The sequence below is a fragment of the Homalodisca vitripennis genome, chromosome 4 (assembly GCF_021130785.1).
Source record: "Homalodisca vitripennis isolate AUS2020 chromosome 4, UT_GWSS_2.1, whole genome shotgun sequence".
NCBI lineage: Eukaryota > Metazoa > Arthropoda > Insecta > Hemiptera > Cicadellidae > Homalodisca > Homalodisca vitripennis.
This window is the reverse complement of record NC_060210.1, coordinates 175,434,647-175,578,825: the sequence shown is the minus strand read 5'-3', so window position 1 is coordinate 175,578,825 and position 144,179 is coordinate 175,434,647. Positions and strand designations below refer to the sequence as shown.

Sequence of the window (144,179 nt, the reverse complement as noted above, 5' to 3'; positions counted from 1 at the left end):
TCTACACTGAACCTTGGTCAAATCGTCCAACGATGCAGCTCTGTCTGCATAGTGCAGTAGACTGTTTTTCAGCCAGTGTACGTCATTTCATTCAAGAAATATCTAACTTTTTTTCTAGTTCATCACTCATCAAGCAGGAGTAATTTAGCTGTCAAAAACGATTCGAGTCTTCAACAGTCCATCATTCCACTCTGCAACACTAGGTGGGAAAAGTATATTGAGGGCACTTTTTACCTCTTGAGGTACCATAATGAAATGTACATATGATGCATTAAAATGGAAGCATCTCAGAACATAGAACCTTTTGATGCCATTTTGGGTAGACATACTGCCGTAGGAACAAGCTAACAAAAAACTGGCAAAAAGCTTCAAGTTTGCTTATGTTGATGTATTGTAATCTGTGGCATGAGATCCTGTATAAAACTCAAAACATGGTTAGTAAACTGGGTTGCAAAAAAGGTCACATCAAATGATTCTTCAAAGTTCAATAGAATCTTCTTAAGAGTGTAAAATCATTTTTTGGAAACTATGAGATCTGAAGAAGTACAAACAGCGTCATTTCTGATGCAAAGGAACTTGCAAAAAAAAATTGATGTTGCAGGTTGTGACTTTGAACAAGACAAAAAAACAGTTTAGACCAAGGAAGAGTTAAAAAAAACAATTTTCTTACACGAGACGTTGAAGTTGAGAAGTTGCCAAGTTCTGGTAAAGATTTGTTATAAAGTATAAATTTTTCTTCTCTGATGTTTGTTGATATAGAGCAATATACCTCATCTTGATTAAAGGAGAGAATTTTGAACTGATGGAAAAACCATAGTGCAAGGTTTTAAATTTCTCTATGATATTATCTAGCTTAGGAAAAGTCAAGGAGCTGAACAGAGTGTTAAAGAAAGCCTGCCTGCAAACAACCTTGAGAACAGTTTGATCGGTGGTGATGGAGATGACAAACTCCCAAAAAGAATATGAACATTAACGGAGAATGAGCAGTTTGATGAAGCCTTCAAAACTTTGGGACGCAAAGCTGCCCCCTACCAAGTCACGCCAGCTTGGAGCGTTGTCCAGTTATAACCAAACGTCGGTTATGTGGGTATACTTTTTTTCCAAATAATTTTGGTAGCAGTTGATAAAATCTCTGTTAACCGCTGCCAGTATCCGTGGCCAGTGCGCCGAAAGAAGTTTTCTCCAAATTAAAACTGATAAAAACTTACCGTACGATTCAAATTTGAGCCAAGAACACTTAAGTGGTCTAGCAACCTTGGCGATTGAAAATGATGCCCTCCTAAATGTAAATGGAAACGGACCATTCTACTGCATAGTAGATTTTTCAAAATTAAAAGCCAGAACGAATTCCCTTTTCTTAATTGCAAAACATTTAGTATCTTTAAAGTTATGTCGATGGTATGATGGGAAAACCACAAAAATCGTCTTTACAAACAATATTGTGTTTTTTGTACAAGTCATTGTTAAACATCAGGTTGTAATACAGACAATATTCAACATTAAGAAAATAACAGCCCTAATAATTTACAATTAAACTTAATAATGTATTGTAAGTGTAATCGTAATAGTAGTCAACAATGTGTCACTGTAATTTTGTAATAATGAACACTGGGTAAATCCAAACATAAACTCTGGTTTGTCAGCTATATATTTTTTTTTCTCCTAATTTGTTTCCCCTTTGTTTACTATTTAGGTTACAAGGTATGAGACATTTACCGTTCTACGGTGTTTAGTGTATGACCGGTTTTTATCCGGGGGGGGGTGGGTCCGCCAAACGTACTGTTTGCTTACACTGATTAAAAATTAGCTAGTGGCCGGCCCCTGTCAGAGAGGTATATCACCTGTTAACATTTCTATTAGAAGACTCAGATTTTCTTTTGGTAATGTAAAGGCTATTAAATTATCCTCCCCTAGAGAGTTTATAACCAGTTTTGACTGTCGTAGACCTTAGGTGTTTTTATGTATTGAGAACTTTATTTCCCTCTTCAACCTCTTCAGAATTCTCTATTCATAGCAAAAGGTTAATCTAAACAAAGATCTGGACTTGTCAATAAGGACCTGTATCAATGAAATGTCAGGGAAATTCATCAAATTGTTTATCTCACATGAAAAATCACATGGTTAGCATAAAGAATTTATATCAGAATAAACTCAATGAATAATTTAAATTTTCTGATTTTTTTATCACATTTTAATCTTTAACTTTGGTAAAATATGTAAAGATATCAATATTAAAATTCTGTTTTTTAATTAAAAATAATTTAAATTGAATGAGTGGTTGCTGAGGTGTGGATTGTATTATAGATCCATTTTTGTACAATACTAAATTTCAAGTGGCCATCTTGATTCAATAAGAAACCAACTACTCCATACACGTTTGATTAATTTTCTTGTGGAAACGTCAATTTGTACAGTAAGTGGGATAACCAATCAAAAATATTATTTTTTAAATTTTGTCTTGTGTCATACATATTATTATTTAGGGATCTTTAATGATTAATTCTAAATGACTAAAAATAAATGTATGGCACAAATACTAAATAATAAAAATTTGATTTTACGATAAATAAAGATGTAAGCAAAATATTTGTATTTGAATGTTCTACTCTTAAATTAATGACTTCTACTAATAGTGAAAAATACATAAAAATTAATACACCAAAATATAAACAAATAACTAACAAATAATACAACATACATATTTTTTTTAATTTTTATGTGAAAATATATTGGTTTTGAACTTTTATGTTAGTGAGTATATTTTGCAGATATATGTACATTTTGTAAAATATTCTTTTTTTATTTCAATTTTATTCATTCCTTGTAGATTGTGTAATTGGCTCTTACTTGAAAACTGATTGAGTATAATGACTTGTTGCTCAATGTGTAGTCACTATCACAAAAGATAATATAAGCATGTGAAAGCTGATAGTTTGTAACATGTACTCGTATATTACAAATTTCATATAATATTTGCATATTATCAATTGTTACCTTGGGTTCTTGGCCCAATTGATATGCTTCTTCTTCTAACAGGCAGCCAATAGCCAAGCACTTACTGTGCAGCCTGGCAGTACAAAATAAAGTCCTAATAATTATAATATCAGTAGTTAAACAAAACGCTGAAAAGAATCAACAAGAAAGTAAGGAAACTTAACATCCTTCAAGTGCCAAAGATGGCAAATGGTCCAAGAATAACCATGGAATAGTCAAAAAGTAAGTATTCTGTAGTATTGTCTTGGTTGTACATTGACTAGAGTATCTCTAAAAAAATACCCATTCTCAAATATAGACTAACAAATTGTTCCTTTCTTTTACCAAAATTTACTGATCATTTTAGGTTTTACTATATTAATTTCAGTAACCAGTACCATTTTGTTTTATTGTGATTTTAGGATTGTATAAATAATTTCAGATTATTGTTTCTCTTTAAGTATTATTCAGTGTTCTTATCCTCAACCAACTAGTACACACTACAAGCACGGCGCACTGATGGAGAATGGGACCTTTCAAACCTTTCATCCCCTCCCTCCAAGAGCATTTTATTTTAAAAATAATTTATCGCTTAATAGTTTATTTTTGACTAAAAATAACATTTATATTGGAACTTGAAATAAATCACAATCAAATATATAAATTCAAATCTTACAACTATTTTAATTTACAAAATACATGGCACTACACATTTTATAATAATTCAATTTTTGTCAAACCTCTGAATATTTCATCACTCTGCAACAATGAAAGTGAGGTTAGTTCTTACTATTTCTACTGGCTTCTACCTGTACCTGGTGCTTCAGTAACTGAGTACAACTTGTACTTATCCTGATTTAGACCCATACATTTCAGAGTAATTCTAAAATGGTACAGGTACATTTTCCAGTTACTACTACTGCTAAACTAGTCTGAGTACTTTGACCAAGAACGATGGTAAGTGTGTACAGTATCTGTATTGTAACAGTAACCTGTAGCATGTACTTTCTGTTTGTGATAACTTGTAATCTCGGTACAGACGAGTAACAGGTACAAAAAGTATCTTTTTCAATCATCCCGACGTAATCAGTTGTTACAGTAAGTAGTGAATGACTTTCCGAGCTCTGAGCAGTTCTGTACTATGTTCTTCTTCTTCTATTTGGCGGCCTATTGCCATGCACTTAAGCCTCAAAGGCCTTTTGCGCACCCGGAAGCACATCATGAGGCCTAACAGTCTATGTTAATTTGATGTCATTTGTTGTCACTACGAGGCAACACCGCCCTGGGCAGTCTGGCGATTGCGCTTTAAAGCGAACAGGTACTGGTTTCAGTGAATTAACAAAACTTGTTCAATTCAATCTGTGTTAAAAATTAAACCATACGTTCAAGATAATGACCAAGCTCCATAATGTAACCAGTGCCGAATTTTGTGGACCACACGGTCAAGAATAAGTTAGGATAGTAATTTAGTAACAACTTTTTTCACACTATTCCCAAATTTACTTAGCACAGTTACAACTACAGTGCACATATATCAATATAATATAGATATTAGATGTGGTCTTAATCGGATCACAAGTTTCTGAGTTATGAATTTTCAAAGTTAGAGTTTGGTTGAAAATCGCCAAAATCTGTTATTTTTCATTGTTATTGATATAAAAACTGGAAGTTGTTAATAAACAGTTTGCTATGTAGAAACACAGAAATAAACAAGCTAAAGTTTAATATAACCCCTGTTATTGTAACTCTATTATATTAGTTAGTTATGATCAACTATCAAACTCAGATATCTATACTTTTTGATTCGAGAGTAGATTTCAAAGAGCTTTGGTCTTGATTTGTGATGTAAGCTTTGTTAATGTTATGATTAAATTTTGTTTCGTTAAATACACATTGTGTAAACTGTATTTGTTACTGAAAAATTTTAATTATCCCTGTATAAGTTTCCTGGTGATTGGTGGTAGATTGGTTTTACTGCAAACTTCATACACTCTGACCTGATCTTTGCCCTCCTATTATTAGTTCAGAAATACTATTTTTCATGATTTTATGACCTAGAATTTCAAAACATTTCAAAACTTTCCTGGAAGTATGGGGAGGGGTTTTCAAAAATAAAACTTTTAGCTTACAAAAATAAAAATACAAGTATATTTATAGTTTGTTAAAACCATTTGTGAATAGTTCATGTAAAGAATAAAAAGCCTTATTAAAACTTGTCAGAAAATGATGGTTAAATTATTTTCTAAATTTAATATTATTTTATTATTTGGCAATGTTAAGTGGCATGCAATTGAGAAATTTTGTAACAATGTACATAGTTTTGTTTTAAACAATTCTAGGCTGTAAGATGACAATGACAATTTTATTTTTACTCTGACATTTCAGATTGTAATGACTCATTTCATACGCCCATCTCACATTCATTTCAATACTTAGGCCTAATTGAATTTAGAAATTTGTTAGTAATAATAATTAAGGAATAATTATTTATAAATTGTCTCAAATTTTAATACAAACAATAATAAATACGAAATCAAAATTAATCAAAATCCACCTTATTACATATAAAACTCAAAAGTTATAAAGTGAACTAAAGTCAGTGATACAGTGTGCAGGGATGATTGTTGAAGAGTGAAGAGAGCAAGATTTGAAAGGTGAAGAGGAGAGAGGGATCTGGAAGAAGTGAAGCAAGATTATTATTTTAAATAAAGAAACTGGTTACATTTATTCAGCAGTATTTGAAAGGTTACTTTATTAAATTCTTATTATCACTGAAGTACAAAGAAGCAGAAGACAGACATTGGGTGAGAAAATTCCTTTTAAGTTTAATAGTGATTCATTGGAAGAACATAAAACCCAGGAACATTCAATTTGGTTAATAATTCAAAATTAATAGAATTAAATTTTAACAAAATTATTTTTCAAAATTACAATATCTTTTATTAAAAAAATACCCAATATTTCTATTTCATTAAGCCAGCACGACCACCCTGCCCTAAAAAATTAAGAATTGTATTTAAAAATTTACCATTATTGTATCCTCCATCTTGTTTCAAAATTCAAACTTGTATGTCAATTAATTTATCATCATTAAAGTTCACATTTATATCATAACCGAGTTATTTGTTATTTCTAACTATAATCAGAATACAAATTAAGTTTAACCATTTATTTAAAGTGTATAATAGTAATAGTATATTACAAGTTGTAACTAAATTCCTTAGGAAGGCCAATATAAATTTCAAGTATTATTTCATTTTTGTCATTGATAACTAATCCTGATAACAAAATCAGAGCTGCAGCTGTGGTTTACATTTTTGAAATCCAAGCTAGAACAACTGTTCAGAAATTTTGTGACGAAAATAAAAAGATCAAATAAAAGTTTCTTTTAAAATATTTTGGAAACATACTGCATCTATTTCATACAAAATAGTCACAGCACATTACTAATAAAGTCTGCGATGTTGTCACACTTATAGATAAAGACCCATTTTATATATTTTCTTTGGCATGCTAAATTCTGTAATAAATCTTATTGTAATTTTATTGAACCAGTGAAAAAAGATCAACACCCGTTAACAGTTTATAATACAAAAAATACAAATAAAATCTGCCAGTCTGGTGGGCATAGCATTTTGAGTGTTTTTTTGCCAAACACTCAGGTGTGACTTTCATTATAGCTAAGGTGGTGCAATCCATTTTGGGTTTGAACAATAGTTTTTTTGTGAAATTCATAAAGATGATTCTTTAAAGATGACTTCTCTGAAAACAGAAGTAGAGAAATGGTTTTGATTACTCCACGTGAGATTATATGAATTAACAGTAGGAAATTTAGACATTTTTAAATTTAAGCATTTTATAATCAGGATTAAATAAAAACAGATGTAGATAAAAATCTAAAATTTTTATAGCATGTACTTGAGTTACTGGCTCAGTGAATAACAAGTTTTTATTTACAAACAAATTGATTTCATTAAGTTAAAATGTTACAAAACCTGTAAGTTTTTACAATATTATATATAATTTCTTTTAGTCATAAATGAATAAAAAGATGTCAATCCCTTACATAACACTTGCACATACTGTAAAGTTTTAAATGTTAGCAAACATAAAATCAATTGCACCAGCTTAAATATAAAGCACTGATAGTCATAGCTCTATATTAATTAAAATTTAAACAAAATCATTAGGGTAGTTTTTAGAGAATGTAGGGTCTTATGTAAAATTATTCAAAAATAAAGCTTACAAAAAAATATGTCCTAATAATAAATGCACATGCACAACAAATTTGATTCAAATCGGTGTGTACATTCTGTCTAATTAATGTATATGACAGGCTTACGTATAAACTCATATACACAAATAGTTTAATGAAATGATAGAATGAAAAATGCTTTTATTAAAGAGGTGGAGTTAGGACTATCAAGCCCTCTCTACCACTCAACCTTATATCATACAATAAATTTACAATATTTTAATACAGCAACAGTAAATTATTACCTTATGCTTTAAATAATTAATAACAAAATTGCTTAACCTATTCAAAATTAAATGAACTTTAAGTAAAAATCTAAAACTATAAAGTAAATAAAACTTAAACGAAGTAAAAGTAAATACATGAACATAAAAAAACTTCTTTGCTTTTGACTATCACAAATGACATTTCCATTAAAAATCCAAAATAATTAATCATCTTACCATTAAAACATTTCCCTCTTGTACTGCGTATGCAGAAAAAGTAATAAAAGCTTATTCACCAACCATAAGTATAAAACTAATTTCAAATAGAAATTACTAGGAAATGTTCAAGAGTTCAAAGTTTATTCACGAGGCACAATAGCATCTTTCAGTGAAGAAATTAAAAGGTTTATGAAACTCCTTGAACAGCATTCTTATTGGTTATAATAAAAGAATGTAAATAATAACTAAAATATTGTTTTAATAATGTACATTTTATTTTACAGGAAATAAATAACACAATAAACAAGATATTTTTTACTTTAACTGTTAACTTGTTTATTAATTCATTCATAAAAATACATATTCAGGTTTTTATCAAACTATTAACAATTATACTATAATGATCTCTATACTAGCTGAACGTAAATTAAGCTGGTGTGAATAGGTCAGTATTTTTTTCAAAATGGGTCATCTCTAAGCTTTTTAACCACAGTAAGTTGGCCATCACTTCACTTTTGGTAGCAGTTGGAGTCTCTGCAATCTGGCAGTTTCTGATAAAAATACAAAGCTTTGGTTAAACAACTATTGCATGAAGAAATTTACATAATATCTTGGCTTGTTGGACAACTGAAATTTAATCATTATATAATTCAAGCACAATGAATGAACCAATTTCAGTATGCATTATTTATTTTTGACATCAACAGTTTCACTTCTTTAAATCTTTATATTATAAAGGTAATGCAGTGCAGTATGTGATGTTTATTTTTTTACTTCTGTAAAATAGTGAATGTAACAAATGGTAAATACATGACATAACAAGTGTTTAACCTAGTAATAGAGTAATAGATTTATTTATCTATTGACCAATATATTTTCTTTTACAAAACTAATTTTCTTGTCTTTGGGTAAATTTAATCAGTACTGTATATTGCAGCATATTACTGTCAGGGATACCAGGCACACATCACCTTTAGAACATGGTTCACACCTATCACTTTATTTGATGTTGAACTATAACAGCGGAGAAGGTTTTTAACTCTGATGAGGTGATCCACTTAAGTGATGATTTCAGGTAGTGAGTGGTGTCCCTGTATAAGAGCTGTTTGTGAAAGCAACTGAAAGTTGGGATAACATGTTTATTTAGGATTGTTTAGTCCCAGAAGTACATTTACATTAAGGTTAATTGCCCTTTGTTCAAACATAACCACATGGCAAATCTTCTTATCATTTCTGGTGACAAATTGATGATAAGTTCAGGTAACTCATCTTAGCTGCTTACCGAAACCACAGGTAGAATTCTCTGATGTATCTAAAGATATTTAATAATTCCATAGCTATTTGGCATCAGATACATCTATGACACATACTGCAGGTAGAACAGATAAATATTGATATTGTGGATTCCAGCGCCCTTCTTATCACTAATCCCTTTTTCTATATATATTTCCATTCACCAGAAGGGTTCACTTCTCGTTGGTTTGTACATGCCAGTAGGACCAGTATTTGGTGCAGCAAAAAACTATGTGTCACTTAAATCTGGCCAATCCATTGAATGTCCTGTCCAGGAGTGGCACAACTCTAATCGAAGATTTGTCAAGAAATTGAGATAAAAAGGGTTGGTTGATAGGTCTAGTTTACTGTAAAGGATGATGGGGTTGAGTGGAACTCCCTTAGTGTTAAAGGCTTGTACTAGCCGAAAAAGGAAAGAGTACTATTCCATACCCGCTTTGTCTGGATGAGGCTGAAACAGAGCCAGCCTTACCTTTACAAGAGATAAAGCTTGTTACCCTCCTTAAGGGATCTTGGACAGGAGATGGCCCCTACCACCATACTTACACATCCTAAATATTCTGTTGGTATAAATGTAAGTGCCTTTACTCTTTGGGAAGATAGATGTATTCTAGATTCTGACAATTTTTCTAATCAGAAGTACAAACAGGACAAACTACTATACAAAAACTGATTAAGAAGACTTACGAGTAGTATAGCCCAGTCTGGTGAGCTGTCTCGTCAGCCACAGCACAGTACACAGTTGTCTGGGCTCCTTGCTCCCCTGACTGCATGATCAGCCACTTCAACTTAGAGAAGAGCCAGCCCACTCCCGGAAAAATCATATATGCAAAGTCACCACTCAGCTGAGTGTTTACATCACCAGGGTTTACACTGTACACGGTCACATCAGTTACTAGAAATTAAAAAAAAACATTGACTAACAAATGCCAATACTGTACTTACGTGACTCTGTTTAAATGCAGATTTTAATTCCACTAACTTCCATCAAATACTGAATATGATGAGAGAAGACATCCTCTTCAAAAGGTCTATATTTACTTTGAAAAGTTCTTCTTATTGAAAAGGTGAGTCAATTACAACTACTTAATTATAATTTTGCTTAAAATAGTAGGCCTATTGATTTTTTATTGTGTTAGGGGAAGTTGTAAAAAGAATAATAATTTGATTAGATTGACAATCATATTGAGTAAAACACAAAACATGTCATACATAATATCTCACAGAATGTGAAGAAATTCCCAAATGGTTTAGCTTTTCTTTTTTTTATATTTTATCAAAACTAAACATTAGCGGGATGTTAACAACTACTTTTATTCGCTTATTTCTTGTTTTTAAATCAAAAATGTAAACGATTTGGTGAAACATTATAAAGGTAGGTCTGACTCACTCATAAACTGACTTGATACATAGACTGCCACAAAGTTCAAAACAGAGCTAAGAATGACACGAAATTTTTTTAATAAGTGAGACATTGAAAACCTATGAATATATACCTTATTGAATTTTTAATTTAATAGTATTTTTGAGAGGTAAAAGTGTTCCTATTAATTCCTTATGAGGAAATAATGTAAAAGTAGAACTCTCTTTGAAATGTACCTAAGTAAACTTTATCCAAACTTGGCAGGCATGTAAGATGTTTAAAAAGCCATTGCACTTGGTTTGAGAATATCTATATTTAAATTTTGATGTATCCGGGGCTAAAAATAGAATACTTTGAAAATATTACATTCTTTCATATTTACATATTACAGTCATTATGGGTTGTATTGTATTAATAATACTTCCTACCTGAATTTTAATGTATCTTTACTTTAAATCAAGTTAAAATCTGTGTGAAATAAAATTCAAAAGTGCAAAAACATAACAAATTATACTTGGAGAAATTAAAATGTCTTAAAACATAGTGTAATAGAGTGTAATTTAAATATATCTCTCTTGAATCTGAATATCCACATGAAAAATTGTGTAATATACAATTTTTTGCCAGAATTTATATTTTTAAACATGGTTCATTGGGAATCAAATATTTTAATACTAAATCTGAAAATGACCGAAGTTTTTGAAAATTAAAAACCACAGTTGCTAGAAAATCAAAACATGCAATTACTCCCAATAGTTTATTTATTCATATACGAACTCATTCTGTGATGGAATTTAAATTGAAATTTTCCATTTTACTATGTACATTCCGATACTTTCATGTGTACATATGAACAGATAGGAACTATATAATAATCCATAACAAAACAAAAATCTTTCTTTACAGGTAACATACTGCTAGTCTAAATTTAACTGTTGTACACCAAGGCACTCATAACACAAAGCTATTGATCAATAGAAATGAAATATTTGGAGTTGTATTACAATTTTTAAGATGGACATGTTTTTGGTAGATTTCTAATCTAGCTATTGCAGTGTGCCAATGTAACCATTCTCTACCTATTTGTTCATCTATCTATCATTATGATTATGGGCTCAATTAATTCTTAATGCATCTTTATTAAACTTGATATGAATTTTCTACAGATAAATGGTAAGTTTAAGTTCGATGTTGGGGTCAAATCAAACCAAAGGAAGTGGGGTCCCAAGATCAAAACCTTTTTCTACCAAAAACAACACCATACCATAGACATATTGTGGTTGGATGGATTTTAACAAAAATTGGAACTTATACAATTTATATGATAAATGTTTACCCAAGATGATGTTTCAGTACTTTTTGAGACAAAGGGACAGAGCCCTAGGGTTAAAACCATTTTATGTACAACTAATATAGACAACTTGAAGTGGGTTGTATTTCAGCAAGAAATGGAATGAATATTGTATATGACAAATTTTAACCAAGGATGATAGTCTTACTACGTTTTATGAGATAAGGGGACTGATCCCCAGGATCAAATCTGTAATATATCTAATTACTGTGAACTCCTTGTGGTGTGATAGATTTTAACAAAAATTTAGTTAAATATTCTATATAGCAAATAATAGCCAAGGACAGCCTGTTTTGGAGCTAAGGAGACAAAGCCCCAGACAAAAACTATTTTATACACAAATACTATAGGCATCTTGCAGGTGGATGTGTTTTAACAAAAATTAACACAAAAGTTTAAAAAAATAATTAATGTCAATCAAGAATGTTTTTTAATCCCTTCTGAGAAAATAATCTTGGGTGACTCCTGAAGGCCAAATCTATTTGTACAATTACTCTGACAAACCTGATGGATCAACTTTAACTAAAGTTGCTGTGTATGTTGTATATTAAAAATATTATCCGAGCATGGATTTTTGCTGCCCTTTGAGATAGAGATGAGGATCTAGAATCAAAACCATTATGTCCACAATTTTATTCTAAATACTTTGTGATAGGAAATATTCATACCAAATTTGGTATGAATATTATATGAAATTAATAATTTTGAAAGAGAGCAGCGCAGACTCTAAAAGGGAAGGAGCTGTTACAGACCTGTACCTGCCATCTCCTGGCAGGTTCTGGAGAGTGAGGGCTTCCGTAGACTGGGAATCGCCAGAAGCCAGTACCTGCTAGAGGTTGATTCTTACAAGAGGCCAAGGCCTGCTAGAGGCATTAACTGCCAGATGCCCAGGCCAGGAGGTCCTAGAGGCTGATAACTCCCAAAGCCAGAACTCTCAGAGTTTGGAAGCATCCAGTAGCAGAGACCAAGACCTACACTAGGCCAGGACCTGCTAGAGGCATTGGGCTGTCGAAGGCCAGAACGTGCCAAAGGTCAGGAGGTTTTAGAGGTTGAGAACTCCCAGGATCTGGGACATGCAAGAGGACTAGCTAGAGACTTGGGGGCTGACGAAGGCAAAGCCCTGCTAGAGTCTGGGAGGTCCTAGAGGTTGAGAGCTCTCAAAAGCCAGGGCTGCCAGAGGTGGGGAGCATCTAGAGGATGGAACCTAGTAGAGGTCAAGACCTGCAACACGCCAGTAGGTCATAGAATCTGATAGCTCCAAAAAGCTGAGAGCTCTCAGAGTCTGAGAAGTCCTAAAAGGAATCTGACAGAGGATGTAAACTCTCAGAACATAGAAGTTTAGAGTGTTTCAGAATTAATGTAATGCACATTCTTGTTGTTTTTACCAAACCATGTGGTTTAGTGACATAAGCTTCAATGTAACAGTCTAATGTGCTGCAACAGATATCTAACTAAATCTGTTTTCCAGTGAGCCAAAAGGTCTTATGTTATTATGAACTTTTTTAGATTAAATATTATACAAAAATTATTTATTGAGTTAATCAGTAGATCTTTAATTACACATAAATATTAGCACTATATTTTTACATTACTATCTCGATGTAGAGAGCCATATTTAAGATTTTTGCAAAGGAGTTCTTGGAAGAGTAAAAATAACATAATTTTATATCATTACGGAAGGATTATTTTAACATCATAAACATTTGTTAAAATATAAACTCAAACCTTTAATATACATACTATTAATAAGGTGGGGTGTCCAATCAAATTCACTGATACCCATAAGAGATTATGAAATTATAAGGGTAATTCCATTTGAGGGAACTAATTTATTAGTGTTTAAACAAGTTTCAAACTATTGAGAAAATTACTGCTTGTAGAAAACTTACCTCCAGCTAAGTTAAGTCTTTTCACCAGTTCATTAGTAAATAAAATATTTGCTAATTTTGTTTGACTGTATGCTGTATGATAGAAGTAGGATTTCTCTGCATTTATGTCATCAAAATCAATGCTGTTGGCTGAAATCAAATGTAACATTAATAAAGAGTAAAAGAAAATTATAAAGTATCACTATTTGGAATTTCATGGCTTCCTATCATTATAAGTTTAAAAAAATTAAAACATACTCATATAACCATTTTCCTCTGTACCCAAGTATGAGAATAACTGTTTGTGATGAATTAATTTTAACGGCTGTATTGCTTATTAAAGGTTATTTAACCTTGAGAAGCCCAGTAGTATCTAACTACAACACAAATCCAATCAAAATGCTAATTATTAGGAAAAATAATATCAGCAGAGAGTTATTTTACAGCCTGTCTATAATTTTTCCAGTATACAGAAGGTTAGCTCCCTAACTGTTCTTTGGCATGTTAAATAAATTAACTCAACTATTTATTTAATTTAGATAGTGTCTATTTTATATTTATTTGTTATAATACAATTTATACGTTTTGAACAGAAAAAAACTAAAATACATTTATTAAATCCTTTTTATCCTAATTCTTTTTAAATTTTTTATGTAGTTTGTTTAACTTTCAGTTATGTGCTTGTATACAATATTATGTTATTTAATAAAATAAAATTGGTATCTAATTATTTATTTTCATAGTTTTTTTTTTTATTTACTCTCGTTATAACCACATATTTACTTAGCACCCGTTTTATTAAAATAGTTCCTTGATTTTTAGATATCTTCAACTATTATTTTATATACATTATTTGGTATCAATCGAACACTCTAAATGTGCCTTTTGTGGGTTCATAATATATTCAATATAGGATTCTGCACACAGGCTACTAAAGTTCCAATGGTTTTTATTTTCTTCTCTAATTGTTAGCTCTAAGTTAATAGGCTTTGGGAAATCCCATGCCGCCTCAATGTACTATTTGTTTCTTGATGTAGGAGTCTTGAAAGGATCTAGGATATCTTCTCGCTAAGGGCCTACCAGGCTTCCTTGGTTGAAGCACCTTATCCAGGTTACATTTATGTTACCAATATGCAGAGATTTACTTTGTTTTAAATACATTTCTTAATTGAGCTCAAAAATTCAAGTAATTCTTTTAAAATCTCTAAATCGTTTAACTGGAGAATTTTATTTAAGTTTTGAACATTCATCCCATACTTATTCTTAGTTAATTTTAAACCTTGGCTTCTCGCATTGTCATATGCAGGGTACGTAAAAAAGATATGTTCCAAAGTTTCACTATGACCTAAAGTACATGTCAGACAGTGGAGTGAAGTACTGACCAATAGTATATAGATTTTTATTTATATTTGCGTGACCAAATCTTAACCTTAGAATGTTGATCATTTTCCATCTTTTCATTTCAACATTTTTGAACCATGTATATTTTGGCATCGTTTCAACAACCTCTTTATACCATAGGGCTTTATTTACACAGATCGTTACTTTTTGAGAAGTATAATTGTTTTTGGTACGCTTTGAAATGGTCTATGGATAAATTTAATTGCTCTATTTTAGTGCCATCTTTGATTGCCTCTTTTGCTAATTTGTCAGCTGTTTCATAACCTGAAATACCTATATGACTTGGAATCCACTACAGGTCAATATTTTTCTTCGATTCTAATATTTTGAATATTATTGAAAAGATTAGATTTTGTTTCGATAAACCTTCGAAGCTGTTTTCTATAGCGCTTACTGCTGCCTGCGAGTCTGTTAATATAACTTCCAATGTTAATCTAATGAGAGTAGTTTTGTTTAGTTTAAAACAGATGAATACTAAAATACGGGTGCTGCTCAGGTTACTCACAATCCATAAACCATAATGATATCAGCTTCTTTCTTTACAATAATTTACAGTCATATCGCTATTATTACAATTTATATCATAAAATAAATTGTTTAAAATAACTTTAAATATTTTATTCTTTAGTTTTATACAACATTTTTACAGTATATAACTAATATTAGAACTAAAATAGTATATTAATATTACAAATTCAAAATACTGCTCATACACAGTTTTTTTCCAAACTTCTCTCAACATCATCATTGAATCTATATCAGCTCTGCCAGCAACCTTATAGCTTTGTATATCATAGTAGCATTGCCTTTACCACTGATCCTATCACATCAACTTGAGGAAACGATATCGAAAACAATAGTTAATTTATTAATTAATTAAGTCATTTAGTAAATGTTATTAATTAAAATAAATTCAATTTTAGTTTTATTTATTAAATTTACATTCCCTACCTTGCATACACATGACTAATTTCACATGAATAACATAATTGTATTTTGACAATTTTCAGAAAAATGAAAAATAAGTTTAATGCCAAACTCATACCAAATGCTCTATGACCTTTATGATGTGTTGTTTATGAAGTATATTTTTGAGATAATATGCAAGAGAATTTAAATAAGCTTCTATTTCCTTTCCAAATGGTGATATTTTTAAATAAGCCAGTCTGTGACATAATACTAAATCCCTTCAGAAGAACTTAAACAACTGACTCCACTAAGATTTAAAAGAGTGAAGAATAAAATAGTCATTAAGAAAGATATTTAATCATACAAAACAGGTTTGTACATATAAAAACTAAAAATCAGTTTTTAGTTGTATTTGAAATTTAACTTTATAGAAACCTTATTTAACTTTGTATAGAAAACACTTGTTAAAATTTATTAAATTTGCCTAGATCCAAAAAAAATTATGACGATACAAATTCATGTTTTGGACTGAACAAAATTTAAAATCGACAGCAAACTAAGTATGGATTTTTAAATGCAGTACTTTCTTTACATATGTAAATCTGTTCACATTCCATCAGAATATTTATAAGTTAATAAACTTTGAAAGTTTTATTGAATGTAAAATGAACTTAAATATGGCACTAATTTTTATTCTGCTCTTCTTCCCCTTCTCTATAGCTTAAACACAGAGTTCAATGATATTTTGGTCTGTGTACTGCTAGCTTTCCTCACAAAACAATACAGTATGTGTTAAAAATGGGCATCTTATGGTTTTCAGATGAATAATCTTTTAAAAGCATATTGCTTGCTATATAATAGTGGAATTCTACTCAATTAAAATTATAAATGTATTATACAGCAAGTTTTTTTTGTTCTTATTTATTACAGCTTGTAATTTTGTCCACCTATTTTCTTTCTTTTTCTACCATACCACTGTCATTTACTTTTGCTAAAGCAGTGCAAACTGTTCTCTCTGAAACTGATAAAGTTTGTTAAGTCTTTAGAAATTTGGCAACTGTACTCGCAATGGTTTGAGAAAGTTTCATATACATCGTGCAGGTGAGCCCTTGCCTCCTACTCTGATTTTAATATTAGACATTTTCAAGACTTGTTACTTCAACACTTATGAATACAAATGCTCTTGTGTTCATACACAAGTTTGACATAACAAGGCATGAACTATAGTATTCATTTCAGAAAGTCAAGAAAAATATTTACTTGTAATTATTAGGTTATGTTGCACATAAATTGCAAGCTATATAAGCACATAAACTCCACTCACAAGGTTCCAGGAGATGTATTTAAAGCCCTCATTATGAATGTTATTAACTTTTTTATTTTATTTCGTTTCATTACTAAACACATTTATTTTTATTTTTCCTTCTCTCCTGAATGAGGTCGTAATAAAAGACATGTATATGTAAACTTTACTTAAGAATCCAAGTCATTAAATAATTTTATTTTTATCAACTAAACATATATTGAATGTAAGATGAGGAACAAACAGTTCTCTATGAGTACAATGTTCAGGTATATAAGATTCCATTATATAGATAGATATTTTGGCCTCGGTTGAAGATGCAGTAAGATTTGGTTGCTAACTTGAACCACAGCTGAGAGCAGCAGCAATATACATAATGAAAATGGAATAATCACTCTCAGGTATGCCAATCAGCAAAATGTCTTTATTAACACTTGAAAAAAAGGCAGTATTCATAAAATAGACAGATACTAAAGTATTACCGATACAGTGTGGTTCTGAAGTTACATTGATGATTCTGGCTGGTGCAGATCGTACTAGACGAGGCAGCAACAGTAATGTCAGCAAGAAGTGGCCAAGATGGTTTGTGGCAAACTGCATCTCATACCCATCCACAGTTACCTCTCTCTTGGATGTCACAATACCTGAAACATTCTATGACAGTGTATAATAAATGAAAAATAATTCAAAAAATACTTGGTATGCTATGAAGCCTACACTATTTACATTACTATTCACTGGTCATCCTATTGAAAATGTTGAATTGTTGAGTTCAAAGAAAAACAAATTATGATTTAAAACTCAAAACACTAAGAAAACGGTTTAATTTGTCTTGTATTAAAAGATCTGATGTGGAAAGTGATAAATAATGAAAGAGGAGAAAGACAAGAGAAAATAAATAGTCTACTTGAAAATAAATTATTTATTTTCTCAAACTCCCCAGTAGACATTACCAATTACTAGAATAACGTTTTTGCTATGATTTCTGATTGTTGTCTTATAAATGTATAAGGACACTTCTCAACAATGGAAATGAAGAATGGCCAACACATATGATAGAACCAAACCATATACCTAAAATACCAAAACTAATTTTCCATGAAGCAATGTAAAAAAATTTAAATTGTCATAATTACCTTAACACAGTCGATATCAATGGAGAGCAGATCTCTTCCAAATTGATCAAACAGTGCAAAGATGAAATCATCACCCCACTAACATTTATTATTAACAAATTACTTTAACAAGACATTTTTCTCAGCAGGCTGAAACTTGTAAAGATTTAACCAAAATATAAAAATGGAACATCTGATGAAACCACCAGTTATCAGCCAATTTTCTCAACATTTTTTCAAGTGCTCTAGTTCAACTACATGAAACGAGGCTGTAAATTTGACTTTCTTCCATGACTATTTAAACCTAGGAGGTAGTAAAGATTACTGTGCCATTCTATTTCACTATTACCGCAACAACTCATCATACATTCATAATGATTCTTGATTACAGTTTTCTTTATGTATATAGTAGAAAAATAAAAGTATAGTATTTTGTCATGAACACGATTTCTTTCTTTATTCTCTCTAATAAAAATGATTGAAGGATGTTGTTCAACTCATTTGGTTTTAATATATTTCAAAAGGTCAAATTTTTCTCAAAGCATAGCACAACACTGTAAGAAGAAAACGTTCTTATGATAATTGTATTATCTACATCTCAAAAACTAATCAAGAAATTTTGAAAAGAATCCAAAGAGTTTATAATGAAAATATTAGTTTTTGAATCTGTCATATCACTGGAGCAATGAACTTCTGATTTAGTTTTGTCAGTCAAATAAGAAATTTTAAATATTTAATCCTTCTTTCCTATTCTTGTTAGAATCAAATCAACTTTCTTGTTTCTTAAAATTTCAAACAACTTTGCTTGGATTCAAGCAACATAAACTTCTATTCTATCATAAATAATTATATATTCACTATCACAATTTAAATTAAAATAAATATAGATTTGACAATAAATTTTGTTTCAGTTTTAACATTTTTAATATGTGATCACTTAACCTGCCAAACAGTTCTAAGACTGTTTGTTACTTAGAACTTACAAAATGTTCCAAAACAAGTATCTCATCTTTAGATAATCAAAATGTGGGTCGATGTAAGTAAAAATACACAGAACATATTGTGTACATATAAAATTATGTTATGTATTTTGTTCAACATTGTATGTTCTGTGTGTTCTAACTTTCCATGCATTTTAAAGAATTGATGATGACACACTTATCTTGATACTTGTACTTCTACAGAAGAAACTATCTTAGAGTTGTCAATAATCTAAAATACGATGTTTTGTTTATTTTCAAATTTTTGTGGTTATTACAAACATGAATTTATTAAACTCAAATTCAAATTCAAAATTTCTTTATTCAGATATGTAACAGATTACAAGAATAGCGTCACAATAAATCTCAATATAAATTTATCATTTATATTTTAAAACATAAAAATCAGTTTGACACTCACTGAAAAAGTAAGATTTGGCTATGTAGCCTTCTACAGAGTAAGTTAAAGCATTTTCACACCAAGGCAGTTATTACTTAAGGTAATTATTAGATAATTTAAGGGATTTTATACATTTCTAAACATACCCAACAATACTTAAAAGTTATTTACCTATTGAAACAAAAAAAGTCTTCAAAAGAATACAAGGATAACGTTAATAAATAATCTTCAAGTAGTTTTTTTGAATTTTTCATAATTTTGCTCATTTTGAATATTGAGAGGAAGGTTAAACAAAAATTTTGTGCCGATGAAACTAGTTTTCTTTTCATAAAACTTCAGTCTATGTTGTTCCACATATCTGCTACGTCTTAAATTGTAATCATGATGACTTAAAATATTAATTAGGTTGTTGTATTTTTTTACGTATAAAACAGTTTCATAAATGTATAGATCATATACAGTCAAAATTTGAAGTTGAGAAAAGTATGGTTTTACTGTATCTCTTTGTTTTAGGTTAAAAATTATTCTTAAAGCTTTTTTTTTGTTGTAATAAGATTCTGTCCAGATTTCTTTTAGTTGTGGCTCTGTATATATGCCTATATTCCCATAGACATATGGGAATTTACCATAGCAAAGTAGATGGCTTTCAATGTCTCAATGCTACACACATTGACATCAAAATTAAAACAAATATATTTTGTTCTAGTTTTGCCAGAGCAGGCAGAGAAATATCCTTTGATTTCTAATCTAAAACTGCACTCGGTGAACACACAAACTTGATCTGTTGTCCAAGTTGCTTCCATGACCCAAAACTTGCTCAAGTCATGGTAAATGAACAGGCCCACTGTATTGTTAGTAAATTATTTTATACTTGATTAAAAATAGTCATATACTAATTTACAATTGTGTTTGAGTTTTTGACAAGAGTTGGTTGGAAACATGTTTTTATCTCGCTAAAATAGAATTGTTACTTAATTTTACATGACATACATGGTAGGGCTGAAATTACATCCTTAAAGGTATTACATACATAATTTAATATATTTACTTGAAGATAATAATTATGCTTATTGTAATTATTTTCTTAATATTTTTCAATATTTCAAATACTTTTAATAACAGACATTACCTGCATTATTCACAAGAATGTGGATTGTTTCCTCTTCACTCAGCAACTGACTGGCACAATCTCTGACAGATTGTAGAGATGATAGGTCCAAACATACAACAGATACTTCTCCAACATGTTTTAAATCGGAACAAGATGTTCTTATGAGATTAGCAGCATTTCTTGATTTTGTCATATTTCTACATGCTAAAATAACTTTGCATCCTGAAAAGTCAATTTATGTACTGTAAAAAACCAAAAAACAAAACATTTTAATATAAAATAAGCTGAACATAAACATTTGGTTTTTCGGTTGAACATATGTACACAGCAGATGAAAATGTTTTAATATTAATTAATTAAAAACAGTATTATCTTTTTAGTGTACCTTATACTAGATGTTTTAATTTATAGGTCCAAACATACAACAGATACTTCTCCAACATGTTTTAAATCGGAACAAGATGTTCTTATGAGATTTGCAGCATTTCTTGATTTTGTCATATTTCTACATGCTAATATAACTTTGCACCCTGAAAAGTCAATTTATGTACTGTAAAAACCAAAAAACAAAACATTTAAATATAAAATAAGCTGAACATAAACATTTGGTTTTTCGGTTGAACATATGTACACAGGAGATGAAAATGTTTTAATATTAATTAAGTAAAAACAGTATTATCTTTTTAGTGTACCTTATACTAGATGTTTCAATTTATAGTAAATTGAAAGAGCATATTGTCAAAAATAAAAACGAAAGGAATTTTTTATATGATTCCAAGCATCTGGTTCCAAATATGAGGAACAGTAGAAAAGTTTTGAAATATGTCTACATTTAAAAGAGCAGATGTGCATACTAGATACAAGAGGCAAAGCAATTAATGTATAAAAGATGGGAGGTTCGTTCAAAATTTAAAGCACCTGGGGCTTTATTAATTTTGAATAAACGGATAACAAATTCGTGTCAGGCCATGGAATTGGAAAAAAGACATTTGCATGTAATATTTTACATGATTATAAAATTTATTTGAGTGAGATACATTGCTTTGATTGGTTATCCGTGGCTTTTTGAGTATTCCTCCCTTGTGTACTACTGTAGTTTATTGGTTTCAGGAGTTTAAACTCAATAAGGTTTGGCTCTCAGATGAGGAGTACAGTGAAAAACTTATATGCTGAAGAAAACATTTCTATGGAAAAACCCACGATCTAGATAACAAGATCTTGAAGCTACCTTAGGATCATCTTGCTAAGTGTCTCCACTATCCTTTATAAGCACTACCTTAGTGCTTCTTGGTGGGTGCCACACTGGTTGACTGATACACAGAAAGAATCACATTTGAAATGGTGTCAGGAAATAATGTTGGTAGATATTGTTCTTTGATGAATCTTTAATGTATCAATCAGTTTGACCCTAAAACAGAGTGTCTATCAATCAGTTTGACCCTAAAACAGAGCGTCAATCAATCAGTTGGTTATTTCCACATTAAGTGTTGGAAAGAGAATGGTTGAAAAGAGAACTTTTATCATCTAGCGGACATGTCATCAATGTTGTTCTTGAAAACCAGTGTACTATTACACTCTCTGTTGTTTTGTGTGGTACATCAAAACTTGCTACCCCAGATATTTAAAAAATTTAAGAACAGTGGAAAGAGTAGGAATAAGGAGAATTCTGCTTTATCATTACATTGCATCATCCTACCCAGCTCATCAAAATGATAAAGTTAATTAAACAGTTCCCACTTTAATTACTTATCTACCTATAATACAGTCCCAAATTGTTATCTTATGACTCTTAAGAAGCAATGCTCATCATCTGAATATGCTGTTGCAGCTTATAAAGATGAGCTCTGGATGGTGGAATAAACACAGTGGCACCAGTACTTTAAACACTGGTTCAGGAGGATGAGTTGTTGAGAGAAGTGTTAAAGAGTATTTTTACAAGATGAGGATACACTGTCAGTTGAATAGTAATAGTTATATAGTCTATGTTATATTGTGTACTTTAAATACACAAATTCAACAATCAGAGTAAGTTTATCTGTTTTAAGTTTGTGTACATTTTAAAACATTTCTATTCATTCTTGTAAGTACTAAATAAATATTTGAGAATTAAAAACCATAATTATATATTTTTAATAAACACATTTGTAAGTCATGAAAGGTAGTATTTGTAAATACCAATGTATTCAGATTTCTTTATTAAAGCTAATTGGAGAGTTGTTATTACCAGAAACGCTCTTCCTTTGGTCTACATAAACACCCTGGTTTCCTTTTTTATCACAATTTAACCTTTTTCGGGAGAGGATTCAATTTCATGATCATAGAAAAGTATTATACCTCTAATGTTTGTAAAACAATATCCATAAATATGAAAAAAAATTCTTCAGTGTGTTTTATGAAAGAAGACAAAAAGAGACAAATTGCCTAATGAATCTCTGTAAGAATACACTCATCCCATAAACTACCTTCTAATCACTACTATTTCATGGTGGGTCTTCAAACCGGCTTTGCCATAGATTGGTGTAATGTCAACAGACCACAAACACACTTTTTGTCCCCAAAAAGGAATTCAAACCAATATCCTAGGAAAGCCTAATAAGACAAAATCTTAAGACAGAAAACAAGCCATGAGCCCAAATCTTGTTTAGTTGTCCTTTAAAGCAGTTGGTGCACCTAGCAAAGATGCATGGCATTATGTTATTGCACAGTATTCTGTGTAGGTGGCACTAGCAGTAATAAAACAATCAAAACAGTTAAATATCATACTGGTGTGACTTCAATTGTTATATTTATATTATCAACACCTCCGAAAACTATTATACTGTCTATTACTACTACACTTGCTACCAAAATTATTAAATATACTTATAAAATGTTTAAGTCAGTCTGTCAAAGAAGGATAAATGTCATCCAAAAAGATTGATTTAAATAGTTTCTTCTACATGCATGTATTGAACTTTTATTAATGTAAATAATCATGAGAAAAGTTTACTCCATACATCTTCTGATTATAAGAGGACTGGACTTTAAGTGTTGCAAACTTTAAAGATCAATGCCAGCTCTATTTGACTTTAATCGGAATGGGCTTTTAAATCCAATTATTATTTTCTGTGTAAACAGTACTATTATTTATACTTAATCATCCAAATTCTAAATAACAACACAAGCTCAATGAGCCTTGTTTACCTCGCTTGTAGAAATCAAGAGCCGTAAAGAAGCCAACACCTGTGTTAGCTCCTGTGATGACAGCTGTCTTGCCGTCTAGCCTAGACTGGCTAGACCACCTTTCCACCGAACAACCACCCCATTGTTCTGGAACTTGATTAAATAAACTGCTAAATCAAGCAATATTAAATGTGGAAAATATATATAGTGGTAGTATACCATAAATTCGTTTTTCCTGACAGTAATTTATAATTAACTGTGAGATGAGTATTAGTAGGTTGTTCACCATAATGTTGAGATTCTAACAGAGTAAAAGGTTAAAATAAAAGTGTAATAAGAAAACTAAAGAATTTTCACAAGAACTACTGTACAAAATTAATATTTGCTGTGTTCAATGAAAATAATATGAATCTATAATTCTTTTTTATGTTACAAAAGTAAAACTACCAACTGGGGAAGTCTTGTGACACTGCTCACCATCAAAAGTTGAAATAAAGGATTTTGGGCATTTTATCAGCCACTTACAGTTTTAAGATCACATTTCACTTGGTACCCGGCCTAGCTGCTGAAAGTACACCAAGTAATAACATCAAATAAATGCATGTCTTGGAACTAATAGTACCTTGGGAGCCTTCCACTTTTTCTGTCACACTGGAGGTATTACTGACATGTTTTCCTATAATATTCTTTAAAACAGAAGCACAACTGACAGCACACAAACTAATTGTCTTCAACTGGAGGGAGCCTAGTCAATGAAAGAGATTATCTTGTTGAAGAAAATTCCAAATGCCCTACAGTAGTAATGTTATGAGATATGCAAATAAAATAATAACTTTTATTGTTTATTCCAATTAAAATATTATGGTTTAGTGACAGTTCCCTAATAGAATCTAAATCAGGATTTTAAATCTTCAGCAACACTCAAATATCACCGTAAAAGGAAGCCTTAAACACTTAAAACCCATATTTCAGGTAGAGATCTACAAAACTTCACCTCGTAATTGGGGGGGGGGAAGTTACACTAATGAAAGCACTTGCAGTTTCAGCCAACCAAGCTGCGCTTAGAGTAAACTCCTGCCAAAATCCAAACTTCAATAGGAATGTATAAAAGCCCTACACCAGCTTGCATCACATTATCATCAAGAATTTTGATGTGTCCCATAAAGAAATCTTAGAAAATGAGTCAGGAGACAAATCGGCTCAGTGGGGAGTCAAAGATACTCTAATTGGACCAGAATCACTCTGTGGTACAAGCTGCCTAGTGACATGAATCACAGTGAAACATTATGCCAGGGCAGAACATTGGCATATCTAACTTGTCCATTTCATACACTAATTAAAAATAAAGTCCATCTACGAGGCATGTTTTGTACGTAAGCACCATTTTAACATATTTAAAAAAAATCATGTTATCACTTTATGTACAAATTTTATTTTGATATGAAAGACCACTCTTTTATCTTCTTTTATACATAATTGCCATCAATATTAAGGCACCTATATCTAAAAACGTCCTTTTGTATACTGTTGTCATAGAAGATTGCCACCTCATTCAGCAGTGGGTGAATGCAATCATTTTCACGCTTTAGTCATTGGTGCTGTGCTGGACCTTCAAAGTCCTTTTTCTGATAAAAAACAAAAAGGCGCTAAACTAGCGCTATTATGAGTATTATAAAATTGTTCCTAACAAAATTCTGTGATAAGATCTTGAGTTCCTTTTATTACATGTGGGACGGACATTCTCATAAGGCAAAATGTGTTTCTCGATAAAACCTCCTAGAGAATACTTCTTTAAACTTGAGGAGACTCTTCTGATAACAAAGAAATAGTGAAATGTCTGTTCATTTTCACTTTATTATTATTAACTTTCTGCACCAATTCATAGGTGATCATTGTCATTGAGGGTTGTCCACTGCATTTCTTCTTCATGAACATTTTTTGACCATCTTTTAAAGTCCTAACCATTTTAATGCTTTTTCATCAATCACATTGTTTGTGCATACACTTCACAATTTTGTCAGTGAATTTTAATTGCTTTCACATCTTTATCACCAACATAACAAATAACAACACATACTTTCCAGTCAGCAGGATTCTCAATTGATGGGGGCATTTGAAAAATGCATTAAGAAATGAAAAATGATCAAGTTTTAGCCATTGTGTCTATGGCTTGCAAACGGATGAAGGTTGACAGTGCGCAAGGGGGGCACTGACCGTAGTGCTATAGTGGCAGAATTTCAAAACTGTACTTAAAAAAACACGCCTCGTACTTACAGAATGAACATGTTCTTTGAAATAACAAAGAAAAATATTACTGAGATAGTTTCCCTAAATTTTAATTACAATGTCTCCTGAAATATCATCAGGTCTCAAATATGATGAAATTAGTATGAATTAAGTTTTTTCATATTTTTAAGAGCACAATCTGGACTAGACACTTCCTAAAAAGTATCCTAGCTCTTTAGTGCAAGTATTAGTCCAAGTTTTAGATCTTACAAATAATAAACTGCTTTTTGGTAATAAGCAATAAGTTATTGTAAATATTCTACAAGTTATGCTACTTATCTAAATTAAAAATAAAATGAGACTTAAAGTGCTGTCCAGCACCACACCTTAACACACCAGTGAGGTGTTGCTCCTGACAGCACAGAAATTTATGTAAAGTCAGTGAGATAGCTTCAGAATCAAACTTTTTTTATAAACATCAGTTTGTTCAATGATAATTTACATTTTTCAGAGCCAAAGGTTATTTTATTGTAATAAAAATATTACTCAATTACAGCCTGTCAAACAAAGCATCATTGAAACGATTGAAATTTTTAAATGTATTACAAATTGAAGGTTACATTAATCGATATACTCAATGTGGCTACGAAAACAACAATTATCCAAGATAAGTTAAAGGGTCATGCTTAAAATTAATCTATGCATGGACTAAAACACTTCATTTATGACCCATTGACACCCGTGATGGACAGAAGAGTGGTCTTCTTCTGTAGTGGTCAAATAAAGAGGGTTGGATAACCGTTTAACTGAATATGTTGTCAAACAGAAGGTAAACAATGAAAAATCTCAATTTTGTTCCATAGCAGACTCATGTGTCATTTTTGGACTGGAGAATCATTTCACACTTTGTTGAAAGAATTTTCATTTGTCAGTTTTACGTGTTATTGAAAGAATCATTATTATATATATATCTAGAATTGAATAGTAATGATACACCACTACTAAGATTGATGAAATTTTCATGGTGTTCAATACAAATTTAGATCTCTTAACTTTAAATTTAATTACACAGCTAAATTCCATTTTTAGTCTTAGAAGTCATACATTTTTTAAACTATTCCCATCATTCAGTGATTAAAAAGGGCACATATATACATATATAAAATATGTAATAAAAATCCTTTTACAAAGCTGTTAGGTCTACTTTAGAACTTAACTGACCACTGTACTTTAATATTATTGTACAATTAGATACAATACTATTATTCAATGTAATACATATGATATGACAGAATATATGGATATAAAACTGTAATGTGATTACCAGACACAGTTCTGTTGTAACAAAACTAAGAGCAACTAACAATGAAATTTATGAACCTTTGCGACCCCAGACGCATTATCATTTGACTTATTGACATTAGTTCAGTAAACTCTGGCCTGTATGATAAGCTTCACACTTCAGACTTCACAATCATAAACTAAATAAGACACAATTTTATAGTACATAAAATATTCACCTGAATTGGCACCATAAATATATATATATATATATATATATATATATATATATATATATATATATATATATTTAAACTGAGAGAAGTCTTACAAACAAAAATATTTAATGATCTGGCACTTCTATGATTTTACTTTTATATTTCCATTTTCCAAAACCTTTAATAACCCAATTCAAATATTCCTTATACGTTAAGTAGAATTCGTCCATAATCAGTTTATAAATTCCTACTTAGGTACCAAACTATTATACGAGGGTAATTCGGAAAGTAAGGTCCGTTTTTTTATTTAAAAAAAACCAAAACAGATTTTTCAAAAAAAACTTGTTTTATTTGATTCCTGACATCAATCACTATTTTTCTACATAATTTCCACTTTTGTTTAAACACTTAAAACTTAAACACTGTCATAACGATATACAAGTTTTTAAATGCCGGTGTCATAGAAGTCGGCCGCCGTCGTCGAGTGACGACGCAAATGCCGGTGACGTCGAGTGACGCCACTCCATCGACTGGCGTTTCATTTCTGGGGTTATGTGGGAAACCCATGTCTCGTCACCCGTCACAGTGTGATCTAAAAAGTTATCACCTTCCTGATGATATTGGATCAAAAATTCAAGAGCAATAGCCATTCTTCTTTTTTTGTGGTCCTCAGTAAGCAGCCTGGGAACCCAACGTGAGCACAATTTGCGAAAATCCTAAATTTCAGAAACAATTTTAAACAATGTGGTTCTACTCAAGATTGGAAATTCTATTGCTAATGAAGAAACAGTGAATCGCCGATCTTCACGAATGTTTTCATCGACGGCTTTCACCAAATCTTCGGTGGTCACTGACGGCCGACCAGATCGTGGTTCGTCATGGACATTTTCCCGTCCATCTTTAAAAGCTCTCACCCACCTCCGCACTTTGCTGTCACTCATTGCATTTGGACCGTACACTTTATTTATCTGTCGATGAATATCCGCTGCTGAAACGTTCCTTGCTGTCAAAAACGGTATCACAGACCGTATTTTACAGTCGGCGGGACGTTTAATAGTTTTAAACATTTTAAAAAGGCACAGAAAACAGCAGACTAGAACGATTTCACTGCAAATGGCGTCGTTCTGCGCGCAATACATGCCGGGAGTCAGGGCGCATGCGCATTTCGCTGCTCGCTTACTGTTTGTCTGGTTAACGTGAATCGGACCTTACTTTCCGAATTACCCTCGTAAAAGACTTAAAAACTGTTGTTAAAACAGTCCCAAAATTGCTTGTCATGTTGTAGAATTGCAACATGTTTTGAGGAAAGTGTTTTTCATACAATTGTACTTGAAAATAATAAAACAGAATACACAACATTGACAAAAAACAAAATTTCATTAAATAAGAATTACATTAAAGGTAAGCTTACCACACATGCACAATCACAACAACAGGCACACAACCATGGATAATTGATTGACTATTTACTCAAGGAATATCAATTTTAAACCTTTTTCTTGTTTACTCATACTTTCTATTCATTTGGATTATGAGGTATACACACACATACCTTCAGATAAGTATATATGTAAGAATTTTTCCCAAGAGTAATTTATTTATTACTATTCAGACAAACATACTGGTAAAGTGTACAGCAAAATAAAATGTTTTAGTACATCATATTGACATCTATCTAAATTATTTAGTCCTAGTGTATTGGTTTTTGAAGAGTATCTAAATTGAGTGGACATTATTTGAAAGTCAGGTGGATTAATATTTTGTATTACACTTATGAGAAAAGTAATATTATAGTACTAAGTAATATTTTACTTATAAAAAACTTTGATATATAAAACTGTGTGAAGAAAACATATCAGCCAATGATATAATCTTCTGATAGATACTAAAAATATTGCAATATTTATTCTTTTGCAAAAGTAAATTATTCACAAATAAAACTATGTTTGAATGTAGCTACACCAGATATGGGGTTAAACTTGCAATCAGAAAGATAAAAATAAACTAAACATTGACTTCTGAGACTAAATTCATTATTATTATTCGAATACTTCGACAAATTCTACTTTAGTAGAGAAGGATTTAAAAAATATATAATATAGTAAACACAGAACTTTTAATCAACATTTTTATATAATCTTATAAACATATTACAATATTCATTTTTATCACAGCTTTTTATTACCAAATCACTTTACAATAAAAAATTCTAAAGGCAAACTCAATATGATATTACTTTGTGTAAAAATTCCTATAGTAATATAATAATTCATTATATCTACACTGTGGTGTACTGAATCTCACATGTGCAAGGGAATTGTTGTATTTCCTTAGAGAATGCCACAAATTATCATTCAATATTTGAAGATATTAACAGATTGATAAGAAAAATGCTTGATATTTTGGTCAATACCACTTTTTTGGTATTTCAAAAGATTTTTGAGATATTGATTACATGTAGATCCTATAAGAATTTTTCAATCACCATGAATTGGCCAATGAAATGCTGAAACACATTCAAACTTGATACAAAGATACACTTTATGAATATCTCAGCAATGACCGTTGACACGCTTAGTATGTAATTTTATTCCAATATGGCATTCATTAAATTGTTTAAAATTCTCTACTTTGTTATTTATAGAGCTGAAAATGTAAAGAAAAGAAATCAAATTTATAAAATTAACTATTTTTTCATATCTCAAAACAGTTTTCAAAATATGAATTACATGTCAATCCATAAGAAATACATTATTAATATTTCTATTGTCACAAAATGTACCAACTGTTTACGACTGAGCCAGAAGGACTATTGTATACGGATTTAGCCTATTACAACTGTAGAGTACATAATGAAAATCTTTGCATAACTTTTCCGAACATGAGCTCCAGAGCTCAAAATGTTTTTTTAGTACCACTTTTTATAACATAGGTACAACCATATTCATATATATCTTAATTATTGTAAATAAATAAAAAAATATTTATTGATATTCCTGATATATTATAATATACTTCATTTCCTATAAAAAATATAAATATATATTTTATTTACAGTAATAATTAACTCAAAACTATTGCTTCATTATTATCTAAATATGTGTAAAATGTATGTAAATCACTAATTTACTTTATATACCAATGAATAAAAGTACAGAACATACCTATGAATATCTTTATACAAATATAATTATAAACTATTAATAATATATTTGATTATTTTAACAAAGACTCATTACAAAAATATTTCATATATTCAACTAAGAAATGAAGATGGTTAATGTGTGACAATATATACAGAGTATTTTAAGATATTAAGATTTTTAATTATTTCCAAACATACGTTGAAAAGATTAATCATATTACCATATAAATAATGAAATTGTAAAAAAAGAATAGATTAGAGATAAGAGAAAATCTGAAACTGATAAGGTGAGACCTTTTTGAGTGATATAACCCTGCTGCAAGTATACAGTATTAGAACATAGCTGTCAGTTGGAAGAACCTCAACTACAGTGCTTAATATTTTTAGGTTAAGTTTTAAATACCTGTGTTATGTAACCCTTTTGTTACTACAGTAAGTGGTTTGTTCACAGCCTCTTCCAAAACTGTCAAGTCTCTCACCAGAGGCATCTCTTAAAACCACCAGCTCATATTCAGACATTTTAGGTGTTTTACATTAAAATGACTTACACATTATTGATTATCGTACAAAGCTAGAATTGTCTGTGTTGTTTATAAAAAAATAACCTTAATATTAGAAACAGTATTAAAATGTTCTACATTATAAACTAAAATAAAGTATTTCTTTAACTTTTAGTTTGGAGTTTTTCTTTTAGTTTAACTTCAAAAAGAATATTGTAAAGCCAACTCAATACTTCTTCCATACTCGTTAAAGTTATACACAACATATTTCAATAAGAAAAAGATCATGGTAATAACTTTATCAATAGTATTTTTTGGGTGTATTTATGACTACAAATTACTTAATTCGTATATACACTCATATACATAAAATATCATTTTGTAAAAAGATAATTCAGTCTTAGATATTTATATACTAAAAATGCACTTATAAAACTTATAAAACACTCAATAACAACAGTTTATTTATTTTAAATTATTAACATTTTCATAAGCCAAATTCCAAATATTTAGCAGGAGTGAAAATGGTAGCACTTAGTGTAAACCAACTTTCTGTATATGGACTCAAGGATTTCTTTCTAAAAAAGTATCATTTATACAAAAGTGTTTAACCCTGTTAAACCCAGCCTTAATCTTCCATGGATTTGCCAAATAGTCCAGAGAGAAAATGGTCCTTACTGTCGACTTGAGGAAGAATGTATCATTTTCTTACCTTTTAAGACAATTTTGAATTTTATTTTTCATAAGTGTAATTGAGATCAAACAAAAGAAAAAGTTACTTGACAAAATTAAAAATTGATAGGTAAACACACACATTCTTGGACAAAGGTTTTGCGCCACCATCGCTATTAAGTAGTGTCAATAATAATAATTCTCTTTTTATTTTATACTGAGGAAATATAAATGGACAAAAATAAAGTACAAAAGCTAATTTATTCCAAATATTTGAAAAAATTAGTACAAGAAAAAAAGCATTAAGATAACCATGTATAAGGAGGAATACAAATTGACTGATGATCTGGTTTACCGATTTAAGTTTTCTATCAGTATCGAGTTTCCACCTCTTGTTCTTATTACCTCTCGAAGTTTCCATCTCATTTCTGGAATAACATGTTGCCAATACCTTGTGATATTGCCTTCCACTTTCAATCACTGGATTTTGTACGATAGCCAGTGTTGTTGGAGGGTTGTTTCTGGCTATTTTTTATCAAAGTGTTCCACATGTGTTTTACAGGACTGAGATTCAGACTCTTCTCTTTGGTGGTCATTCAATTCTGTCCATACTACCTTCCCTAAAGTAGACTTTGACTGCTGCAGCGTTATGCGGATGAGCATTGTCGTGAATCAGTTTAAAGTGAGGACCAAGAACTGGAACAAAGGGAACTAAATATTCTTCTAGTATATTTTTCACATACCTTTGTACATTTAAAGCTAGTCTAGAAAGTGGTATGAGCTCTGTGTCTGTGTCAAAACTAATACTACCCCAAAGCATAATGGAATCCCCACCAAAAGCGCATCTTGGGGGAGAAGCAAGCTTGGGAAAATCTTTTACCCTGCCTTCTCTATCTGGAGAAACTAAAATAACTTTGATCTTGTCTGAGAATACTCTCTTCTTCCAATCATTTAATCAGTTGACATGGTTTTGAGCAAATCTAAGTCTGGCCACTCAATGACGTCTTGAGATCTCCTAATACTGAAATCACCTTGTCTAAGACATCTATGTACTGCACAACTTGAAATATATGTACACATTATGTAACTGCCTGATCAGGTCCTGCAGTTGAGTGTATCGGTACTCATTCACCAACTATTGATGATAAAGTATTGATCATTTGTTGTGTCTGTGGCTCTGGATCTGTCCTGAACTGGTTTTAGTGTTGTAATGTCCAATTTCTAAGCATAACCTTATAGCCTTCCCAACTGATGAATGGTGTACTCCAAATATTCTATTTACTTCTTTTTGCAAGCACCCCTATTGAATCAAAATTCTTTCCCTATGTGCCTCAGCAGAAGTGACATTGGACATCCATTTTAGTCTACTTAGCTTATCGACTGCAACACTACTCACATCCAAACTTGCTCAAAACAATACAAATGAGCTAATATGAAAACTGTAAGATTAACATTTCTTTTTTAATTTGGACTGAAGAAGAGATAAAAAACAGAATATAAGATAAGAAAACAGTTTTATATCATTAGTAGATTATCTTCCTTCAGAGGATGCTCCTTGGATTATGTATTAGCCATGATAACAGTTCCTGCAGAATCATAATTGTTAAATGTACCAGGATTAGTTTGAAACTCAGTCACTACGGAGCAGTAACAATATGAAGTAAATTAATTTTTCTGTTTTTTCCTTAATTTTCACCCAGTATTAATTTTGAAAACTGATTTGTAAACCAGATGATCATAAAATTTGATGTATATAAGAAGACAAATTATTTGGTTTATAATAACAAAATTACTGTATAAAACTTCTATTTCAAATAAAAATTTGCAATTAGTCATTTTGGAAGCAATAATTTTTTATGAGTTTTGAAATTTTTACTTTTAAAAGGAAAGATTAGAATCTTTTTTTTTATTATTTCCAGTATTTATCTCTCAACACTAAAGCTAGACAAAAGAGTGTTGTTGTTCTTAATGTTATTAGTTTTAATTGAACAAGCAAATCTTTAAGAAAGTTGAATATTGCATACAACTTGAAAACCTAACTTGATTTGGACGCTTAGTTCGAGAGTCTCATAAATAATTAGGCTGAGGATGACTCTCTGATACATGTTCACTATACTAACAGGTACATTTGTACATTTGCTTATCATCTCTTTCGTTTATTCACTAAATGCCAGTTATTTTTAGTCCACATTATGAAATAAAAATTTTGTTTATTGGCAATGTATGAGAAATGTTTAGTCAATTTTTATTTTACTACCTGCGAAGTCTCCCAATCAGCTGAAACTTAGTTTCTAGGCAAATATAAAACTGCCATAAATAGAGAATTATAATAAAATTATGACTCATGGCGGAAGATTGAAAAATACTGTAAGTATCTTGTGAGCACCATAAATTAACACGGTATTGAGTACTGAAATGAAATTAAAAATGATTTTATTTTGAGGTGGTTAGGGCTGTTTTAGACCTCTCTTCCACTCAAACTCAAGCCTACTCTAATTCAAACTAACAAAATCTTAAACACTTTTATAATGTACAAAGTATGGCTGCTGAATAATAAAATTACACATATAATTGGCCATACAAGTTTTGAACAGTAAACTATACAGTGACATTGTGGAAATAATGCCGTAATTTTTAACTGATTCAAACTAAACTTGGTAAAAAGTTACTCATACATCGTTTGGATAAGTTCTTAAGCTTTTCTCAGCCAATAAAAGGTTTCAAGATGGTGGCCATTCAGATTTGTGCAAAATAATTATCTGTAGTATTTCACAACATACATTAACTTTCACATTATTTTACAACAAAAATTAAAACTTTTTATAAAACTTTCAAGCAGTTTTAATTCTTACAAATCTTTTGATAACTCTAAGATTTTTTTGATGGCATTCAAAGGTTTTAGAAGTATACAATAACATTAATTCATTATATGTGAATATGTTCAGGTAAAATTTTGGATAGTTTGCTTTAAATAAAGTCCATAGTTTTACATACATATTTATATGCTTATCACAATATATTGTAAGGTTTCTAAATATCTGAAAGTATATACATATAGTATATACAGTATGTTAAGATGAAAACCTTTAAAGTGATCTTACCATAACTCTTGTGAAAATGAAAAGTCTAAACTAAAAAGGATCTATAGTTTGACATTTCGAAATGACAGCCATAAGTGAAAACTACCTTACCTCTGACTAAGCTGCAAGGGATATTTATAACTAATAATGATTTGACAAGAATCGCATTACACTAAACAAGTTATTTCTCTTAAGAAGACACAGCTTTCGGACTCCCTTCCCATCCACCTCAAAACACTAACATTTCAATTCCATCAAGACACAATCGGAAGCCACTATTACATTACAAATACCTGACTTTAATTACTACAAATAAAATATTGGTTAAAGCCCATTTATATTGGTTTCATTATTTTTAATTTTTGTACTTTTATGTTGGTTTGTATTTGATATGAAAATATCATTTATATAAGCTGGGCATGTACTCCCCTTCGCAAGAACGTACACACTAGTATATGTTGATTCCCCATGCCAAAAATTAAAAATAGAACTTACAAACACTAGTTATAGTAGCTCTTTACTGTTGATCACTCAATATTCCTGTACAATATTTTATTACGGAGATGAAAGGCCTCGGACTTATTTTAGACCCTTAGCTTGTGATCTTGTACAAAGTTTGAGGAGATGTTATTGATTGTGGTGGTAAATAGACAGACTATTTATTTCCAATAAATTCACTGAGGGTGTAGAAACATTTTTCTATTAAAAAAGCCTTCAGTGTTCCCTTAAAGACCATTATATCATTTACATTCTTTAGGTCCACAGGAAGAGAATTATAAAAAATTACGGCATTATAAAAACAGTGATGTTTGAAAAAAGAGGTTGCATGGGGGGGAATATTTAATTTGTCGCTATTCCTGAGATAGTGTCCGGACTGCGGAATTAGTGACTCGAAAATGCCCTGGTTTTGCTTAAAAAAGACCAATGTGTGGTAAATATATATACTTGGAAAAGTAAGCAGATTGAACTTCTTAAAGTGTGATTTGCAGGATTCTGATTGACGGATGCCAGCAATAGCTCTCAACGCTTTCTAAAATAAAATGAAATAAAATGATTAACTGCAAATTTTCATTTTCAAATTCGAACTAGAAGTTATGTACAGTAATTTTGTTATTATAAATTAATTAATTTTTCTTCTTCTAAACATTAAATTCTATAATTATCTAGTTTACAAATCAGTATCCAAAATTAAAGCAAAAATTGAAAAATACATTTGGTCACAGAGGATTGTGATCCATTGGATAAACTTCATTACATTTTCCAGTGTGTGTAGATCTTATTATTGGGGTGGTGCAGAACGTTTGTCCAGGCGTGTATGTTATTATGAAATATGTTCAAAAAATGTCTCATGTTTGGTAATTTACAAAAGATAGAAATTGATGCCCCTAAAAAATTGGAACATTTTGTTGAACATATTGCTTATATATGCAAAAATGTTAAGAACTTATCTTGATGAATACAAAAGCTGTAGCTAATCCAATGCAGTGTTGTATAAGAACTTTTTAACACACCTTCTCAAATACATATATATTTTATTTCAGTAACACTATAAATCTACAAACTTTTGAATTTATAAAACAATGTACTATAAAAACCACTAACGCATTAATTTACAACTTATATAAACTACGTTTATATATAATGTTTGAATTCAGATTCATTCTACCATTCTTATTTTCACTCACTGGAGAATCTCCTTAACTTTTAGTCATATTTGACAACTAAAATATAATAAAATAATATTACAATAATATATATTTCATACTAATATTAACAATAAGTTTCAATCACACAAACTCAACAATTGATGAGCAGTCATCAATGAGTGATGCTTCATTGTCTCAGTCTCCCCACTGAGACCGACCTACACTACTCTCTTAGAAGACAAAATACAATGCCAAAAGTAATTTTGTTTGTTTTTTAATGTTACTGGTATGTTCACCCATAATGCTGTACCAAACATGGTGGAATCTAATAAGCCAACTACATTAAATACTGGAACATCTAATATAACAGATGTTTTCCACTGTCCAATATATCAGATTTTAGGATTAAAAGGATTAATTCTAAATACAATGTTTAGTTTTAAAAACTTTAAGTGTGACTTTTAATACATTTTAAAATCATTTTTGAAAACGTCCGGAAAACTAGACACTGAATTTTATGCATAAACTTCCAATATCCAGTTTTACCATGTGCCTGAAAAAAGAGACAAATTTTCTTTTTAAATAAAACAGAAGAATGTCAAACTTATTTATTTCTTAACTGACAGTTTCATTGTGCTGCACAATCTTATCTTTACGTCAACTTTATTTATGTATGGTAACTGTTTTGTTCTCTACAGCAGTAGCGACTTTGACATTTATTGAAAAAAATTGATTATATGTACAATGAATGTAAATGCCCTATGTAGTTGTGTTGCTATGGAAATTAGACCTGTCCTATGCTACAGGAAATAATTATTAACCCTTTGAGTCCCGCAGCGTTTTGCTATATGGTATGCATAAAATGCCGAGCGAAAATGCCTGATTCTGCAAGGGTCTGGTTAAAAATTCATAACAAAATTATTTATTTGGTATAATGTCCTGGGTTTTTGTATTTTTTAGATAAATATATTTTCTTTATAAATATAATACATTGATCACTTATTTAACGTTTTTATACCAATAAAAAAAACATTAACAAAAATTGTAAGAGCAAAAATATTTTGTTTTTTATTTTGACACAACTTAGTGTTATTGAAATATTTTATTTTTTCACTTTTAGTCATTCTATGTTTATACTCCATTTAATTCTTTACAAAAAGACATATAAAAACTTTTTTTATACTTATAAATAAAGTTTGGAGAATAAATATGAAAATATGAACCACTACAAAACTAGAATTTTTTTAACCTAACCTAACACTCTGTGTATTGTCTACACTGCTAATGCTTAAATCTAATGCCTGCAATACTAGGTCTTCATTGTCAGCAATGTTTTTACGACTCATTGTTTATAAATATCACTGAACAAACACAAAAACTATACAACTGTATTTAGTAAAGTACTAGCTGCTTACGATCACTGTAACTCACGATCAAGTCATTGTTCTACTTACACACAGACTAGAACAACATACACAAACCAAATAATTTGAAGATACTAACACTACAAACCCATTTCACTTTAAAAAATTTCAATATTTACAATCATTTGTGAAATAAGCACCAGCGCAAACAAAACATGTGACAGCTTGTCCGCATAGCGGTCGATTCTAAACTCGACTGACACGCTCACTTTACAACCGCCGTAAAAATCAGAATGCAACAAAACCTACATCAAAAGTTACGTTGAAGCCTTTGGAATGCGTATGTATAGTCATTGAGCCAATTTAGATAAATAGCAATTCTGGTATTTCTGGCAAATAGCGATGCTGCGGCACTCAAAGGGTTAATATTCCAGTTGTGATTACAATTTGTGTCCCTTAATATTGTTGAACTATGATTATGTGGTCTAATCCTTTTATTATTTGAGGTTTATTAGAGCCGAAAAGGAAGTTTCCTAATAAATGTTTGGCAACAGTAATTAATTTTAGATAAATATACTGCTTTGAAACTGTACGGAGTAATACTTTAAACATAAAACGTAATCTGTAGTAATTATTTTAGAAGTAGTAATTAATGCGAATAAATTTTAAAAATCTGAAAATTTTGCATTCATTACATTTTTAAACAGTTATTGAGCAGTAACTAAATAATAAATAATATTTTTACAAGCAACATGTAAGGTTAATATGAACGCAAATCAGTGTGTATATATCTAGAACTATCAGGCCTGGCAGTTCAGGTACAAAAAGTAAATAAATAATAATGTATGAAAGAAAGTTCCACTTCTCAATGTTTTTGTGATACTTAAAATGAGATAAATTTGGATGGAAGGTAATTTTAGTTCAAACTACCCAAAATTTGTGTCCTTTTTAAATTCACTCATACAAATATATTTTAATTACATATTTAACATTGAATTTGGAATGGTATACACTAATTGAAAGTTTCTATAGTTAAACTTATATATTAACTTAAAGATATATTTTACATTATAACAAGTAAAAATAGGAATGTATTTGATTTTATTAGGTCTGTATCATTTTACATTTTGATTACAAACTGTTTTGATTCTACAATTAGTAACATACATCATTTTGATTGTCTTAATGCTAATGTAAAACACTAGTTACATTATTTTTGTGATGGTAAATGGTCTCTAAACTATCATACAGATTATTTATTACTACTAAACATTTTCACTTGTACTTACTGTGTTACTTCAAAAAGTGAGAAATGCCAGTATACTTCGGTATTTTTATATAATTTATATCTTTATAACATTGCTATTCAGTTTAATTTTCTAAAATACTACCATTAAATATCAACTAAACTAAAGCTATTGCCATATTAATCTTTTAAACTCTTGACACTTTGGAATGAATATATGATTAAATTAATCACTTTGAAAGATTGATTGAATAGTAAAATAAACAAGTTGCCGTAATACTCTGAAGTCTCATTAAAAATGTGTCAGTTGTTCCCTTGTGGTATTTATTTATTTTAGATTATTTTGCAGGTTTTTACTATAAAGTAACTAAATATTTAAATAATCATGTTCAAACTATTTATTACAAAACTAAAATTGATGACATCTTGTCAAGTGACTTATTAACAAAACACTAGTGTATCAATAAAAGACTGCAGTTGAGCTATAATTGAATGTTTGGTCTAAAGAGTTAACATCTTCAAGAATAAAGTACGTAAGAACTAATCCGACAATCAAAAGCACAACACATGATGCAAACTCACAGATGCAAGAGGAGCAAACCATGACAAATAAAACGAGTTTGAGCTTTATAGATAATTTAGAATCTAATCACTATCATGGATAAAGATTTCTGTTGATTAACTATTGTATAAGAATAATTATTTAATGACTATTAACATGTAATATAAATATGTCATACTAAAACTTCCATTTGTGCTGGAAATTTAAATATCCACAAAGTTAGCCTCTCTTTGTAAAGCAACCAATGTACAAATGAACAATTATAATACACCGATGAACCCTAATGAAGCACCATAATGTTATTGGCTGATACAACGGGTTGAACTATTACTTATTTTTAGTAAATATATTCAACCATACACCACCAAAATATACGAGGGGTATTAGAAAAATAAGGTTCCCATGATTTTTTTAAATAGACAGCTCTATATTTCTACTTAGAAATTTCTTACTTTTATTTACTATACATCAATTTAAAAGTTAAGCTATTTTTCAACATAATCACCATTTCTGTCCAAACACTTTTGTAGACGATGCTCCAACTTTTCTATCCCTATGTTGTAGAATTCTGCCGCCAATCCTTTGAGGAATCGAGTAACCTCTTCCTTGACTTCATCATCGGTACTGAAGCGTTGGCCACCCAAGTGTTCCTTTAATTTTGGGAATACGTAAGTGATAATCACTTGGGGCTAGGTCTGGGCTGTAGGGGGGATGGCCGATCTTCAAGCAATATTGTCTCAACTTTTCCAACAACTCCATCTGAAACTGAAGGCCGTCCACTTCGGTTTTCATCGTGAATTTCCATGCGGCCTTCACTGAATTCTCTACACCATTTCCGAACGTGTTGATCAGATATGCAGTTTTCCCTATAAACTTTGATTAACTGACGATGAATTTCAATAGGTGAAATCTGTTTTGCATTTAAAAAACGTATCACAGCATGAATTTCGCGGTAACAACGATAGGAAGCTCCATCTTCGAAGGCAGCTAGACTGACACTGTTGGACGTAGCGAGGTGCGAGTGGTATGGATAGAGAGAGGGACAGCTGATGAGTAAGACAGTGTTGCCAGATTTCTCCCAACATATCGCATTCTGTCTCGGCGGCATAGGGAACCTTATTTTTCTAATACCCCTCGTATATACCACCATATATATATATGGTACCCCATATATATATGGTAGATATATATATATATATATATACCACCATATATGGCCACCGTATACATGGTTATATATTACCATATTTCGACTTCAAATTAAGTAAAATACTGGATTTAAAATAATTATTTAATATTATTGACGGAGTTAGAGGAACTTGTCTGGCACTCTATCACTCAGCTATGTTAACCATTTAAGTGTATTTTATGTGTACAATCGATAATTGGGTAAGTGCTTACGACATAGATATACTCCTCATATTTTTCTGGTAAAACTAAAGATCATATGATCATGCTTGATGTAAAGTTGACTGAAACATATTTGTCTATCGGCTACCACACGTCATGGCAACTCACCCTTTGTTATGGGGTACGGATAGGAGTGAGGAGGGAAACCAGACTGTTTCACGACTTCCACCATGCGCCATCTGCTACCGCTTCTTAGCTCGCTCTGATACTGCATTGTAAATAACCGTGTCATTAACCCTTCAATTCACTATCTGATGGTTTAAATGTGAAAATGTATTTGAATGTCATAAATTTCTTTCTTTCTCAAGCACTTCTCAACTTTTATAAAATCTGAAAAACTATCTTAGGAGCTATTTTTTCATTTATTTTGTATATTTTTGTAGGACTAAACAAAAACATTCGTACTGTATTTATATGTTTATATGACAATTATTATCTAATAATCCATAATCCTAATAAAATAGTATTTTACTCTATTTTTGTTTAAAAAAACTTTATTGGACCTCCTGCCCCCTCCACCTTGTCCCATTCACCATCACCAAAGATAAACTATTCCACTAGAGTTCCAAAAACATCTAAATCTCACAAGATAAATTATTTTAAATAATATAACACTTTTCAAAATTACCTTACCCCCAGCAAAACTTGAAAGTTTTGAATTTTGTAATTTATGGACAATTGTATAATTATATATCATGTCACTATTGTAAGCTAATAACGTTATATGATTTTAAATTAGCTTGTAAATGATATTTGGGACCAAAACAACCCAGCTAGGGCAGAATACAGGTTTGAAAAAACGATATCAAAAATTTATAACTCAATGTATCCTTGTAATAAGTTATGAACTGGACATTGTTCGGTAATTTTACTATCTACAAAGCATGTGGCTATTTCAGCAGATTTTTCACAAAACCAGTGACTAGGACATAGAATGATTTTTTGTTTTGTTTTTAATAATACAAAAATTACAGGTACTTTGGTATTATACAGAGGCCACTATTTTAGGACGAGTTTTCCTTATCGGGGACCAAAATAAACTTCCGTTATATGTTACTAGTACTTCCCATGTTTAATAATGAATACAAAAATACTCAATGAGTCATACTTGATGTCGATAAATTGCCTCCGAATAGGCCTAGACAAGTGACCCTTCAAGTAGACCTAGACGAGCGACTCTCGAAAAAGGCCTAGACGAGCAACCCTCCAAACAGGCCTAGACGAGCAACCCTTCAAGTAGGCCTACATGCACAAATCAACGGTCACTTTAGAATAATTAACTGTAGTTCTTTTAGTTTTTGTTTTCATTGAGTTTTGTGCTCTTGATTAATTTATAATTTCACTATGAATAGTAAAAAGTTTTTATTGACAGAATGCATTTGGCGGTCGGGAGTAAGGGCGACTGGTAGCGATCCATTTAACTAAATTCTCACTGACATCACTTCCTTTTGGGAGGTAGAATACAATAACTGTTCATCGTAATGACTTGTAACTTTCAAAATAGGTTAAATAAAATCTATTTTTTTTAATACTGTAATTTATTTTGGTTCCCAATAAGGAAATCCTGTCCAAAAATAGTAGCCTCAACATAATACCAAACTACCAAATTACATTTATGTCCTATTTTTATGATTTCTTACTGTTTTGATAACTCGGGCATTGCCGGAAATGTTGGTATTTTTTTACTTTTTGTATTTTTCATAACTCCTACAAAGTACAGTTTTTGCATTTAGGTTGAATTTTCTCCAGATTCTGCTATAAATATTCATAGACAAAACGTTATTTGCAATTACAGAACAATAAATAACTAATACAAGTGTTTCAGACTACAAAGTCATTCCCGTTATGTGGCTTGCTGATTTACCAATTCGCCTAACATCTGCAGTACAAGACAGAAGGGTGCCAATATTAACCCCCTTAGCAGTAAATTTGTTAAAAATAGTTTCAATACCATCAATGTACCCAGCCCTAATCACGGGCATACATTTCACTGCAATTCCTTCAAATATAAAATACATGTGATTGTGACATCTTAACAGTACTAATGATATGTGCTATTGACATGGCGAAACCACAAGGCTTCATTTAACTATACAATATATGTTTAAACCAATGATGAATTGTTACCTTTTTACCGTATACATAGTACATTTAAGAATGGGTGGAACTGAAAGGGATCGTAACTTACAGTTTCGTAAAGTCAGTTACACCCAAGAAGTTAAATATCTCATGATTCTAATGGTCTATAACAAACACATATTACTTTTTTGATAAGTTAAAAATAGAGAATTAGTCTTGTTTGAATATCAGCTTGAGCTTGAGTGTTCTTGAGACCGACACTCAGCATCCCAGTCCAGGGGCACAACAGACGCCATTGTCTCGGAGAACTTATCCAGAGTACAGGGAGTAGGGCAACCTGGGACCTCCCATCTTTCTGTGGCAGTAGCAGCATAACTGTCAAGGTAGTAAAACTGCAACATGTCAATAGAACAACTTCTATTCAAGTTAAATAACAAAATACAGTATAGTATATAATAAGCTGTCCAGATCAATAAACCAGATTGTCACCAGGATAATAATGTATAAAATTGAAAAAATAGATAACATTTATAATTACGAGAGATGTTTTTTTTTTTTCAACCTCCGATCTCACGTCATGATGGGCAGACAAGTGGCAGGTCAACGATGAGCGCAAAGTGACTGCGTGATGAAGAAGATCAAAGACGCAAGTCTGTCGCTACAGACAGCCTTGTTGAACAAATTGACAAAGTGCTTAGTGAAACTCGTTGATTCAAAATAACTCCTTTGTCTTTTGAATTTCCAGAAGTATTAAGATCTTCTTTTCACTCTATTTTTACAGAACATTTAGGTTACAAAAATATTTGTTTTCGCTGGATGCCAAAGATGTGACTGACACCCAAAAAAAACCGCTGAAAGTCGTTAGATTCTGCTTGCAGGAATCATTTTACACTTCTCAATTTAAATTTGGTGGAAACATCAATAGAAGTGGCCATGTTTATGTGACAGTAGCTCAGCAAAAACTGACTACTTGAACTCAGCAGGGTACTACGTGAACTACTAAATGAGTAGTAAAAAAGATGCGTGATCGACTACTGTGCACTCCACGAACCTGCTTCATGTCTGGCCACCATGGTGTGATATCGGAGGTTGAAAAAAATGGCCCTCGTACCAATATAAAGGTTACATGTTCTTCAAAATCGCTAATGGATATCTATTATTATGTAATGATCACTATCCAGTCAAACTAACGGTGGGCTGACTCAAACCACATGACTTACATTAAAACAAAAAAAAATATTAAGTTTTATTCCACCATTGAATAAAGACGAAAACAGAGTTTAATACTGATGAAAAGAAAGTGGTTGAACATTGTATAGGTATTAATCAACCATCTGAACTTCAATATAAAGGAACGTTTAGAACTTAATTGTTTATCTTATTCCTTAAAAGGAATTTTATACAGGAAATTTATAAATTGTAGCCAATTTGTTATCTAGTTCAGGACTACATTATGTAATAAATTAATATATTGAATTAAAAAGAAAAATTTTGAGAATGTATTTAATATTCTAGACAATTTTACAGTCCTAGAAATTAATTAAATTCTAATTAATTTGGATTATAAATACTCTTCTGTAATTATTGATGAATTAACATGAAACAGTGATACAATTTCAAGCTGTTTAAACTTAAATTTACTTGTAAATCAGTGGTATTCAAAGTGGAAGTGTTATTTAAATAAGTGAAACTAATATGTAACTACATATGTAAGTAGTAAATTTCATTGACTGAACAGTTATTAATTAGGAATTATCTATTTAAAGTTTACTCACTCAAGGGAAAGGCCTAAAACATGATGTGGAAGAGAAGTGCTTAATTCACTTTAATTGGCATTAAAACATAGTCACAAAGAGAACATTACATTTAAAAAAATCTTTTGATTACAAAAGCTACTTAAAAACTATTTTTTAAATCTCAAAACTTAAATTAAAACATATTTTATTATAAACCAGTGGCACTGCCGGATTCAAACTGACTATCAGCCTTGTGACGTCATACAGACAACCTGTTCCAGACACCTGCAGGCTTCTTATCTACAACATTGTTCACCAGTTTGCAGCTTATCTCTAATAGCTTTGACAGACTCTTTCTCCAAATCATTGTTGTTCTTTGTAGATTACTAGCTGGTAGTTGTACTCTATTTATTTAAATCACAGTCAATTTGTCACTAATTTAAATATTTGACTTGGCATAAACTAAGTAGAATAATTATATTAAAGAATATTCCAATTTGCTTTTTAATTTATTTTCTAAAGCTTTATAATATAAACATATATTATAAACATATAAAACTGTAAATAGTAATTAAATTTTAGATAAAAAGATTTGGTTGATTTAGATAAAATGTTTTTGGAATAAAAAGTTGTTTTTAACTATGTAATAAAAAATTACTGTAAAATATAATTTGTAAATATAGTTTCATAGTTTTAAACTGTTAATAATATATTACAATTTGATACTTGATATTAATGAACTTAAAACTGTAAACTAATTTTACTCTGAAACTTAGTTGGAATATTTTTTCACTTAAATATAAGCAATTTTTTAGTTATCTTTTGACAAAATATTTTTTTGTGTGTCTTGAGTGAAGTTGTATTTTTAATTTCATTGTATTATTTTTAAATATATTTTATTTTGATTTTAGTTATTAATGATATTAAAAAGAAAACAAAAATTGTAAATGGCTTCTCCCTCAAACAGCTTGTCATGTAATGTACCACCAGGCTGGGAACGGGTGAAAAAGAAGCGCCCATCTGGGTTAACAGCAGGGAGAATTGACGTCTCATACATATCACCAGGAGGAAAAACTTTACGCAGCAAAGGCAATCTAGAGAAGTACATAAGGAAAAAGGGTCTGAAACTGGATGTTAACGCTTTTAATTTTTCAGCTGGTGCGAAAAAGAAGGGTCGCACCATGTCATCTGCTGAAAGCTCTACAAGTCAAAGCCCTAACAGTAAAACGTCAATCACCACTCCAATTGAGAGTTTAGATGGAACTGAAAGTGTAACAGATTCCTGCATAACTCCACAAGAATCCCAATCAAACCAAAGTGATGCAGAGGAGGCTGCGCGTGATCTAACAACAGAACTCCTGACTGATACAACGGAGAAAAATAACCTTGATCGTACAAAAGAGCTATTAAGTAAAAAATACCTCACTGATCTTACAATACAACCGTACCTAGAAATTTTGAATAACAGGTTTCTTCAAAAAAAATCCTGTATTATTCTCAACCCATTGATTGTACACGGCTTAAAAAATCTGACAGATTCTTCTTTCTTAACGGAACATCACGACTTGAAATCCAAGAACGTGATTATTATGCCAGTAAATGATTCAGAGGATCTGTACACAGTTGGCCATGGGACGCATTGGAGCACATTAGTTTACGTGCAGCTAACAAGTTTTTATACCTGGATTCAGTGAACAACCTTAACCTACCGGCAGCAAAAATTGTAGCACAGAAACTAGCAAGTCACTTGGGTCTTGACATGGAAACCTCCGAGTTTGTGTCACTTAAGAGCTCTCAGCAGTCGAATGGCTTTGACTGCGGGGTCTTTGTATGTTGTAATGTGGAATCCCTAGTTCAAGACATCACCATGGATTCAGCTTTGAACTTCGGCTTTTTGCAAAATGCCACTATTAGCGCAAAAGAAGTAATAACCAAAAGATCATTAATTGCGTATGTATTATACAGCTCTTTACAAATTACAAAAGAAGAACTATATGATTTAATGATCAAAAAGCCTGGAAAACGTCATGAAGAGGGACAATACACAACCAATGTGTTAGAGAAGGGAGAAAGAAGGCAGGGAGGCGACAGTCAATGGTTCAAAGTGGCATCCTCACGGCATTATGGACAAAAGCAGCAAGGCCCAGCCAAATTTCAGTTACCCACAAGCAATCGTTACGATTTACTAAGACCATCTAAATCTGAAAGTAACCTCAGTGCACAAAAAAGAATCAGATACAGCCAACTTCAAAAATTTCCAAAAGCCCAGGACTTCAAAAAAAGTACTTAATGGTAAAAATTGCATAACAAAGACTCAAAATCATAAAAAAAAGTATTTTCAAGAAAATGTGTGGTAATGTACCCCAAAACAAATTTAACTATTTGCTCAGACAGCCAAGGGAAGGGCCTTGCTAATGAAATTGAAAGTATAACTGGAGGTAAGTTTAATGTTTTCGGCTATGTAAGAGCTAATGCAACTCTTGGTCAAGTGGTTGATTCGGCAATGACTCAAGAAAAATATCCAGTTGTGATCATTGGTGGAAGTAATAACAGTCTTCAGGGTAACTGTTCCGAGATATACAAGGATTTGGAGTCTAAACTCAGTCAACTTAGTAAATCTAGGCCTGCCTTTATAACGACAATCCCAACCAGATACGACTACCCTCTTAAGCACCCAGTAAACATTCGACTGAGAGAAGTAAACAACTACATTGCTGAACTAGCTTACAGAGTAGAGAATGCACATTTGTTATGTCTGGATGACTTCAAGAGAATCCATTTCACAAGACAAGGTCTCCACCTCAACCAACAAGGAAAAGTGAAGTTGGCACATCTCATCATTCGTAAAATTTGTATCTGGCATGGTAAACTTAAAGTATACCAGGACTCTAGCCCAAAATGAACAGTTAAGAGCCCTTCAATCGAAGTTGTGGAAACAAATATGGAGTGTGTCTAATTGAAGAACACTACAAGGACCAGAGAGTTGGATTTGCGCACAGCATTTTGTCAGATTTTGAAGACCCTAGACAGATGAGTGCTGGCGTAGCGGTGGTTTGGTTTTCAGAAGACACTTTGGGAGACCTGCAACGGTTCATTGTGTGGAAGACCATCTCGCTCAGCAGAAAGCAACCGATGGAGCTACAATCTTCAGTTTGATTACAAAGGACCACTTCTTCGATAAACCTACGGTCACCAACTATAACAAGGCTTTTCAACTTATGACAAAATACTTTTTGGCCAACAATTTGAAAAAAACTCATTTGCTCCCCAATAGGATGTGTGAGGGACAGGATTCAGCTAGAACACTTTGCAAAGAACCTTCTTGAGTTCCGAAAGCAAACTGGAGCTCAATCAATCATAATAATCAAATAATCAATGTTTGCGCTAATGGATATCTATTATTATGTAATGATCACTATCCAGTCAAACTAACGGTGGGCTGACTCAAACCACATGACTTACATTAAAACAAAAAAAAATATTAAGTTTTATTCCACCATTGAATAAAGACGAAAACAGAGTTTAATACTGATGAAAAGAAAGTGGTTGAACATTGTATAGGTATTAATCAACCATCTGAACTTCAATATAAAGGAACGTTTAGAACTTAATTGTTTATCTTATTCCTTAAAAGGAATTTTATACAGGAAATTTATAAATTGTAGCCAATTTGTTATCTAGTTCAGGACTACATTATGTAATAAATTAATATATTGAATTAAAAAGAAAAATTTTGAGAATGTATTTAATATTCTAGACAATTTTACAGTCCTAGAAATTAATTAAATTCTAATTAATTTGGATTATAAATACTCTTCTGTAATTATTGATGAATTAACATGAAACAGTGATACAATTTCAAGCTGTTTAAACTTAAATTTACTTGTAAATCAGTGGTATTCAAAGTGGAAGTGTTATTTAAATAAGTGAAACTAATATGTAACTACATATGTAAGTAGTAAATTTCATTGACTGAACAGTTATTAATTAGGAATTATCTATTTAAAGTTTACTCACTCAAGGGAAAGGCCTAAAACATGATGTGGAAGAGAAGTGCTTAATTCACTTTAATTGGCATTAAAACATAGTCACAAAGAGAACATTACATTTAAAAAAATCTTTTGATTACAAAAGCTACTTAAAAACTATTTTTTAAATCTCAAAACTTAAATTAAAACATATTTTATTATAAACCAGTGGCACTGCCGGATTCAAACTGACTATCAGCCTTGTGACGTCATACAGACAACCTGTTCCAGACACCTGCAGGCTTCTTATCTACAACATTGTTCACCAGTTTGCAGCTTATCTCTAATAGCTTTGACAGACTCTTTCTCCAAATCATTGTTGTTCTTTGTAGATTACTAGCTGGTAGTTGTACTCTATTTATTTAAATCACAGTCAATTTGTCACTAATTTAAATATTTGACTTGGCATAAACTAAGTAGAATAATTATATTAAAGAATATTCCAATTTGCTTTTTAATTATTTTCTAAAGCTTTATAATATAAACATATATTATAAACATATAAAACTGTAAATAGTAATTAAATTTTAGATAAAAAGATTTGGTTGATTTAGATAAAATGTTTTTGGAATAAAAAGTTGTTTTAACTATGTAATAAAAAATTACTGTAAAATATAATTTGTAAATATAGTTTCATAGTTTTAAACTGTTAATAATATATTACAATTTGATACTTGATATTAATGAACTTAAAACTGTAAACTAATTTTACTCTGAAACTTAGTTGGAATATTTTTTCACTTAAATATAAGCAATTTTTTAGTTATCTTTTGACAAAATATTTTTTTGTGTGTCTTGAGTGAAGTTGTATTTTAATTTCATTGTATTATTTTTAAATATATTTTATTTTGATTTTAGTTATTAATGATATTAAAAAGAAAACAAAAATTGTAAATGGCTTCTCCCTCAAACAGCTTGTCATGTAATGTACCACCAGGCTGGGAACGGGTGAAAAAGAAGCGCCCATCTGGGTTAACAGCAGGGAGAATTGACGTCTCATACATATCACCAGGAGGAAAAAACTTTACGCAGCAAAGGCAATCTAGAGAAGTACATAAGGAAAAAGGGTCTGAAACTGGATGTTAACGCTTTTTAATTTTTCAGCTGGTGCGAAAAAGAAGGGTCGCACCATGTCATCTGCTGAAAGCTCTACAAGTCAAAGCCCTAACAGTAAAACGTCAATCACCACTCCAATTGAGAGTTTAGATGGAACTGAAAGTGTAACAGATTCCTGCATAACTCCACAAGAATCCCAATCAAACCAAAGTGATGCAGAGGAGGCTGCGCGTGATCTAACAACAGAACTCCTGACTGATACAACGGAGAAAAATAACCTTGATCGTACAAAAGAGCTATTAAGTAAAAAATACCTCACTGATCTTACAATACAACCGTACCTAGAAATTTTGAATAACAGGTTTCTTCAAAAAAAATCCTGTATTATTCTCAACCCATTGATTGTACACGGCTTAAAAAATCTGACAGATTCTTCTTTCTTAACGGAACATCACGACTTGAAATCCAAGAACGTGATTATTATGCCAGTAAATGATTCAGAGGATCTGTACACAGTTGGCCATGGGACGCATTGGAGCACATTAGTTTACGTGCAGCTAACAAGTTTTTATACCTGGATTCAGTGAACAACCTTAACCTACCGGCAGCAAAAATTGTAGCACAGAAACTAGCAAGTCACTTGGGTCTTGACATGGAAACCTCCGAGTTTGTGTCACTTAAGAGCTCTCAGCAGTCGAATGGCTTTGACTGCGGGGTCTTTGTATGTTGTAATGTGGAATCCCTAGTTCAAGACATCACCATGGATTCAGCTTTGAACTTCGGCTTTTTGCAAAATGCCACTATTAGCGCAAAAGAAGTAATAACCAAAAGATCATTAATTGCGTATGTATTATACAGCTCTTTACAAATTACAAAAGAAGAACTATATGATTTAATGATCAAAAAGCCTGGAAAACGTCATGAAGAGGGACAATACACAACCAATGTGTTTAGAGAAGGGAGAAAGAAGGCAGGGAGGCGACAGTCAATGGTTTCAAAGTGGCATCCTCACGGCATTATGGACAAAAGCAGCAAGGCCCAGCCAAATTTCAGTTACCCACAAGCAATCGTTACGATTTACTAAGACCATCTAAATCTGAAAGTAACCTCAGTGCACAAAAAGAATCAGATACAGCCAACTTCAAAAATTTCCAAAAGCCCAGGACTTCAAAAAAAGTACTTAATGGTAAAAATTGCATAACAAAGACTCAAAATCATAAAAAAAAGTATTTTCAAGAAAATGTGTGGTAATGTACCCCAAAACAAATTTAACTATTTGCTCAGACAGCCAAGGGAAGGGCCTTGCTAATGAAATTGAAAGTATAACTGGAGGTAAGTTTAATGTTTTCGGCTATGTAAGAGCTAATGCAACTCTTGGTCAAGTGGTTGATTCGGCAATGACTCAAGAAAAATATCCAGTTGTAATCATTGGTGGAAGTAATAACAGTCTTCAGGGTAACTGTTCCGAGATATACAAGGATTTGGAGTCTAAACTCAGTCAACTTAGTAAATCTAGGCCTGCCTTTATAACGACAATCCCAACCAGATACGACTACCCTCTTAAGCACCCAGTAAACATTCGACTGAGAGAAGTAAACAACTACATTGCTGAACTAGCTTACAGAGTAGAGAATGCACATTTGTTATGTCTGGATGACTTCAAGAGAATCCATTTCACAAGACAAGGTCTCCACCTCAACCAACAAGGAAAAGTGAAGTTGGCACATCTCATCATTCGTAAAATTTGTATCTGGCATGGTAAACTTAAAGTATACCAGGACTCTAGCCCAAAATGAACAGTTAAGAGCCCTTCAATCGAAGTTGTGGAAACAAATATGGAGTGTCTAATTGAAGAACACTACAAGGACCAGAGAGTTGGATTTGCGCACAGCATTTTGTCAGATTTTGAAGACCCTAGACAGATGAGTGCTGGCGTAGCGGTGGTTTTCAGAAGACACTTTGGGAGACCTGCAACGGTTCATTGTGTGGAAGACCATCTCGCTCAGCAGAAAGCAACCGATGGAGCTACAATCTTCAGTTTGATTACAAAGGACCACTTCTTCGATAAACCTACGGTCACCAACTATAACAAGGCTTTTCAACTTATGACAAAATACTTTTTGGCCAACAATTTTGAAAAAAAACTCATTTGCTCCCCAATAGGATGTGTGAGGGACAGGATTCAGCTAGAACACTTTGCAAAGAACCTTCTTGAGTTCCGAAAGCAAACTGGAGCTCAAATAATCATTTCATCCTACTTTCAAAAATCTTACAGGGTACTAAGGAACGGTTTAAGTCATGATGAGTTCAACATCAAGCTAAAAGAGTTAATATCTAGTAAAAAGGACCCATCTCTGGAATCAGAGGAACATAGAAAATCGGCTAGTGATCTTTGCGGCCAATCACAAGCCAAAACAATGCCAGGGCAGGACAGCTATGCTGAAGCCACAAAAAATCAGAAAAGTCCAGCTGTGGATGCAAACAAACGGACTCAAGCACATCCTTCACCCTCCAGCCAAAATCTTTTTTTAGAGGAACACCATTAAGCCATGTAAACAATGAAGTTAACTTTCAAGACCATGTCAAAACTGTTAGCTTAGAAATTAGTTCTAGTAATGGTGGACCCATATGTATGGAGGATCCATATGTAGAAATCTGTGAAAAGCATTGTGCACAATGCTTCATTTAATGATAATTTCAATACTAGGGATGTTACTAGGGTAATGAATAATGTTGAGAACACTCCTATTGGTATAACAATATTTCACCAAAACATAAATTATTTAATTCCCAAAATTGATTCATTAGAAATTACAATTGACGAAATAAAACCAGACATATTAGTTATTACAGAACACAAAATGAAAATAGATGAAATTAACAGACTTAATGTCCTTAACTATAACATTTATGCTCGCTATTCTAGAGATAGTATGACGGGAGGAGGTGTAATTATTTTAGCAAAAAACATTATGAAAGTAAAAAAAATTATGTTTCCGGCTATTAAATCCCTTTTAAATTATCAAATCTTTGAATTGTGTCTGGTTGAAATTCAGTTTGGAAAAATAAAAATATTGTTGGGGGGAATTTATAGGTCTCCAATCAGTGCAAACATAGATATATTTATGGGAAAGTTGAACTACCTCTTAAGCATCCTAATTAATAAGTATAAATACATAATAATATCTGGAGACATTAATATCAATACCTTAGAAAAAAATAATTCTCAGAAAAAATTGGAGCAAATTCTAAAACAGTATGATATGAAATACTTGGTTGACTTTCCCACCAGGATCACCAGAAATACACAATCAGCTATTGACAATGTATTAACAAATTTTAAACAATCACAGATACAAGTCGAGTGCTTGATACGTTGTTGTCGGATCACGATGGTCAGCTCATTAGGGTATACGATCATACCTTTAGTATAAAAAAGCCACCAAACTATGAATTCAAATACTCCAGGATTTTCTCTGATGAAAATATGAAAAATTTTAAACATGCATTAAGCTTAGAGAAATGGTTACAACTATATACAGCTAATGATAATTTGAAATATGACATATTTATTTGTATATTTTTACAATATTTTAATACTTTTTTCCAATAGTAAAAGTTCGTAAACACTTAGATAAAAAACCCTGGTTTACTGAAGATTTAAAAATAGAAAAAAGGAATTTAATCCATGAAAGTAATCTGGCCAGAACAAATAAATCACAAAGAAATATTGAGCTCATCAAACATAAATACAACCTTTTTAAAAAGAAAATTATACAAGAAAAACAAAGTTACTATGATACAAGAATTAAAAAATCCAAAAATTGTGAAAGGGATACCTGGAAAATTATTAATTCCGATATTGGTCAGCCTAAATTAAACATAAAAAACATACAACTAAGGCACAACACAATATTACAATAACACATCCTAAAAAAGTTTGTGAAGTTTTTAATGAGTATTATATTAACATAATTAGGGACAAAGTAAATTTAAACATTAATTTAACCACTTCAAGCTTTAATACACAAGAATATACAAATCAGTTCAAATTTAGATTACTTGATAGAAAAGATATGGTAAAAATTATTAGCAGTTTAAATAACAGTTATAGCACTGGATATGATGACATACCAGTACCTGTAATTAAAAGTGTAATGGAATTTCTAATTGATCCCTTACTTCATATAGTTAATTCTTCCTTATTATCTGGAATTTTTCCAGAAAAACTTAAAATAACAAAAATTAAACCTCTTTTCAAAAAAGGCGATCAGATGGATGCTGCAAATTATCGGCCACTTGCTTTGCTACCAGTTATATCAAAAATATTTGAGCGGGCAATGGCTGATCAGTTGATCAGTTATCTAGAAGAAAATGATTTAATTGATAACATACAACACGGCTTCAGAAAAAGGAAATCTGTTGTCACAGCTGCCACTGAGTTTCTAGAAGGCGTGATTGATTCTATTGATAGAGGAGATAAAGTGATAGGAGTGTTCATGGACTTACATAAGGCTTTTGATAGTGTTTGTCACACCACATTACTGTCTAAATTAGCATTACTAGTATTAAAGAAAATGAATACAATTGGTTTAAATCATACTTACAAAATAGGCAACAATTTGTGGAAATAGGTCACCAAAACACTAAAAATAATTTTAGTATCAACTACAAATCAAATTTAAAACAAACCATTTTTGGGGTTCCTCAAGGTTCCATATTGGGACCTCTGCTATTTCTCTGCTACCTAAAAGGTCTTCCTGAATTGGAAAAAATTGTGTTTGTATGCTGATGATGCTACTCTGCGAATAAGCGCACCATCTAAGTATGACATTGAAATGGATGCGTTTCTTAGTCTATCCAATTTAAATCAATTTTTCCAAGAAAATAATTTAATTCTAAATCCAACCAAAACAAACTATATTGAATTTAATACTAACCGGTGTAGAAACAAAATTAATCCTAGTATACGAATGGATCAAATTTCTATAGCAAAAGTCGAGGAGGTAAAATTTCTGGGATTAACATTGGATAGCTCATTGTCATGGAATAAACACATAGACAGTGTACTTTCAAAAATGGGTTCTGGTCTTTATGCTCTTCGAAGAATATCAAAATTATGTACAAACAATACTTTGAAGTTAGTATACTTTTCTCATATTCATTCACATATTGTTTTTGGTATTGCCCTATATGGATCAACTTCAATTAGAAATTTAAATTCAATCCTAACTGTACAAAAAAAGGCAATTCGTATTATGCTCGGCTTACAATGGAATGAATCCGTAAAAAACCAATTTCCTCAATTAGAAATCATAAACTGTCTATAGTGCATACATATATGACACTATACTGTCAGTGAAAAATCGAATAAATTATATTGAAAGATGTGGTAAAAACCACTCATATAATACAAGAAATAGAAATAATATGGCAGTCATCCGACATAATTTGGAATTTTTTTGTAAAAAACCCAAATACATGGGAGCTAAATTCTTCAACTTGTTGCCAAACTACATAAAATTACTGGAAAATAATAATTTATTCAATGTTAAACTAAAAAAATATTTAACTAACCTTCCCCTGTATTCGTTTTCTGAATTTTTTGAAATCCATGGTGGAAAACATGGATAAAAACAGTTTTATTACATTTTTTTTTTCTTTAACTTTAATTTTTAAATTTTCATTTGTAATTTTAATAATTTTAGTAGGAAACTATTGTATTATATAATGAATTGTGACCTGTTACTATTTGTTAACAATGATGTTAATGTTAATAATGTTTTATATTTTTTATAGTATTTTATTTTTATAGTATTATATTGGATTGACACCATTCTTATGTACACCATGTGTATTAATATGAATAAAGATGTTTCTGATTCTGATTTAATTGAAGATATATTTTATTTAATATGATGCTAGGAGCAAGGAGTGAAGATAGAGCAATAAAGATATATAAGTAACATCAGTTTACAAAACTCCTTCCAGCTCAGTTGGAATGGAAAAGTCAATTGAAAATTGCAAGTAAATCAGAATGTATCAATGAATATTGCAGAGAGCTGGTTCAACACAAATCATTTAAGTATAAATAAAAAAAAAACAGAATCAATTATTTTTCACTAACTAAATTACCTGAGGCAGAGTCTATTTAACTACTTGGCCTATACGTAGACATCAGTTTGAAATGAGATGTACATATATAATATCTATGCAAAAAGCTATCTAGAATCACTTATTTACTAAGAAAACTTAAAACTGTGTGTTAGTAGTGATATGTTTGATTAATGCGTATTATGCTTTTTTCACTCTCAGATTGTATATGGTATTACTTTACGGGGAAATAGTACTTATATGGAACAAGTTTTTAGATGGCAAAAATATGCTATATGGATCATAAAAGGAATGGACAATCATGAATCTTGTTTTTCTGTTTTCAAAGAATTAAAAAATAATTACACTCCCATGTGTGTGTATATATATATACCATTCTTTGTTTGATGATAACAAAACTGCCAATTTAAAATCTAATGACCTATTCCTGTATGTTACACATAAATATGTGTATGGGTTACCCAAGACAGACAATTTTAAAAACAAGATATTTAATAAGGCGCTACAAGAAGCTGAGGCAGCCATAGGCTCAATCACAGATGCTCATTTAACTACTCCCCATAATTTTTCTCAAGAAGTTGCTCCTGAAGAAAACTGATGACACCTCAGTCATAAACAATGTCCCAGATAAAATCAGAGAATATGAGCTATCTGATGATCTTGGCCTTGAAACTTCTCTGACTTTAGCAGCGGAAGCCGGCAACGCCCCTACTTAATGAGAACAATGTCCTGAAGAATGAAATTAATAGCCTCAAACTGCAAAACGATAAACTTACATTCCTACTCAAGGAAACCAAAAATAGTAAATCTTCAATACAGCATGGAAAAGCAACTAGAAGAATTGGAAGATAGAGTAGCAGCACTAACGGACTACACTCGGGACCTTTCTGAAAAGAATGACTACCTTAGCAGAAAACCTCATCAAGGAACAAAATATCAAAGAAGAGTTATTGGCACAGGCAGAGGAAGAAAAGAAAAATCAGCGATGCTAGATTTAAAGAATTGCAGGAATTACAAACCAAGTCAGTGAGTAAAATAAAATATTTAGAAGCAGAATTAATTACCACCACAAAACAAGCAGACAATGAAATTCTTATTCTAAAAACAAAAATTGCTCATTTAATTACTCTAGGGAATGAAAGAGACCAGGAGTTAAGGGATAACAAAGTCGTGTTGTCTAAGCTGGAGGAAGATGCAGCTAAATTTTACTGAGCAAATAAACAAATTTAAACTTATGGATGAAGTGCTCAAAATTATTCAGTCTTTAAAATCTTCCTCTTCTGCAGGAGCAGATGAAGTTTCATCAAGGATGGTTAAAACATGCAGTTACAAAACTTTGCCATCCGCTGAGTAATTTAATAAACAAGTCTTTGACTCAGGGAATCTTCCCTTCAAAAATGAAATTATCTAAAGTCTACCCTTTACATAAAAAAGGTAGCAAACATGAGCTACAGAACTATATCCCTTGTGTCAACATTTTCAAAAGTATTAAAACAAAATTGTACTGAAAAGGCTCCTAAACCATTTACTAACCAATAATCTTCTTACAGAAAGACAACATGGTTTTCTAGCTGGAAGATCCACCACAACTGCCCTCATTGATTTAATAGAGCACATAATCAATAACATTGAAGAAGGAAATAATGTCACCACTACTTTTCTTGAATTAAGTAAAGCATTTGACTGTTTGGATCATCATTTGGTCTTGGCTAAAATAAGTTCTTTTGGTATTAAGGTGACGGCACTACAATTGTTTAAGAGCTACTTAAGCGACCGGAAACAAATAGTGACAATACAGCACACAACTAATGGAATAACCAAAACAGCAACGTCCCCACCACTAGCCATGACTCGGAGTGTTCCTCAAGGTTCGGTGCTGGGCCCTGTTTTTGTTTATCTTGTTTACCAGTGACTTACCAAATTATATTGACACATACTGCTACCCAGTCATGTATGCAGATGACACTGTTCTGACCACCTCTCACAAATCGACAGAGCTTCTTGAAATTGACACCTTCATTTCCGTTAGCATGGCCAATCAATATTGCTTAGAAAACGACCTAGTTTTCAATGAATCAAAAACTCAACACATCATATTTGGAAAAAACAAGGACAAAATTACAATCCCACATGACTTTGAAATTTCTTGCTACACAAAATATCTTGGACTGACGTTAGATAACTCTCTCTCCTGGAGCTTTCATATTGATTCTTTGTGTCATCAGCTGAGCACAGCAGTGTTTGCCCTAAGAAGAAAAAAATCTGTAAGTACCCCAGAAGCCACCCGAACAGCTTATCATGCAATATTTGAGAGCAGGGCCCGATATGGAATTGTACTATGGGGAGTATCCTCTAACAACAACCTTCAACGAGTCATGGTTCTTCAAAAATGGGCAGTAAGAATAATGGCTGACATTGCACCACGGGACGGCTGCAGAGATGCATACAAAAACCTAGATTTATTTTCATAAAAATTAGAGAATGACCTAAAAGTTTCACCAAATTACTCGTATAGATATATACTATCAAGAAAAAAATATATAGATGTAGTTTTAAGTCATTTAAAATTTAAAAAAATAATGTTTTAATAGATTATATAAACATTTTTTATTTTTTTGCAAATAACTAAAAAAGGAAAAATAATGTTACAGTGGGAAGCTATTTTTATTTATATTGTATATTTAGAAAGCAACAACCATACAAAATTGTGTGTTATTTCTCTCATAAATAAATTTTTTATGACACATTTTGTATAAATACGCATAATTGTACTTCGCAACATTTTATAAGTGTTCAAACAAGTGACTCTTACATTGCAAGACACTTAAAATAAATATTCATATTATGCACATACATATGCATATACACTTTTTCTATTTACAATAATGTGCTATTTACAATTTCACTCCCGTGAGATCACAAATTGTCAGTCATTGTAACTACTACACACAATAGCTAAGCAGATAACAACTAACACTACTAATATTTACAACCACAAAATAAAATAATGAAGAAGAATCCAGCATACAATGGTACGATTACACTAAATCATAAACAATTAACAACAGAAGATCGAGTCTGCTGATTATGTCACGTGAAAATTTTCGAAATAAAAATGCATAGACCTCCAAAATAAAAATTATATTCATATTAATTATTTACAAATATACCAGGGAATAAAAAAAACATAAAACTTTAATCATTTGGTCGTATTTATTTAAGAAAACGACGGATATCAAAGAGACTATATATTGCCACCTGGCGCTTTTCGCGTATGTCACCGACGGCAATATTTTTGCCGCCTGGCACTTATCAGACGCGATCTATGGCGGCAATACATTGCCGCCTGGCCCGGAAAGGGTTAAGCAAGGGCAAAGAATGAGTTAATAAATAAATAAAGCAAATGACAAATTAATAATATGTCAAGCCTAAAACTTGGGATATTCTACCTGATAAAATTAAATCTCATCACTCCCAACGTAATTTTACAAATGAAGACCATCTAATTGTTGAACTGATAAGATAAAAATATTTAAATTAAGCTAACTTGTCTCTTGTAAATGAATGCGTGAATGTGAAGATTTATGATGATGACTATGATGTTATTGAAGATTTTACAAACTCTATTGCAATAAAAATTACCATTGGTCTATTTCAACATGGAAGTAATTAGCTTCTCGTATTTCAATTCTAAAAACCATAATTAATACGTGAAAATTTCAGATACAATTACCTATATAACTAGAAACAAAGATCAGCTAACTAAAAATCTTAATTGATTTTTAAAGTTCTCACTCCAAATTTCGTATGATTTGAAATTGTGATAAAAAATCTTCTTGTATTTTTTATAAAAGTCTGTAAAAAATAATATGAAAATCTTTTCAGAAGGTTAAGAAAAGGTTAATTAAGTTAACATAAATATATTTTATATATTACATTACATTTATCACACCTCCAGAAATGAATTAGAAAACATGTTGCTCTGCTTGATCAAGGTAAACACGTGAAATATAAAATTTAACCCTAGTATAAATTGAAATGATAGGAAAAACAGATCCTATATAGACCCAACTAGAATGGAAAGTGTTAAAAGCATAAAATTCCCAGCTTCAATCACACACTGTTGTGTACTTTTGGTAAACAAAGAGTTATATATTTTCTGAATAAAGCATACAACATACCTTTGTTAACTGGCCCCAACCTTCAGGCCAGAATATAGCTTCCTTGAAAGGATCATTTGAATACGCTGAGGTAGGGAGTCTTATCTCCATGACGAAAAATCTAACAAAAAAGGAAAATATAATTAAATTACAGTCTTTTATTAAAAATCTTTTAATTTATTGATTTTACTTGAGCTAATGTAAGAGTAGCTTATGTATTTATAAATAACTTAATAAGGCTTGAAGAACATTTTATTAAATTTAAAGGTGTAATTCACTTTAAGGATTTAGTGACACAGATTTTGACACAAAACAGAAATTATAATAACGATAAACTAGGAAACTTAAATACAGTACTTAGTTTATTCATACCAATCACATTCCAAAAATTTGTACTGAAACTGTAAACTATCAAATAGCACATTATTTCTCTGTTCTACCTTGTTATTCATGAGACCGGAAAATCAATCAATTATAAAAATCACGAATAGTTCTGCAATAGCAAATCAAAATATTGATATTAACAAATTTAGCTTAATATCACTATTTCCATATGTCACTTTTCCAACTTCAGATCATGTTGGATGATCTAACACGTGATCTGAGGTTGGGAAAGTACTGATCGGAAATGCCAATGGCTATCAGTGTGGACTTTAATGGCGCCTTTAGTGTAACCCCACGCATTTATTGAAAAAAGAAAACCATTCCTGGTAATAGTATTCAAGTATTTCCAAATTCAATCTTGGATAACATGAGCCCCCATAAAGGTTAACTTTAACTGTGGTAGCACTAATCATAAGATAACCTAATCTAAACCTACTTATATTACATAATTTAAACAAGTAGTAGATGGGGACAGAGTGGCCTCTGGATAATACCGAAGTACCTTCAATAGTTTAGGTATTATAAATTGATAATTTGGTTCGCTGATTCCATTGTCTTGGTGGCCATTTTTTTTACTGCAGCCAATTATTGTAACATCAATATTATACAGTTGACGATTTTATCTTATGTTTATCAATATTTAGGCTACAATCAATTGTTTTACCGGCTTCTTACAAAACTGCAGCCTAGCCTACTTTTCCACCTACCAATAAAAACAGAAATCATCCAATTGTTTATTTTTAAGAAAAGTTGTGAAATGGTGAAACACTACACAAATCTCAAATTAGTGGCTTAGCACTGAGTGCTTCACCCTTTCCCCTCAATAAGGCTCTTGGCATTCAAAGTATTAAAGTCATGCCAAAATTCTTCTTATCCAAAAATTTACTTACAATATTTGCTTGTTTTAATGATATCTTCTCATGGTCCTCTCCAAAAGCTGTGTAAGCAAATAAAAAAGCTATTATGATTCCTCCTAAAATAACAACAGTTGTGAACACATTCCTTTTTGGGCGCTTTGAAAATTGAATTAAAAAAGATCTTGATTCCTCCATTTAAAATAGTTATTTAAATCTATACGTAAAACCTATTTTGCTTATTACAGAGGTTAGATAGCACAAGTTCTTGGATTGACGTTTCTTTGTAACTATGATAAACAAGAAGTTTTAATAGTGAAAGTAAATGTTGTATCCCACTTTGATTTCACCCAAACTAGAAGATAAAATAAAGTAATTACTCGTTTGTAACGCAAAAATATTTATTTGACATTTCGGAAATTGAGGTTATATTATCACTAGCACAGCATCCGCATAACAAAAAACAACAGATTGATAACACTCGCAAGCAGACTCATGGTAAGAAAGCCTGTTATCATTTTTTTTATAGCTTAGTTTAATCCTCTATAGTGTAATCATTCGAATAGGTAAAGAAATACCGAACAATAGAACTTTCAATCGATATCAACATAGCAACAATTAATAAATAAAACTAGGGCTAAATGGAAGGAGTGTTAAATGTGGCAGTGATTTTTTAGGTTTGTCCTATAATAAACAGGAAATCCAACTATTGATACGTGAGTGATGTGTCTGCTTAAAAGTACTGGACTCTGAAAAGGGACTTTGTTGTGACAAATTCTTTAAAAGATGCTTTCATGTAGCATTCGTTAAGGACGCTAAGTTAAAAAACCATAACCACCGTAAATGGTAATGCAAATATACTGTCTGCTTGGTTTCCCCATGTAAATCATCAAATGAAATATCAATGGATTTATCTTCCAAGATTTTTAAAAAAATCCCGACAACTTATCTGATGCCTCAAATGACGTAAAGTTTAAAAAAAGGAATTTCACAGTAGTTGACAAAAAAAAACAGATCATGTTGGATGATCTAACACGTGATCTGAGGTTGGGAAAGTGCTGATCGGAAATGCCCCTGGCCATCAGTGTGGAATTCGATTGCGCTTTCACTATTTGATTTACCTCATCTACTATAAGCTAAGCACATTATTTATGCCATAATTTATTGAAGCAAATATTAATAATCTTCAATTGGACCATTTTAATTCAAATTCGATTCCTTGTTTATACCCCGAAGGAGTGTCAAAATACAAGATGTGATACTCGTGTAAGCCATTATGAGAAACTTGTACAGACTCTGAATTGTGCCTGAATTCCCAAAAATTGGAAAACACTAAATGTTTTTGCATGGAAATAACTTCCCCGATTAAATGTATGCCTTTTAAAATCAGCTTTAAGGAATAAGAGCCTGTTACTGAATTCATGAAAAGATATAATATATCCTAACTGAATATTATTCAGTAAGAAGCTCAAAATTTAGATTAGATTTTAGAAATATTCATATTTTCGAATGAAACAAAGTCTTCTGGATTATAATCAAAATGTGAATGTGTTGCTCACTATTATCCAAGGCTGAAAGAAATTCATTGCTTCTTGTGTATGTGAGTCACGGTATTGACTGAAACTAACCTGAATCCAGATATAAGTAGCCCCGACATTTGTTTATCATAATTTAATACGAGGGCTATCTTTCTAGAAAATGACGTTTTATTCTATTGCCGCTAGGGGCTAAACTATCGTGGCTATTTTGATGTGGAGGCGTGTCTCCGTTCAGTGGTTATCCAGGCGTGCTAGAGAAATATTTCTGTCGCTTCTTCTTTTTCTATAATATAAAAATGAAAACTGTTCGTGGTGTGTAACAGCATCACTCACAAACGGCTGGACGGATTCGCCTAATTTTTTTTTTAATTTGTTCGTCTTGATCTGTAGAAGGTTATAGGATACTTTTTATCCCTTTCCCGATTCAGGATTCCGCCCCACTGGTTACAGAAATACCCGTAAGAAATGCATTGCAGCAAACATATGTTATTAAGTGAAAGAGTCTTTTCAAATTTTTAATCAGCTGTTCTTTGTAAACATATATAATGCGACAAAAAATATATTTATATATAAATTTCTTTACACTTATAGTTTTAAAGCATAGAGTAAGCTTAAGAGAAACGACAAATTTTGTTTAAACTGTTTCTGCAATCATAATATATAAAAATGAATGTTTGTGTGTTTGTCCTTTATAGACTCAGAAACTATTGGACCGATCACTATGAAAATTTGTATTTTTCTATGTAGAAGGTTTATACGCAATGCCCATTGATGTAACTAACCACCAGGCTGTACTGCAAGATATAAAAGTTATCAAAGCGCCTGCACATTATAAACTGCAATTACAACACAGTAGTTACGTATATTAAAATATCCAAACACTATTTGAAGGCAAAGAAATATACGGGCAAAGCTTAAGAGACGCGTGCGAAGCCGCGGGAAACAGCTAGTTTAATAATAATAGTGGTTTAAAATGTGTGACATAATTTAAAACCCCGCGAGTTGTGAAGTTTGGTCGGCAATACGGTTTTTGTTGGCTAAGCAAGCACAATAAACCAATTGATATTTATCAACAATTCTGTGAAGTTTATGGGAACGAGTATACTGAAGGTGGAGTGCGTCAGTTCTTGGTGCATTAGCTTTAAAAATGGCCGAAATAATGTGCATGATGAACGAAGTAGACGGCCAAACATTGTGGACTGATGAAATGGCTTTAAAGTAAACGAGAAGATTAAAAATGACCACCGACACAATAACAGAACTCTCACTTAAGTTTTCTCCAAATTTCAAATAGTTTGTTACACTAAATTATTACGCATACGTTAGACTATCATAATGTTTTTGTAAGATAGGTACCGAAAATCTTAAAAGAAACCAAGAAAAATCCATGTATAGCTGCTTTATTGACATTTATGGACACTTCCGAAAAATGACGGTAACTCCCTTGATTAGTACAGGAGACGAGGACTTTGGTAAAACATGTGAACTTGCAAAACCAAAATACTGTCTATGCACACAGCGCTTTGATGATGACGTAGAACTGCTTGAGGGTGTAACTACCTGATTGAAGTGGGTGGCAGAATTGTATAACTCTAGAATTTAAAACCTAATTCACCGCTATGATAAGTACCTAAATGTGTATGGTTACTACGTTAAAAAGATTTTTAGTATCGCTTTGAAATGTATATGATTAATTTTTGTCTTGTAGTTTGTTTTTTGTTTATATCCAAACATAATCTACTTTCTGGATAGCCCTTGTATTTTCAGGTGTGATTGTATTGTCTTGTGTAGCGCTAAACCTAGCGGAGGTCTTGTTCTTGTGGTGGTACATGAACGTTTAGTAGAAGTTGTGTTACGTACGGCTTTACTGACTTTGAAGGACTATTTTTACAGTGAACCCTCAAACCCTCCGAACTCTCTATTGCTTTATGGGGTGTATATACTCCGACAACAGGCTGCTACTATATATATTCTAATGTCGTGGACGATTTTTATGGAGCGCCCTACAATTATCATTGCTGGTGACAAAATGGCCGCGAATACATCGAATACATCTTCTCCATACCTGCTAGAGACACCCATTCTTTTGATTTGCTTCAGGTGAATGTTGGAATGAACAACTGTGAGTACTGCTTGATCCCATATTTTCGCCTGTTCTTCTGTTGTTCTACCTGTCCATGACCCTCTTCTCCCACTTATGGTTGGGCATCCCGCTTTGTATCATTAACTAGGTGTGGAGGTGCCTATTATTTTTAATAGCCATAGTTTTCTTATGGTCGATTTCCGTAAGTGCAGTGTAGACGATGTTAACAGAGAGCTACTGACTGTACTATGGATTGTACACTATACAATTTCTTATTCAGTAGCTTTCTTTAATAATCTAATAGATTGAATTAGTTGCAAGGTTTTCTCCACGAAGAAACATATAAATATACATTTTTTGAATTGGTTTTCAAAAGTCCTAATCTTGCTAACTGTCGAAAACAAAAAAGCTTCATTTCTATTCTAATAGACTCTTAGAAGTGGGAATTTTTCCTGAAATGCTAAAGTAAAACAATGTTGTTTCCATTAACAAAATTCTGACCATAACCAAGTCAAAAACTTCAGGTCTTATCGTGTTCAATTTTCTTTTAACAGTTTTAACAAATAAGTTCTGCATGGTTTTCCTCTGGCATGTATACGGTCACAAATCAGGTACTGTATAAAGATTATGGTACTATTTTATCAAACATAACAAGAGAAGAAAAAATAGATAATAGATTGCTTTTGCAAAAGCATTCGACACCGTTAGTCACACACTCTTGGTAAGGGTAACTTAAACCTTTGGCGTCAATGGTTCACTTACTAGATGAGTTCAATCGTACCTTGTGAGTCGACGTTGATGGTGTAATGTGACTTTTTTATTATCAATTGAAAAAAATTATTTTTCATGTTAAAGCCAATTTCAGTATTATTATTATATCATTCAATTATTTATTTCCTTTCATAAACCTAAGTTTCATTGTTAAAATATCCAGGAAAACTCTTCTCTATCAATCTGCCACTTTGTTTTTTATACTGTTGTAGTATATTGTATGCGTTTTGCCCAACCGGTCCCATGAAAAACAAAATAATAGAGACAGCTTTAAGAAAAGCTCACGCTATGTCACTTTCATGATTTGAATTAGTTGGATATAGTGTAGTATTTTACCTACTTTCCAAATACTTCGTAAATGGCTTGCTGGTTTTAACCGTACACATCGCTGTGCGCGCCGCTGGTTTGACTCTGCTACACGGCCACATTGTAATGCCCTCTGTGTATAGTGCGGGGCATAGCGGACCAAAATAGGAAATTAACATACCACCCTTCACCTTTGATGTGTTGTTAATTTGTTATATTTCTACTTTTTTCTTACATTATAATTTTTCAGATTGTCAAAGATCTGTGTTTATAATGCTATAAAGCATATTATTATAATGTTCCTAAAATAAATATTTTATCTACTACAACAACAATTTAAGAGTCAATAGTTATTATAAAAATAACATTACAAAACAGCTTTTAGATATCGTAGTTAAAATTGGCACGAAATTTACATTTGAATTTGTTATCTAGAAGAGTTAAATAAAACTCTATTCTTTCCGTAATTGTCTAATATGCATATGCATATACGTTGGAGTAACTCTGGCCCTGGTACTAGTCACTGCGTGACATCCGATTGGTCCCCAACATCTAAAATAACTTTAAAAACTGAAAACCAAGCGCCGTAAGTCGCAATTAACTGTCTCATTGGCCTAATTACATTGTGTGTATATACAGCAAAAAAGATTAATGCGATACATTTTACTGATAACAGCATAAACAAGATAGGAGTTGCGGTCCTTACGACCAGGCGTAGTAGGCCTATTTGTTAATCCGTTACTGCAAGGCATGTTTGAAGAAAGTTAAAACCAAATTTATGATAAATGAATTAATAAATATGTGTTGTGAGGGCTCATGTGTTTTTGAGCAAGCCCGTCTTTATTGTAATCAACAAGAAAAAATTTCTAGTCAGAAGTTATGAGAAGAAGTAAACAAGGAAAATAAAAATTTAGTAGCCTATACCTAGTTTGTTAATTGTCATTATTGAAGGTAGGCTAGTTAATATTGTGTTTAATGAATTTTCATTATATTTGTATAACTATTGCTTATAATTAGTTAGTTGATAAGTTTCTCCAGGTGCACCAAAATCATGAAGTGCAAGTGTGTGGTTATGATAATATAATTTATCTAGCCTAGTTGACTTTGAGGAAAATAACATAGATTATCTTTGTTAAAATAGGTTTAATTTAATAACATTCAGGTGATGTAATTTATTCTGTTGTCCACTTCAGTAATTGTTCTTCTCTTTTGAAATTGTTAATTTTTTTGATATAGACTGTACCTTTTATGTCACTCAAAATTCTGCCAGTAATATATTGAAGTGACTACTTCTATTGCTATGGATATGTTTTGCATGGGGAAAAAACTTTTGCATCAAGGAATGTATTGCTCTGTAGCCACTGGGGGCAGGTTTATCACAGCCATTTTGTTGTCAGGGAGGATGTTTCTCTGCTCAGTGACTATCCGGTGTGCTAGTGAGAGGTAACTGTCGCTCCTTGTTGCAGTGACTACTTCTTTTGGTGGGCTATTGATGTGTACGACTGTTCTGTACATGCTTTCAAAGTAGAGTGACAACTTTACCGACACATAAACAAACTGTTATACCTAAAAAACATCTGATATGAAGAATTAAAAGTTGACATTAACCCTCCATCTGTTAGATGACTAGTGACTATTCGTTAAAAAAATGTTTCTCTAATGTTGAATGACCAGTCACTAGTCGATTTTGCATTCATCTATTTAATAAAACTTTGCTACAGAAAATAAAACGTAAGTAGGACAAAGGGTAGGGTCCAATAAGCGGACCCGGTTTTTTATATCGAAGAATATAATCATCGATACCTAATATTCGCATATCGAATCATAGACTATCAATCGATATAAAAGTAATAACAATCATATGTTTAAATTAAAATGTGAATTTAATGATAACAAACAATAAATGAACATAACCAAAATCAGGGAAACTCATAACTTTAACTAAATGAAACAGAACGAAAACGTTTTTACTAAAGTTGTGTCCACCATTACCTTCTTTTTTGCATCTGAAGACGACCATGTTAGCTCCTCTGACAGTTACATTTGTTACCTTTCCACAAATATCACATAATGGATTCTTAGGTACTAACCCAACATCCTGAAGCCATAAAAAACATATTTTATCGTCTTTTAAAGCAATTTCGTGAAGCTCCCTAAGATTGACGGCCATTTTAATACACAATGTTACGTGAAATTTAAAATATTACCTTGTATTATTTGAAAGTGTTTACAGCTGTTCATATAGATTATTTAAGTTGTTAAAAATAATTCATCAGTATCGATTGATTATATCGATGGTTATGATTAAGTAATATCGTTTGCCAATTTCGATATAAAAAACCGGGTCCGCTTATTGGACCGTACCCAGGACAAATATTATACCAAATTAATTGTGGTGTTTCACTGATTAATTTGATATATAGTTTATTGAATATTAATGCGTAATAAGTAGGCACCAAAATGATAAAGTTGCAATACAAATGTTGGTTTGCCGTGTCTGGTTGTGCACCTCGAGAGCGTGTGAATAACGAGACCTTTTCCGGTACTTTGGGATTATACCGACCACACCCAGACATGAATCGTTACTTGACATTTTGCTTCTACTGATTACTAGATTAGTGTAGAACAATATTTCGTCAATATAAAATAGGAATTGTCTTATCGCAAACCCCTCCCCATCCTCAGACAGAGGTCAAAGTCGAGCGGTCTAGTAGATAAAGTGATTGCAGTGTCTCGCCGCCCTTTCAGTTGGTGCGTCGCTTTGTTATACTCTGTGTTTTACCCCTACATTTCTCCAAACACAAAAATTCAACAAAAACTAAACTCTTTATTGAAAAAAACACACAAAACTTGTTTTTATTCTTGATAACACTCCGCTACCCAAAATGCGAGTGCCTCCGGCCATCAGCGCGGGCTTCGGCATGTGCTGCCCCGTGCTGATGTCAACGAAAGAAAAAACATCCCTCGAGATAGTCCCTATCAGTAAAAATATCAAATTCTAGAGGGGCTGATCAGAAATATAAATTGAATTGTAATGGAAAGGCAATTATGTACTGTGCAAAACACTTAAATAATCATGTGATGCCGCGCGGCCTGCCGTAATCGGGATTCTCGAGAAAGATAAGATAACAGCGACAACAATACCGATCACAATACCTGGAAATGCTTGTTGATTGATGGAATGTTAGTTCTGTTACTCAGCTACATCATTTTATAACATTCTAAGTTCATTGTAAAAAGTTTAAGCGTTGGGGGCATATAACGGAATCTGACCCCATTAACAATTGATAATTTTGTAATTAAAGAGTTGTTTTTTCGTTCTATCATGTTTGTTTCTATAAATTTATATTTTTGTGTTCTTCATACTGGTGTGGTAGGTATAATCAATCCCAAAGTACCCCTTTTCCCTATACTTTGCAGCAGGAAAACTTCGTTTAGGAATGATTTTAGCTACATCACTGCGTTCAGAATTTATTTCTCAACAAGATCATCTGCTAAAGACATCTGTCTAGTGTCACTAGTCGCTAGTATTTTGTTATTTCTCATAATATTAAAGTTGTGTTAGTATCAAATGACATCTAACTTTTCCTTCTGAAATTTTCCATTGAGTGGTAAATAAAAAACAATCCAGGATATGTATATTTTTTAAATATAACAAACAAAACAGTGTAACATTTACTTAAATTTTATTATTTTGAACAATAAACTTGTCTGACACATCATATAAAACATGCACATAACCAAGTACTTGCTACTATAAGAGATCTTCAGTATTAGTGTCAGTTACAAGTAATTCAGTGGTAACCTATTACCAGTACAGTAACACTGTAAACATGTCTGACAGCATTTTAACTGTTCTAATTGTGATTCAAGAGACCATTCGAGTGTAGGACGCTTATCATACCAGAGATTCATTGAAAACTCGACTGAAGTATGATAAGTGTCCACCGCAGTAATCAAATTATCAATATTTCTGATTGTCCAAACTACCGAATGTTAACAAACCAAAGTGGCAAACCGAATTACGTTGTAGGTATTTCATAATATGGTATAGTTCAGCTGTGTTTTTATTTGTTATCAGTAATAATTTAATACTCTAATGTATGTGGATAAAGTAGTTAAATATATTGCTGTTTAAATTTGGCCTTTATGATAATCTACTTACAGCTTAGAAGTCTTATAAACGTATTTTCTTATGAAAGCATTAGTGTGCCACATCCAAAAATATCTCAGTACAATATACTTTTTCATGTAAGTTAAATGACATATTAGTTAAAATAAGAGGGCCGTTTTTTTTTTTCAATTTCCATTCTCACAGTATGACGGACATGTGGTAGGTCCGTGATGAGCGCAGAAGTCGAACGCATCTTCCCCGCTATAATATTTGTCATTACCGAGTTCAAGTATCTAGTTGCAGAAACTGAGCTGCAGTTGCATGGGCATGGCCTTCTTTATCTATTCTGCTGCAAAATGTAAACTGAGGAGTGTTATTCTTTTCCTGCAAGCAGAAGGGTATAATGCATAAAAAATCCATCAAAGAATGTACTGTGTTTACAGAGAAAACATGAGTGAATGTGTTGTGTGTGAATCACGTCAAAAGTTTAAAGTTGGCCGAGTATCAAATTCAAAGAATGTCAAAACTGGAGCAATTTTTGTGGGTGTCAGTCAACATCTTCGGCACCCAGGAAGCACAAATCTTTTTGTAGCCTAACTTGTCTGTAATAATAGAGTAAAGAAAAGATATTGACACTTTTGGAAATTCCAAAGACAAAGCATTTATTGTGAATCTACAGTTTACTCTAAGACCTTTGTCAATTTGTTTAACAAGGCCGTTTTTAGCGACAGACTTGTGTCCTTGACCTTCTTCATCGTGCACATTAGTTCGGCCATCACTAAACATTAACGTACAGCACCATCGCTTATAAAGTTTTCTCCGTAAACATGGCACATTCTCCACTGAATTTCTGGTGTACTATTCACTTCTGCTTGTGGGAAATGAATAACACACCTCAACACACATTTGGTGGGAGAATCAATAGATGCGGCTATGTTTATGCGACTCCAGTTCAGCACAAACTACTTGAACTTGGCAGTAACAAATTTTGTAGGGGGAAGATGCGCGATTGACTACTGCGTACATTACAGACCTACCACGTGTCTGGTCGTCAAGGTATGAGATCGGGATAAAAAAAGGCCCTTGTAGAGTATGTTGTCACTTTAATAAAATTCAACTTCAGAAGATAATTTATAAAACTGTCATTAAAACTTTGATATGTATTTTGTTACGGTTATGATTGTGAAAGTTCTTTTGATGCCAAAAAACATATTTACCTATTTGAGTTGACAGCTTTATATGCTAATGCAGAAATCTAACATTCTTGAATAGAAATTCAATTTATTTGAGGGGAAACCAACAGTTGGGAAAATCAAATGTTAGAAAAAATAAATACTTGCTCAGCCACAAGCAATAATAGATGTCGACTATAAACTAGAAATACAAGAAACGGAAATATAATATACTCTTAATTTGTTTATTTTGGTGTTTGGATGTCTTTGTTATGTTTTATGTAGTTTTCGTCAAAAAATTAAAAAAAAATTTTTATATTGTATGGTGTATTTTTGATAACAATAGCTGCTAGGAAACTGAAAATAAATGGTGTTTATCATGTAAAAATGTGTATAAGGTTCTTATTCATTATTGGAGGTTGTTTTATCATTGTGTTTAAAATCATGAAAATTACCATTCATTGCCAATCTTATTCTGAGATTTGTTGTATATTATTGAGCCAAGCTTTTGTGCATTTTTGAAATAGAATTTGAAAAATATTTGTTATGCACATGTAAAGAATGAAATTAAACTGAGTGGACCATAGTATCTGTTAAAAAAAACAAATAAATTTAAGAATGGAATTCCCAAATGTCTGTTTCCTGCCAGACATCCATTTAACAGTTGCAAGTCTGACAGTTAAGAGATACTAAATCTAAAACTGTAACATATAGTTTTAAATCTTGTGTTATTATTATGGATAACTTTTTGTTTTTTTTTTTTTCAGATTTTTAAACATGTCACGGAAAATGTTTGTATATGAATTACCATATTCTGTTAGAAAGCCCTTGTGTAGGATCTTGGATGCCGGTGACAAGTGGGAAGAGTTAGGTAAGATATTTTAACTTATATAAACTATTAACTATATTCTACTAATACAACTTATATATTTAATCCTCTTCCGGTCAAATTATCGCTACAGCATCATGGTGCTATCAGCCTGCTTTGCTGTGGTAGAACACTTTGAGTTTTTATTATATAACAACTCTATTTGAACGTAACTGTTATATTATGAGGTTTGCTATGTTATTTTCGACCTTAACAAAACTGACCGTTTCTGATTATCAGCTGGCATATCCGGTGTAAACTTTACATTGTTGAACATAATCTCAATCACAACATTTTTTATGTGAGTTCTATTAGTGTTGTTTGCAGTTAATGGAAAAGTGCAGACACTAGTAAAACTGGAATTGACCTGTGAACTCATTTGTGCAATTATTTTTCATGATTTTTAACATGGATTATCACAACAAGAATGCATCAATGAACTTAATATATTATAGCAATGAAGCCCCATGGTAGAGCACTATAAAAAATTGGTACTGTACAATGAGTTCAAAACGTGACTGATGTTCACTCCAGGACGAAATCCATGAAGGCCGTCCAAAATCAGTCGTAGAATGACAAGCATCAACAAGATACTACATTATAAATTGGCCGTAAAAAATGTTGTTCCCGTTGGACCACGCATGACCTGACCATTGCTCAAAAGAAGACTCACATCAACTGGTGTGTTGTAAAATTGGAAAAATTTGCTAAAATCCATCAAAGGTTCGGTATATAATCTGCTTAGGTTAGGGAATCATGGATGATTCTGAAACAAAACAGCAATGAACTGTGTGGATCTTTCAAGATGAGACAAATCTAACAAACAAATGTTCGCAGAAGAAGCACATAGAAGCAAATGGTTGCCCGTTTCTGTGGCATTACCGGGCATGTGGCAACACTGGCATTAGAGGAACATAACATGGTCAACCTGAATGATATACAAGTATTTGTTTGCCAGAAGTTAGGAGAAATTCTGAAAATGTCAAAGAAGAGGTGAATCATTCTTCATCATAACAATGCAAGCTTTCACAAATTTTTACATTTTAACCAGTTGGAAGGTCGAGTTAATGGGTCATCAACCACACAGCCCTGATTTAGCACCCAATGACTTTTTTTTGTTTCCGCTCATCAAAAACAAACAGCATGGTTAACAATTTGAAACACCAGAAGAAGCCGTTTTTGCGTTAATATTTTGGAACTACCTTTTTTATACAGGGTGAGTCAGAAATATGGTAAAATATTTTAAGACGTGGTTCTAGAGCTAAAAATAAGAAAAAAATGTTATATAAAGGTAGGTCCGGAAACGCTCCATTACTGAGTAATGGCTGGCGAAAGGTTTTGCTTTGTTTTCAGTTCACCTGGTGAAATTATGTGATTCTGAAAGGTTTTGTTCTTACTTTTTAACTCAAATAAGATGGATTTATAAAGAAAATCCCCTGAAAAATCAAATAAAACCACTCTAGAAGTTGTAGTGTGAAAAGTTTTTGAGAAAAAGTATGAAAATTTCCAAAAATCTAATAACAAAAATACCGTCTTAACTGTTTGATGTCGATTAAAATTGTTAAATGACCAATAAACAAATTGTTTTTCCTAATACAGATTGTAGAGAATTTAATTCTGAAAACAACCATAATAAGCAAAGATAACTAAATGTGTAAAAAACCTATGTTATTGACTCCTCACGTATGACACTACACAGCAATTTTTTGCTGTTTTATAATAAGGAATGAGTATCTGATTGGTAACAGCTGGTAATAATTAATAATTTAAACAACAACTGTTTAAACAGTTTTAAATAATAAATAATCAGCAGGGCATTTATTATTAGATGACATATGTCACCTCATTGTTGAACAAAACAACAAACTGTAAAGATACTATGTGCTCGTGTTAAGTATTTTAACCAGTTATTTCCATCCATTTTATTAGTGATTTTGTGTTGTGTGTTTAATCTATTAAAAATGGAAGGTAATGTTCATGTGTATTCAAACTCTGAATTAGCAGACATGCATGTTAATGTATGGTTTGGGACGCTGCAATAGTACTTCAGCAAGACGACTGTATCAAGAGAACTTTCCTAACCGCAGGTATCCAAGCCCAAGATATTTGCCATTATTCATCAACGCCTATCTGAAACAGGTTCTTTGAAGTCTTCGAAGCATAGTAATGCAGGCATCGCCCGATCATGTAATACTGTTGAATTAGAAGAGTTGGTTCTTAATGAAATTTATGATTATCCTGAAAAGAGCACTAGAGAATTGTTAATACAGTTAAATGTCAGCCTATCTAGTATTCGGAGCATACTACACGAGTACCAGTTACACCCATACCACTTCCAGCATGTCCAAACTCTTTTGCCACAAGACTACGCTCCCCATGTTGTTTTTGTCGATGGCTTCTGTTAAAATGTGCTGATCCAAATATTTAAATACAATTTTGTTTACCAATGAGGCTCACTTTACAAGAACAGCTATCATTAACTTCCATAACAACCACATTTGGGCAGACAGAAATCCTCATGCTATAAAACCTAATAGCCCACAACATCAGTTTTCAGTAAATATTAGAGCTGGAATCTTAGCAGATCATTTAGTCGCATTCGTGCTTCCTCCCAGACGTGGTATACTTGAACTTTTTAAGAGACGAGCTACCTAACCTGCTTGATGATGTATCTCTGCATTTGCGCCAAAACATGTGGTTTATGCATGACGGGGCACCTGCGCACTACTTTCTGGCTGTTCGTGGACACCTACATGAGAGTTTCACAAATTAATCGATAGGCCGAGGTAGACCAGTTTCATGGCCAGCAAGATCACCGGACTTAAATCCTTTGGACTTTTACCTTAGGGGACATTTAAAAACATTAGTTTACTCTTGCCCAATAGATACCATTGAAGAACTCCGATTAAACATTTCTAATGGAATAGAAACCATTAAGCAGACACCTGGAGGTTTTGAACGGGTCCGAAACTTGATGAGAAGACGCCTGAACTCGTGCAGTTCGAACAACGGAGGTCATTTTGAGCATCATCTTTAATCTTCCTGTGACACTTAAAGCGATTGTAGATGTTTAATGTATTTAAAATAAATTTTGAACTAAAAATATGTTTCTTTTTCACGAGCTGTTAATAATCAGATACTCAGTCCTTATTATAAAACAGCAAAAGTTTGCTGTGTAGTGTAATACGTGAGGAGTCAATATCATAACTATTTTACACATTTAGTTAACTTTGCTTATTATGGTTGTTTTCAGAATTAAATTCTCTACAATCTTTATTAGGAAAAACAATTTGTTTATTGGTCATTTAACAATTTTAATCGACATCAAACAGTTAAGACGGTATTTTTGTTATTAGATTTTTGGAAATTTTCATACTTTTTCTCAAAAACTTTTCACACTACAACTTCTAGAGTGGTTTTATTTGATTTTTCAGGGGATTTTCTTTATAAATCTATCTTATTTGAGTTAAAAAGTAAGAACAAAACCTTTCAGAATACTTAATTTCATCAGGTGAACAGAAAACAAAGCAAAATCTTTCGCCTGCCATTACTCAGTAATGGAGCGTTTCCGGACCTACCTTTATATAACATTTTTTTCTTATTTTTATCTCCAGAATCACGTCTTAAAATATTTTACCATATTTCTGACTCACCCTGTATATTTGTGGGAGAGAGACGGTTACCTTTATATGGACGTAATCCTATAAGGACCTTTGCACCTCCTTTACTTATGTTTGTGCCCTCAGAATCTGAGACTTTTACAGAAGCCAATCAAATTTGAGGGCTCCTGTTCTCTGATGTCCTTGGGGCTCAGAAGATACACCACTAGGAATTTATCCTACTTTTAGAGATTGCAGGACAGTATAGCCATATGTGTTCTGCTGATTCTTCTGCTTCTCCACAGAGTCTGCATTCATCGTTTGCTAAGGGACGTTGTGTCAACATTCATAATATCAATCTTATCCTCCTTACTTTCTTCTGGCGAGCTACCCACTCTTTAGCATAAGGAGAGATAAACATTTTAGATTGTCTTAGTCCTGAGACCCTACTCCAGTTTAAGGATCTAATCCTATTTCCATCTTTTACGAGAGATTTGCTGTAGGAGAAAGCTATTCCACAGCCTGGCTCAGACCCTACCATTAGGGATTCTGTACCTATTTTGGTAAGGGTATCTGCTTTTTCATTTCCATGAATACCCTTGTTGCCCGGCACCCAACCGAGTGTAACTCTGTTCTTCTTTATCAGTTCCACTAGAAAATTCTTACATTCCTGTACTGCTTTCGAGTCAAACGAGCAGGCGTCAAGTACGTTTAGTGCAGCCTGGCTATCAAAGAGGCTATCAATTGTGCTCTTTTTGGCCTCATTTGTATGAGTCTTCTGGTGCATGATTCTGTTGCCATGACTTTGCTTGGAAGACCGTAGCGCGTTTTCCCAGGGGCAATGTTAAGTTAACTCCTGGTCCATATATTCCAAATCCTGCACTAGAGTTAGGGCGTGATCTATCTGTGTAAAACTTCTGGACTCCTTTAATAGAGTAGGCCTCCTTATTACTCCATTTTCCCTATCTTCAATAGAAACTAGGTTTGGTTTTTTCAAAGGAGTTTTCTTAACCTTACTTTCTGATACGTAGGTTAATATTTCGGCCTCAGGAAACTTCTGAGTTATTTTTATATGCCCTTCTGAGGAGGTAGACTTGATCACCTTTTTACCAGAAGCTTCATAGCACTTACTGTCTTCCTGACCTCCTGTCTCAGAGGAGTGTATCCCAGTACCGCTTCACTTGCCAGAGTTGGACAGGAACTAATTGCTCCTGTAATGCTTTTGCAAGCTCACCTTTGAAGACTCTGTAGCCTCTTGGCAAATGTTTTTTTGTTCTTTCAGCCACCACACTAAAGCGGCATATGTGACCATTGGTTTTATTATTACCTTCTGAGATCCAATAAATCATTTTGGGCTTCTCTCCAAAGAGTCTTTTACAAGCCCCGAGGGCCTTTGTTGCTTTGAATAATATGTTTTCAATATGTGGGTTCCATTTTAGCCTTTTATCCAGAACTAGCCTACCCCTAGATACTTGACTGCAACTGAATGTTTTATACTTATGACTTTCAGAACAGGCTGTACAAGCTCGAACTCTCTTTTCCTGGTAAAGGTTATCATACTTGCTTTTGATGGGTTAATCCGTAGACCTCCCCCTTGACACTAGTTGCTCATAAAGTATAGGGCTTCTTGAGAGAGGCGTTCCAGTGTGTCTTTATTTTTTCCCTTCACGATAAGCACCAGGTCATCAGCTTAGCATATTAGACTTATTCCTCTTTCTTCTACTTTTATAACGAGTCCATCAACTACAAGTACATTAATAATGACACTATTTAAATGTTTGTTTCTTTATAAACTGAAAAATATTTTTAATATTTTAGAACATTTAGAGCTGGAGTTGGTACATTAGTTCAAAAGCACAGTCCAGCAAACTAGAATAGTTCTTATCGACTGCTTAAAAGGGAGTCTTCAGAGTCAAATTTTGACCATCTTATGTTTTAAGACATTTCTAAGGTAAATGAGTACTTACCTAATCGCTGAAATATAAAACGATGTGAAAAATGTTGATTATTCCTTATAGAATGTACTCACTATAAATTTCAACAAATTGAAAACAATAAACAATGTTTACACAGAACTGGTAATTACATTAGACATGTTCTTGTTAAATTTTTCTTCTTTTTTTTTGCTTTATTTATTTATTTAACCTGTACTTTGCCCTTGCTTAACTAGCTATTGATATAAATAAATAAACGTTTGATTTACAATAATTGCTATTGAGTTTATTTTTCACATACAGGGTTTCGTGGATTATACTGCCATGGGCACATAAAAAAAAATTATATCCAACATAGGAAAAATTGAGGTACATGTTAAATTTGAATTTATACAAAAATAGGTTTGAATTTTGAAAGATTTTGAATCATAAATTAGGTAGATCTTACTTGAGTTCAAATCCAGTTTTACTTTGTATGTTCCATTGACACTTATTTACCTTCCAATCATCCTTGTCGGCTTAGTGTAGATTTAATACTGGTAGTAGTAATCTTTGCTGATCTGAGAGTTCTGGTTGTCATCCAATATTCAAGTGTTCATCATCTAGTAAATGTCTTTTCTGTTCTTGGATTCAAAAATCGAGATTCACCGATTTAATACAAATAATAAAAGTATTACTGTATTTAATAACTCAAATGTTTATTAACTTTGATGAGAAATGCTTTTTCTCAGTCTCCTATTAAGCCATCATTCAAAAGAATAAAAATTCCATTATTGTAAAGTCACCAGCTGATCTAAATTCACTGTATAACTCCAGGTGTTGTAAACTTACTCTGCATAACAATCTCCTTGATATTAAGATTTAATGTATTCTGTGGTATTTGGTCTAAAGAAATTATTATTATTATTTTTTTTATCTGATGATTCAATTTTACAATAGTTTATGTGTTTCTATCTTATATGTATGATAATTTGTTTTATGTTAATTTTAACTCTAAAATAGGTTGCTAGTTTTCCTTAATTTTAAAATCTATTGATTTATATATGTTTATTGTAAGTTATCAAAATTGCATGGGTGTATGTTCTTCTTCTTGTATGTGATTCCTGTGTGTGTGTACTTATGTGGTATAAACTCCTAAGTTATTTATTAATCTTTTATAAACAAACATAAAATAATATGAACTATTAACTTTTCAAAACAAAAATGTAACATTCTTTTAATTAATATAATAGCTTTAGAGACCAAGATGGAATTTTTCGCTACTATAAAGATCAGTGGGGCATTGCCCGGAAAGTTTTTGAAATAATAATAGGCCCATATTTATCCCTGGGACTGTATGAATGTCCATGAAAAATGTCAGTGCAATCGGTTGAATATTTTTCGTGTGAAAGCAAAACAAACAAACAAAGGCACTTTCACATTTATAATATTATTAGGATATAGAAATGCATTTTTTTCACAAAACACAATTTTCTTACTCAGTATATTCAATGAATATTTCCACCTAAACATATTTTCTGCACCATCACAATACTTTCTCATATGTTTTGTAATTGGAGAAAATAAAAATGTGTTGTGCCCTTAACATCTAATTTTATTATTTTAATGTCATGCCAAAAAAAATCTTATACTGAATTAATTTTACTGTAAGCAAAAATGTTATTTTAAAATTAAATGTATGTTTATCAGGTGGTGAACATATGGGATTTGATTACACGTACCTTCAATATATCCGCAGAAAAGATTCACCCACAGATGAGCTATTGACTTCATGGGGAAATCAAAACCATTCTGTGGATGACCTTTTTGTTTTGCTTTCAAAAATGCAGCACTATCGTGCCATGAGTTTATTTAAAGATCTTGGTAAGTATATTAACAATGTAATCTGTTATTGCTTGAATTTACATTTGAACCCTTTAATGTGGTTTTATAAGATGGTCTAGGTCGGTAAAGTCACTGTGTTGTAGTGGTTTGGATCAGATGTATAAAACATTTGATGATTTTGTTTATATTGAACCAGCATATGCATGCTGCTGTAAATACATGGGACAAGCTATTTTCATCTGATTTCAAGCGTTTAAGTTTGATGATGTCATTTGAGTGTTTTTAATCTGAGTTTTATTCTGTACATTATTTATAAAGTTCTTCTAATGATGTAATGGACCCAGTAGGGATCACTTCTGGCTGGTTTATACCTTCCAGTTGAACCTACCACTGGGCACAGCAAAAATATGTGTTACTTAAATCTGGGCAACCCTATGGATGTCCATGAGCGGCACAGGCACATCACTAACCACAGATGTCAAGATTCTGGGGTGCAAGGGCAATTCTATAGGTCTAGTCTACTGCGGGAGATGACTGTTGGAGTTTGGTGGGGTTCATTCCTTAACTATCAGAGGTTTTTGCTAGCCTCAACAAGGGTGTGCACCTGCCTGCTTTGACTGGAAAGGCTGGTTCAGAGCTGGCCTCCCCTTCTTCCGGGGGGACATGACTTTGAGATTAGTGCCCTAATTCTTCCTTATGGATCTCGATAGGAGGTGTTCCCTACCCCCTAACCTTACCCATCCTGAATATTCTGTCACTCCGGAAGCAGCGTTAAGGTTCTTACAGGACTAAGTGCAATTTATAAGCTTCTTGTCCTAAGAGAAAAAAAATGTAATGGATTAATTTCTGACGGAGAGCTGCATTTTTTTTTTCTTATGGTGCAATCAAATTATTTTATTTGCAAACACTAAGCCTCCTTCATAATTGGCATAGTGACTTCTTTGTCATGACAGATAAAACTTTATGCAGATTATTTTTATTAAAAATTGTTTCAAAACGTGCATGGACTTCTACATTTTATAACGTTCCGTTGGTTCACAGTTGTAATATTCAATTACATTAATGCAAAATAAACCTCATTGAAGCAAACAAACAGATTTGAACTAATTCAATTGTCATAATTTAATTATTACTCACTTTTTTCCACTTATGACAAAAAGACGAGGGAACCCCTCAGTACACCTAGTTCTGAAAGGGCCTTTATGCTACTTCCATATTGATAGGATTGAGGTTGGGGTGGAGCTGCCTCCTGTCGAGATCTCATGAGGACTCATGCAGTAGCTCAGCCATACTTACTTATGTTTAGGCTTTAAAATAAGTAACATTAGGGCTTATTTCCCCAAAATAGTTAAACTGTTAAGGAAAGTTTAACTGGTGGTTTAAGCCAACAAGGGCTTTCCCCATAAGCTAAACCTTTAGTCTGATTATGGATTAATCACAATTTACAGTAAACCGACTGACTAACTTCACAGACTACCATTTGTTTGTTCACCTTCACTGCCATCAGCTCAGACATTGTTTATTTACACTTTGAGATTATGTGACTTGTTTCCGTTGTGAGAAATCATGGTTGAACTATTAGGAATTTAATGAAATTAAAGCTTTTCATTTTTAAGGGTGTTCGTATTTATTTGCTCCTTTTACAACATCATGTAAATTGTTTTTTATTGTTCTAAATAAAAAGAATTACAAAGAAAGTTTATAATAAATTATTAAAATTGATTCCTGATTCATGACTTTACACCATGTTAGTTCTATTTTGGTAGTCTAACTACTTACTTTATGTTGTGGCAAATAAAATACAATAATGTAATCTTTATTCAAATGTAAGTAAACCTAAAATGTATTATACATTAAAATATTCAACAGGCATAGATAAAGTTAGATATAGTTGTGTAGCAGTCATTTTTGGATTTTTCTCACCAAATCTGCTATACTTATGTGTTTTAATGACATAAAAAATCTTGAATCTGCAATATTACAATATTATTTAAGAACAGTTATAAATTTCAATGCATTAAGTAAATTTAATTGTATTAAATTTTAAAAAAACTATGCCTAATTCACTGTTTTTAAAGTTATTGATCCTTTTACTTGCAATAGATCAGGCCTTGTATTTTCCATTTTAAAACAACAGTTTGCCATATCCTCTTACCAAAAAACAGTTTACACAAACACAATCAACAGATGATGTCATGCAAATCTGAGCCAAATTTAGAATTGAGCTATTTAAACTAAACTTCTCACCATTTAAGTTTAGGGAAATTAATCAGTGATTATATCTTGGATCAAAATTAAAAAACTAGTTCACTTTAATGGCAGATTATTTCATTTTTGGGAAAGTGGTCTAAGGAAGTCCCACCCAATCAAACAGTCATCCTTCACAGTCAACTAGACCTTTGTCTTTGTTACCTAAGTAAATACATTTTTGCAGTTAATGATGTGTTGCTCCTGGACATCCATTAGGTTGCCCAGATTTAAGTGACTCATGAGTTTAAAAAAACCATCAAATTATAGGATAAAATTGAAAACAATAAACAGAGAATGAAAATATTCAAATCATGAAATGTGCTTGAAATAACAAAAAATGAACCAATTATAGATTGCAATTGAAAACAATAAACAGAGAATAAAAATATCCAAATCATAAAATGTGCTTAAAATAATAATTTAACTGAAGACATATATATATATTATAATTTAATATAGTAATACCTAAAACTTCTGTTTAGTTCAAGAGCAGTACCACCATCTCTTAAAGGAAGGAGAGGAACTGATGAATCACCATCAAGCAAATAAAGCTGTTGATAATAGACCTAGTCTTAGACAGAATAGCATTAATACACCAGAAACTTCACAGGGAGCTGCAAGACAGTCTCGTGACCCAGTTCTTCCACAAACTTTTGAGGTAGGCTAATAAGAGGCGTTTTCAGAAAGTAGTACTATTTCATTCTACTGCCACCGTAGCGCTGCAATCGGTGTTCCGCACATGCGTACTAGTCATTCTTATTCACTGGCTATCGTGTTCTTGCAAAAAAACAAGGCGAAGGCACATTGTTTGCTGCTCTGCAGTTCTGGTTAGCATAATAATGAGATTATTTGTAGAACACAGTACATACCGTCATTGTCCATCTTATTGCAATTAGTGCAATGTTTAAAGTGTCTGCAGTCTTATTAGAACCATAATACACATAAGAATCAGAATCAGAAACATCTTTATTCATATTAATACACATGGTGTACATAAGAATGGTGTCAATCCAATATAATAATAAACATTATTAACATTAACATCATTGTTAACAATAGTAACAGGTCACAATTCATTATATAATACAATAGTTTCATACTAAAATTATTAAAATTACAAATGAAAATTTAAAAAATTAAAGTTAAAGAAACAAAAATGTAATAAAACTGTTTTTTTTATCCATGTTTTCCACCATGGATTTCAAAAAATTCAGAAAACGAATACAGGGGAAGGTTAGTTAAATATATTTTTAGTTTAACATTGAATAAATTATTATTTTCCAGTAATTTTATGTAGTTTGGCAACAGTTGAAGAATTTAGCTCCATGTATTTGGTTTTTTTTTACAAAAAAATTCCAAATTATGTCGGATGACTGCCATATTATTTCTATTTCTTGTATTATATGAGTGGTTTTTACCACATTTTTCAATATCATTTATTCGATTTTTCACTGACAGTATAGTGTCATATATGTATGCACTATAGACAGTCATGATTTCTAATTGAGGAAAGTGGTTTTTTACGGATTTCATTCCATTGTAAGCCGAGCATAATACGAATTGCCTTTTTTTGTACAGTTAGGATTGAATTTAAAATTTCTAATTGAAGTTGATCCATATAGGGCAATACCAAAAAACAATATGTGAATGAATATGAGAAAAAGTATAACTGACTTCAAAGTATTGTTTGTACATAATTTTGATATTCTTCGAAGAGCATAAAGACCAGAACCCATTTTTGAAAGTACATTGTCTATGTGTTTATTCCATGACAATGAGCTATCCAATGTTAATCCCAGAAATTTTACCTCCTCGACTTTTGCTATAGAAATTTGATCCATTCGTATACTAGGATTAATTTTGTTTCTACACCGGTTAGTATTAAATTCAATATAGTTTGTTTTGGTTGGATTTAGAATTAAATTATTTTCTTGGAAAAATTGATTTAAATTGGATAGACTAAGAAACGCATCCATTTCAATGTCATACTTAGTTGGTGCGCTTATTCGCAGGAGTGGCATCATCAGCATACAAACATAATTTTTCCAATTCAGGAAGACCTTTTAGGTAGCAGAGAAATAGCAGAGGTCCCAATATGGAACCTTGAGGAACCCCAAAAATGGTTTGTTTTAAAATTTGATTTGTAGTTGATACTTAAAATTATTTTTAGTGTTTTGGTGAGCTATTTCTACAAATTGTTGCCTATTTGTAAGTATGATTTTAAAACCAATTGTATTCATTTTCTTTAATACCTAGTAATGCTAATTTAGACAGTAATGTGGTGTGACAAACACTATCAAAAAGCCTTATGTAAGTCCCATGAACACTCCTATCACTTTATCTCCTCTATCAATAGAATCAATCACGCCTTCTAGAAACTCAGTGGCAGCTGTGACAAACAGATTTCCTTTTTCTGAAGCGTGTTGTATGTTATCAATTAAATCATTTTCTTCTAGATAAAACTGATCAACTGATCAGCCATTGCGCCGCTCAAATATTTTTGATATAACTGGTAGCAAAGCAAGTGGCCGATAATTTGCAGCATCCATCTGATCGCCTTTTTTGAAAAGAGGTTTAATTTTTGTTATTTTAAGTTTTTCTGGAAAAATTCCAGATAATAAGGAAGAATTAACTATATGAAGCAAGGGATCAAATTAGAAATTCCATTACACTTTTAATTACAGGTACTGGTATGTCATTCATATCCAGTGCTATAAACTGTTATTTAAACTGCTAATAATTTTTTACCATATCTTTTTTATCAAGTAATCTACATTTGAACTGATTTGTATATTCTTGTATATTAAAGCTTGAAGTGGTTAAATTAATGTTTAAATTTACTTTGTCCCTAATTATGTTAATATAATACTCATTAAAAAACTTCACAAACTTTTTTAGGATGTGTTATTGTAATATTGTTGTGCCTTAGTTGTATGTTTTTTATGTTTAATTTAGGCTGACCAGATTTCGGAATTAATAAATTTTCCAGGTATCCCTTTGACAATTTTTGGATTTTTTAATTTTTGTATCATAGTAACTTTGTTTTTCTTGTATAATTTTCTTTTTAAAAAGGTTGTATTTATGTTTGATGAGCTCAATATTTCTTTTGTGATTTATTTGTTCTGGCCAGATTACTTTCATGGATTAAGTTCCTTTTTTCTATTTTTAAATTCTTCAGTAAACCAGGGTTTTTTTATCTAAGTGTTTACGAACTTTTACTATTGGAAAAAAAGTATTAAAATATTGTAAAAATATACAAATAAATATGTCATATTTAAAATTATTCATTAGCTGTATATAGTTGTAACCATTTCTCTAAGCTTAATGCTTGTTTAAAATTTTTCATATTTTCATCAGAGAAAATCCTGGAGTATTTGAATTCATTAGTTTGGTGGCTTTTTTATACTAAAGGTTATGATCGTATACCCTAATGAGCTGACCATCGTGATCCGACAACAACGTATTCAAGCACTCGACTTGTATCTGTGATTGTTTTAAAATTTGTTAATACATTGTCAATAGCTGATTGTGTATTTTTCTGGTGATCCTGGTGGGAAATAAGTCAACCAAGTATTTCATATCATACTGTTTTAGAATTTGCTCCAATTTTTTTTTTCCGAGAATTATTTTTTTTTAAGGTATGATATTAATGTCTCCAGATATTATTATGTATTTATACTTATTAATTAGGATGCTTAAGAGGTAGTTCAAACTTTCCATAAATATATCTATGTTTTCACTGATTGGAGACTATAAATTCCCCCCCATACAATATTTTTATTTTTTCCAAACTGAATTTCAACCAGACACAATTCAAAGATTTGATCATTTAAAAGGGATTTAATAGCCCGGAAACATAATTTTTTTTTTACCTTCATAATGTTTTTTGCTAAAATAATTACACCTCCTCCCGTCATACTATCTCTAGAATAGTGAGCATAAATGTTATAGTTAAGGACCATTAAGTCTGTTAATTTCATCTATTTTCATTTTTGTGTTCTGTAATAACTAATATGTCTGGGTTTTAATTTCGTCAATTGTAATTTATAATGAATTCAATTTTGGGAATTAAAGAATTTATGTTTTGGTGAAATATTGTTTATACCAATAGGAGTGTTCTCAACATTATTCATTACACTAGTAACATCCCTAGTATTGAAATTATCATTAAATGAAGCATTGTGCACAATGCTTTCACAGATTTCTACATATGGATCCTCCATACATATGGGTCCCACCATTACTAGAACTAATTTTTAAGCTAACTGTTTTGACATGGTCTTGAAAGTTAACTTCATTGTTTACATGGCTTAATGGTGTTCCTCTTAAAAAAAAGATTTTTGGCTGGAGGGTGAAGGATGTGCTTGAGTCCGTTTGTTTGCATCCACAGCTGGACTTTTCTGATTTTTTGTGGCTTCAGCATAGCTGTCCTCCCTGGCATTGTTTTGGCTTGTATTTGGCCGCAAAGATCACTAGCCGATTTTCTATGTTCCTCTGATTCCAGAGATGGGTCCTTTTTACTAGATATTAACTCTTTTAGCTTGATGTTGAACACATCATGAATTAAAACCGTTCCTTAATACCCTATAAGATTTTTGAAAGTAGGATGAAATGATTATTTGAGCTCCAGTTTGCTTTCGGAACTCAAGAAGGTTCTTTGCAAAGTGTTCTAGCTGAATCCCTGTCCCTCACACATCCTATTGGGGAGCAAATGAGTTTTTTCAAATTGTTGGCCAAAAAAGTATTTTGTCATAAGTGAAAAGCCTTGTTATAGTTGGTGACCGTAGGTTTATCGAAGAATGGTCCTTTGTAATCAAACTGAAGATTGTAGCTCATCGGTTGCTTTCTGCTGAGCGAGATGGTCTTCCACACAATGAACCGTTGCAGGTCTCCCAAAGTGTCTTCTGAAAACCACCGCTACGCCAGCACTCATCTGTCTAGGGTCTTCAAAATCTGACGAAATGCTGTGCGCAAATCCAACTCTCTGGTCCTTGTAGTGTTCTTCAATTAGACACTCCATATTTGTTTCCACAACTTCGATTGGAGGGCTCTCAACTGTTCGTTTTGGGCTAGAGTCCTGGTATACTTTAAGTTTACCATGCCAGATACAAATTTTACGAATGATGAGATGTGCCAACTTCACTTTTCCTTGTTGGTTGAGGTGGAGACCTTGTCTTGTGAAATGGATTCTCTTGAAGTCATCCAGACATAACAAATGTGCATTCTCTACTCTGTAAGCTAGTTCAGCAATGTAGTTGTTTACTTTCTCTCAGTCGAATGTTTACTGGGTGCTTAAGAGGGTAGTCGTATCTGGTTGGGATTGTCGTTATAAAGGCAGGCCTAGATTTACTAAGTTGACTGAGTTTAGACTCCAAATCCTTGTATATCTCGGAAACAGTTACCCTGAAGACTGTTATTACTTCCACCAATGATTACAACTGGATATTTTTCTTGAGTCATTGCCGAATCAACCACTTGACCAAGAGTTGTATTAGCTCTTACATAGCCGAAAACATTAAACTTACCTCCAGTTATACTTTCAATTTTCATTTAGCAAGGCCCTTCCCTTGGCTTGTCTGAGCAAATTAGTTAAATTTGTTTTTTGGGGTACATTACCACACATTTTCTTGAAAATACTTTTTTTTTTATGATTTTTGAGTCTTTGTTATGCAATTTTTTACCATTAAGTACTTTTTTTTGAAGTCCTGGGCTTTTGGAAAATTTTTGAAGTTGGCTGTATCTGATTCTTTTTGTGCACTGAGGTTACTTTCAGATTTAGATGGTCTTAGTAAATCGTAACGATTGCTTGTGGGTAACTGAAATTTGGCTGGGCCTCGCTGCTTTTGTCCACAATGCCGTGAGGATGCCACTTTGAACCATTGACTGTCGCCTCCCTGCCTTCTTTCTCCCCTCTCCTAACACATTGGTTGTGTATTGTCCCTCTTCATGACGTTTTCCAGGCTTTTTGATCATTAAATCATATAGTTCTTCTTTTGTAATTTGTAAAGAGCTGTATAATAACATACGCAATTAATGATCTTTTGGTTATTACTTCTTTTGCACTAATAGTGGGCATTTTGCAAAAAGCCGAAGTTCAAAGCTGAATCCATGGTGATGTCTTGAACTAGGGATTCCACATTCCAACATACAAAGACCCCGCAAATTCAAAGCCATTCGACTGCTGAGGGCTCTTAAGTGACACAAACTCGGAGGTTTCCATGTCAAGACCCAAGTGACTTGCTAGTTTCTGTGCTACAATTTTTGCTGCCGGTAGGTTAAGGTTGTTCAATGAATCCAGGTAGAAAAACTTGTTAGCTGCACGATCGTAAACTAATGTGCTCCAATGCGTCCCATGGCCAACTGTGTACAGATCCTCTGAATCATTTAATGGCATAATAATCACGTTCTTGGATTTCAAGTCGTGATGTTCCGTTAAGAAGGAAGAATCTGTCAGATTTTTTAAGCCGTGTACAATCAATGGGTTGAGAATAAATACAGGATTTTTTTTGAAGAAACCTGTTATTCAAAATTTCTAGGTACGGTTGTATTGTAAGATCAGTGAGGTATTTTTTACTTAATAGCTCTTTTGTACGATCAAGGTTTATTTTTTCTCCGTTGTACCACCCCTATCAGTTCAGGAGTTATGTTGTTAGATCACGCGCAGCTCCTCTGCATCACTTTGGTTTGATTGGGATTCTTGTGGAGTTATGCAGGAATCTGTTACACTTTCAGTTCCATCTAAACTCTCAATTGGAGTGGTGATTGACGTTTCACTGTTAGGGCTTTGACTTGTAGAGCTTTCAGCAGATGACATGGTGGTGCGACCCTTCTTTTTCGCACCAGCTGAAAAATTAAAAGCGTTAACATCCAGTTTCAGACCCTTTTTCCTTATGTACTTCTCTAGATCACCTTTGCTGCGTTACAGTTTTTCCTCCTGGTGATATGTACGAGACGTCAATTCTCCCTGCTGTTAACCCAGATGGGCGCTTCTTTTCCACCCGTTCCCAGCCTGGTGGTACATTACATGACAAGCTGTTTGAGGGAGAAGCCATTTACAATTTTTGTTTTCTTTTTAATATCATTAATAACTAAAATCAAAATAAAATATATTTAAAAATAATACAATGAAATTAAAATACAACTTCACTCAAGACACAAGAAAAAATATTTTGTCAAAAGATAACTAAAAAAATGGCTTATATTTAAGGGAAAAAATTTTCTAACTAGTTTTTCAGAGTAAAATTAGTTTACAGTTTTAAGTTTATTAATACTAAGTATCAAATTGTAATATTTTATCAACAGTTTTAAACTATGAAACTATATTTACAAATTATATTTTACAGTAATTTTTTATTACATAGTTAAAACAACTTTTTATTCCAAAAACATTTGATCTAAATCAACCAAATCTTTTTATCTAAAATTTTAATTACTATTTACAGTTTTATACGTTTATAATATATGTTTATATTATAAAGTTTTAGAAAATAATTAAAAGGCAAATTGAAATATTCTTTAATATAAATATTCTACTTAGTTTATGCCAAGTCAAATATTTAAATTAGTGACAAATTGACTGTGATTTAAATAAATAGAGTACAACTACCAGCTAGTAATCTACAAAGAACAACAATGATTTGGAGAAAGAGTCTGTCAAAGCTATTAGAGATAAGCTGCAAACTGGTGAACAATGTTGTAGATAAGAAGCCTGCAGGTGTCTGGAACAGGTTGTCTGTATGACGTCACAAGGCTGATAGTCAGTTTGAATCGGCAGTGCCACTGGTTTATAATAAAATATGTTTTAATTTAAGTTTTGAGATTTAAAAAATAGTTTTTAAGTAGCTTTTGTAATCAAAAGACTTTTTTTAATGTAATGTTCTCTGTGTGACTATGTTTTAATGCCAATTAAAGTGAATTAAGCACTTCTCTTCCACATCATGTTTTAGGCCTTTCCTTTGAGTGAGTAAACTTTAAATAGATAATTCCTAATTAATAAACTGTTCAGTCAATGAAATTTACTACTTACATATGTAGTTACATGTTAGTTTCACTTATTTAAATAACACTTCCACTTTGAATACCACTGATTTTACAAGTAAATTTAAGTTTAAACAGCTTGAAATTGTATCACTGTTTCATGTTAATTCAACAACATAGTTCCAGAAAGTAAGTGTTAAAATTGTAACATGAAAACAATTAATTTAAACCGTAGATAATTTCATAATCTGTTGCATGAAAACTATAACCGCTACATAAAAACACATAAATAATCATAGTTGCTCCAGAAATGGAACTTTTCATTGGTGCAGCTTTGAAGTGTCTACAAAAAATAATAACGCATATGGAAATGTTCAAAATTACTGAATTTCGTCAATGCAACTGGTCAGCTGTCACGAGTTGTGACTTTTACAAATTATTGTACGTTTTCTTTTATTATTCGTTGATGAATAAAGAACAAACAGTTATGTTTTATATATGAAAATGAAAGTTCAGAATTTCATCTGTTCACTGATATATGCTATATTTGGTGTAAATCTATTTATAAAAATTAAATCATGAGATTAATGAGAATAGCACGTGATATCCGGAAAACCAATGCCTGCCACCTGACAAACAACAAAAAATCATTAGGAATCTGATAGCCACGCAAGGTTAATACATGGAAATATTGTAAGAATAGTTGTAGTGTTATCAAACTACATTGATATGTGATAAATATAATGTGATATTCATCCATATCACAGTATAAATTTGTATAAATATTTCCTTTTTCCATCATGTCTTATTTTTGAGCTTGCTTCCTTTGTTTTAGGATAACAAAGATCTTGGATTAGATATGGGTAATTTGAATTTGGGCCCTGACAGTCCTGTGAATAAGATCAATAGAAAGGCGTTAAATGAAGTCAAAAAACAAAATACCCCCAATCCAAGGAGAAGCCCAAATGTAAATCAGAATCTTAATGCTCATCTTGTACCAAATGATCAAAGTCAGACAGACCATAACCTCAACAATAATCCACAACCCGATAAGCCTACACAAGAAAGGAAACTTTCCAGTAAGTATAATAAATTTATGGTAACTTATGAATAATAAACTAGTCGTCATATGATTAGGATTGAAGATCTCGAATGATTTCACAGTAAGGAATCAGGGATTTTTACCCTGGCAGAATCAACAACGTTGATGTCATGAGGGGTCTTTGATAACGAAAAGGCTGATATCTTGGCAAATCTGGGCTGGGCATTTAATATGATTTCACTGAACCGTTCTGTGAAATTCTTAAGTGCGAGTTCTCTAGATAGATTGTTGTCTTCTCAAGTTGTAGGTCTGATCAGGAAATATGGTTTCTGAGAAGGCGTCTTTATAGGCTCGGGATTTTTAGGGATTGTGGTATTTGCAAAATTATGGATAAGACCGATCAATTCCAAAGTAGCGTCACTAAAAAAACTTATCCAATAGCTGGTAAATTGGACTGTACCTCCAACAATTCAATTTACCAGCTAACCTGTAGGTTTTGTCCCAAGGACTACATTGGGCAAACCTCAAATTCTTTGCGGGTAAGAATGACCGGTCACCGTTTTTCTATCAATCACAAAGACGACAAAAAAATCAGTAGCCTTACACGCTATTCACCATAACAAAAGCTTTGAGGATTGTTACAAACTCAAAGCTATAAGCAAAATTACTCCTTGTGAAAACAGCTCTCGAAATGATTTAAATTTAAGGAATAATGAATTGGCACACAAACTTATATTAAAATCGAAACAACCATATGGACTTAACATTCGCTAAATTATTGTTTTCCACTTGAATAATTAGATTTTGATACAAATTTACCTAAATTCAAAATTATATTATATTATGTTATTATTGTTAAATTAACAACTAATCAAAACTTGTTTACATGTCAAAATTGTATTTACATTTAGAATGTTTATTATCAGGTGTTTCTTCTTTTGTTTGTTTATTTATTCTGTGTATATTTTAACCCTCCTAGTGATGAATATGTTTATTATGAATGATAGGTGCATTTGGAGTGTTTCACTGGGGGTTTCTTAAAAAATAATAACAATTATTAATTTTATTGAAAATACAACATATTATATACCAAAATATTCATAACAACATAAAGAACGATTTTGCAATAAATAAAACTACTTACCTTTGTACATATCCCTTAAATCTTGCTCAAAAATTAAAAAAACTGTTTTTTGAAAAAAAAATTTTTTTTTACTACAAAAACCACATAGTATAAAACTTACTAGACAAAAATTCGAAGATAGCCAATTTTTTCTAAATTTCATGAAGATAAATAATATATACAGTTTTCGTACAATATTTTACTTGAAAAACCTGTTATGATGGAAATATATACAGTATGTACATGGAAGAAACCCTTCCATTCACTCTTAGGCACAACTACTATCATGCTTTCTCTTCCTCCCTTGATACTTTGGTCTCCAAAAATGATCCAATTTATGGAAACACTCTCTATGAACACCAGAATTGCATCCTGGACACTAGAATCGTGATCTTCCCCTTTTTTTGTGTGGCCACATACAATACATAGCCGCTCTTGTCTTCCTGGTAAGCGTTGGAGGGAATGGCCTGCACCAGGATTTGAATTATAATCATCGAGAAAATTGTCTGCACTGATATCACTGTCACTCACATCACTCATTTGTTCTTCTAAAACATTTCTAATATCTTGTGAACGTAAATCATCCGCCATTTCGAACGTATTACGATCGGAATAAACGAAATAACACCGATAAAACACGCCGACACAACTCATAGGTTAGCGGCGCAGCGGTTAGCGGCCGCAAGTAAAACACAACGTCGTAACAAATACCAGCTATTTGTTAATTCTTTTAAACAATTCATCTGGAGACAGATCTAGAGGAAAGAGGAGACGTTTCTGTACACAATGCAGTAAATAACGGCCGAATTTAACCGAAGATAGCCGGGCAGCGATGACAAATTCGAAGGCATGTTTGAACGTCGACGCATCGACCTCTATCATTCATATTAAACAAATGAACGTCGCTAGAGCGGCTTCTATCACTAAGAGGGTTAAAAGTGTACTTGAAAAAGTTGTTAATTACAACGAAATATTGTATGAAAAAATTGTAGTTTTCTTTTGAAACTGCTCTAAGAGACTATATAAAATGGTATATGGAATTAAGAAACACAGCTGAATTTAAATCCGTGCTGTAGAGAAGTCATGGGTGATTTTTATTATGAGTGGTAAAGAGATACTGCCCAATGTCTAGTAGTGCTTGAAAGAAGAGCACAAAGCGTTTAAAAATGATTTTATTCACAATGTATTCAGTTGTACCATATCTAGAGTTAATAGAAAGATCGGTAAAGGCTATTCAGAAAGTAAGGAAAGTATCCACCTGAAGCCGCCATGTGCACGCTAAGCGCGTATATATTTGTGTGCTTGTGCTTGGCACATCAGTCAGCTTCCAACCATGACAACACTGCCAAACATTGTATAACTTTAGGAGAGCTGTCCAAAACAAGTGCTGAGGAAAAGTGTCATCCAAAGTTTTGTTTTTAAATGACAATGCCCAACTTCGCTTAGCAAACCGTACGCAAGAACTCTTGAACTCATTCATCTTGGGAAGTTTTTCTCATCCCCCTACAGTCTTTTTCCAAGTGTTTTTACTTGTTCCTAAAAATGAAGACCTGGCTAGCAACATAGCGTTTTGACAACAATAAGATCACACAGGTGGCAGAATTCTATGACGAAGGAATTTCCATACTTGTCCACCGCTATGATAAGTGCCTGAATTTGTAAGGCGATTTTGTAGAAAAGTAGTATTTTAGTCCCTCTTTCACATGTATATAATTATCCATTTTTCTTGTATTTGGTTTTAAAAAATTCCAAAACCTTCCTTACTTTCTGAATAGCCCTTATATTTAAAATAATTTTTCAAAGATGAGTTTCATTGTGCTATTTACTTGTATTTAAGTTTTTGTTTTAAATATAAGTGTGTTCATAAATTACTCTATCAAACTTTACCATTTGATTTTTCTGATCAAAATAATTAAGAAATGTCATATAAAGTATAGTCCTATTTTACTTTATTTACCATCTGCCTGTCTGTTTCTGTTTTTGGAGAAAAAATTATATCTCTAAATTGATCAAAGGTATAAAGTTAAAACTTTGCTAAATGTTTCGTTTAATTATGATCTAATTTTATATATGCCAGTAAATTGTAACAGAAAATAGATAATTGTTTATTTTACAGTGCAAGTTTCAGTTATGAGTTGATTTATGTGTTTAAGTTTTAGAAAAATAATATATCAGGTTTCAAAACAGTGGCCCTACAAAATGTTTAACCCTCCGAGTGGTGAAAGACGCTGCAGTGTCTATTAAATCTCGTTCGCGAGTGGCAAAGACGCTCTAGCGTCTATTAACGCAAGCCTCTCTTGTTCCGGTATTTCCGATGTTATGCCGCGACTTAAACGCTATATATTAGGTATGGTTAGAAAGACCAGATTCTAAACTTTAATTTGATATAGTATTTAGATATGCTGGTACTAATGGAACTCTTACAAACGGTTCATCCACCTACTGTACTACCTCCTGGACCAAGTGTAGGTCTTCTTCATGGGATTGCTTATTTACCAGACTTTGTGCAGTGTGTGTACACACCAAAAAAGGGGGTAAAAGTCACTTCTGGTGCCCAACTTGTAATTTTGGGGTTCATAGGGAGTGTTTCCCTTACCTGAAACATTATTGGAGGCCTCTCAAACCAGGAAGAATGATGAGGAATGAGGTTGGCTCTGATACTGACTAAAATGCAGTAAAAAACGTGTACATAAAAGTTTCGATCAGCAAATAGTGCGTTGTTTTTAGGAATAATACATATAACGGATACACATTTTTGTTCAGAATTAAATTTTAAACAAAATGGCTATTTTGGATTTGTGTAAAAAAATCAAGTTTAGGAACATTTACTCAGCCTAATATAAAACAAAAAAATTTGAATTTTTATTTTTGGAATTCAACCCATTGGTTTTTTACACCAATCCAAGGTAAGTGTTTCATATTATTACCATTCTACTCTGTGTGTTATGAAGTTTAAATCGATGTATGATATGTCATACTTATATAATATACAGGATTTTATATAAATTTTCTTTTGCGAACATACAAAATCAGTAAAAATGTCCCGCCACTTGGAGAAAAAAGTACTGCCACTCGAAGGGTTAAACTGTAATAACTCAATAGCAGGAGAATTTATGAAAAATGTATAAGAACAGTCAAATATGGGTTATTTTTAGATGGACATTTTAATACCAAATTTATTTTGGTACAACAAATAATTACCAAGCAGTAAATGTTTTTCTTATTGCCATCCCTCACTTAAATTGAAATATACTAATCAAGTTTCATTGTTGTTTATCTGCTGTTTCAATCAGCTAATTGTTGTGTTTAACAGATGAGATTACTAGCTCATTGTCGTCATTTTTTACAACCATTATAAAATTTGTTTGAATGCAGTACATGGTTTGCCAAATCAATCTTTAAATTTTATTTTATTAGTTTATGTATTGTATCCAAATACCAATTATTAGATATTAAATTTAGTTTAGACAATTTTACTTTTATATTTTTACTATAAATGAGATTGTTTCATACATTCAAAAATGGTGATCTAGAAATTTCAGCTGTTAACATAATTGATTTTATTTAGTTTATCAACTTGTTTAAAGTAATAAAATAGTTGTGTAAGCCAATGAAGTGTACAAGTGGGGGGAGGGAGAGAGGAAGCATTACCCTCTTTCTTTTCATTTTGTTTCCCAACATACAATATCTTTGTTGCTTAAATGTTTGTTTTTTTGTGCGTAATAATTGTTGTGTATATGCAAAAAATAAATGTTAACTATTTAACCGATAAATTAAATATGTATTATAATGTTGCAAGTTCTTCCTTTAAAAGTGTTAACACACTATTATTATATTATTGTTATTTTATTTTAATGTTAAAACCTAATGTAGGTTAATTTTTAAAACAATTATATTTCTTTGCTACAAACATTCTCAATAAAGTGTTGTGACAAAAATGCTGAAAATCCTGGGATTGTCAGGGCGCAAAAAACCACCCTTGGATTCCAAAATCTGATCCAGGGATTGCAATCCCTACTTATAAGCCTACATTTAGGCTCAGTTTTGAGATTTGAAAATATGAAATTCCTCAAGTGTATCCATGATCTACTTTTATAACCAAAATTAAGAATATTATCATATTCATTAATATTATTGATTTGATTTTCAAGAATGAGATGTTGGGTAAAGCTTGATTTTTGTTGACCTAATTTTAATTCTAGTAAATGTTCCAAATTCTTTTTACCAAACGAACAACTTATTTTGCCAGTATAATAGGAAGGACAATCGGAATATCTAATTTTATATATGCCAGTAAATTGTAACAGAAAATAGATAATTATTTATTTTACAGTGCAAGTTTCAGTTATGAATTATTAATTTCTAAATTTGGTATGACTTATTGGTAACTAGGTCCAAAATATTTGTTTTGGGCTTCCAAACTCAAAATTTTCTAGCAGAAAACCTACATCCTGATCCTTTGTAACACATCATTAGAGAGGCTGTAAAAATATTGAAGATTTGGGGTCTTCATATTTTTTTAAGATCATGTATTTTAAGTTGAAGTTAAAATGGATTATTAAAAGACTGGAAACTCCTTTTTGAAATACAAGTTCTTCGAAAAAATTAAACTATGGGCGAGTAGTGGTCAGTGTTTACTGTGAGCAGGTAGTGTTCAAAACACGGGAAAAAGTTTGGAACAACATCAATGGAGAGTTATTACATCCATCAGAGACAGCATAAGTTCAGATCTGGAAATCGTCTTGTAAAATCATGAATAATTTGACGACTGCAGATAAGTTTTCCCTTTTGAAATCCCATTTAACCCATTAACCACTTATCACAGTACCGTCTTGTGATGGCCAAAGTAGTACCAAATCACGAGAAGGTATTGTGATGACGACACTCCCTAATAAACATTTTTTATTTTATTTATGGACTTAAATAATAAGAGTTTGTGTATTAAAATTAAATAAAAGAACATGTACTATACATATAAATATGTATTAACCCCAGAAGATTAACACTGAGTTAAAATAATGTATATTTAGTGATGAAGGGTAAGTAAACAGGCAAAGAAATGTCCAAGAAAGTCAAAAAAATATTATGTTTAGATGATTTTGACAAGTGTATCTTCCTGTGAACCATTTATACAGTAATTTTCACTTATAAAACAATGCCTTCCAACCATCAACCTATTCCTAAATGAGCTTGGAGAAAATATAGATTTTAAGCGTGAAAAAAGTAGTCTTTGTTTCGTTCTGAAACATATGGGATTCAGATAGAGAAGAACCCAAAATAGTAGAAAATTGATAATTGAGAACTTATACATTCATGAAAAAAGAATCTTATTTAAGATTAATGAAACATTACAGAGAGCAAAACAGGCAAATTAGTTTTCTTGATGAGACATATGTTCTTTCTACTCATGTTAAATCTCAGTCGTGGTTCGATTAATCAAATAAAGGTATTCGAGTCCCTACATCAAAGGGAGACAGACTGATGCAGGAAACAAAAAGAGATTTGTTCCAAAAGCTTTAACAGTTTGACTTTGTTATAACATTGAGAATAAAGTTGATTTGTTATAATATTAAAATGTAAAGCAAAATAAACAAGACTCCAGGTTAATTTTAATTTTCGTATTGTGTTGAAGTTTAAAATATTGAATCAGCAATTTTAATACTGAAGAGTCTGAGTAATTCTCTTTTTCTATAGCTTTTATAACATTTTAATTTGAATTCCCTTAATGCGTGCACTTAGTTATAAAATAAAAAATGTCAAACACAAATTATACATTTTACCCTATCATAGTTAACAGTTATAGTCATTATTTAGGGTGAATATGTTTATGTTAAGACACTCTCATGGTTTAAAGATGTTCTTCAGATGCTCAATCCTTCTCAGCAAAAACAGCCCAACTTCATTTTCAAAATATTTACAGTTAATTAATTGTTGTTAGAATAACAATTTTGAAAAACTTACAAATTTCTCTGATTAACAACTTAATTCAAATATTTTTTAATATATTTTTATTATATCTAAATATTAATATCAGGCAGTATGATCCAAGCCATGATACAAACGTTCTACATAAGTTTATAAAACATGCAAGTTTTATATTTTAAAGCACTGTTGCTTGTTAAAATACATAATACTATGAGCTATGAATAGATTCATATGATCATTTTGGCTTGTGGCCAATAAATGGTTCTGATTCTGATTACTTATTGGAAGTTGCAATATTTATGTATATTTCTTATAGACATTATTAATTGAATATTTATTAAATTATTAATAGTAAAAGGCTTATTTATATGAACCTGTTTATTAAAAATTTATTTTTATTCAACCGTATTGTATAATGTCATTTGAACCTTCTGATATTGCTTTTAAATAATTAAAATCAATATTATTTGAGGTGTTTAAAAAATGTTCAGCTTAAAGGAAAACATGGGTTGAATGGCATTAATATATTTTTATAGTCAGGTGTTAATAGAAGACAATCCTCACAGGTATTATTTTGCCAACAACGTTTTGGGCATGGTTAGTAGTGAAAAGCCCACGAGCATAGTCAGCCTAACTGTACTTATTTGTTGTATTGATATTTTGCTCATATACATATGTCAATAAAGGAGTAAAGCAGTTTTCACGTGGTGTGATTTGTTTCAGATGTGTCTGTGACAAGCTCAGTAATGGAAAGCCTCACTCCGTGTATCAGCTATGAAGAGCTTGAAGTAGCAACCAATGGCTGGAACACAAATTGCATATTAGGTAAAGGTGGTTTTGGCACCGTCTATAAGGGTACCTGGAAAAACACATTAGTTGCAATTAAAAAGTTGGAGACACAGGTTTGTTCATTGTCCAATCTTTAGCTAAACTATAAAATTGTATGTATAACATAATACATACAATACAATACAATATAATAATACATACATTGTGTAATATTGTGTGTAGCCAGGCCAAAGGCAGTTGATGAACCTGTTTGTGACTTTCATCAATTCAGAGGAATTATTTTCAATGATTTGAAAATTGGGTTGGAGACTCAATTAAGGTATTTCTAACAGCGAATCCATTGACATACATTTTTATTGGATACTGGTTATTAAACCTTAATGCTTGGTTGTCATATATATGATTGTACAGTGGAACCTCGATAAGTCGGATCAATCGGGACCGCGGCCGATCCGGGTTAACGAAAATCCGGGTTAGCCAGAGAATTAGGTAAAAATTAATAAAATACGGTATACTTACAGATAAACTCCATTATAATTATTGTAAAAATATCAAACATATGGACATTTAATTATTATTAATCCTTAAAGTACATTTATAACTGTTCATTTCCTGGTAAAAAACTCGGTCAGCTTTGGTTGTGCCAATGTCGTCTGCCGCTTGCGTGCAGTGCGATCCCGCAGTCTATTCAACATGAGCAATTCAGCCGGCGATGTTTCTGCCTGCCGCTTGAAATAAACCATTAGTTCTTTTAGTTTGGTCACTGCATCTCCATGACTCATCACGGGATCTTCAATGTCCCTGTCTGCTTCCTCAGCGTCTGATTCATTAGCATCAGGTAAAAACGACGCGATCACTTCCTCGTCAGTAAGTGGCTCATAACCTCCGTTATTGTCTGCCCCTAACCACAGAGTAATGTCATTTTCATCGACTTCAGAGCAGCCATAAATATTTTGGAACATATCCAAAAGTTCTTGGGGCTGGACATCGTCTGGAGAGTCATTTTCCATATTACAGTCATTCTGCAAAAACTTGACGGTAATGTCCCCACTGACCAGCACATCTGCAGACGGATGTGAAGGAGCATTATCAATTAGTAGGACAGCTTTAATTAGCAACCCACAATCTTTTAAATATTTCGTCATACCTGGCACAAAACAATCAAAAAGCCAGTTTTTAAAAGTGTTGCTGTCCATCCATGCACTTCTTTGAGACTTGTAGACAACTGGTAGAGAATCCTGATTTACGTTTTTCAGTGCTCGCGGATTTTTTGCTTTTCCTATTAAGAGTAGAGGAAATTTATGCTTCCCCGAAACATTGCTGCAGGCCATTATTGTCAATCGGTCTTTGCTTTTTTTATCCCTCTGCGTCTTTTTCAGTTTTTGAGGCAAAAGTTTTGCTCGGCAACATTCTGTAAAACAGACCCGTCTCATCGGTGTTATATATTTGATCTGCCGTTAAATTTTCTTCTTTAACAAAATCCAAAAACTTTCTCCCAGATAGACTTTCTCCTGTGATAGGTAGTTGGTGAATACCATGCTGTTTTTTCCACCTATCCAACCATCCTTGACTCGCAGTAAAATTTGGTTCACAATCAGGCAACTGTTTATTCAGCTTGATTGCCTTTTCTTGAATGATAGGCCCAGACACTGGCAAATCACATTCCCTTTCCGCACAAAACCAACCATACAAAGCGTCGTCAAGAGTCTCGTTTTGAGCTTTCTTAGCTTTGCACCTATTGTCTAAACTGCCTTTTGTTATCATAATTCAAACAAAATTCTTCGATTTTTGTCCTATTGTTTTTCCAATCCGATACTGTAGATGTACCGACACCATAAGATGCTGCAATTGTTTTTAAAGATTCGCTTTTATCAATCCTACCTAATGCCTTTAGTCTCTTTTCCATTGTCACTGCAACATTTTTACGTTTTGTTGCCATCGAGTAGATAAAAACAAACGCACAACACAAAATGAAGCACACTATCTGAAGCACGATTGCAGAACAGAAGCAAACAATACAGTATACTACACACACAACACGGGCATAAGCGAGTGGAGCGAGGTAGGAACGGTACTGAGGGGCCAGGCGTGGCGGTAGCGTGGGAGAGGATTTGGGGAAATACGCGTCTGTTATTGCTTCCGAGAATCCAGGACAATGACCGCCACTCGGCCGCCGTGTGCCATGAGTCACACACTCACTGTCGTACAGTCCCATCAAATACTGATGCAACATCGATTCACGGATACTATACCACTCAAAAATGTTACGTTTTTATTATTGAAATGTTTGTCTGATTTTTTATTTTTTAATTGAAAATCGGTCCGGGTTAGCCGGACTTCCGGGTTAACGGGGGCCGACTTATCAGGGTTGTACTGTAGTCCGAACTCAGAGGGTCACTACTGTTGGCTGGCTCATTCATCAAGTTTTATACAACACTTTTTAGTAAAACACAGTATCAAAGCCACATGATAGTTTTGACGTAGCTCCATTTCTGGTTGCTCCCAAATTTGAAATTGCTCTAAAAAGATAAAGACTTTGAGGCATAGAAAATCAGACAAAATGAAATGGGGGATCCAAAAACTGAGCTTAACCCATTCAGTGCCAATGTCTGGGTAAACGAGCATTTTTAAAATAAGCATAAATTGCTAACGTCTGGTTTACATTTTTAAGAAAATCTGTTGAAAATATAATACATTATATTTTTACGTGTATTATATTTTAATATAAATATTAAATATTTTAATCAATTCACATTAACAATAAACATACTTTCTGTTAAGCATGTTATGTAGTGCACAAACAAAGCTGATCATTAAGTAACATTGCTAATAGTGGCATAACACTTTTGCATAACACCAGTAAAAATACCCGTGGCATTATTGAGTAACATTCCAAAAAAAGTCTTGCATTGAAAGGGTTAAGGAATGTTTCGGGAAGTGGGAGGAGGGTTGTACAATGGTAGGGACTTGTGGAGGGGAGTAATTTGATGGAGACTGGGTCGAGGTTGCCTCTAAATAAATCACGTTCATGCCAAAATTTAAGGTTGAATAGTTTTTGGAGAAGCATTGACAACAAACTATTTAAATTAAATATTATAAACCAAATATTTCATGAAATTTTTTTGCCTTTGTTTTATTAATCATACTCACTCCACTTATTTATCTCTGTTTTCTTGTCTCTCTTGGTGAGCCGTTTAACAGGCGACCAATTTGTTGTTCTCTACATTATATAAACAGTGGAGCAAGTTGTTTAGTTTTACTCGTATTTGTGAGGGAGTAAGAATTATCTTTCAAAGTAGTAAACTTTAACCTTTCATTTATAATCCAAACTAGCTGCACCCATCATGTCTAGTGGGATTGATCGAAGTAGGTTTTGTTTCTCTGATTCGAACAATCATGGATGTCATAAATGTAGTAAAAATTGATATTCCTTTTTTAGTTGAGTGCTTATTTGTAAATGTTTAGCAACTATAAGAAATTGAAATACAATAAGCTCAGTGTGTCTTGGAGCTGGGATGAATATATTCAGTTTTGACTTGACCATTAGTACAAAACAGTAAAACTTTTCATAGAATCACAGTTTATAAAATTCATTATTTTTTTAAACTGGTCAAAGTAAGATCTTATTATTTTTTGTATATTATCAGTGTATTATCAATTTTTATGTATCAATCTGAGAAAAGTTAACTACTTGCTAGCTATTTGATATAATCCAGAGCCAACTATTTTTAGAAGAGTTTTTCTTACCGGGGACTTAAAAAACTAGATTATTAGACAAACAGACGTTATATGACTTATGGTGAAAATTACATGTCATTATGATGATTGGTTCTTGTTTTCTGTCTCCTAAAAAGAAGCAATGGTAAAAAGGAGGGGTAGTGCCAAAGGCGACACCGCAGCCTGCACTAATGGTTAGGGGCATTTCCATCGGTACTTTCCAGACCTCAGATCACATGAATGAACGTTCAATGTGATCTGACATTGGAAAAGTTGTACGATCTGGGACGTGATCTAAGATCAGGAAAGTAACGATTGGAAATGCCTGTGGCCATCATTGCGGGGCCACATGTAATTTTCACAGTAAGTGCAATAGTCTTTTCTTTCTAATCTGTACGTGTGAATTGTGAAATCTAAATTACCATGTATGAAGTCTTTAACAAGTTTTTTTTTTATAATAATGTATATTTAAAACTAAAAATGTAATGCATTTTATTAAATTGTGAAAAAACCTATTGAAACAAATAAGGTTTGTCAGTTTTTGTATAAAACCTAATGAAATTTTGAGTTTTTGTGTAAACATTTTTTTTATTATACATAAAGTTTTACACAGTCAAAATACTACTGTTTTCCAAATTTCAATTGTTTACATTAGGCCTACATTAATCAATGGTGTAGGATTAGACAACAATTTACTACCTCTGGCAGTATGATAATGAGCAGTAGTATAGCTTAACTTATATTGTTAACTTTTTACTCTCTCACCTGCTCTGAGGAAACCAGTGCTAATGATTTATTGTGACTAATTATTGTTACTTTACTATCTAATTGAATTTTTCTTGTTCCCTGTCAATTTCCATAACCTTTCAAACTCTAATTTATACGTATTTTACAGAGGGATCACCAAATTCCAAGCTCAGATTTGAACTCCAGTCAAATACAGTCCATGCGTGAACTGAGATATTTGAACTCCCATCGGCATGACAACATCTTATCTCTGTATGGATATTGTGTTACAGACAGCGTCTGTTGTTTGGTCTACCAGTATATGGCTAATGGTTCTCTTGAAGACCGTCTCCTCTGCAGGGTATATATTTCTTTTGTTATATTTTTCATATACAATAGACAATATTCTTTATTTTCGTATTCGTGAAGAACAGAGATAATGTCAATATGTTATTTACAATTAAAAGTTAAAACATTCATAGAAACTTCTATTAGTCATTGATGATGGTGTTGAACTTTCTAGGCTACAAACAACTCTTTCCATTTGCCATTTTAACATTTTCTTCCTGAGGGCCATAGTTCTTGAGTTCTCCTGGTAGCCCTGATTCTGCATAAGATGGCTACTATGCAAATAGAACTGATCTGTGAGCTGGCAAATTAGTCATCCCCATGTCTTGAATGATGGTTATGGATATCATTGCACTCCTCAAAAGATTTCATTTTAAGACCTGTTGAATTACCTCAGTGATTTAAATAGATACCACTGTGAGTATACCCAGGTCCAAGCCTCCCTACAACTATCTTGAGGATTTCAGCTAATCATGATTCGCACTGCACGGTTTTGCAAAACTAGCGCTCGCTGGAGGTTAGTGATGCAAGACCCTCCCTCAAAGCACTATTCCATAATGAATATGTGTCCCAAACAGTGTAAAGTAAACTGTTCTGGTAGCTTCTAGAGTGCTAGTGAGTTTGAATCTCTTTACAATAAAAAATACTGTACTGAGTTTTGTACACATTACATCTACATGTTAATTCCATGACAGGACGATTGTCAATTGTAATGTCCAAATGTTTTGCAGAGTGTACATTTTCCAGATCTAATAGCAAAGTTAGATAATTTTTATGTCTTCCCTATAGGATGCATTTTGTTTTGGATGCATTGCAGACCAAATCTTTGTAGAGGCAATATTCCTAAGCTTCAGTTATTGATATGTAGTTGTAAATTTCCAGGGCCTGGACCGATTCATTGTTCATGACGAGGACTATGCCATCCGAATATGATACTGGATAGAAACACTTCCCCTGATGTGTTCTTGAAGGTCTCCAAAAAAGCACAAACAGCACCGCCCCCAAAACAGATCTTTGAGGAACACCTCTTTTAATCTCCATAGGTTTATATTTTCCAACTTTAGTACCTCCTTTAAAAATTTGCTTGATCTCTACTACATTTTTTCTCCGCTGCAAGTAGCTTTAAAAAGTCCCCTTGATGCCTAAAGAGCTAAGTTTTGGCAGTATTAATTTGTGATCAAGGCATAGGATTGCTCAGGTATAGGAAGACACTGCAAACAGTTTTTTTCTTCAAGGCTATCTATGAACTCATACAACTGTTCAACCATATCTGCAAGGGCACAATGTCCCCCCTGGAGGGGAGGGGAAGGGGTTGATCTTTTGACACTATAAACTTCATAGGTTTTAAGTTCTTCAGAAAAAATACATTGAGTTAGCGATTTATTTATATTACTAACAATTGGTGTACTAACTTCATGTCTGCAGGACTTCAATATTTTTGAATATATCTTATCCACTCCAGTTGATGTTTTGAGTTTCATTGAAGAAATAACTTTCAGTATCTCTTCTGAAGTTACTAATTGAAACTGATTGAGTACTGTATCATAACAATATCTTGTCTCCTCCATCACTGAAGTCCTGAGGAAATTGTTATTGATCAAAGTATCTTCCACTATTATCATAAAAAATCTATTAAAATATTCTGAGATTTCTTTTACACTTTGAGCTGTAATACAGTTGATGTTCAACTACCAGATTATCACTGGGTCATTTCTCTTTGATTTTCTTTTATACAATTGATAATCTCCCAGACAGCCTTACTTTTGTTGCCTGCCTTAGCTATACTTTGTTCATGCGTTGTTTTCCTAATTTCTCACATCTGCATGTCGTATTCTTTCTTCTTTTGAAAGGCTACATTTTTGTCCTCTTTATTTTTGCTAAATATGTACATACCATTAGCTTTTATGAAGTCTGTTCACAGTTAATGTACTTCAGTATTGTGTAGCTTGAATATAGTTGTAACCCTGTTGACATGGTTTTTCCTGCAACAAGCAGCAACTAGAACATAGTTGTTTAAACAGACATTGTTCAGTGTTAAGGGTTTAGACCATGTTCTGTGAATACCACTGTCCTGCTTGTTTATGTCCAATAGTGGTTTATTCTATCGATCTTGTTGTTCAATCTGTCAATATTCTGGTGAAATATTACTAAGTTATTCACAATTTTTGATTTGAGATTGTTTTCTGTCCAGTTTTTATTGTAATTTTGTTCTAAAAAAATTATCAGCAATAAATCGTGTACCGGGAGAAGTGAAGGTGATTTCTTGAGATAAGAGAGTCGTCTCATGAGTATACTGTCCTGTTGAAGTGTCAATTGCAGATGAACTTGCTATTGATGTTATGAACTTTGTATTCATCTATGTATTGGGTAAAAAACATCAAGACTTTCTACCTCCTCTCTAAATTTTGCCCAGGCTGATGGTGATCTAGCAATCCTGTGAGATAGAGAAACAGAAGTTAGGGGTTTAACACTTCGTAACCTGAGCCCGAGTATAGGTCGGGCTGCGTTGGCAGCACCTGCTACCGGCGCCCGAGTATAGCTCGGGTCTTGTTATTTAATTGTATTATTTAGCTCAGTCATCTTATTTTTGGATTCAAACATTTTGATTATGTTCATTGGTTGTCTAAGTTCGTATTTTTTGGTTTTAAGATCCCTGGGTCACGTTTTAGTAATGAAATACGTATATTTTTCATCGTACTACAAGCGTGTCTAGACTGCTGATTGTAGGCGCCGCGGCTGATCGTCAGTTTGTTTTGTAGTGTTTCACGTTGTGTGTTGTTGTGAGTCTTAGTGATGTCTTACTAAATTTTCTACAAATCTCGCCGACAAATACTGAAGCAAATGTTATTATAATGTATGTATGTAATGTGCCATTTCACAATACTCAATTACAAATAACTTATTATATATCTGTAAGATACAAATACGTTATATATTTATCCCAAAACATTTTGTTTGAAAATAAATGCTAAAAAACTGAATCCAAAAAAAACTGCTCCACCAAACACTGTACAACTATAAATTGCACAATATGCTAACTTGTGACGTTGTGGTTATAAACAAAACATCAGCAGCTGTCTTTACAAGATGAATTATAAAATAAATTCGCTGCAAATTGGACTATGAAGTAATAAATAAAATAAATAAAAAAAAATAAATATATTTATGTTTATTGCCATCTTACAAAAATGCATCAGCAAAGTCAAATATACACCTAAGTGGTATAGTCTGGAGACAATATTATTAATCTAACATTTAAACATATTTAACAAAGTATAAAATAACATTACTTAAATGATGGAAAAAAAATAATACAAAACTAAGACGATTTAGAACCGAAAATATGTATTACTAACCTAATGTCAAGCTGATTCCGGCACTGGAGCGGAACGGAAAATTTCAATGTCGGACTCAGTTCGCCTATGGAGTGCAAAAGGATAAATATTATTTTATGAGATGTTAATTATAAGTTTTTAAATTAAACTAACTTAAAATTTTGTTCTTTCTTATAGAAAGTTTTTGTAGTTTGGAAATTTTTTCTGTGGGTTGTTTAGTTCATATTTCTGGTATATGCTTTCGGGACTATTGGGCAGGTGTTTAATGTGCAGTCTTGTGTTGATGAATATGGAATCATTATGTTTTATCAGTTATAACAATCACTGCGGGTTGCATTAAAAATGTTTCACTATGGCACAAAGAACTATCTGGTTGTGTCTGATCACAGTGCAATTTCATCTGTAAGATTTAAAACCACGTACTCTGGTTATGTAATTATAAACTACATAAACAGAGCAAATTATTTCTTGTTAAAACTAAACTAAAATGAGTTCTTTGATGATAATTAAATATATTATTTCAACTTTTTAAAACTATGTAATCAATAATGTTTTATGTGCAAAAAATACTTATGACGTTAGTATGAGCTAAAATTCAAACAAATTGTCCTATTGTAATTTGTATAATGAACAAATTAGATTGATGATTTAATTAGTTATACAGTGCTATGCAAAATTAGACTTACATGCTGAATTCAAATCATGTATCTGGTTTTGATAGAATTTTGAAAATTTAGCATTATAACATTTGATTAAGAATTTGTAGAAATGTGCAATTTGTATCATTACCTTAATGATCTGAATGTAAGAATTTAATCTACATCGTAAGGTAATATTATTAATTTATTGCCTTTTCTTTCTTTAAACATGGTTTTTATTACATAATCTAAAGAAATACAAATTTATAGAACATTCTATAAAATGGTTTGGACATGACTACATTTGCAAACTACAAGTATTCAATTTCTGTTCATTTCGTCACAGCTGATCATTATACAAACATACCTGATATGTAGTATGGACATTTTCAAGAAAACAACTTATTTTAATCAGAGGTCCGGAAATAGAAACTTTATCTGAAAAATAAATTTTGTTTGATTATACCATCAAAATACTTACTTTTGTTTGATGAATAAAGTTAATTTCATGATAATATATATCTGCGAAATCTTGTAAAAATCAGACTGGAGTGTGTCATCTATTTTTACATTGATTGTCTTTAAAATTTAATATTTCTCAAATTAGTGAATGTAATGTTTAAATAATGACTGTAAATAACGAATTCATACAAAATTACATATTTTTTCTTTGAAATTTCGGAATACAGTTTAGATCAAATTATAGGTTGACTTGTAAGAAATATCAATCATAAAATACTTGTTTAATAATACAATTATAAAATATTATTTAGGACTTGTCAAGTTACCTGTTCCTACCGAATTAACTGTGTAAAACTTTTGTTTCGTGATTGAAAACTTTATCATCCTCATAATGTTCTAATATTGATAGGTGAAGTGACTTCTTGTTAAATTACCATTTTGATCTGTAGTTGGACTTTGTCATGTTATTGTTAAGTGAGGTTAAATAATTATAATTATAACCTTTATTTTTGTCTGTGCACATTTGAACTACAGGTAGTGATTAGTTAAAATATTAATACTTTTTTGGTGGGAAAATTCGTTTTGTGTAATTTTTTACTCTGAAAGAAGGTTCCTATTTTGTTTACTGAGTTAATGTATTTACTTTTGAAAGATATATAGATTTTTTTAACTATGCATTAATTTTTATCTGACAGTTGAGTCATCTCTATAATCTCTTGCATAAATGCTCTTTAAAACTGGTAAAGATGAAATATATTTAGTAAAATTAAACACTACAAACTGAAAAAAACCTAATGAGTTTACTCTCCCTTTTAAAAAAAATTTGATTGTTAGCTCAGAGCCCCTGTAAGCATGAGGCTATTTGCAACCCTATCTGTTATACACTAAGTGCAGTAATGTAAACGTTTTTGATATTTTGTATCCATATGTTTATAACTACTGTATGTGTGTTAACAGAAAAACACAAGGCCACTAAATTGGGCTCAGCGTCTCAACATCATGACAGGAACTGCTAGAGGTATACAGTTTCTACATTCTCTGGGACAAAAGCCTCTGGTTCATGGAGATATCAAAAGGTTTGTTTCTTTTCTTATTTATCAGAGGTAGATCAGATGTAAAGTATTTTTGAAACAAGGTTTTATTGCTAGTTATGACAAATTTTATTTTGACATTGAGGTAAACTTGACAGACCATTTTAGCAGACGTGATTTCCTAGTAAGTGATTTCTCACAATTGGGTGATTCAGACAGCAGTTGTTCTTCCACCTGGTGATGTGCTTGAACTTCTCATGAACTTGCGAAACTCTGCAACACAAATTGTTGCTTGTGTGCCATATGTGAGTGTAAAAACTCGAAAAATAAAACCAATTTCTTTTGTCCTGGATATAATTGTGGAATTCACCCTAACTCCTACCATCTGCTCGAACACTATGCTAGACCAGTTCGACAGAGAGGCCGCAAACTCGGATTGGAATCTAGTGACAATGACTGAAAGATGGAACTGTATTAATTGTACATGTGTAAATAAGGTAGGATTCAAATTTACTATTCATTTTACCTATTACCTATTTAAACTATTATACCTGTACTTATATAAGAACAAATGCAGTCATAAGATTATGTTTACCCACAATATAATTTATTTAGATATCAACCTATTAAAAAAAAAAACAAAAAAAGGAACAGCATGCTATTTCATATAAAGCTATAGAACAAATCAGATTTGAGGTAAAAGTGAGAATAACTATATACTTTTTGAATTTGCACAAAATTTAGAATAAGTTATAAATTACAGTTTTGGTGAAAAACTTATTGCTAAGCAATTGCACATGTAAAATTTGTTGCTAAGCCGTTGTGCACGTGATAAACTTATTGCTAAGCAGTTGTGCAACAGAATATTATTTACAAAATCTTTTTAAATTTTGTTAAAAATATTTACATAGTAACTAAAAGTACACTATAAATAAAACCTGTGTGACTGATGAAAGAGAGTCACCAGTGCAGAGTAATACCATTGCCTGTATTAGAGTTAAAGATTTACACCTTTTAAAGGTAAAAATGTTATAAATTTTATTATGTGTTATTGTTTTCCTATTAACCAAAAAAAGACCAAAATCATTATTTTATCATAAAAGTTAGCAAAATAGCAACGATTTATGTCTATGTGTGTTATAAGTCGTAAAATTGCTCCGGCACTACCGTTACATACCCAGTGGCTAATACATACCCCAGACACGAAGCCCCGTATCAGTAACTTTGGCGTTATATGGCGTGAGCTGTCAAATATGCTTGGTGCTAAAAGGGTTAAATCATATTTATATATTTTTAACTAGCTAATTTGAAGTTTATTGGCTTAGCATTTAACAAATTCCTACCCATCAGTTGATGACAAAAGAAACTTTCTAGCTTTTTGTGTATCTGTCTGTATACACAATAATGTTCAAATGAGTTAAGCAAAAAGACTGAAATTTGGTGAGAAACTCCACCTGAACTACTATTATATCAAAATTGCAAATAGTAAACATTGGTCCATTAGGAGTCGTTCTCCTGGCTAGGATGTCTCCATTAGGAGTCATTCTCCTGGCTAGGATGTCTCCATTAGGAGTCATTCTCCTGGCTAGGATGTCTCCATTAGGAGTCATTCTCCTGGCTAGGATGTCTACATTAGGAGTCATTCTCCTGGCTAGGATGTCTCCATTAGGAATCATTCTCCTGGCTAGGATGTCTCCATTAGGAGTCATTCTCCTGGCTAGGATGTCTCCATTAGGAGTCATTCTCCTGGCTAGGATGTCTACATTAGGAGTCATTCTCCTGGCTAGGATGTCTCCATTAGGAATCATTCTCCTGGCTAGGATGTCTCCATTAGGAGTCATTCTCCTGGCTAGGATGTCTCCATTAGGAGTCATTCTCCTGGCTAGGATGTCTCCATTATGAGTCATTCTCCTGGCTAGGATGTCTCCATTAGGAGTCATTCTCCTGGCTAGGATGTCTCCATTAGGAGTCATTCTCCTGGCTAGGATATCTGTCTGCTGTAAGGTGAGCATGAAGTCTCCGACGCTGATTCGAAGTGTGAATTCTTATTATCTAAAAAAAAACCCTTCTGCATTGCAGTGCAAACATTCTGCTGGACAACAACTTTGAGCCCAGACTAGGAGACTTTGGCCTGGCCCGAGAAGGTCCACTGCAGCAGTACACTCATGTCAAAGTGAGCAGAGTCCATGGGACAAGACCGTACTTACCTGATGAGTTCCTGAGGGCTAAGCAGTTCTCTGTAAAAGTTGACACTTACAGTTTTGGAGTGGTAAGTATTTTAAAATAAAATATGACTGTATACTTTATATAATTAAGATAAAGTGGCACATTATGAGTTGAAGAGCATTCAAATTCAATATTAAAATGTCACTGAAACCCCTCAATGATAAGTGATGTTCATGTGCAATAAGGTTTTGCAGCAGACTGCAAACATCTCATTGCTAATATAATCAAGCCTGCCATGAACATTGGCAGTTAATGAAATAAAGTATTGTTGATCAGTATCTTCATGTTGTAATTTTTACCCAATAGACAGTCTACTACTGTAGCTAAGTAACTTATCAATGTATACAAATAAATTAATAATTATTAAAATACAGATGTCACAGTTTGGATGTTTTTTCTTCTTTTTTGCACAAAAGTTAGTATGTACGATTGTAATAAAATTTTGCATTGACAGTGAAATAATATATATATCTCAAATATGTTTACTTATGTTTCAAAATAAACATAGATCTTCATCATATTACATCATATATGCTGTCATTAAGAAAGCTATGCATAACAACTTCAAGATTCCTCCCCATTGGCCTAAAATATTTTGAGTGCTACTGAAATCTTTGTAGCTATTCAATTAAATGCCATACAATGTTGCATAGAAATTTCATCATTTGTGCTTATAATTTAACTGTAACTCACCGACTTCAGGACCTTGACACACTGTAATTTAACTTAAAGTACAACCATTCTAAAGTATCAGGAGTTATGAATATCTTCCAATGGTCATTACTTATCTCAGAGGTGATTGGTATTCCATTTACAAAAAATATGCCTATGGCATATCTGTTATTCAGGAGGAAATTGTGTGCATAGCTGTGGCAGTATGTATATATTATATAACTGGAAATTACATTTTTTTTTTATTTTAATTATTTAATTTCTTCTTAATTATTCCAATTTTTAGTTTGAACCTGTTTGTACATAAAATAGATAATTTTCATTTTTTATAGTTTTTAAATACTGTTAAAAATAAGAAACGTATGAAAGTGCTGAATTTATTTTGTTTTTAAATCATTGGATATTTTATGTCACATCTTAAATGAGTATGTCATAGCTTTTTTGTCTTTTTTACAGTTTCTAAAACTGTAGCTTACTAAAAGAAAGAACAGTTACAAAAGCATGACTCATTTGTAATTAAAATATTAATCCATACAGCATTGAGTAAAACTGATTTAAATGGGATGTGTGAGAGACAAAATTAAACTTGACCACTTTTTATGATTACCTTCACAAATTTCAACAAGAAAAAAGAGTTGCTATTAACATTTTAACTTACATAAGCATTAGAACAAGTCACAAGTCGGACTGTCACATGAAGAGTTCCTCAATTTTTTGAATAGTGCAGTCTACAAGTGTAAGGAATCGCCACACAAAGTGCTGAATCAAAGGCAAAGACTTCTCAATAATATCAGGCATTTCACTTTGATGCTGGTCAAATCCTATCTGAGATATCTAACAAGAATGATATCTACACCACTGACACAGTATTCTCGAGTTGTCCCATGAGAACCATCTTATAGTTAAGCAGTTAAAGGGCAAGCTGGTAAAAGTACATTGAATGAAAGTCAGTTTGTAAGTGTTACAGTACCCCCCAATATTACTTGTAATCTTTATAACTAAAATTATTATTTGTGCAAATTTTATCCCTTAGTCACCCAGTCACAGTAACTAAACCGTCACTACAAGGCACTTCCAGAAAGTGAGTGTACTTAATTTATGTAGGGTTCAAAAAAATGTATTAAAACAAAAACATACTTGGTTACACTTGTACATACGTAAGTTATTTTTCAACATAGTCACCATCCCTCTCGATGCAAGTGGTGAGCCGTGGGATCAATTTTGTTGATGCCTGCCACGAAGAAGTCTCCCGCCCATTTCTCCACCTTCCACCTTCACCTCCTCTTCCGTTGAAAACTTGTTTCCACTCATGTATACCTTCAGGGAAGTGAAGAGATAGAAATCTGAAGGGGCCAGGTCAGGGGAATATGGGGGGTGGTTCAAAACATCCCATCCAAAAGAGTCCAAGAGCTGCTTCGTGGCATTGACCGTGTGAGGTCTGGCATTGTCGTGCATCAGGTAGACTCCCTTCGTCAGCATGCCCCTCCCTCCTTTTATTGTGAATTGCCCTTTCACAATCGCCCTCAATTTTTTAGCATCTCACAGTATCTTGCCGCGTTGATGGTCTCTGTGTGAGGCAGATATTCAATCAAAATTATTCCTTTATGGTTTTTTTTGGCTGAAATTGTGGTTTTGAATTTCTTGGTGGAGGGTGACAAGGTGTGACGCCATTGCTGGAACTGCCTCTTAGTTTCAGGCGTGTAGTGGGCAACCCAAGTTTCGTCTCCAGTAACAATAGAGTAGAGAACATCATCGCCTCCAAGTTCGTAGTGTTCCAAAAACTCTTTGAAGCCCTGCACTCAATTCAACTTGTGCTGTTCTGTCAGCTGTTTTGGGACCCACCTCACAGACAATTTCCGATATCCGAGAGTTTCTGTGATTGTTTCATGTATCAGGGTTCTGGAGATTTGTGGAAACATCGCAGAAAGTTCATCTAATGTCAATCTCGATTTTTTCCACAAGTTTTTTCGTCAGTCACAATTGAAGGTCTTCCGCTCCTCTGATCATCATGCACGAAAGTACGGCCATTTTTAAACTTTAGTGACACCACTTGTACACACTCATATGATTCATAGCTCCATTACTGTAAACAGTTTTCATCTCATTATAAATTTCAACCGGAGCTTTTCCCTTCACAACAAGGTAGCGAATGACGGTGTGAATTTCGCACTTGTCGGGAGATACGATCAACATTTTTCGCGAGAGATGCTACTGTGTCAATAGTTTTCAACACACTAACCTCGGATTGGTCTTGTTTTGAAGGGGAGGAGTCAGGCTTCGCGGCAGTGTTGCCAACATGTCAAAAAAGTATTCCCTACAGCTGTGAGACCCCTACCGGTACACTTACTTTCTGGACATGCCTCGTAAATTTAGATTCCATCAATGATTATAAAAATAATTTCATTAAAATATTAAGCATTTTAAATAAAAAATGTAATGCTTACATATAATTCTGTATGAGCTAAAACCTCATATCCTTATTTTCAGTGAACATGACATGAAAGAAGAAGAAATTGAACGTTTAAATATAGAGAACTACCTAGTTGGTTCGCACTTGTCACGCAATGGTGATGTAAGGGTTGAGTTATGCTATTGTGAAATACCAAAGTATAAGGAAAACAAAGTACAATTTTTATAGTCCTTAAAAACTAAATTATTACAAGAAAAACTGTTTGAGTTTTGTGTCAATAAATTGACAAAATATAGAATTTGATGTAGCAGGTATTCATAATTCACCAAAAACAAATACTAAAGAGTTCCTAGATACAGGGTCTGTTCAGTAAATATCAGAACTGGTTCCAAGAAACAAAATTTATTGCAGGTATCATTACAATTACTTAATAATCTTCAAAATACATCCCTCCTGTATCAATACACTTAGTTCGGCGTGTCTGCCATTCGTCAAAAGCCCGCTGGAAGTCGGTTTCCGAAATGCTTTTAAGAACCTTTATCGTTGCCTCTTGAACTGCCTCGATGGAGTTGAAGTGATGTTCCTTGAGCTCCCTTTTCATTCACAGAAAAAGTCTGGTGGAGTCAGGTCTAGGCTTTAGGAGGAGTGAGGCAACGTTTCCATGCAGAATTTCACCAGCAGCTGCCTCAAAACAATCGCACCGTGGCACGGTGCATTGTCATGGTGAAGTTTCCAATTCTTTATAATGGCTGGTCACACGCATGTTATATGATTTTGCAGGTGTCAGTACTTGCACCTAAAATACACTATTTATGGTCGTCTTTCCGGTAGGCACAAATTCCTTGTTAACAATGCTACGTCGGTTGGAAAAAAACAATCAGCATGGTTTCGAATTTGATTTGACATCCAAGCTTTTTACAGACCTGGGAACCCCTGCTTGTGCTATTCAGAACTTTGACGTTTAGTTACTAGGTCGTACTGGAACAACCACAATTCTTTGCCGGTAAAAACGTTGTTGAGAAAATCTTCAACTTCTTCGATGCATTCCAAAATTTCTTGCGAAATTTCCACCCATGACAGTTTTTGTTCCTCAAGACTTTTGGCACCAGCTTTGCACACACTTTTCTCATTGCAACATCCTTTGATACAATGGTGTGGACGGTTCCTACTGAAAGGCTGATCTCATTAATAAGGGCGATAGTTAAATGCCTGTCAGAGTCCAAAACTGTTTTCACCTTAGCCACCTGAGCATCGGTTCTAGCAGTTGCTGGCCGTCCAAAGTGATGATCTTCTTTGATGAGCTCCCGGCCTTCAATACAATAACTTGTGTGGCTTAACCCTCTAAGTGGCAAGCGCCGTCTGAGACGTATGATTCACGCCGCCGCGAAGTGGCAAGCGCCGTCACAGCCATCGCTTCACATTTAAGGCCGTTGTTCCGCAACCGTCCATTATTTTTAGGCCTAGTTTGAACTATCGTATTCTCCATGAAATTTCCTATACATATCATATAGTATAGTGTGTATTCATGTTACTAATGTTTGCTGGCTTAAATGATTCCGACGGTTTTCGTTTGACCTGGCGGCAGACGAGAGAACAGCTGTCTACTCGTCTCGTCACTGCTTTTTTTGGCGACTTTGTGTACTGTTATTGTCAGTATATTATTGTTTATCACGTTTGTGTTACCGGTAAATGTTTAGGTTATTCGTTCGTCATGGAAAATGTTGGGATACTTTGGGATTATACCGACTACACCAGTATGAGGAAAACAAACAACTAAATTTATATATAAAAAAACATTATAGAACGAAAAAGCAACTCTTCAATTACAAACTTACAATGATTATTAATTGTTAATGGGTTTCCTGTGACGCCCAGAAAGCAGCAATACCAAGGATGAGTGAGTCTAGTGGATTTCCGCCTTCAGCAGCAACTGCCGACCACAACGCATATTTTAGATGTAGGCAACTAGTCATGATCTTGTAAAAAAACGAATGGCCCCCTCTTCGCTCCTGGGTAAATCCCAAATTCTCATTGTGTCATCACTAATCTATTACACACACAGTAAAACACGGAAGTACAACAAAGCGACACACACTTCAGCACGAAAAGTACAAGAATGCGGCGCACCAGCTGAACGGGCGGCGAGAATCTGTAGTCACGTTATCTACTAGATCGCTCGACTTTGACCTCTGTCTGAGGATGGGGAGGGGTTTGCGATAAGACAATTCCTGTTTTATATTTACGAAATATACTGTGCTATGACAAACTATGCCACTATTATAGGCCCTACACTACTGGGAGGAAAAGACAAGCCCCTTCCAGTGACTCGGGAGTAAAAAAACCAGTTTATACATAGATTTAGTTTTTCCCATCTAACTTTTTTGTTCTTGTAAATAGAAAAAAATGTATAAGAAGTAATTTGTTTAGAATAAAATTGTGTATATTCTGTGAATTTGACATTATTTTGTAGCTCCAGTAGTTTCAAAGTGACGGACAGTAGAACTTAAAAATTATTTTTTCTAAAAAAATTTTTTTACACATCTACAATGATATTAATCTGAAAATAATGGTAAGACACCCAATATTATATTTATTCTTATTCTACAGTTCATAAGGAAAACAAAAATATATAATGTTGCTAGGTTATCACTTAGATAATATTTTCTAAAAATAAGTTTAACGATCACGGCAATTTGCCCAAAAACGGCCTGCCACTGAGACCACAAATGACCGCCACTTATAGGGTTAAGGAATCATCTCTATAAGTCTGTTTAATGAAAAATCCACCTGTCTCAACACATACCCGCAGGCAAATTAAAGTGTGCCTAAGAGGTGGCTAACCACACTACCGAGGCCGACTGGTCAGACCCCCTCTACCGCTCCATTGAGGATACAAGGGAACCAGTCACGATACTTGTTGAACCGGCCCCTTAGATTAAATTTATGTATAGAATATTTACAAAAAAAGTTAAATCTTAATAATTAAAGGAGATACAATACTCCAAAAGTCTATAAATGCTAATATAGTTTTAAAAAAAGATTAAAAGTATCGTACTTTTAATTTAATTAATAAAAAATGTTTTGACAATATTTCTTTGTACTGAGTTATCTGTGTTTTATATCACTTCCATTACTTTTACTTATTGTATTTTGTTTTTTTTTTTTCATCAACAGGGAAGATAATGTTTTCAGCAACAACCAACACAGTTAGAGAGGAGACTCCCAGCAAACTGTAAATATTTACATCAACATGTACTTAAATTTTCATGTTATTTACATTTATTTTTCAGGTTCTATTTGAAGTTGCCACTGGATTACGGGCATATGATGAAAACAGGAAAGAAAAATTTTTGGTAAGTTCATATTTTTTTACTATTCTTTAGGTATCCAGTAGACAGTTAGCATTCACTAATGCTAAGCTAAATTACATGGAGGTACAGGTACATGCCACATCATTGAACTCAATCTTGTCTAAGTAGAAGTGAAATTTCATGCAAAATTCAACACTATAGCTCATTTTGTTTTGAGATATCGAGAAGATAGTTAAGCTTTGTTAATGCTGAGCCAAATCCCATGGAAGGAGATGCACAGTAATCAAACTCATTCTTGTCTATATAGTAATGAAGCTTTGTGCAAAATATAAGGTACATAGCTTAATTCATTCTCAAGATATCTTTCAGAGTAGAGACAAATAGACAGACAAACAAACAGATAAAAGAAAAATTGTATAAGCCCTCTGAGCGAAAGGGCTCAAAATAGAGGTATGTTCAAAAAGTAAGGGGAATTTTCATTTTTTTAAATATATTTCTTACTTCATCTACATTAATGTTCTCATCTTCAAAATAGTCTCCATTAGACATTATGCACTTGTGCCAGTGCTTCTTCCAATCCTCAAAACACTTCTCAAACTCGATCTGTGAGATATCCTTTAGCTCTTTGAGAGATGCACTTTTAATATCATCTATGATTGTAAAATAATGGCCCTTTAATGTTCTCTTGATTTTTTGAAATTTAAAGTCATATGGAAACATGTTTAGAGAATATGGAGGCTAGGGCATTGTTACAGTATTGTTTTTGGCTAAGAATTCATGAACAACCAATAAAATGTGAGCAGGTGCATTTTCATGATGCAAAAGCCATTGCATTGGAATTGTTTTGCCAAAATCCGGGTTTTTTTTTTCAGATTGCTTCTTGCAAACGGTGCATTAACCTTGCAGTTTGAGCATAACTTTCACGTTTGACTGCACTTGTCAAGTCTTTTTCGGTCTTGGCGATCCCCAGATTGCCTCCACTGAGATGACTGAGCCGTAATTTTGATATCATATCTGTAAACCAATGTTTTGTCCTGTTAAAATATGTTTAAGTAATTCTGTATTGTTATTGACTTCATGATGTAGTGACTCCTGACTAACTTTCATCACCGCTGCTTTTGTTTAAAATAAAAAAATTTGTTAACAAATTTTGCTGCCACACTTTTTATACCCAAAACATTAAAAGAAATGTCATGGCATGAGCCAATTAACCCTTTCCGAGCCAATGACGTTACTAGACGTCATGCCTAAACTAGCGCTAAAAGCCAACGACGTCCACAGACGCAAAATCAATTAAAAAAAAAAATATATTATTTAAAAGCATTTCTGGTTAACAAACTTAGTAAAAACTGTTAAACAAGGGACAACCGTTTGTGTCTATTTTGAAGGTCACGGCTCTTGTTCGAGCGGCAAAATGGCAGGCGGCCAGATGTTCATAGTCTCCCGCAGAGCCAACGACGTCTACTGACGCGCGCTCAGTCTGCCTGTAGCCTTCCGTGAGGTAGATGTTTATTCGCCCTTCCATTTTTGAACAGCGTATTTATCTTTTCAATTTAGATGTTAATCAATATTTTTAATCAATGTACAGTGTAGTTTATGTATTATTACGTGATGTCAGAATGTCAAAATAAAATTTTTTCAGTGAAATTATGATTTTAACCATTTTTTGACTGTAAATTAACAATAAAGAGTGAAAAAAAATTTGTCGTTTATTACCTCTTATGTTATAAGAATTATAAAAACAAATTGGTTTTGATTTGTGGGAATTTTTTTATTTCTAAGGTGTATGGCTCTTAGGAGTAGTTTTGATTATTTATTTGTGGCTCGCTAAGGGTTAATATGCCAACATCTTCACTGACTTCTCTTATCGTAATACGGAAAATGTTCATAATCATTTCTTTCACTTTTTCACGTTTAATTCAGTTGTTGATGTGCGGGGTGTCCAGAGCGTTCATCATTTTCAATGTCTCCACAGCTATCTTTGAAATGTTTATACCATTCGTAAATCCTTTTTTTACTCATAGCAGACTCAATATAGACCAAAGGCCATTAACATTTCTCACACTTTTTTACACTTTATTTCATTTTTCACACCAAATTTTATACAAATTCTTTAATCCATTTTTATTTTACAAACAAAAATTGCTGAGTTCTTGAAACACCTCTTAACTTCAGCAGCTGCCTCTGAAAAAGTAAGCAATAATTACAGCAGGAAATTTTATTATACTTCAGGAACATGATTACCAACTTAATTTTTAATACAGTCTTGACAATCGGACTCTCCAAACCCGTGAAACTTAGAAATTCCCGTTACTTTTTGAACGCACGCAAATGCAGTCCAAGTCTCTAACTGAAACAGTTCTCGAGATACTGTGCAAACAATTAGGCTTCGCTAATGCTCAGTCAAATCTCATGGAGATACACACATCATTATGGAATTCGATTTTGCCTATGTAGAAATCAAACTTCATGCAAAATTTCAAATCCAGTTCAATTTGTCATCATGATTTAGTACAAAAATACCGAGAGAGAAGAAAAATTTCACCATCTCCTGAGTGGTATGCTATGGTAATGCTCAACTATTAAAACAAACATTTGCATGTGATTTGAAGTATTTGCAGTAATTCTAATTTACATCTTATTTATGATTTTGTTCGTAGTATACGATAATGTAACTCTGCGAGGACATGACACATACATGCACAGAAACATATCACATACTAACAATCATCTTAGATAGACTTATGAAGCAAAGAATGGAAATCTTAACTCATATCTTCACAGAATGTTTAGTTTTAGCCGTGCTATATTAAACGTGTGAATTTCCACTGTAGAGGTATCCTAAAAATGAATCTTAATAGGGTTAAAAACAGTTATTTCTAATCTAAAAGTAAATGTAAATGTCTTTTTAATCTGAAACATATAATTTATTTAAGTACCCTTCAACTGAGTAATATGTCCATCTGATACCACTTTAAAATGATGAGCTAATCAATCTCATCTCCTCAAATTAGTTTATAACCACAAAAGCCCGGTTCAACGTCAGAATGAGTTTCTTTGCTTGATCCCAAATCTATATAAACACCTAAATCTGAACTTTTAGATACTCGTTGACATAGATGTTTTAAATTTTGACACAGCAGTAATAGGTAAATATTTGATTTATTATGACATTGCATGTTGTTAATGTATTAAACATGCTACGTTTGTGTGTGTGTTGTACGCTTTTAACCCTTACAGTGCCAGAGTCTCATGTAGGTTGGAGGAATATCTAGATAGTGTTAAGTAGTGTGAGATGTTGGCACTTACGATTTAACGGATAAAAAGTGTAAAATAATTACTCATACATTCATACAGATTGATAATTGCATTTAAATTGTACTAAAAATTTAAAATATTGAATTATATTTCATTTGAAAATACTCATAAAATTCAAAATAAAAATCGTGGGTTCTAAATTATCACCAATTATGCGCTTCATGCTGTTTGTTTTTAATTTTACAAGTATTTTCGTATCTACTAACACCACATTACAAGTCTTTAGCAGGATCTGAATGGGATTATGAATCTGTTTTAATGCAGAAGAAATTATTGTACTCTTTTTAGTCTCATCTTACCATTTTTAAGTGTAACATTTTTATACCCATGTACTTGATTAAATGTTACTAAAGATTAAAATAAAGTAGCAAATTAATTACATTTTATAAAATGTTTATTTACTTCAATATTACAATACATAATGTAATATCACATTTCACAAAAAAATTACAGTTTCAATTACTTTACCCTTCATCTGCACAGCAACTCAATTTGAGTTATTTCACTTAACAATGCCCATCAACACGTAATGTTTTTACTAATTTAATTATTTTTTTAATACAATAATTTTAAAAATTGTGTTTTGATTACATAGTAAAATTTGAGATTTCTTGATTTGTCGTTATTCAACAAAACAGTTACAATATATTTTGTTAAAGCATTGTAAAAGTTCTAGGCAGACTACAAAAAAAATATGTACAACCGTTTACACAACTCATGTATTTAAACTAAATTACCACAGAAGAAATGTAATTATTTTGAAAGTGTATTTTAATACATTAAAGTTCACAAGGATTAATAAACAAAAAGAAATATAAAAAATTAAATACTTACAAATTGTCAACAATAAAGTGTTATACATAGCATTAAATAAATTTATAATATTTCAAAAATATTTAGCATATTAGCTAAATTTAAAATATAATGTAACAACTAAATATACAAATTTTAAAGAACTAATATCGCAGACTAAATATTTGTTTATAGAGTAGTATGCTTTTTCTTTATAAAAACAACTGATTTCAGTCTATTTATATTTATAAGCCATGCACTTTCTGAGAAATTATTAAATAATTTAATTTTCATATAAATGTGACTGTTGTATGATTATTTAAAAGTGTTGCATCATTTGCAAACAGGACTCACATACATGGCATATTAAAAAAATTAAAATCAAATACAACAATAAATAAAAAAAAGAATCCAGAACAGATCTTTGAGGTACACTATTTTTTTTTTTTTTTAAGTTGAACAATCAAAACCTTGAACAACTATATGTTTTTATCTTTTAAATACGATGCTAACAAGCTTAGTTCACTACCTCTCACTCCATAACAATACAGTTTACTTATAAGTAACTCATGTGGTATTGTATCAAAGGCTTCAGATAGCTTAATTAATGTTGCATATGATAGTGCTTTGTTTCCAAAGTGATTTAAAACATTACCGTCTAAAATTTCATCAGCTTTTGTAATATTGATTTCTGATAAAAACCCAAATTCCTGTTACATAAATACCCGTTATGCAGGAAAAGTTATTGTAACTGGTTAACAATACAGTGTTCAAATAGTTTACTGAAAATTGGTGTTAAGGAGATGAGGCGATAGCTAGAGGAGTTTTTAATCTACCTTCTTATCGATAGGAAATACTTTGACTACTTTTAAAAACAATCAGGAAATATACCTTCTTGTAACATTTAATTAAAAAGGCAAATCAATTGTTCAGATATAAACAATGATTTGTTTAGTAATCTTATTCGACAAGCCATAATAGTCTAAACTACCAGAGAGGTTTAATGTAGAAACACATTTTTTGATGTGAATCCACGTGAATTATTCTCCAATAAAACTATTCTCTGCTTACTAGGAATACAGCCAACATAATTATTCACTAAAATGAGAAAATAATTAGTCAGTAGATATTTGTGTTTTATTTGGGTCAAGAAGTATGTTAATGAAGTAGTTATTAAAAACATTTAAACTAATAGGAGTTTTTTTGGAAACTTTTGTTTTGCGACTATTTCTTTTTAAATAATATTCCAAATGCTGCTTTGCATTTGTTACTAGAATGTGTAATTTTCATTTGCTAAACATTTTTGTCTTTGATCAAGGCCTTCTACTGTTTTTTCCTCCTTGGTATACAGATTTTACTACCACTCCTTGAGAATTTTCCTATACCTTTACTTTTTGTGAGATTATCATAACAAACCAAAACAATTTATAAAATTCTTAAGTTTGGCTGTAAACCACTGAATATTTGTCCTTTTAGAACTATTGATTTTAATTTCCTTCAAAACATAGGGTTCTCCATATTTATTTGTCCACAAAAATGCCTCTTCAAATTGAGAGTAAAACTTAAGTTTAACCCAATCTATAACTGAATATGTCATCTTCTATGTTAATAGGCATCAAAAATCAATTTTTTTTTTTATAATATACTACTTGTTTTTTTAGAAAATGTGTCCGCCAAAGTGTCTTTTACAAGCTAGCCAAAACACCAGCATGGTCAGACAAATGGTGTTCTAACACTCTACATTTGCACTTCTCTTTAGCTAAGCCAGTAGCAGTTTTATTTAAACAAGCCTCTTCTCTTGTTTTTTCTAAATTCAAACAATATATTCTAGACAGATTAAAATATTGTTCATACATAATATATAAAGGAAGTATAGTTTTATTAGGAAATTTCAATATAAAAATTACTACAAATTAATTTGAAACTGAAAATCTTTTTAACTTATTGTGAACCTATAATATATATATATATATATTATAGGTTCACAATAAGTTAAAAAGATTTTCAGTTTCAAATTAATTTGTAGTAATTTTTATATTGAAATTTCCTAATAAAACTATACTTCCTTTATATATTATGTATGAACAATATTTTAATCTGTCTAGAAGGCTGAACAAATCTTTAACACCAGAATTAGGTGTGCGGTAAATGTTTGAAATTAGGAAATTAGCTTTTTTTATTAAAATTTCCAAGGTTTTAAAGACAAGTGTAAAACTGTTCCATATTAACTACTTGAAAATCAGTGCCTATCTTAGCATGTGTAGGGTGAAGCAGACTACCCATCTGCAATGTACAGCAGCTGAACCCAGGAATCTAACCTCTCTATGTTTATGAAAACCCCCAATTTCGACCAGAAATCGGGAAAATAATCTAAACACCCAAAATGCCACCTTTTTTGGGAGAGGGAACCTTTTTTAATAGATTTTTAAATGTAAATCTAGGTCAAGCCATACTTCATTTTAAAGGTCTCTCTATTCACTGATCATTAAAAAAATGTTTAAGTTATTTTGCTTCTTGTGTACAGAGGGTGGTCCAAAATGTCAAAGTTTTACAGTTTTTTTTACTGTTACCTCGTTAAAAGTTTTAACAAATCCAAATTGTTATCCAAGGTTACCAAAGAAGTGCGCCTTCTAAAAAGAGTTCAAATTTAGGATAATTCAAACTCATAAAACCTAGAAACTTCAAATAGCAAGGTGTGACTTTCATTGGTCTGCCTCACCTGTATACTACTATCTCCTCTTAATACAGGTTTCTTACAGAAAATATTGGAAAGAGTATAACTTAGACTCTTCTTCAATAAGCCAATGTACATTAATTATAATTATATCTATAGGTATACTAATTTCTCTTAACTAAATGTTTAGCATGTCTAACTTATTTTTAATTGATTGAAGTTCAAGGTGAAAAATATTTAAATCTATGAAGTCAGCTACACTATGGAACACTATACTCAGCTTGGAAACCCCTTGGTCACTATCCACGTCGTCATAAAAACAAGCCCCTGGAATAACTACAACTACTTTAGAACAAGTACTAGACACACAGTCCAAAAGGGATTCAATATTCTTTAATAGCTTCATTAAATGCCACATTACTAGAACCATACAGGACAACCATAATGTAGTTAAGTTGTTTAAAAAGTAAGTAATATAATTAATTTATTAATTATTATCATGGTACCATTGAATTGCTAATGGGTGTTAACTAGTATACCAAATGGATGCTTAAGTCCTAAGAAGGACCTTTGAAATATACTTTTATAGATTTTTTTAGTTATTCAATGTGGTAAGGGTTCTCTTTTATTTTAAAACTAAAAACATTTTGTACATAAATATAAGTAAGTTCTGGGTGGGACTGTTACAGAAGGACCACATAGTATCATACTCAGGAGAGTTGTGCAGTCTAGCAGACCCCCAAGCGGGACTAGACTATTGTTCGTCAGCAGCAGGGCTACTTACTGTGGGCCGCAGCTGCGTTGTAACGCGACCAAAGGACAGGCCTGACATGAAAGTTGTTCTCAATGATGTTGATATACTCTATACCAATTACAAAGATGCAGAACGTGTTACAAGTAAGTTTTTTTAAACAGTAACTGTTTGAACGCTAAAATAAGCAAATAATTGTTTTTATTGTACTAAGAAAAGTTTTTGCCTGGTTGTGTGCGGAATCTCGGGCAGGTTTCTGGTGTTTTACAACCTTTATAAAAAAATAGAACTATTATTATTAATTTTAAATTTATTTGGTATACAATTTCAAAATTAAATCCTTAGTAAAGGATTTTTAATTTTGGACACTTTTATTTAGTTTTTTATATGGATACATTATATTATAAAAATAAAAGTAATACTGTTAACATTTGAGATTTTATATGAGGAATAATAAGTTTGCTATCTATCTCTTAACCAATTTACCTTGTTTTAGTATATTATATAAATCATCTTGCATTAGCATGTAAAAGAATCACTTACTAAAACTTTCTACACATTTTTATTTTATATCTTTGTGCACAGCTAGCATATAAGCTGGGAGAGTGTAGGCCTGGGTATGTTACTAATTGAAGGTCTTGTTCATTAATTACAAAATCTTTAGCTCACCTTCTACAACTACCCTGTCAGGAAAACTGTTTGAAAAGTCATAAGAAATTTTATGATCAATATAGACTCAATTTAATTATTTGGATGTGCTGGGATTTTTATTTTGTTTGTTTATTATTATTCAGACCTTCAGTCATTTGAAACAGTTTAAATTGACTAATTAGTGACTGGCATGTAAAGAGCATTTAAAAAAGATCATTTATTGCTATTAGCTGCCATTTCAACTTTAATTAATAAAAAATAACCATTATGAAATTAAATTTAGGTTATTTTGGTAAATTAAAGGAATCATAAATATATAAACGTAATTAAATGTCCTCACTTACTTAATTTTGTATAAATAAAATACTGAAATCAGCTAATTTCATGAAAATATTATTTTACTGTTTCTCTGGTTGTAATTTAATATTGAACAGTCACTTTAATTACAACAGGTTTGGTTCGACAATGCAGTCCAACTCTCATCAACCCACTGCAATTACAAGTAATGCACGATGAGCGGAGAAACAGGACTCTGCAAGGATCACCACAACCAATTTCAATACCGTTCCCATTCCCCAATCAAGCTCAGTTCTTGTCTCCTGAAGATCAACGTTTTGCTCAGGTAGTTTAATTTAGAAAATCAGTTTGGAAACTTTTCTTCTTATCTACCATTAAAATATCGTTGTTTTTCTTTTCCATTATTTTTTTAGTTATAAACATAAACCAGCTTACATATTGAACAATGACACAACTGAAATCCAATGTTTTAAATGTTTTGGGTAGATTTAATAGAAATCATACCTAAAACAGAGACTTTTTGCATTTTCTCCAATCATGAATACCAGAATCCATAATCCTAAAATTTATGATACAAGTATATATATGTTTAGATGGGCTAAGCAATCTTTGTACGCCGCTGAGGCATGAAAAATTAACTTCCCCTAAACGTTATCATTCTATGATTCAATTAAAAGAAGTAAACTAGCAGATCACATTATTTTAGTTTTCATTACTTGTGATCTAAACATACTATTATTAGTAATATTGTGTTTTATCCTAATGTTTTCTCCTAACAATGTTTACTATGCTAACACTATAAATTAGGTATCATAATGTACAAATAAATAAATTATAATCTATAGTGGTTATAAACTGCAGAATCGTGAAATACGTTCAAATAAAAATATTCCATTTAAACCAATGCAGAAACTTATACGAGGTGTGGCTATTAAATAATGAGACTGACGCTGCAGCGGATCAAGGAGGCATGTGTCAACTGCCATTAACCAACAACTATTTAGTGTGAACTTATGTCTTTAGTATGCAGCTAGTCTCGCTTCTGTAGACAAGACTATTTAGTCAGAGCCTACATTAGCGTTACTGTTTGTTTTGAGGGATAAAACGATTATTATGTATACCAGTGAATTAGTAGAGCAACAAAAATTGTTATGAAATTTCACTTTAAACTTGGAAAAACTGCTACTGAAATTTATAATTTTCTGAAAGAAGTGTTTAGCAGTGAATTTTTATCGTGGGGGGAATGTTTTTGTTTGTGTTTGGTTTAATTGTTCTAAAGATGGCAAAGAAGACATTGAAATGATTCGCGGCCAGATCGCCCTTCAATGTCAAAAACCAATGAAAATGGCAAAAAAGTTGATAATTTGATTCAGTTTGACCATTGATTAAGTATTTGGCAAATTTTATATGATAATTTTAACATGGGTGTGATAAAATGGTGCCTAAAATTGTAACATTTAACAACAAGAAGCTTGCAAAAAAATTTTTACTAACATTTTGTACACGATTGAAAATTACTCAAATTTTTTTGGAAATGACATGTCATGTAATGTGCTCTTTACTTATGACCCGTAAACGAAGTGCCAATCCATGTACTAGAAGAGCCCAACTTCACCGAGAGCTTAAAAAGCTCGAATGAGCAAGTCAAAATTTAAAGCAATGATGATTGTTCTTTTTTAATACACATGGGATTGTGTACCTTCACTGGGTTCTTTAAGGTCAAATAATTAATCAATATTACTACCTTGAGGTACTTTATAAACTACGTCAAAGAGTAAGGAAAAACACCCAGACATGTAGAAGGACAAATCATGGGTTCTCTCTGCTCTAAGACAATGTGCCATCTCATTCCGCGTGATCTGTCAAGAGGTTCTTAGCCAAGTACAGCATTCCGGCGTTAGAACATCCACCTTATTTTACCAATTTTGTACTATGTAACCTTCTACCTGTTTCCTAAGGATAAATCTGCATTAAAAGGGACAAGATTTTAGTCTGTGGAAGCTGTAAAGGAGAAAGCTCGTGTGTGTGATAGAAGATGACTTCCAGCACTGTTTCCAACAATGGAAAATTCGCATGGAATGTTTTAGGTATAGAGAAGGAGTATATATTGAAGGTGACAATAAGTGAATATGTATAAAATTTAAATTAAATTTTTTACAACATCAGTATCGTTATTTAATAGCTACACTTCGTATTCCAATTGTGATTCGATATTGAAGTTCCTTGATCCCACTCATGTCTTCACCGTCAGAGTCGCTGTCTACTGAGTCCGAGCTACCACCCAGGTATATGGCAAACGATTACACAAGATCATTGATATGGCCTTCTTTCCTAAAATAGTGTAGCCATCTTTTTCTATAGTGTTGTCAAATCAGTAGTGGTATAATATAAGTTTATCTAAGGACACTAATCTGTAAAGTTCTGGGACAAACTTATTATCATTATAAGGGATGTTATATTTTTCAAGCCTATCTTTAAGGTCTTGTATTTTGTTTTTTGAAGTTGATGCTTTTTTTACTTGATAAGTATGATATGAGGCATTGTTTATTACAATTACACTTCTAGGTTCTAAATTAGGTAAGAGTTTCTTAGTTACTCATTTTATCCTATTCAATAACCATTTCTGTATTGACATTGCTGTGGTAATCCCCTGAAAGTTTGGTTGCCTTCCATTGTTTGATTTGTTTCTAATGAGAAACAGATAATTTTCCCCTCCAGGTTTTTTTGAACACGTACTTCTGTATTTGACTCTGGCAGACCATGATTGGGTTTTAAGGTTGGTGGAATGAATGTATACTTTGTCTATATAGATAATAGATTGGCTTTCGATCCAAAAATGATTAATTCCACTTAATTAATTTAATTTTTCTTAATTTATGTAAAAAGATAAGCAATTCTTCTGTCATGTATTTCTGGTTTTTATATTAAAACTTTTTTATTATTTGTTGTTTTTTCTACTTAAATCTAAGATCTTTTAAACTACTCCTTTTTTCCTCCAAAGTTAATACCTTTTACGAAGTTCATTTAAAAATGGGTCATGGGAAGTACCAAAGAAGTAGGCTTTAAGAGAAAGCCCATTGTTCTTGGAAAGGACGTCTGTGCCCCCCATCCTCCTATCAGGGCCCACCCTCCGTCTCTCCCCTGCAGATCACTTTACTCATCTGTATGTATGCATGGACTTATGCAATATAACATAAGCTTATGAAGACGATAACAGCCATAATTTTTTTAAATATCCAGACTAAACTTGGTAGAAGAAAGGCAGCAGTTGCTCATAGAATAGATAAGTTCGTTAGCTGATCTTAATCAATAAAAAGTTTCAAGATGGCAGCCATTTGAATTCAAGCAAATAATGTTTTAACTTAACTAATTCCCAACATAGAACCAAAGTGATGTTTTTTTTAATACGTTAGAAAATTATTTACAGTTTTTATTCTCTCTTTTTTATATTTCTTAAGGTTTCAAGATGGCAGCCATTCAAAGTTTGTTAAAGGTTACATATAAGTTTTTATTCATTATAGTACAAAACATGAAAATTGTTTTGTAATTATCAGGTCATTAACAATAGTGTTCATTCTTACGTATTTTTTTACTTCTCATAAGATTTTCAATTAGAGCGCTTACAAAGTTTAAAGTAGTTTACAACGTTGCGAGAATAATTGTGAACACGGTAATTGCTATAGTTAGTAATAGATTCAGACTAAAAGTGGTACAGACACAATATTTGTATGTAGCATGGATGAGTTTGTTAGCCAATCTTAACCAATAAAACGTTTTAAGATAACAAGTCATTCACATTTCGACAAAAATGTTATCTCAGTTTTTCATTTTATCTCACATCAGCAACATGTTTATTTGTATTTATTTGTTGATAATTCTTAAGGTTTCTAGATTGTGGCTGTTTATCCTCTTGACTGGTGGGCTTTTTTCTCAGTAAGAGTGCCCTAAAAAGTGAGTTATGTTTTTTATTTTAAATTTAGTTTTTATTAGGTGATTTGGGTGTACTGTAGTAAATTTGTTATGAAAAATACTCAATGAAAACCTTTTTAATGCTCTGTTTTGTATTTATACAGAAAGTAATCTAATTATGCACAAAAGCTATTATAATTACAAAATATGGAAAATAAGAAAAATATTCAGTATTTCTCATAAACATACTAAGGTACAGGTTAGGTACAAGTTAGTAATAGTATACAAGTCTCCTCAGAAATCTTTGATGGTATGAAATGCGTGAAAACAGTCAGATACACAAAGTAGAACGTCGCAATCTCAGCACATCCATGTCGTGTCCGGTGCTGCTGCTTGCTGACACTGGTCTATCTGCACTATAGTGGCATGCTCTCTTCGGCTTGCCCTTCTTATCTGTAGTAGGGATGGTGGTGGAAAAATGCCGAGCAGTGAGTCTTAGGGGAGCATCTTAGCAAAAGTTTGTTTTAAGTCTTTCTCATGTCATTTTATGTAATCCCATATAATATACAGCCACATCAATAATTATGCAAACACCCACGTTTAACTACTAACGGTAAATACAATGAAATGTTTACAATCAAGGTAACCAGTAACATAAAAGTGAAGTTACAAACCTGTATTCAATAAACAAACAGAAATAGAATCAGCTAAGTACTTAGAACAATTAATTGGACTCCCATCATATAGCCTGAATACCGCAAATTGGGTGTGAAAGAAGTAAATAAAAGAGCAACTGCAATCTAGTGGAAACGACAAAAACCACTTGAAAATGTTTCTTATTTATTCCGCTAGATCGCATTCATATTCAGGTGAGAGATTATTCATCATGAAACATTATTGTGAAAACTGTTTAGCACCATAGCGCTTCCTGCACAGCTATCAGGATAACCGCAGGTGGCACGTAGGGCACTCCCAAATTCATTTCAGGATTACTAGTCAAAGGGTTAAAGTTATAGAAATATAGAATTGAACCATTATAAGTGAATATGTTTTCAGATAAACATACTCAATTTCTGATTAGTTCTAACTAAATCAAGTCTGAGCATTTACAAAGAAATATATATGCATATAGCAATTTTTGTCTTGTAAGGATTAAGATTATGGAATTTCTAAATGTTTGAAAGTGTTACGATATGAACATGCAAACATTGAGATTTATTGCCTCGTAAGTACTGTGGAAATTAAACATATAAACTAATATGCATCTTCAGTTTGTCATTTAGAGTTGACAGCCACATGTGAAATCTACTTTTCTAAAGGATGTAAAGATTTATTTTTTGATGATTGCCTGTCTTGTCTTTCCTCAGTACCTCAAGAATGAAATGAGATATAGACTTGGAATTTTGCACGCAACTTTAGCAAAGCCTGTTTTTTATACAGGATCTGTTCAATAAGTATCGGGACTGGTTCCAAAAATCAAACTTTATTGCAAGTATCATTACAATTACAGTAGAGTCCCGATAGTTCGAGTCTCGATAGTCCGAGGTTCCGTTAAATCCGAGCCAACACATGCAAAAAAATAAAATGTGATATTGACATATTTGTACAACACACTCGAGCGCATGTCTGTAAACTGAGTGCTAGGCTACTTGGAGAAGCCGGCAGCCTGACTCATCAGTGCCACTTCATTTGCAGTGCCCCACCCCCACCCTATTGTCAAGGCCACAGAACATCGCGCCCGTATTGTTTAGAAATAAATCAGTCCGTTGCTCATCACGTTCGACTGTGGTACGGTTGTTCTAGATTACGATCGGTTGTCCTATTTCCGGACCTATTTTACAGGAAAAGGCATTGTACTTTCGCAATGAAATCAATGAAGGTGAGGAAGATTTTACGGCAAGTGTAGGATGGCTTGACCGTTGGAAAAAATGTTATGGCATGAGGCAGTTAGAAAGTTGTGGGGAGAAACTTACGGCGGATTCCGAGGCAGTTGTTCAGTTCTGTGAAAAGTTAAAAAATCTTATTAAAAGTGAAAATTTAACACCTAATCAGATTTACAACTGTGATGAAACTGGTTTGAATTTTAAAACTTTGCCATCAAAAGAGGAAAAAGCTGCTCCGGGTCACAAAAAAGTAAAGAGAGACTGACTGTGCTAGCCGCTTCAAACGCGTCGGGAAGCCATAAATTAAAACTAACTGTCATTGGCAAGTCTGCTAAGCCTCGTGCGTTTAAAAACATGTCTATTTCAACGCTTCCAGCAACTTATACAAACCAAAAAAATGCATGGATGGACAAACAAATTTTAAAAAACTGGTTTTTTAGTGAATTTGTTCCTGAAACCAAAAAGTTTTTGAAGAAAAGCAACCTACCCTCTAAAGCCATCTTAACACTTGATAACGCAGGATCACACCCAGATGAAGGGGAACTGTAATGCGATGGCATACGCACAATGTTTTTGCCACCGAACGTGACCAGCCTCATTCAGCCTATGGACCAAGGCGTACTTGAAACTTTGAAAAAAAAGTACAGACGCCGTTTGTTGCAATCAATGTTTCAAACAATTGAAGGAGAGGCAACCATAAAAGATTTCCTGAAAAAAGTCACAATCAAGGATATGATTTATTGGATCGCTGAAGCTTGGAGCGAAATTAAACCAGAAACAATCTAGAAATCATGGAAGAAAATCTGGGTGTAAAAAATTGAAAATGATGATGAAGATGACGATCTACCGTTAATAAATTTAATAAACAGACTTCCTGGTTGCAATGGGACAAATCAAACTGATATTGGAGAGTGGATGAGTAGGGACGAACAGTTAGAGACAACAGACGACACCATAGTTGAGATGGTCACAGACATGACAGCTGACGGGAGTGAGGAAGAAGAAAGTGTGTGCAGGAGACAGACCCGGCAATGACTCACAGCGACGGCTACGCGGCACTGGATGCGGCCCTGCGCTACGTAGAGCAGCAAGCAGAGGCGACAGCGGCAGACACGTTATTCCTTCGGCGGTGGAGAGACATGGCTGCCCACAAACGCTGCAGTGTGGTGAAACAAAAAACTCTAGACAGTTTTTTTTAAGTAAACATTGCATCTTTGGACCTCTGTAAGTAATTTCTTAATGCTGGTATTTGTAATAAAAGCATCTGTAGGGGGGGAGGGGTGAGGCAACATTGCCACACCGAATTTCACCAGCAGCTGCTGCACAACAATTGCACTGTGGAACAGTGCATTGTCATGGTGAAGTTCCCAATTCTTCGCAATAGTTTCACAATTTTGCAGGTGTCAGTACTTGCACATAAAATACAACATTTATGGTTGTTCCAGTAGTACACATCGGTTCAAGTGGTTGTAGGGTGTCCGACACGGTGATTGTCTTCAATGAGCTCCCAGCATTCCTTAAACGTTTTTTGCCACTCAAAAACTCGTGTGCGGCTTAAGGCATCATCCCCATAAGCCTGTTTAATGACTTCAAAATTTTCGGACACGGATTTCCTGAGTTTAAAATAAAACTTCACAGCGTAGCGTTGCTCAGCGGTCTGCTCCATGCTGTCGCAAAGACACCATAAAAAATCACACCTAAAATATCCACCTTCTGTCTCAACACATACCCGCAGTCGACTGAATTAAAGTGCACCTGAGTGGTGAGGAACCTTTTTAACAAGGACGACAGGTTGGAACCTCTCCACTGCTCCATTGAGGATACAGCAAACCAGTCCCAATACTTATTGAACAGACTGTACGTGGCATAAGCATACCTTGCTTAACTGAAGAAGTTGAGCATTTCATTTTTCATTTTTTCATTTTTGATAAGCATAAGTGTCATGGCAATACTGATTGACTTTTCGGTTTTAAATTTATTTCACTCTGACATGTTACTTATTTTACACATTTACCCCCTCCTGCACGGCATTTGGAAATTTTGGCTGAATTTGGTATTATGTATATAGTGCTAAGTTATGGTTTATGTAATTTATGTTCTCTATCACTTGTGATATTTAAGATTTACTATTTCTACGAGTCACTTGAATGGCCACTGACAAGACGTAAGGAACAGATACAAAAACAAATCTGTCACTCCACATTTAGACATTCGCAGTTGTCCTTCAACGACTGTTTTATAATCAAAGTTATAAAAGTCCCATTCAATCAGACAAATTCCCAACTGAGGAGAAGGGAGTTATCCAGTGGGTAGCTAAATCCAAAGAGCCACCTAACTTAGATACAAGATAATTTCCATATTTAATTTCCTCCTTTCCTTGCCATTGATATAAACAATATGGGATTGATATAAGCAGAGATGCGAGGTAAGACTGTAACAGTCCGGCGTCACTAATCACTCCTACCACAGTATGGGCAAAATGCCCTGGCTGCTCTAAGCGACAAAGTTATCCTGCCGCTTTAAAACTTTTCTGTAATCTTGTATATTTGCTAGAATGTATTCTATTTTGGTGTTCATAATCCTTATTATATCTTCTTACGATCCTTATATTTCAAACAGTTTTTAGATTATCTATGAAAGCAGTTTAATTTACTTTTTACAGGCAATTCACTAAGTGTAATGCTGTATTAATTTTATTTAGTAATAATTTATGGAAACAACTATATTTAAGGTAATTAAAACTTTCTGAATTTTAATTTGTCTTTATACATTAAACACAGCCTGAGAGGTTTATCAAAAGTATCCATTGGTCATAAAAATGCATTTATCTTCATATTCAAATTTAATAAATTCGTATTTTCATTTGAAGTTTAAATTGTAGGTGCCAATAGTGAATTCATCAATTAGATTAGATACTATACAGGTAAGAAATTTTAAATCATATGTACTAAGAAATATAAGGGTTATACGTACATGTACTGTAGGTGCAACAAACCAAATAAACATTGCTGAATAGATCTATTTCGTTTAACTTTTTGACGAATGCCAAGTATACACTTTCATAGTGACAAAGTCTTTTCTTTTGCTAAACCAAAACGTATAATTTTACACAACATATTTGGTATAATTTTTGTTTATCTTCACAAAATTTTTGTAAGTATTCTCTCCTAATTGAACATTCAATAAATGGTTTTTGAAATCTTTGCCTACTTATTCTCTACATGCTAATACAACTAGTTGTTTGTGTGTCGTACATTCTTCTATTTCAGCAAAATTCAATATTGCATTTTGTATTGTACAGTCTCAACTTAAACAATAAGCTTTTTCCATAGATTTCACACTTTTCCTGAACATAAGATTTCTCATAGAGCAAGAGCCCACGACGCCCAGGCATTCGTTATTTCATAAAAGCTGACAACTTGTCAGTATACGAATACTATACAGGTATAAACGTACCTCGAGAATGGAGCCTGGGTCACGGTGGCTTCGACAGGTAACAGGTAGTAAAGGTGAGTGAAATCACAGTTTAAATTTGTAATAGTGTAAAGCTCAGTTTTTATACATTTCAACATTAAACAACGATAGAAAGCTGCATGTGCGATGCCGGACACTTAGTATAGTTCCAACCCCCTGCCAGGCACCCCTAAAGTACGATTAATAAAAATAGTACTTTCGTCATATTATAAAACCTGAAATTTATATATGTTATTAGGGGAACTATAAAAAGATGTTTTCTCAGTTCCCAGACACTTTCTATGGTTCCTTCATGCAGCCAGGCACCTCAAAAGTTACTCTAGGTGCGAGCGCGAGAGATATACATACAAGCGGGTGTGAGTGAGATAGTACGTAATGTCTACGGCGATCTTTTACTGCGCATCAGCTGTATATATAGGCTAATATTATTACACGCATAACCGTTCACACTACTATGTATTCAAACAAACGTTTGGAGTATAAGGGCGTCGCGGGCTCTTAGACTACCAAGGCCAGTTTAAAAATTTTGTTTGTTATTATGTCCTTCCTGAGATGTTTTGCATGGAAACAACAATTCCAAATGGTCTTGAGAAATCTTATATGTTTAAACTAAACTATTTAAACTGTAGATTATATCTAACAGCTTTTTTGCTAACATACTTATTGAGCATATGTTTGTCATAAAACAAGCGCAATGGTTTTTCTGGTGTGTAGCAGAATTTAGCATATTCAATCTTCTAACATTTCATTATCATGGTTTTTATTGTTTTTCTTGTGCCACTGTTTTAGGTATTTTCCATGTGGGTCTCTCTGCTATTGAAGAATTGGAACAATCTATCTATGACACTAATAAATTTAACATTGGGTTTTGCTTTATGAATTCCAAGTTCTGTGTGGATAACAGAAACTCAGTTGTATCAGCAACACCGGCTCTTTAGGTTTGCGCAGCAAGCTTTACATTGATTTGGTATTGTGATAAAAAAATAGGTTTTCTACCAAGTTTGTTGATGAACTTTAATCCTTGTTCTTTCTGCATGATATTTAGTCTTTCAATATATTTAAAATTAACAATACCATCTACTGATTTTATAGTACACTTATTGCAAGCCAATTTAAGTATTTGACAAAGATAGACAGTAACACAGACTTTTACATTTACACAGATTACTTTCAAACCAAACAAATAGTCTATCGGGAAGCTTACAAGTTTGTTTACTGCAGTTATATTTATAGCGGTACCATCAAAAGTAACATTATGTACTTCAAAAGTAACTTATGTATGGATCTGGCATTCATATGCCTGATCCATACAATTTGGTAATAGACATTTATTGATTTATTTAGAGAGACTCAGATGCTATTTGTCAATATAAAATAACAAACTGTGCATTTAAAGTTTTGTCTTAGTGACACTATATGAAAATCTTCAGTTTTATTCAATTTCATGTTCATTGAGTTTTAAGTCATTTTCCGAACTTACATAACCAATAAACTTGTTTTTAAAATTGTCTAGTATTACTATTGTTACCCTTGCTTCTAGTTGTGTATACCATTTTATTTAACCTCCAAAATCATTGCAAGCAGCTTATTATGGATGTAAACAAACCAATGCGTGTCAGAGAAGCGTGAATCAGGAAGAGTGATCAGTGTGTAACGTTACACCAGGCAAGGCACATGCTCGTTGAGTGGTAAGATGGGGGAAGTGGACCGCGTTGATACATTGCTCTAGCAGTGGCACAAGCAATCCATATTGTTTATATCGATGTTCCTTGCATGCTTTGTAGAGAAGTGGTAATAAGAACTATTTAGGTAGTGTAGATATTGTATGGTGTGTTAATTAAGTATTTTTTTTTGAAAATAGACTCAGTGAAAGTTCTATTTCTTTGTTTCTGTAACTTCTTGTTTCTGCAATTTAGCAACACTGGAAACTTCAAATTCAATCATCTGGTTGGTTGACAAAGTGGACATATTAAGGGGACATGTGTCAGCTGCGGGCTGCATAGCTGAGGGTTCACTTATATCATGGGGCTAAAGTTCATGTATTATAAATATAAGGCCTTGACTCCCATCAATTCTCTTAATTTGAAACACTCAAGTTAAGTGTATAATACAACAGCTTAAATATACACATTACATTAAAAATATTTTTTCTTTCAGGGAATTGGTCCAGTGGAAGTGATACCTGTGGCAGGGATGCCACATCCAGTCATAATTCACCATCCACCCCTCACTGTGACAGTACACCCTCCCTCTGGGCCTGCTCCTTCATCACCTTCTCATGTACATCAGTTGCTTATTATTACACTATTATAATAACACTTTATGAAATAATCATAATATAACAGACAGATGAAACAGATTACAGCTAGTTAATTCTAATCACATACTTGTAAGATAATATTATGTGTGTACATATATTGATAGACCATTATTTATTTGCAATATTTCAAACAGGGGTTATTTTTTTAATATGTTGACCACAGTATATAGCTCTAGTTTGTACAATCCAAATATAATAATGACATCATAGTTTCTTAACCCTGGAACTGGCGGTCATATTTCTCTCAGTGGCAGAGTATTTTTAGTACTTCATACATTGCCTTATATTTATTTTATTATTACATGTTTACTATAAAGTACCTATGTCATATTATATATTTCTTTATTCAGCATTGTTCAAGGAACATTTTTCACATAATATAATTAAAACAAAAAAATTACCCTTACTCTACCTCTTCAGGAAAAAATATTTATTTAGAAAAAAGAAAAGTTACTTCAAAGTTTTTGATTTGTAAAGTTGTTGTTGTTAGTGATACGCAAAATCCAAAATATAAAAAAGGAAGAGCATTTAATTCTGAGTAAAAATAAAACAACACATAGTTTATAAGGAATTTATTTTTACATGTGGTAAACGATACAACATTCATACACTGACATTCGAAAGTGCTACTTACCAACAAAAGTAAGAACTTCAAAGCTCACTTGGATTTCTACAATTTGTACGGTAACTATTAGTTTATATTAGTTTTCTTTTTTTTATTATATATTTTTTTAATTATGTTCTGATTGAATGTCTAAATCGGAATCCTCATCATTGCTTATTTCATGTACAACTAGTTCTCGAATGTCACTTGAATGATCGCGGAAATTACGATCCATTACGTAAACACGCACAAAAAATTTACTATTATTGTGTCATATACACAACCATCATTACAACGACCTCAAACAAATAATAAACCAGACAAAACACCATACAGCTGATGAAATAACAATAGCCGAATGAACCAGATGACTCACCGCTGCGCGTGCAACTAGAGCGGTACACGGGAGAATGTAAACAAACAGTTTAGAGATTATAAAACGTATGGACGTGTAACGAAACGATAAAATTATTTATTAGTGTATTATTTACATAAATTGAACCTTCCTCTTTAGATTGGTATCAATGTACAACTAGTTCTCGAATGCCACTTGAACGATCGCGGAAATTACGATCCATTACGTAAACACACAAAAAATTACTATTATTGTGTAATATACACAACCATCATTACAACGAACTCAAACAAACAATAAACCAGACAGAACACCATACAGCTGATGAAATAACAATAGCCGAATGAACCAGTTGACTCATCACTGCGCGCGCAACTAGCGTGGTACGCGGGAGAATGTAAACAAACAGTTCAGAGATTATAAAACGTATGGACTTGTAACGAAACGATAAAATTATTTATTAGTGTATTATTTACATAAATTGAACCTTCCTCTTTCGATTGGTATCAATACAGATACTCTTTGATCGTGTTGTAAGTACGTAATATTGAGAAATAACAGACGTATTAAAATGCCCGATATCGGGCGCTGCCATCTAGGATGCGACTAAAACGCCCGATATCGGGCGTTTGCCAGTTCCAGGGTTAATACGTAGCTACATTTAAAGATTTGCACACATATTGTTTTGATTCAGATTTAGCAACAGTTTTGACAAATGAAGTATCTATTAAATATATTTGAGTAATAATGGGTTTCTTAAAGGCTCAGGCAAGTTTTCCTAACTTTAAAACACCCCTATTTTGTTTCTAAATTTATTAAAATAAAAAATGTGATTTAAGCTTCATTATTTTGTTGTAAATATTACACTAAAAATTATTATAAGCAAGCAGCACATAGCACCTAAATGTAAAGTCAGATGGAGCAAGTCATTTCTCTGAATTCCATGCCGATTATAAGTTCAACTTAATGGTGTTTTGACAAATTCTGTGTAAAAATAAAATGATAAAACAAATTGATCACAAAATGTATTACCTTAATCAGGAAATAAATAAGAAACTCAATAAAATAGAACTATTCTAAAATCATAATTCTACAATCTGAGAGAAATTCGTGATCTAAGCTTAAGTTTAGTAAGTTCATTTTTTTACCATACATTTATTGTAACGATGTAAAGAGAGATCACATCAGGTTATTAACATCATGTAGATGTGAAAAATGAGATTGGCCAAAAGAATCTGATAATTATTATAACAAAATATAAAGTTTGAATTTATTATATTGATTTGATGGTTTAAAATTTGTTTATAAATAAAAGTAAAAACTCCTTAAAATTTAATTACTTCCTCATTATTTGGGTCTTGATTTCATGCACTAAATTCATGAGGATATTACCAATGATTTAGTCACTGTTGACCTACTCCACAATGTCTTGAGTGTAAAGTCCAACTTGCATGTATAACAACATGCCATATTCTAAGTTGGCTCGGATATCAGATTATTTAAGGAACTTGAGTTGGTTTTTGCTACTTGCTCAGCCATGCAAATTCTGTAACAGATTGAAGATTTTTAAGAGTGCAGTGAATAGACTCTGGAAATGTAATTTCTTTCCCTCTAAATATCCCTACTATCACAAAATTGCATAAATTATGAAGCTTATACAAATTAATAAATATCCACTGTCCCATTGATTTTGCAAATGAGAAACATTCATCTTATAAATATAAATAAATTGCTAAGTGCTAATCTCAAGAATCACGGAACCAATTTGGTTAATTCATTTTTATAATAATTGTTGAAGTCCGAGTATGGTTTGTATGAAGAGAAAAATTGGAAAAATTTCCCATTATACTGTAGAATTTGATGAAAATAATGATAATATTTATGTTTTAAGATTCAAGTTTAACTGGCATCAAACAGCTTTTGATACTTTCAGCTGAAGTTCCCCAAAGAAGCTGAAACATTTGTTTACATCTAAATTTTTGAAAATATATTGTACTTGGTTTAGTAGTGTCACACAGATTGTAAAGACAAAGTTACTATATAACACTTGCTCCAGATTGTGCCAGTGATGAATTTAAAATATTTAAATTCTTGGAAATACTATTTAACATCGTTACCAAACCCATTTTTATGAACAAAGTTGTGAATGTTTTCGCATAAGGTACTGGAAAGTGGTTGGCTGCCATAACATTGTGATGTTGCACTTTTACAGTGGCTAAAGGACAACACTAAATGAATGAACACTAATAAGATTGTAATCCGAAAAACAAGAAAGCCTATTACAAATGATTACTTTAATATGTTGTATGAACTTGCTTCTCAATCCTACGTATATATATATTCTCTTCATTGGGAAAGAAAGCAAACTCAACGTTTAATCTTCTTAATCATGAACACTGAAATAATATATGTACCTGATGTAACTTTTAATATTAAGCTAGACATTGATTTTGAAAATTGTATGCAAAGACCTGAGTAACACCTAGTTTCAATTTAAAATGCATTAAACAACTTTTCACAGAGTTAAAACTTTTCATAGTATATGTCAAGTGCCATTGTGTACTATTATTGCCTTTTATATTATTTAGTTATAAACATGCACCCATGAAAGTCTGAATTATAAGTGCTTTAGGATAGTAAATACTTCTTCTGTAAGTGAGTTTACAACTATTATTCATCTTAATAAATAGATATTTATGTAGTTAGTTTTTCAATGTCCACTTACATCACAAGTGAAAAGTCGTGCAATGAGATGGAACCAAAAATGCAATAATCAATTAATTGCTGTATAGTTTTCCTTGATGTAATGTATATTATTTTATCAAATTAGTCTTTGTGTGAAATTTTCAATCTTAATAATCATACATGACTAAAATGTACACATTGAATAAATATTAAATAAACTAAACTGCAAACTTAGTAAATAAAACTAAGAAATTAAATTCTTGCGTGTAATATACATGTAATGTTTAGCTTTGATAGATCTATAAGAAATTGAGATTTGTTTAACTTGAATTTTTTCTAAAAAGGTATATTCCATAAACACGTATAATTTATTAAAAGGGTAATTAATTATAATAACGTTGTGTATAAAGTTTACATATTTTTATGTTCCAGAGCGATAAAGCATTTGAACTTCCTTCAATGCAGGACACAAGCTACCGTCCTCTGGTCACCTTGTTGGATTTCAAAGAGGAACGTGGAGAACCTCATACTCCTCAGGCAAGTGAGACACCTGCAGTGAACAGTGTACAGGCTACTGCTGTATCTGATGGCTCAGTTCCAGTCCCTGTCAGTGTACAGGCCACTGAGACGTCCACAGTCAGCCAACCTGCCACAACCGATGCCTCCTCAGACTTTACTGTGAGCCTGCCAGGTGAGGACAGTGCTTACTTACCCATGATTCCAGACCTGCTTGGCATCACAACTTCTAAGAGCTAGCCTTACTTCTCATTCACACTTCTTTTTAGGTCTTAACAACAATCAGCACACTAACAACTTTTTATTATTAAGGACTGGATGAATTTAACATTTAATTTACCTTGAACTGATTATTTGTGTAATTTGCTGTGATTTAAGTCGTAATTTGTAATTTAGGTATGAAATAAAGTTTAATGTTATTGCATAAAATTCTGTAAAAAGCTATATAAAGACGTGTTTACACTGGAACATCTTACACATGTATGAGAATTTGTCTTGTGTACCAACACTGTCACATATATTTAGTGCTTCACAAGCACAAGTAGTCAACAACAGCTGTGAAGAACCGTTTTAAGATTTGAGTGTCCTACGCGTAATAAAAACAGTTTTGTTCGCTAGCTCTCCCCTTCCACTTTCACAGATAACCATTTGCAATCCTCAATACAAATCTTGTTCTTGTTCAATATAGATAAAACAAGGTTGAATACAGATTCAAATTATTTAAAAAACAAATCGGTACATCGTTACTCCTTTACCATTGAAATTCATAGTCTTTATACAATTTTACAATTTTTTAGTAAGTCACGATGGCAATTGATATGGTTATAAATTTATTAGATTATACTTTCTATCCTTTAAACACTTCCAGAATATTTAAATACAATATCATTAATCATACTCAGTTTACCTGTATTTGATTTAAGGATGGTCGGATTGGGTATTCGTACATTGAAACAGATGAGGTTTTGTTTCTAGCAGAGCTGAATTTTAACTGGATCCAGTGTTACTCAATTATAATTTTACGTTGGTGAAACCCGGGTTGAACAAGGTTAAATAAAATTATTAGTGATTAATACACCAAATAAGTTTTAACAGAAAACTTTATTTAAAAATACATAAAGGAATTCGATGCAGTTTATCACAAGAACTGAACAAACTGGCAGGTGAGCAGTGGTGCGTAGCCAAAAGTTGGTGTTAGAAAATGGGATAAGTAGAAGAAACTAGTTGTTGAGTTCACATTAAAAAATGTATTGGTACTCCACTTCAAACATTATTCCCCTTTTTAAATTCTAACTTATTATAATTTTAGAAATAGTGATATTTAAGTAAACACCTCTTTATGTGAAAATCTGTAAACAATTAGTTTTTAATTATAACAGTTTTTAAGTGAAAAATGTTAATATTTAAGTGTAATTTTTAATTTTTAAAGGTTATAAATATATGTTAATAAGTTTAAGGTATATAACAAATACATCATGTGATATTGTGCATGTTTTTGTGCGTGAATAAACATTAAAATTTTCATTCTAATATGTTGAAATCTTATTTTAAAATTTTTGCTAAGTCAAATAGCCCATTATCACTTTACCAGGAATGAAGAAGACAATTTTGATAAGTCTAATAATAAATCGAACATGTTATATCAAAAATCCTAAATGTACATTTTGTCATAAAAACTAATTTACAACAAAATAGTAAAAAATAAAAGTATAACTTACCAACACAGGAAGAATATGGTTTTCCACTCAGTCTATCTTATATGTACAATTTATATTTTAATTGGTCAATTATGAAATACTTTCAAGGTTTAAAAAAAAAATTAAAAATTAGTCTATATAAAAACTGTTAACTATTTACATATGTAAGAGAACAGCTGACATTGAATAAGCAAAAAGCAGTTCCATACCTTTAATTTGATACTTTAAAGATGCAAATATAATAGAATATATGATTGCTAATAATTGATAGAAGCGTTGCTGTGAGATCAGCACTCAGCACTTCTTGCATAAAGTTAATACCAATCTAATCAGCAGTTGTTATTGAAAGGGTTAAACAATATTTGAAACACATATAATTTTCAATCCTATCT

At 32.3% G+C, this 144,179-nt stretch overlaps 1 protein-coding gene and 1 pseudogene across 2 annotated transcripts; one reads left to right on the top strand and one right to left on the bottom strand.

Moving 5' to 3' along the window:
- Window positions 1–7,962: 7,962 nt before the first annotated feature.
- On the bottom strand, window positions 7,963–24,067 carry LOC124360703 (annotated as a pseudogene).
- A 43,025-nt stretch (window positions 24,068–67,092) lies between these two features.
- LOC124360702 (serine/threonine-protein kinase pelle-like) lies at window positions 67,093–143,620 on the top strand. 2 transcript variants are annotated; one of them, XM_046814532.1, is made up of 14 exons: window positions 67,093–67,319; window positions 72,422–72,525; window positions 79,745–79,918; window positions 82,612–82,787; window positions 90,942–91,185; window positions 98,920–99,098; window positions 103,598–103,789; window positions 109,169–109,287; window positions 111,322–111,511; window positions 117,841–117,903; window positions 125,335–125,542; window positions 126,500–126,669; window positions 137,768–137,890; window positions 142,007–143,620. In XM_046814532.1, the coding sequence occupies exons 2-14, from the start codon at window positions 72,432–72,434 to the stop codon at window positions 142,328–142,330; spliced, it is 2,256 nt and encodes a 751-aa protein (XP_046670488.1). In that variant the 5' UTR covers window positions 67,093–67,319; window positions 72,422–72,431; the 3' UTR covers window positions 142,331–143,620. The 2 variants fall into 2 exon arrangements, with proteins under 2 accessions (XP_046670488.1, XP_046670489.1); XM_046814533.1 differs by lacking the exons at window positions 67,093–67,319; window positions 72,422–72,525; window positions 79,745–79,918; window positions 82,612–82,787 and adding an exon at window positions 89,924–90,088.
- The last annotated feature ends 559 nt before the right edge of the window (window positions 143,621–144,179 follow it).

What these genes read in the sequence shown, in the direction of transcription:
- LOC124360702 (XM_046814532.1), top strand. Translation starts at nt 72,432, where the DNA reads ATGTCACGGAAAATGTTTGTATATGAATTACCATATTCTGTTAGAAAG. An exon ending in ACACTTACAGTTTTGGAGTG is followed by an intron (nt 111,512 to 117,840) that starts GTAAGTATTTTA and finishes TTTATTTTTCAG; the next exon opens with GTTCTATTTGAAGTTGCCAC. An exon ending in AGATGCAGAACGTGTTACAA is followed by an intron (nt 125,543 to 126,499) that starts GTAAGTTTTTTT and finishes TAATTACAACAG; the next exon opens with GTTTGGTTCGACAATGCAGT.